Source organism: Culex quinquefasciatus, chromosome 1, assembly GCF_015732765.1.
Source record: "Culex quinquefasciatus strain JHB chromosome 1, VPISU_Cqui_1.0_pri_paternal, whole genome shotgun sequence".
NCBI lineage: Eukaryota > Metazoa > Arthropoda > Insecta > Diptera > Culicidae > Culex > Culex quinquefasciatus.
Window position 1 is genome coordinate 57,189,308 of NC_051861.1, and position 144,179 is coordinate 57,333,486.

A 144,179-nucleotide genomic window follows, 5' to 3' on the forward strand; every position below is an offset into this window, starting at 1 on the left:
GGTGGCAGCCTTAGGTTTAAGTGCAGAGGTAGCAGCAACCGTATGAGTATAAAACGGTTGCTTCACGTGCTCTTCTAGCATGTGATCGATCTTGGGATATTCCTTTGCGCCTCTTCCCAAAATACTTTCCTCGTGTCTTCGCATGTAAATAATGCCCAGCCGATCGGTATTGCACTGCAGTCCAGTCGTATTGACCAGATCAAAGCAAAGGGAACACCGCAAGAGTAGCACCGCAAAAGGACAATTGTCTTTACAAGACCCCGCGTGGCAAAATAATCGCTGCTGGGAAGAGCTTGAAAAATGACACGAAAAAATTGTCACCGCGGTTCTAGCGATACATAGCGCACAAGGCACAAGGAATGGAGTTTACAGCATCTGGATGAAACAGCACTTTTCCTCTCAATAGGAACTGTGTTATAGATCTGGAAATGCTTAACAACAGTAAAAATGGGTAACACGATACAATAGTCCTTGTAATCAGGATTCCGTGTCTTAATACTCAAACAGAAAAAAAAATCATAAACTGCTGCATACCGTCTTGGATAGCCCGGCAGCAACATCGGGAGCGTGTTTATTTGCTACAGGAGCAGACGAATCCACCAGTGTGAAGTACATCTCGGACATACTGCACGGGAATTCCAAAACGGTGGAAACATTTGCATTTGTCGACGAAGGTTCAAGCTGCACAATGATAGAGGACATCAGTGTCTTACGAACCTTCGTGGTGAACGGACACTAGAGCTGCGGTATTTTTTACTACCCAAGCTCAGAGTTATTTCAAACAAAATTCACAGTCTTTTTAAAGACTACCTGAGTTATTTTCCAAAATTCTAAACAGTCTTTTCAAGACTAACCCTACCTGAAATTTTGTTGTATTTTACAAACGAAGCCATCTTTTTAAGAGAACTTTGCTTGCAAAATGCGTCAAAACAAAGGTAAACGCAAATCTTCTGAAGATTTGGTCGTTACGTCGGTGAAGCGTTTGAACGCTAAACCGGCTAACGGAAACAGAAAAAGAAAACAGCCTCATCCGAGGTCTGATTCTGATTCTGAAAGAGAGGTCAATCCTCCAATTCCATTGGCAAACAGTTTCGGCGTTTTATCCGAAACTGTTGACAAAGATCCTTCTCCTCGTACTGAGCCTTCTGCCGTCGAGAAACGAGTAAAGGCTCCGCCAATTGTAGTGACTTCCGTCTCCGATTTGGCCAGCTTTCGAACGCAACTGAAGAATTGTAAGAAAACTTGCAATTTGAAGGTTTCGTTCCAGCTTGGTCGAAGAGGAGAATGTCGCTTGTTGAGGGAATCTTTACAAGATCACCAAACTTTTGTTGGTTATTTGAAAAACCACAAACACAATTTCTACACGTATGAGACCAAGAATGCTCGTCCATTCAAGGCGGTCCTGAAAGGTTTCTCCAACGACTTGTCGGTGGATGAGATCAAAAACGAACTTAAGGTGTTGCTTGGCTTTGCCCCATCCCAAGTAATACCAATGAAGAAAACATCAAACGGGAATATTTCTCGCTTTGGTTTGACTTCACAATCTTATCTGATTCATTTCAACAGAAATTAAATCAACAATATGAAACTTTTGGACAAAGTTCAGTTTTTGTTCCATGTACGGGTAAAGTGGGAGCATTTTAAGAAACATGGCGGTAATGGCCAGAATCTGACCCAGTGCCGGCGTTACCAGGCATTCGGTCACGGTACTGATCATTGCGCCATGGTTCCAAAATGCATGGTTTGCGGGGATTCTTCTCACGACAAGGACAATTGTCCCGTGAAAAAGTCACCCTAAATGTGCAAATTGTGGTGGAAATCACAAATCAAATTTCTGGGATTACCCCATCAGAAAAAGGTTTTGGATTCTCGTGCTAAGCATCAGCCGAAATCCAAACCGAAATTTTCTCAAAGTCAGGTTGTACCTGCATCTTTAAATCAAACGTTCGTGCTGTCTCACTCGAACAATGCTAGAAATACCCCTACCGTGGAAAAGTTAGGTAATAACAATGGTATTTCTTATGCCAACGTCGTTTCGGGTTCATCCACGAATTTTAAATCCTCTACCAATCTTCAAATTGGGCAGGTACCTCAAATTTCATTTGAAAATGTTTCTGCTGGCAACGCTTTGGGATCTTCTGATCTCGGCGATGTTACGTTTGAAAAAATGACTTTTTTGCAAAACTCACTGTTGGGTTTGATTCAAACAATGAGTAATGCTACATCCATGATGGAAGCTATCCAGATTGGATTAAAATTTGCGAATGATGTTGTTCTTACCCTGAAGTTTAATCATGGATCTAAGTAATTCCATCAATATTATGAATTTTAATGCTCGCTCTTTAAAAGCGAAAGAAAATGAATTTTTCAACTTTTACGAGTTCATAACGTGCATGTTGCTGTTATAACCGAAACATTTTTAAAAACTGGCACTTATTTGAAAAGTGATCCAGATTATAAAGTTATAACCAATAACAGAATGAATCGAAATGGCGGTGGAGTTGCAATAGTTATCCACCGTAGTATGACTTATAGCACGTTACGTGACTTTAAGTTAAAAGTTATTGAAAGTTTGGGCATTGAACTTGAAACTTCATTTGGGAAAATTATGATTGCAGCTGCATATTTGCCTTTCCAATGCACTGGGGAAAATAAAAATTATTTCAAAGGGGATTTGAATAAACTTACTCGGCATAGATCTCGATTTTTGATCATCGGTGATTTTAATGCCAAACACCAATCTTGGAATAATTCAAAAGTAAATTCCAATGGTAAAATTCTATTCAGAGATTGCACTTCTGGTCTTTATTCGGTTTTATATCCGAATGGGCCAACTTGCTTTTCTTCTGTTAGAAATCCATCAACAATTGATTTGGTTTTGACAAATCAAAGTCAGTATTGTGGTCCTTTAGTGACTCATGCTGATTTTGATTCTGATCACCTTCCAGTAACTTTTTCACTTTCTCATGAAGCAGTTACCAGACCCAATAGTTCTGTGTTTAATTACCACAAAGCTAATTGGGACAGGTATCAGCATCATATTGAGAATAATTTAAATCATGATTTTGTTTTAGAAACCAAAGCTGATATTGATTCAGCCTTGGAATCTTTAACTAATGCAATTTTGGATGCTAGGAATATTGCTATTCCTAAAGTTCAAGTCAAATTTGATTCTTCCATTATTGATGACGATCTTCAGCTTCTGATTCGTCTGAAAATGTTCGCCGAAGACAGTATCAACGTTCTCGTGATCCTGCACTGAAGCGAATTCAAAAGATTTGCAAAAGGTTATTGACCACAAATTCACTCTCCTGCGAAATGAAAAGTTCGCAAGAGATGTCGAACAAATTAAACCTTATTCCAAACCTTTTGGAAACTTTCAAAGGTTTATAAGAAACCTCAAAAACCAATCTCTTCTTTAAAAGGTGGTGATAATATTCTTTTAACTAATGGGGAGAATGAAAAAAATTAAAAAATATGAAAGCTCCTGGTGAGGTAGCATTTTTTACATTCTAATTAAAAAATTACTTGAAGCAACTTTAAGTAGCTTGGTCAAAATTTGCAACAAATGTTTTGATTTGGCATACTTTCCCAGTAGTTGAAAAATGCCAAAGTAGTTCCGATTTTGAAACCGGATAAAAATCCTGCTGATGCCTCAAGCTATCGGCCCATTAGTTTGCTTTCATCTATTAGTAAATTATTCGAAAGAATAATTCTTAATAGAATGATGACGCACATTAATGAAAATTCAATTTTCGCTGATGAGCAGTTTGGATTTCGCCTTGGGCATTCAACTACTCATCAGTTGTTGAGAGTTTCAAATTTGATTCGAAGCAACAAATCTGAGGGCTATTCTACTGGCGCTGCTCTTCTAGACATAGAAAAAGCATTTGACAGTGTTTGGCATAAAGGTTTGATTGCAAAATTGAAAAGGTTTAATTTTCCGATTTATATCGTGAAAATGATTCAAAATTATTTGACGGATCGTACTCTACAGGTTTGTTATCAGAACAGCAAATCTGATCAACTACCTGTACGTGCTGGCGTCCCTCAAGGAAGCATTTTGGGTCCAATTTTATACAATATTTTTACTTCTGACTTGCCTGATTTGCCCCCAGGATGTCAGAAATCACTTTTTGCTGATGAAGTATCTCCGCCAAAGGTAGAAGCCTTCGTGTCATCACAAGAAGATTACAAAAAAGCTTGGATATTTTCAATTCTTATTTGAAAGAATGGAAAATTACTCCAAATGCTGCAAAAACTCAACTTATTATTTTCCCTCACAAACCAAGGGCTGATTTTCTTAAACTAAAAAGTCAAACACGCAGAAAAATCTGATTGTGAACTTGGCAAAATGTTGGGTGCAGCTGCTAAACTCGATTGTCGTCTCAAAGCCGGCAAACATGTTTGCCAAATTCAACCTAACATGTTTGTGGTTTCAACAAACATGTTTGTCATTGCCACGGCCTGACATGTTTGTAAATACAATAAACATTTGGGATGATTTAACAAACGTGATTATTGATTCAAGGATCATTTCTGTGAAAATAAAAAAAACCGGGGTAGGCTTTTCTTCTTTTTCTTTGTTTTCTTTATATAAACAATAGCTTCTTTTGATTACATTTCAATAGCTTCTTTTGATTACATTTTCCACATTTTCAACTCATATAAATGCATCACAGGGAGTTCCGGTCACACTTATTTGACAGGCATTTTCGCTGGACACCAGATAGAAACATCAGCTGCTGGAGACATGGAGAAAGTTACCTTTTTTTTTTTTTTTCATAAAATTATTTTTATTAGGTCCTTTTCGGTACTGGGACCTGGTTAGGACCGAGTCGGCTTTTGTAATTACATTTGGCTTAATAATTACAGAGGATCTTGTGTGTAAATGTTAATGGGAGGGGAGCCGATTACCCGCGGCCTACTCGGGGTTAGTAGGGAAGGAATTGATGTTAAAGACAAGGCTTGGGAAGGGAAGGGGAATTGTGTAGGGGTCTTGGTTGGCTCTGCTGGCCTTTGCGTTTTGTCCTCAGCCGCAACTCGGTGTCCAGCTGCTGGGGCGTTCTTGCTTTGCTTCCGGTGCAAACCAGAAACGACGGCTTTGTGTGAAGGCGAGTTATACTAAATAGAGGAAAACTAACTGAAGAGAAACTAACTGGAAGAAAACTAAATAGATATTTTGGAATCTGAGAGGAACTGATAGATAGGATAGAGAACATCAAGGTCTAGCTGAGATAGCGCGTCTCGCATCGGGATTTCTGGTGGTCTTCCTCGGGCCCTGAGGGTATCTTTCAACTTAATTCTGTGAGCCTGGTGATCTGGACACGCCCATACGAGATGGTCGATGTCCTGATAACCCTGCCCACAGTCGCAAAGGTTCGTATCACTCATGTTGATACGGTACAGATGAGCCTTGGACGAGTAATGGTTCGACATAAGGCGGGACATCGTTCTGATGAATCCACGCGTCAAGTCCATTCCCTTGAACCAGGCTTTTCTTTGCACCTTAGGTCTTATGGAATACATCCAACGTCCTTTGGTGTCGTCGTCCCATTGATTTTGCCAATCCAGAAGCGCACGCTGCCTCGGAAAACCGTAGCATTCTTGTAGGCTAATTGGCCTTTCAAAAATGTCTCCACTCTCAGCACCCTTCTTGGCGAGCAAATCCGCTTTCTCATTACCCGGAATCGAGCAATGAGCGCGGACCCACACCACCGTGATGCTGAAGGACTGAGCCGCCAGGTTGTTTAAAGTCTTGCGTATTTCCGTGAGGAAAAACGCAGACTCCCTGGTCGGCTTCAGAGACCGGATAGCCTCAACAGAGCTAAAGCTATCGGTGAAGATGAAGTAGTGATCAGGTAGCATGGTCTCGATGATTCGCAGTGCGCAGTAAACCGCGGCTAACTCTGCGACGTAAACCGAACTCGGGTCCTTCAGCTTAAAGAACAGCTGATAAGATTCATGATAAACACCGAAGCCCGTACAGCCGTCGAGCTTGGAGCCATCGGTGAAGAATCTGTTGTTTGGAGAAACATGGTTGTACTTTGATGCGAAGATCGACGGTACAACTCCCCGCAGAAGATGGTTTGGGATACCGCGGATATCGGCTTTCATGGACGTGTCGAAGCCAATCAGGGTGCTGCTGGTTAACGGAGGCGTGCGCTGTACCGTTGTGCTCGGGCTCCATTCCCACGATGACATAAAGTCATAATATAGAAGCATGCGCCGAGACTCAACGTGAAGGTTCAACAACGTTTCAAAGTTGTCAATTACCAGTTTATTCCTGTAATCACACCGGATCAGGAACCGGTAAGACAGTTCGTAGTAACGAGTTCGCAGAGGCAACACTCCCGCCAAGACCTCGAGGGTCATGTTGTGAGTTGAGTGCATGCATCCCAAGACAATGCGAAGACTTCGGTACTGTATCCGCTGGAGAACCAACAAGCGTGATTTCGCAGCTGTTTGGAAGCAGAAACTGCCATATTCCAGCACCGAGAGTATCGTTGTCTTGAACAGTCGAAGCAGGTCAGAAGGATGAGCACCCCACCGGTTGCCAGAGACGCTGCGCAGAAAATTAGTTCTTTGCAGGCACTTTTGCTTCAGGTAGTTGATGTGCTTCCCCATGTTCCCTTTGATCGAAGATGGTACCCATGTACATGAAGTGGTCCGACTGCTCGATAGTCTTTCCTGAGAGAGAAAGATTGAGCTGTGGCGGTTCATGCTTCCCCGTAAAAACGACCAGTTCCGTCTTCTCCGGAGAGAATTCAATACCCTTTCCAACTGCCCAATGGGCCAAGTTGTTCAGGGTATCTTGCAAGGGTTCTAGCAGATCGACTTCCTTCTTGGCAGCGATTGAAACCACTGCGTCATCTGCGTACTGTATAAGGGTGCAGTCTCCGGTCAAGCAATCGTCGATGTCGCTGACGTAAAAGTTATACATAGCTGGACTAAGGCGTGAGCCTTGTGCCAAACCCATGTAACTTATCCGGGTGATTGCCAGATCACCTTGCACAAAGTGCATGTGTTTTTCTGACAACAGGTTGATGAGGAAGTTGCACATCGTCGGATTGAGACCGCTCCGCCGCAGCTTTACTCCCAACACATCGATGGAGACTGAATCGAATGCACCCTTGATGTCTAGAAAGACAGAAGCCATTTGCTGTTTCTTACCACGGGCTATGTCGATCCCTGTGGCCAGCAAGGCTAGACAGTCTCTTGTTCCCTTGCCTCTCCGGAAGCCATACTGCGTGTCTGACAGCAAGTGCTCTCGTTCCATCCATGGTTCGAGGCGGTCGAGGATCATCTTCTCCAGCAACTTGCGTAGACACGACAGCAAGCTGATTGGACGATACGAGTTGTGGTCGGACGCCGGCTTACCGGGCTTTTGAATGGCAACCACCCGGACCTGTCGCCATTCGTGTGGAATTACGTTTTGCTCCACGAACGTGTTGAACAGATTCAACAGACGCTGCTTGGCGACGTGGGTGGGTCTCGTGGCGCAGGGGTAGCGGCTTCGGCTGCCGATCCCGATGATGCTATGAGACGCGGGTTCGATTCCCGCCTTATCCACTGAGCTTCTATCGGATGGTGAAGTAAAACGTCGGTCCCGGTTTCTCCTGTCTCGTCAGAGGCGCTGGAGCAGAAATCCCACGTTAGAGGAAGGCCATGCCCCGGGGGGCGTAGTGCCAATAGTTTCGTTTTTTTTTGCTTGGCGACGTCCGGAAGATTTTTCAGCAAGCTGAACTTGATCTTGTCCGGACCAGGAGCAGTGTTGTTGCCCGTCAATAGTGCTATGGAGAGCTCTACCATCGAGAAGGGAGGATTAGAATCGCTCCCATCAACAACGTCGAATGATGGTTGTGTCGGCACCGAGTCCGGGCACACCTTCTTGGCGAAATCCAATATCCACTTGTCCGATTTTTCCACACTCTCGTTCGGAACGGAACCTCTACGCATGGCCCTCGCAACGCGCCACAGAGTGCTGATGGACGTATCTGCTGGTAGTCCTTCAACGAACTCCCGCCAGTACATTCGCTTCTTCCGCTTCAGAGTATTACTGTACCTGCGATCAAGAGCTCTGTACTTTTGGAAGTTCGCTCGGATTCCACACTTGCAGAAGTCCACATAAGCTACAGACCTGGCCGCCGAGAGATCCGTACACTCCTTGTCCCACCAGGGGAGTGGAGGGCGCGTTCGGATGTATGGTCCCGGGACGGGTTTCGTTTGAGCTTGTAACGCACTGTCATAGATCAAATTAGCCAGAAAAGCATATTCTTCAAGCGGTGCCAACCCATCTCGCAACTCAACTCCAATGGAGACTGCCTCCGCGTACTGTTTCCAGTCGATATTTCGCGTCAGATCGTAAGGCATCTCCACCGTTGTCGATTGCTGTGGGCCATGGCTAACCAGAATAGCGATCGGCAAATGATCACTGCCACGAGGATCTTGGAGCACGTTCCAGTCACAAAGAACTGCCAGACTGTTGGAACAGAGCGACAAGTCGATGGCACTCGCCTTCGTACCAGACGTGGTTGGCGTTGGTGGTGTTGCAATGCGCGTAACTTGCTTGTCCCTGTTTAGTAGGGTCATCTGGAAGTCGTCGCACAGTTCATGAATCAGATATGCTTGAGGGTCTGTCTTGTGACTTCCCCACTCGGTGCTGTGAAGATTAAAGTCACCCAGAACCAGTCGCGGTGCCTGCAACAGCTCAAGCATACCCCACAACTTTTGTCGAGTTAACGACACCTGTGGGGGAACGTAGACGGACACAATGCAAATGTCCAGTCCTCGAGAAAGTTACCTTAAACTGAAACTTCTGAAAAATCAAACTCCTCAACAAGCTTCCCATGCGCCAGTGCCAACGCACACCGCGGGTTTGATTTTCTAGCTTCGGTACGTGCCTGAACCCATTTGTGTATTGGTATCTTGGTACCGCGCACCACGACACTCTCGGCTCGCCCCATCGGTTTTGTGTCTGGCACTCACCCATGGCATGAACCCAGCGTGCCGTGGTACGTGTCGTGGTATTGAACCCGTTTTGTACCGCCAGCGCGTACCACGGCACGTACCTCGGCTCGTAACGAGTGAAGCACCTTGGCTCATATACTGGGTTCATGCCATGGGTGAGTGCCAGACACAAAACCGACGCGGCGAACCGAGAGTGTCGTGGTGCGCTGGTACGATGAACCAAAATACCCTCGGTTCGTGTGAGTCGGGTACGGGTGTAAACCGAACAAAGCAGGCGCAAAGCAAACCCGAGGTACAAGCGAACCGCGTGTACCGCACGGTGCAGGGAAGCTTGCTCCTCAAGAAAATAAAACGACTTAGCTTTTACCTGAATATACCTGGAAAAAAATCCACCAGCCTATTTATATGGAACGAACAATTACTGGAAAAGGAAAATATTAGGTTTGATTCTAAATCGAATAACTAATTAACTAGATACTTACCTATTCTGTAAAAATCCTTAGAATTCCACCTTTTTCACTTCGGCCATCTTGATGTTGAGGTTGGAGTAAAAACATACACTGTTAATTTTCCTTACACGTTTAAACGTTTAGTTTCAAACAACAAACTTGTTTGTCAAACCGACAAAATGTTAGTAGAACCGAGAAACGGTGATTATTAAAATATTAAAATGTGTTTGTGGTGCTTATAAACCGTGATAGTTGTTTGTAATAAACTGTTTTGTTAATTCAAACTGACACAATTTTTGTGCGTGATCACATTATAAAGATGAATGAGGTAAATTTAAAGTGGGAGGATCAAGTGAAATATCTTGGACTTGCTTTTGACAAAAACCTTACTTACAAGGATCACATTGAAAGTATCCAGGTTAAATGTAACAATTATATTAAATGTTTGTATCCACTTATAAACAGGAATTCTCGACATTGTCTCAAGAATAAACTGTTAATTTATAAACAAATTTTCAGACCTGCCATGCTTTATGCTGTGCCGATCTGGACAAGCTGTTGCTTAACCAGGAAGAAAAAACTTCAGAGGATTCAGAACAAAATTCTGAAAATGATTTTGAAACTTCCTCCATGGTTCAGCACCAGTGAACTTCATCAATTAGCCGAAGTTGACACTTTGGATGTTATGTCCAATAAGATAACACTACTCGACAAAACAAAACTTGTGTCAAGGGATTAACGATATCTCATCCGTTCCTGAGAGAAAAGACATCCCCGAATCCGATGCAATTGACAGAATTTGATTTTATGTCCACGCGGACTGACGAGAAGTTGGTACATTTTTTAACATAAAAAATCGAACTATTTAAAAAAAAAACCATGCGTCTCCTCCCAATTATTTGAGCCATCTACAAGAATATGGAAGCGCCTGGTGCATAGCCATTTCCTTTAAGCACAACGGAAACAACCAATACAAATGTATAAAAAAGTTGTCAAGTTCTCGAGGGGTCCACAGCTAGCATTTTTTGTACGATTATAAAAAATAAATATTAAAAGTTTAAAATTAATTTATTTAAAAAACATATTTTTTGATTTATTTGTTTACTAAAATTTTATGTATCTCAAAGGTCTAAGGGTACTTCGGGATGTCCATGGCCATCCAAGGACTGCCTGGAGTTAAGATCTACGAGTCTACCGCCGTAGCAAGCAAGAGGTCGTCGGATTTTGACCCCGGATCATGTGCGTATTGCATCAGTGCATATGGTAGACTACTATATGAATGTGTTGGGATGTTCATGGTCATCCAAGGACTCCCTGGAGTTAAGATCTACGAGTCTACCGCCGTAACAAGCAAGAGGTCGTCGGATTTTGACCCCGGATCATGTGCGTATAGCATCAGTGGATATGGTAGACTACTGTATGAATGTGTTGGGATGTCCATGGTCATCCGAGGACTCCCTGGAGTTAAGATCTATGAGTCTACCGCCGTAACAAGCAAGAAGTCGTCGGATTTTGACCCCGGATCATGTGCGTATAGCATCAGTGGATATGGTAGACTACTGCATGAATGTGTTGGGATGTTCATGGTCATCCGAGGACTCCCTGGTGTTAAGATTCACGAGTCTACCGCCGTAACAAGCAAGAGGTCGTCGGATTTTGACCCCGGATCATGTGCGTATAGCATCAGTGGATATGGTAGACTACTATATAATTGTGTTGGGATGTTCATGGTCATCCAAGGACTCCCTGGAGTTAAGATCTACGAGTCTACCGCCGTAACAAGCAAGAAGTCGTCGGATTTTGACCCCGGATCATGTGCGTATAGCATCAGTGGATATGGTAGACTACTGCATGAATGTGTTGGGATGTTCATGGTCATCCGAGGACTCCCTGGTGTTAAGATCTACGAGCCTACCGCCGTAACAAGCAAGAGGTCGTCGGATTTTGACCCCGGATCATGTGCGTATAGCATCAGTGGATATATTAGACTACTGTATGAATGTGTTGGGGTGTCCATGGTCATCGGAGGACTCCCTGGTTTTAAGATCTACGAGTCTACCGCCGTAACAAGCAAGAGGTCGTCGGATTTTGACCCCGGATCATGTGCGTATAGCATCAGTGCATATGTTAGACTACTATATGAATGTGTTGGGATGTTCATGGTCATCCGAGGACTCTCTGGAGTTAAGATCTACAAGTCTACCGCCGTAGCAAGCAAGAGGTCGTCGGATTTTGACCCCGGATCATGTGCGTATAGCATCAGTGCATATGGTAGACTATGAATGTGTTGGGATGTTCATGGTCATCCAAGGACTCCTTGGAGTTAAGATCTACGAGTCTACCGCCGTAACAAGCAAGAGGTCGTCGGATTTTGACCCCGAATCTTGTGTGTTTAGCATCAGTGGATATGGTAGACTACTATATGAATGTGTTGGGATATTCATGGTCATCCAAGGACTCCCTGGAGTTAAGATCTACGAGTCTACCACCGTAACAAGCAAGAGGTCGTCGGATTTTGACCCCGGATCATGTGCGTATAGCATCAGTGCATATGGTAGACTACTATATGAATGTGTTGGGATGTCCATGGTCATCCAAGGACTCCCTGGTGTTAAGATCTACGAGCCTACCGCCGTAACAAGCAAGAGGTCGTCGGATTTTGACCCCGGATCATGTGCGTATAGCATCAGTGGATATATTAGACTACTGTATGAATGTGTTGGGGTGTCCATGGTCATCGGAGGACTCCTGGTTTTAAGATCTACGAGTCTACCGCCGTAACAAGCAAGAGGTCGTCGGATTTTGACCCCGGATCATGTGCGTATAGCATCAGTGCATATGTTAGACTACTATATGAATGTGTTGGGATGTTCATGGTCATCCGAGGACTCTCTGGAGTTAAGATCTACAAGTCTACCGCCGTAGCAAGCAAGAGGTCGTCGGATTTTGACCCCGGATCATGTGCGTATAGCATCAGTGCATATGGTAGACTATGAATGTGTTGGGATGTTCATGGTCATCCAGGACTCCTTGGAGTTAAGATCTACGAGTCTACCGCCGTAACAAGCAAGAGGTCGTCGGATTTTGACCCCGAATCTTGTGTGTTTAGCATCAGTGGATATGGTAGACTACTATATGAATGTGTTGGGATATTCATGGTCATCCAAGGACTCCCTGGAGTTAAGATCTACGAGTCTACCGCCGTAGCAAGCAAGAGGTCGTCGGATTTTGACCCCGGATCATGTTTGTATAGCATTAGTGCATATGGTAGACTACTATATGAATGTGAATGAATGAAGCACATGATCCAGGGTCAAAATCCGACGACCTCTTGCTTGTTACGGCGGTAGTCTCGTAGATCTTAACTCCAGGAGTCCTTAGGTGACCATGAACATCACAACACAATTATATAGTAGTCTACCATATCCACTGATGCTATACGCACATGATCCGGGGTCAAAATCCGACGACCTCTTGCTTGTTACGGCGGTAGTCTCGTAGATCTTAACTCCAGGGAGTCCTTGGGTGACCATGAACATCACAACACATTCATACAGTAGTCTACCATATGCACTGATGCTATACACACAAGATTCGGGGTCAAAATCCGACGACCTCTTGTTTGTTACGGCGGTAGACTCATAGATCTTAACTCCAGGAGTCCTCGGATGACCATTAAGATCTACGAGTCTACCGCCGTAGCAAGCAAGAGGTCGTCGGATTTTGACCCCGGATCATGTGCGTATAGCATTAGTGCATATGGTAGACTACTATATGAATGTGAATGAATGAAGCACATGATCCAGGGTCAAAATCCGACGACCTCTTGCTTGTTACGGCGGTAGACTCGTAGATCTTAACTCCAGGGAGTCCTTGGGTGACCATGAACATCACAACACATTCATACAGTAGTCTACCATATGCACTGATGCTATACACACAAGATTCGAGGTCAAAATCCGACGACCGATCTTAATGGTCATCCGAGGACTCCCTGGTTTTAAGATCTATGAGTCTACCGCCGTAGCAAGCAAGATGTCGTCGGATTTTGACCCCGGATCATGTGCGTATAGCATTAGTGCATATGGTAGACTACTATATGAATGTGAATGAATGAAGCACATGATCCAGGGTCAAAATCCGACGACCTCTTGCTTTTTACGGCGGTAGTCTCGTAGATCTTAACTCCAGGGAGTCCTTGGGTGACCATGAACATCACAACACATTCATACAGTAGTCTACCATATGCACTGATGCTATACACACAAGATTCCGGGTCAAAATCCGACGACCTCTTGCTTGTTACGGCGGTAGACTCATAGATCTTAAAACCAGGGAGTCCTCGGATGACCATGGACGTCCCAAAACATTCATACAGTAGTCTACCATATCCACTGATGCTATACGCACATGATCCGGGGTCAAAATTCGACGACCTCTTGCTTGTTACGGTGGTAGACTCGTAGATCTTAACTCCAGGGAGTCCTCGGATGACCATGAACATCCCAACACAATTATATAGTAGTCTACCATATCCACTGATGCTATACGCACATGATCCGGGGTCAAAATCCGACGACCTTTTGCTTGTTACGGCGGTAGACTCGTAAATCTTAACACCAGGGAGTCCTCGGATGACCATGAACATCCCAACACATTCATACAGTAGTCTACCATATCCACTGATGCTATACGCACATGATCCGGGGTTAACATCCGACGACCTCTTGCTTGTTACGGCGGTAGACTCGTAGATCTTAACTCCAGGGAGTCCTTGGATGACCATGGACATCCCGAAGTACTCATAGACCTTTGAGATACATAAAATTTTAGTAAACAAATAAATCAAAAAATATTTTTTTTAAATAAATTAATTTTAAACTTTTAATATTTATTTTTTATAATCGTACAAAAAATGCTAGCTGTGGACCCCTCGAGAACTTGACAACTTTTTTATACATTTGTATTGGTTGTTTCCGTTGTGCTTAAAGGAAATGGCTTTGCACCAGGCGCTTCCATATTTTTGTAGATGGCTCATATAATTGGGAGGAGACGCATGGTTTTTTTAAATAGTTCGATTTTTTATGTTAAAAAATGTACCAACTTCTCGTCAGTCCGCGTGGACATAAAATCAAATTCTGTCAATTGCATCGGATTCGGGGATGCCTTTTCTCTCAGGAACGGATGAGATATCGTTAATCCCTTGACACAAGTTTTGTTTTGTCGAGTAGTGTAATTGATGCATTTCGACCATTTTTCAGTTCTTTTTGGGGTCCTAAACAACTCCCCAAAGTTTGGGAACGATTGGTTTAGTCCTCACTTTGCGCAAAGCGATTCAATTTTCCATATAAATTTGTATGGGAAAAACCATTTTTTTGGATTTTGATATTTATAAAATCCACATTTCACGCTGTACTAAAACCGGATTCATATTCGGATGCTCTGGAATATGCTCTACAACTTTCCCGAAGAGAGTATGGTGCTAACTTGCTCCTATAAAAAGATGCAGCGTGTTCAAAACTCGTATGAAACGTGTTTTTTGCTCGAAAATCACGTTTTAGACGAGTTTTGAGGACGCTGTATCTTCTTTCAGGGACAAGCTAGCACCATACTCTCTTCGGAAAAGTTGTAGAGCACATTCCAGAGCATCCGAATATGAATCCGGTTTTAGTACAGCAAAAACGTGGATTTTATAAATATCAAAACTCAAAAAACTGGTTTTTCCCAAACAAATTTATATGGAAAATTGAATCGCTTTGCGCAAAGTGAGGACTAAACCAATCGTTCCCAAACTTTGAGGAGTTGTTTTAGACCCCAAAAGGAACTGAAAAATTGCTGTGCTGGAAAATCGATTTTGATATTGCACCCTATTGCCCCACCCTGTGCACGCTAGTGATCAAAGTTACCCCGGTTTTTATAATTGCTATTTTCAATGAAACTTTTTATTAAAGAACCATTGAAAACAATTTTTTGAAGAGAATGGACATTGTGTGGCCTACACCAGTACATGTTTTAAACATATAAATCTTGAGACAAGTCTATCAATGTCATCCTGGTTTACGGCCTATGATGTTGACATGAACTGATATGCTCGGAAAAGGGAAATTTTCTCACATAAAATCGTTTGGAAAATGTTCTTGTCTTTGGATGCTCGAGTTTTCTTTCAATCGAGCTCATATTCTGCATGGACATCGAAAATTAAAATTTCAACCACAACCATGTTTCAGTCACGTTTTTTTGGCTTTGTGAGGAATTTGTGTGGTTTGGAAAAAAAGTTTAATTAGGAACTGTTAAAACATTGCAATCACCAATTAGGCCATTTGTTCTTTCCGTACAACACTGCTCCAGAAACAATCGGCTTCGGGTATTTTTTTAGCTCCATTCTCGGCGCATGCTCACAAATAGAACCTGTGAGATTGTTCTGGCTCGGAATCTTCCGAAGCATCACGACTAAAGTAGGTTCATTAGTCGCTCTTTCGACGTTACAGCAGCAGTCGGTGGAGATGTTACTCCAGATTCAAGTACGTTCCAAGTGGATGCGGTGCGCTGTGTGATTTTGTACTTTTTCACTTGAACCGTTTTCAAACGGTTTCAACGGTTTGAAGTGTGTAAATGTACACATTAGCTATCATCAAGTGCGGACAGATCGCGATATAGATTGCGCCAGTACCCTTATTGTAAAAATTGCATTTCATCCAATCGCTTCAAATGGTATTCGATGATAATACGTCAGTGTATTTTTTCCGTTCGTTTTTTCGTATCGTATTTCGTTTTTTTGTCTATAAATGAAACACTGAAGAAAATTGTGAGGTCTGTATACCCAAAACTGTAAAATGCAGCTGCATTCTGGCATGTATTTTGTACAGCATTGAAATTGGGCTATTTTGGTGGAACGGTATCGTTAAAATTCCAAGTGCAGTGGGGTCAGTGTAAGTGAGAGCTTGTAAAGTAATTGAAATAATTTCATGAAAGTGATACAGTTATAGGAAATACACAGTGAAAAATGTTTTCATGCATAAATGTGTCAAATTAATTTGCATAGTTCCAACTTTAGATTGGTGTAAATCTTGTCCATTGTTGTTAGCCCCGCCTGCTTAAACGCGTTCCTCGAGAGTGCGGAGGTGCAATTCCAGCAGTTTGTTTGTTTTGAGTAGCATATAGATTGATTTTCATTTATTTGACCATTACAACGGTATTGTTCTGCAACATCTCAGAATAGATTGATATTCATCATAAGGCGAGAAAAATGATAATGTCTGAGGATAGGTTTTACAATGGACAAAATGAGACAACAGGATTCTTATATACGAAGTGAGTATATTTTTCCTCACCATAGGCGGTAATAGCTTTGTTTATACCAAGAAAGTTTACAATTCGTCTGTTACTACACTGTAGATTTGCATAAATCTCTTTCGACTGTTTTCAACATGGTTTCAAGCAAAATAAATAATGAATGAGTTAATGCTTGACGGTGCAGTCTGGCTCTTACAACTTGGGTTGAAAAGAAAAAAAAATCCGTGTCGTTTAAAGAGATTTTGTCTGTAGAAATTTGTTTGTTTCGAAGTTGTAAAATAAATAATAATGTATAAAAAGCTAATTAAAGTTCCCAGAGAGCAACAAAAAAATGATTAAATTGGTTACGTTGTCAACAGACTGAATGCGGGTGAATTTCTTTAACACCTAATTCCCAAGCTCGAGAAAAAGGGGGAATTTATATGGAAATTCCCCCTTTTTTCGAGCTTGGGAGTTTAGGTGTTAAGACACCATATGCTTTTTAGATCACAAAAATGTCACATATTTGTTTCCGTGTTGGAAGTTAATGGTACAAGACATGCATTGGCACTGCGTGCGGCTAGCACGCGTGCTATTTTAGCGAATAGCCCTGCGCTTTCAATCATAGCACTCGCCCTTGCACTCTAACGAAACTGGTAAGGTATTTGTCCCTATTTTGGGCCTACTAAGCAGATCGCACTTTTCATTTGATGTATTCTTAAAGGATGCTATAGCTAGTTTATTATACATGAATAACATGGTTTTTTAATGCTTAAACTAGTACATTATCAACATTTTGATAAAAATACCTTATATCGCTGTAAAAGCACGAAAAACTAAAACACTCTTTGCCCCTATTTCGGGTCTATTGCTCCTAGCATCCGTCCTTCAATGTACCTATTTTCGACCCGAAATTCCGAAGCACGTGGCGATTTTTTTTTGACGTACGGCTTAGCCCCTCGTACAGGTCACCAAACAGGCTAAATCGTTGTGCTGTTACAAGCCATAAAACAACATTAGAATGATTGATTTATCCAGTAACAGTAAAATTACGTGCATAAATTGCATGAGCATAATTCATTTCATTAATTTATGAGCTTTAAACATAATTAAATATTAATTGCACAGCAAATTAATTAACCCGTACTACGCGAGTAAGGACAGTTTAGTGATTGTTTTTTTGAAACGGGATAATGCTAACCGCCAATAAAAACCTTTTGCTGGTGGTTTGAGATTTGGGGGAAAGCTCTCATTCGTTTGCCGAGTGATGAAAGCCGTGACGCTGAGTGTCAACAGGCGGTGAGCAAAGGTGGTGGAAATTTTTGACCTAATGGGCAACTAGTAATTTTCCACGAAAAATTTGAAGAGTGATATGCAGCAGTTCCATATGAAAGTTAAAGAAAAAAATAAAAGTGCTTCGATTTGGCTCAAAATTTTTCTGGGGGTTCCTTGGCCAAAATAATTAGACCCGTATTTTTTTGTTTGGCCATTAGGGTGGCCTACGCCGTGTTAGGGTGGTCCGAAAAATGACCATTTTCGTCGATTTTCACAAAAACCACTTTTTTCAAAAAATCATAACTTCGCTCCATTTCAACCGATTTTAGCAGTCTAGGGCGCAAATGAAAGATGATAAGTTGGACTTCCAAGAAAAAATAATGTAGAGTTTCAAAAATCTAGCCTAACATTTGAAAAAGTCTTATGAAAACATCAAATGCCGTTTTGACCGTGTCTGGACCAAAGAGCCTATATCTGAAAATATTTTTAACGGATTCCTCGGACAATTTTACATAACATATCAAAAATTGGGCGAGGTTCATTAACAGAATTCAGAGATATGATTTTTTGAAAATAAAATCCGCGTTTTTCGACGCGCCGCGCGCGAAAGCGAAAAATGGACGAAATCGGCAAAAAATCAACTTTTTTCACTAAAACTGCGATAACTCGAAAATTTCAGCGATAACCTATAGATGTTAGGGTACACAAATTTTCGTACCGTAAAACGGGGTGACTTTGATAGGTTTGCGATTTTTCCGCAAAATGAAGAGTACATTTAAAATACGTAAGGAATGGTTCAGAAACATACTGACCGTGGTAGAGAAGTGTTCAAAATACCTCAAGAAGAACTTTTCATAAATTTTTGAAAGGTTTATAAAGTTAGTTAACTATACTTAAGAAAATGTTGATGGAAGTCATTATTTTAAACTTCTCAAAGTGTCATGATTTTCTCAATGAACATGATTTTTAATCGGAAAACGAAATGCATTTTCGGATTCTTTGGACAATTTTCCACTAGGAGAAGGTTAAATAAGTTTGTAAATAATAAATAATATGTGTTTTGAAACACAGTTAAAAAAAACTCAAAATTTATAGGCATTTTCAGTTGAACAAATTTCATGTTAAATGTGAAAACTTGTGATTCGTGCTTCGAATTCAGTATAAAATTCAATATAAATCGATAATTTTATAAACAAAACTAGTTTTAACAAATTTCAGGCAAAATTCCGACTTTTAAGCAATTTTACCTAAAATTTATATGTATTTTGTTAAAAAGCTTATAAACTTAGTTAACTTAACATAAACATTGATTTTTTCTTACAAACTATATCAGCTACTTTAGTGATGGTACATTTAACGTACAAATAAAGTTTGAACATCTTAAATATGATTTTAACAAGAAAAACTATGACTATCAAAGTCACCCCGGAATTAAAACTAAGAATTTTTAACGTAACTATTTTTCTAAACACTATTGAAAAAACTTTTTTTTCCAAAATAGTGCATGGACTTTGTGTGGCCTACCCCAGTACATGTTTTAAAAATAATAATCTTGAGAAAAACCTTACCTGTTGGAAAATATTCTAAAAACAAATTGAAATCCTATCAAAGTCACCCCCGTTTACGGTAATTGAAATACGCAACTAGAGGAATACTGGAATCGAACTCATGACAGGTAAGGTGCAGACACCATTTTAGCTACACGTTTACCAAATGAGCTATCAACGCTTGTTGAAAACGAGCTGCTGCTGCATCAACATGTTTTAGCTGCAGGCAAAAATATGAGGAAATTCAAAGAAAGAGAAACAAACTAAACCAGAACGAGAAAGGCTATAGCCCAGGCAGCATGGCATTTTTCGTGGGATTTTCGAGGATGCATGATTCCATCTGAATAGGATTCAACACAAATCTAATAAAAAAAAAATTTAGAACGAAGCTCGAATACCACATGCATACCAACATTTTGGTATGGAAAGAGTTATTTTATCAAATTAACAAAGATTGACATTATTTTTTGAGTTTATCGATTATGACGAAAAAGGCACACAATGTCTTCTTCTTTTCTTCTTCTTCCCTCTCTCCCATATGTCTTCCAAAAATTTCGTGGGGGGGGGGGGCTTCAGCCCGAAGCCTACCCTCCTGGTTACGGGCCAGTGCTTTTTTCATTTGTTTACCTGGAATTGAGTGACGTTGACCACTGGAAAGCCATGCAAACAATTTCATCATTTTTTTTTATCTGAAAGTTTAGTGTAGTGCTAACGTTCAAGACCCGAGCAGACGGAAATAACTTGGGAATAACATTTTCTGATATTTGAAAATACTAGGCCAATAACATTTTATGTTATTTATAACAAGATTTGATATTCGTCGTTCTGATTTTTGTTGTTATTGGATTGTTATTGTAATAACATAATAATAACATTTTTAGTTATTCTTCGAACAAATCATTGATATTATTTTTTTGTTATTTTAACAACTAATCCGATCATCCCAATAACTTTGGTGGTATTCTTCCATAACAAAAAATGTTATTCCTAAGCTTTAAACCATTACACAGCGTAACAAAAAAATTTTTAGTATTAGCAGGACGATTCAAAAACTCCCCGAGGGATCGGCTTCCTGAACACAATGCAACCTGGCCCATGTCTTAATTGTTACCCTAGCTCGAGATATTCAATGCAGAAGTTTTGCTTATGAATCACCCCCGTCGAAAAAATATTTTTATTTTGTTTTCACTGTAACTTAAGTTCTATTAGGTCTTTTAGATGCTTCTGGTGTCATTAGACGGTAAATTGTTAGAAAAACCCAAAATATGGTCCCATTGGTCGGTTCCCGTAACCGGTTCCGGTGGAAATCCGGATTATTGGCCAAAATTGTGCGAAATCTTCAAAATTTTGAAATTTGTTGCTCTTTATGCGAAAAAACATACTTTTGCTTCAAACAATCAATACAAACTCAAAAAATGGTTTGTCCAAGCATATCCGAAGGTGTTTCTTTTCGAAAATGTGGCCATTGAGAACCGGTTCTGGCCAATTCGGATCCGGAAACTAGAAAACATTTAAGCAGTTTTTTTTTTTCAAAATTCCTATGTGTCAGACAATTTAGAAAAACAAATGTGGTGTTGAAGCATTTTTTGCTACTCTATATTTTCAGAATCCCAAAATATGGCCAAGGGGCCAATGGGAACCTGTTCTGACTGTCCCGGATCCGGGAAACAGTGGTCACATGACATTTTTATTTAATTTATTAAAAAGTTGTTTTAGTTACCAGAATTTCTAAATTCCTTGAAAAAAATCTGAAATTATTTATAGCCAGAATCAGAAATGTCATGGATCATGGAACCAGTGGACACTTGACAATTTTGTTTAAAATTAAAAAAAAAGTTTAATTTTTTTAAATTAATCTAAATTTCATCAAAATTAGATTCAGACATGTAGCCAAATGGCCAACCGGACCCTGTTTATATATTCCGGATCAGGGAACCAGTGGACAAAATTCAAGATTCCTGGAAAACAAATCAGATCAGAAATTTGGCCGAGTGGCCTACCGGAACCTGTTTTAAATGTTGTTAAAATATTGTCAAATAGTTTTATTATGAAATTTTCAGGATTCCTTAAAATGAATCTGAATTTATTTAAAATCAGATTTATAAATGTGGCAAATGGGAACCTGTTCTAAATTATCCGGATAAGGAAACCAGTGGACACTTGACATTTTAATTAATTTAATTTAAAAAAAAAGAGATATCGAATTTAAAAGATTCCTGTTTAAAAAATTAGAATTTATTTAAATTTATTTTTACATTTTCAATTAATGTATTTTAAAAACATAGTTACTGGATCCTGTTAAAATCTAAATTTATTTGAAATCATTTTGAAATTTTAATTAAATTTATTTTAAAAATAATTACACGACTTATAAAAATTCTGCAGAAAATCTGGATTTATTTAAAATAAGAATCAGAAAGTATCTGATTTTAAATAAACTCAGATTCATTTTAGTGAGTTTTGAAAATATCCTAACTAATATATTCGACAACATTTTAACAACATTTAAAACAGGTTCCGGTTGGCCGCTTGGCCATGTTTCTGATTCTGATTTAAAGTAAATTCTGATTTTTTGCAGAAATTTATTAAGTCAAATATTTTTTTTTGAATAAATTTAATTATAATGTCAAAATAATTTTAAATAAATTCTGATTTTTTAACAGGAATCTCATAAATCCAGTATTTTTTTAAAATAAATTTAATTAAAATATCAAGTGTCAACAAATTTCCTGATCCGGATTATTTAAAACTAGTTCCCATTGGCCATTTGGCCACACTTAAGATTCTGATTTTAAATAAATTCTGATTTTTTCAGGAATCTGTTCAGTCCAGTAACTATTTTTCAAATTAAATTTAATTAAAATTTCAAAATGATTTTAAATAAATTCAGATTTTTAGAAGAATCTTATAAATCCGGGCCGGGTCCGGTGACGCAGTGGTTAGCGTAGTTGCCTCTCACCACAGTATGGCCTGGGTTCAATCCCAGACGGACCCGGTGGCACGCCTTCTATCGGATGGGGAAGTAAAACGTCGGTCCATTTGCGTAAAAGAGTTTTTGAGTGACTCACCACACATAACCTTCGGACGCCTAGAAATGAGCTTTGCTTTTTTTATAAATCCAGTAACTATGTTTTTTACATAAATTTAATTAAATGAGCAATTCTCTACGAAATCGGTCTTTTTTCTTCAATTTTAATTTTTGTATTTTTTAATCCGGCTGAAACTTTTTTGGTGCCTTCGGTATGCCCAAAGAAGCCATTTTGCATCATTAGTTTGTCCATATAATTTTCCATACAAATTCGGCAGCTGTCCATACAGAAATGATGTATGAAAATTCAAAAATCTGTATCTTTTGAAGGAATTTTTTGATCGATTTGGTGTCTTCGGCAAAGTTGTAGGTATGGATACGGACTACACTGGAAAAATAATACACGGTAAAAAAATTTGGTGATTTTTATTTAACTTTTATCACTAAAACTTGATTTACAAAAAAACACTATTTTTAATTTTTTATTTTTGATATGTTTTAGAAGACATAAAATGCCAACTTTTCAGAAATTTCAGGTTGTGCAAAAATCACTGACCGAGTTATGAATTTTTAATCAATACTGATTTTTCAAAAATCGAAATTTTGGTCGTAAAATTTTTCAACTTCATTTTTCGATGTAAAATCAAATTTGCAATCAAAAGTACTTTACTAAAATTTTGATAAAGTGCACCGTTTTCAAGTTATAGCCATATTTAAGTGACTTTTGAAAATAGTCGCAGTTTTCATTTTTAAATTAGTGCACATGTTTGCCCAGTTTTGAAAAAATATTTTTGAAAAGCTGAGAAAATTCTCTATATTTTGCTTATTCGGACTATGTTGATACGACCTTTAGTTGCTGAGATATTGCAATGCAAAGGTTTAAAAACAGGAAAATTGATGTTTTCTAAGTTTCACCCAAACAACCCACCATTTTCTATCGTCAATATCTCAGCAACTAATGGTCCGATTTTCAATGTTAATATATGAAACAATTGTGAAATTTTCCGATCTTTTCGAAAAAAATATTTTTGGAATTTTCAAATCAAGACAAACATTTTTAAAGGGCGTAATATTGAATGTTTGGCCTTTGTGAAATGTTAGTCTTGATTTCAAAATTCCAAAAATATTTTTTTCGAAGAGATCGGAAAATTTCACAAATGTTTCATATATTAACATTGAAAATCGGACCATTAGTTGCTGAGATATTGACGATAGAAAATGGTGGGTTGTTTGGGTGAAACTTAGAAAACATCAATTTTCCTGTTTTTAAACCTTTGCATTGCAATATCTCAGCAACTAAAGGTCGTATCAACAAAGTCCAAATAAGCAAAATATAGAGAATTTTCTCAGCTTTTCAAAAATATTTTTTCAAAACTGGGCAAACATGTGCACTAATTTAAAAATTGCGACTATTTTCAAAAATCACTATAACTTGAAAACGGTGCACTTTATCAAAATTTCAGTAAAGTACTTTTGATTGCAAATTTGATTTTACATCGAAAAATGAAAAAATTTTACGACCAAAATTTCGATTTTTGAAAAATCAGTATTGATTAAAAAATTCATAACTCGGTCAGTGATTTTTGCACAACCTGAAATTTCTGAAAAGTTGGCATTTTATGCCTTCTAAAACATATCAAAAATAAAAAAATTAAAAATAGTGTTTTTGTAAATCAAGTTTTAGTGATAAAGTTAAATAAAAAATCACCAAATTTTTTTACCGTGTATTATTTTTTTCCAGTGTAGTCCGTATCCATACCTACAACTTTGCCGAAGATACCAAATCGATCAAAAAATTCCTTCAAAAGATACAGATTTTTGAATTTTCATACATCATTTTTGTATGGACAGCTGCCGAATTTGTATGGAAAATTATATGGACAAACTAATGATGCAAAATGGCTTCTTTGGGCATACCGAAGGCACCAAAAAAGTTTCAGTCGGATTAAAAAATACAAAAAAAATCGAATGACCGAAATCCTAGAGAACTGCTCAAATGCCAAAATAATTTTCAATAAATTCTGATTTTTTAACAGGAATCTTATAAATCCAGTATTTTTTTTAATAAAATTAATTAAAGTGTCAAGTGTCAACTGGTTTCATGATCCGGATTATTTAGATTAGGTTCCAATTGGCCATTTGGCAATATTTCTTATACTGATTTTAAATAAATTCAGATTTTTTTTCCAGGAATCTGTTAAGTCCAGCTACTATTTTTTTTAATAAATTTTATTAAAATTTCAAAATAATTTTGAATAAAATCTGTTTTTCTAACAGGAATCTTATTATTCTTATTCCAGTAACTTTTTGAAATAAATTTAATTAAAATGTCAAGTGTCCAGTGGTTTCCTGATCCGGATTATTTAGAACAGGTTCCAATTAGCCATCTGGCCACACATCAGATTCTGATTTTAAATAAATTCTGATTTTTCCAGGAATCTGTTAAGTCCAGTAACTATTTTTAGAAATAAATTTCATTAAAATTTCAAAATAATTTTAAATAAATTCAGATTTTTCGAAGAATCTTATAAATCCAGTAACTATGTTTTTTTTTTTAAATAAATTTGATTAATTTGTCAAAATAATGTAAAGCAAAGTCAGAATTTTCAGGGACTCTTATAAATCAAGTAACTATGTTTAAAAATAAATTTAACTCAAATGTCAAAATAATTTTAAATAAAATCTGTTTTATATTAACAGGAATCTTATAAATCCAGTATTATTTTAAAATAAATTCAATTAAAATGTCAAGTGTCAACTGGTTTAATGATCCGGATTTTTTAGAACAGGTTCCAATTGCCCATTTGGTCACATTTCTTATTCTGATTTTAAATAAATTCAGTTACTATTTATTTAAATAAATTCAATTGAAATATCAAAAATAATTTTAAATAAAATCTGTTTTATTTTAACAAGAATCTTATTATTCCAGTAACTTTTTTAAATAAATTTATTTAAAATGTCAAATAAATTTGATTAATTTGTCAAAATAATGTTAAGTAAAGTAAGATTTTTTCAGGGACTCTTATAAATCAAGTAACTATATTTTTTAAATAAATTTAACTAAGGCCGATGCAAATATTTAAAAAAGTTTTTGTCCCTCGGCCCTGGCCGAGGTCAAGGGGGGGGCAAAAAAATAAAAAAATATAAAAATTTAAATAACAAGCCATAGTCTTCACATTTAAATGAAAAAAGTGTTTTAAAATGCATTTTACACTAGTTCAGTTGTTTTGCAATCATTAGTTTTCAAAAAATCTAAGATCTGACAAAAACAAAAATTGTATCGAAAAAAAAAATTTGCATCGAAAATTTTCAAAAAACCTTAAGATTTTTTAATAAACCCAAACATCCTAAAAATGATTTTATACGCAGGAGAGTGTATTTTAATTTGATTTCAGCTGGTTGCACTTGAATTTTCATTGAAATTTTGAAGTTTATTGTAAAAATATTTTTTTTGCCCCCTGATTTTTAGGGCCAATTTTGAAGGGGGGGGGGGGGGGTGACAAAAACTTTTAAAAATATTTGTACCAGCCTAAAATGTAAAAAAAAATTAAGTAAATTTTGTTTTTTAACAGGAATTTTATAAATCCAGTATTTTTTTTTAAATAAATTCAATTAAAATGTCAAGTGTCAACTGGTATGTTCCAGATTATTTAGAACAGGTTCCAATTGGCCATTTGGCCACACATCAGATTCTGATTTTAAATAAATTCTGATTTTTTCCAAGAATCTGTTAAGTCCAGTAACTATTTTTAGAAATATATTTAATTAAAATTTCAAAATGATTTTAAATAAATTCAGATTTTTTGAAGAATCTTATAAATTCAGAAACCATGTTTTTTTTTAAAATAAATTGGATTAATTTGTCAAAATAATATAAAGTGAAGTCAGAATTTTTCAGGGTCTCTTATAAATCAAGCAACTATGTTTTTAAATAAATTTAAGTGAAATGTCAAAATTATTTTAAATAAATTCTGTTATTTTAACAGGAATCTTAAAAATCCAGTATTTTTTTAAATAAATTTAATTAAAATGTCAAGTTTCAACTGGTTTCCTGATCCGGATTATTTAAAACAGGTTCCAATTGGCCATTTGGCCACACGTCAGATTCTGATTTTAAATAAATTCTGATTTTTTCCAGGAATCTATAAAGTCCAGTAACTATTTTTAGAAATAAATTTAATTAAAATTTCAAAATGATTTTAAATAAATTTAGATTTATTTAGAAGAATCTGATAAATCCAGTTTCTATGTTTTTAAAATAAATGAAATTCAATTGTCAAAATAATTTTTAATTGATTTAGAATGTTTTTTTTTAATATAAATTTAATTAAAATGTCAAGTGTCCACTGGTTTACTGATCCGGATAATTTAGAACAGGTTCTCATTAGCCATTTGGCAACATTTCGGAATCTGATATTAAATAAATTCATATTTTTTACAGGAATGTTATAAATCCAGTAGCTATGTGTTAAACAAATTTAATTATAATATCAAAGAAATTTTAAATAAATTCTGATTTTAGACCAGAAATCTTATAAATCCAGTAATTTTTTTAAATAAATTTAATTAAAATGTCAAGTGTCAACTGGTTTCATGATCCGGATTATTTAGAACAGGTTCCAATTGGCCATTTGGCAACATTTCTGATTCTGATTTTAAATAAATTCAGATTTTTTCCAGGAATCTGTAAAGTCCAGTAACTATTTTTAGAAATAAATTTAATTAAAATTTCTAAATGATTTTAAATAAATTCAGATTTTTCGAAGAATCTTATAAATCCAGTAACCATGTTTTTTGAATAAATTTGATTAATTTGTCCAAATAATTTTAAGTAAAGTCAGAATTTTTCAGGGACTCTTATAAATCCAGTTACTATGTTTTTAAATAAATTCAGATTTTTCGAAGAATCTTATAAATCCAGTAACCATGTTTTTTAAATAAATTTGATTAATTTGTCAAAATAATTTTATGTAAAGTCAGAATTTTTCAGGGACTCTTATAAATCAAGCTACTATGTTTTTATATAAATTTAACTAAAATGTCAAAATAATTTTAAATAAATTCTGTTTTTTTAACAGGAATCTTATAAATCCAGTATTTTTTTTTATTTTAATAAAAATGTCAAGTGTCAACTGGTTTCAGGATCCGGATTATTTAGAACAGGTTCCAATTGGCCATTTGGCCACATTTCTGATTCTGTTTTTAAATAAATTCTGATTTTTTTCCAGGAATCTGTTAAGTCCAGCTACTATCTTTTTAAATAAATTTTATTAAAATTTCAAAATAATTTTAAATAAAATCTGTTTTTTTAACAGGAATCTTATTATTCCAGTAACTTTTTTAAATAAATTTAATTAAAATGTCAAGTGTCCAGTGGTTTCCTGATCCGGATTATTTAGAACAGGTTCCAATTGGCCATTTGGCCACACGTCAGATTCTGATTTTAAATAAATTCTGATTTTTTCCAGGAATCTGTTAAGTCCAGTAACTATTTTTAGAAATAAATTTAATTAAAATTTCTAAATGATTTTAAATAAATTCAGATTTTTCGAAGAATCTTATAAATCCAGTAACCATGTTTTTTTTTTTAAATAAATTTGATTTATTTGTCCAAATAATTTTAAGTAAAGTCAGAATTTTTCAGGGACTCTTATAAATCAAGTAACTATATTTTTAAATAAATTTAATTGAAATGTCAAAATAATTTTAAATAAATTCTGTTATTTTAACAGGAATCTTAAAAATCCAGTATTTTTTTTAAATAAATTTAATAAAAATGTCAAGTGTCAACTGGTTTCATGATCCGGATTATTTAGAACAGGTTCCAATTGGCCATTTGGCCACATTTCTGATTCTGATTTTAAATAAATTCAGATTTTTTTCCAGGAATCTGTTAAGTCCAGCTACTTTTTTTTTAATAAATTTTATTAAAATTTCAAAATAATTTTGAATAAAATCTGTTTTTCTAACAGGAATCTTATTATTCCAGTAACTTTTTGAAATAAATTTAATTAAAATGTCAAGTGTCCAGTGGTTTCCTGATCCGGATTATTTAGAACAGGTTCCAATTAGCCATTTGGCCACACATCAGATTCTGATTTTAAATAAATTCTGATTTTTTAAAGGAATCTGTTAAGTCCAGTAACTATTTTTAGAAATAAAGGAGAATGGGCAAATTTGTATGGGAGCTGGTCCAAGGATGTACACGAACGGGACCAACTTTTTTCGAAAGATCTCGCCGAGACATGAAAAAAAGTCTTCTGGACCAACTCTCTAAACCCCGGGGTTCAAAAGTTACAAGTTGTTGAAGTTTGAGCATTTTGGGTTAAAATGTACAAAAATCGTATTTTTGCTATTTCTAAAATCATTTATAAAATCTCTGTTTCATTATGGATTTTAATTTTCTTGACTTCATTCGACGCGTATCAGCAAAAACTATGAGTTCTGATATGTCTTAGCATGATTGAAACATGATTTCTCTTGTTTTTATCCGTTTGAACCGTTTGTGCAAGAGGCATCCCATTGAAACAAGTCAAAATTTCAAGGTTTTGAAACCGGATCCGACCCAGACTGCTTCAGTGAGTATGGAAGGCTTCAGTGCAATGTTGTAACAACTTATTGGGATGGTCTGAGTCATCCGAGAACTCCTTGGAGTTGAGACCGGTGAGTCTACCGCCGTAACAAGCAAGATGTCGGAGGTTTTTGACAACGGATCATACCCGCATGGCTTTAGTGAGTATGGTAGACTACTATGCTGATGTGTTGGAGTGTCCTGGGTTCTCCTAGGACTCCCTGAAGTTAAGATCTGTGGGTCTACTACCGTAACAATCCAAATGTCGACCGGTTTTGACAACGGAACATACCCGCATAGCTTCAGTGAGTGTGGTAGACTACTTTGCTTATCTGTTAGGATGTCTTGGGTCATCAAGGACTCCCTGGAGTTATGATCTGTGGAGCTACAGCCGTAACAAGCAAGAGGTCGACGATTTTTGACCCCGGAATATACACGCATAGCTTCAGACAGTATGGTAGACTGCTTTTTTGATGTGTTGGGATGTCTTTGGTCATCCTAGGACTCCCTGGAGTTTAGATATTTGGGTCACTGTAACAAGAAAAAGGTCGATGATTTTTAACCGCGCATCATAACCGCAAAGATTCAGTGAGTATGGCAGACTGTATTGCTGTTAGGTTGGGGTGTTCTGGACCATTCCAGGGAGTCCTTTAACAGCCGTAGACCTACAGATCATAACTCCAGGAAGTCCTTGGATGACCCAAGACATCCTAACAGATAAGCAAAGTAGTCTACCACACTCACTGAAGCTATGCGGGTATGTTCCGTTGTCAAAACCGGTCGACATTTGGATTATTACGGTAGTAGACCCACAGATCTTAACTTCAGGGAGTCATAGGAGAACCCAGGACACTCCAACACATCAGCATAGTAGTCTACCATACTCACTGAAGCCATGCGGGTATGATCCATTGTCAAAAACCGCCGACATCTTGCTTGTTACGGCGGTAGACTCACCGGTCTCAACTCCAAGGAGTTCTCGGATGACTCAGACCATCCCAATAAGTTGTTACAACATTGCACTGAAGCCTTCCATACTCACTGAAGCAGTCTGGGTCGGATCCGGTTTCAAAACCTTGAAGTTTCGACTTGTTTCAATGGGATGCCTCTTGCACAAACGGTTCGAACGGATAAAAAAAAGAGAAATCATGTTTCAATCATGCTAAGAAATATCAGAACTCATAGTTTTTACTGATACGCGTCGAATGAAGTCAAGAAAATCAAAATCCATAATGAAACAGAGATTTTATAAATGATTTTAGAAATAGCAAAAATACGATTTTTTGTACATTTTAACCCAAAATTCTCAAACTTCAACAACTTGTAACTTTTGAACCCCGGGGTTTAGAGAGTTGGTCCAAAAGACTTTTTTTCATGTCTCGGTGAGATCTTTCGAAAAAAGTTGGTCCCGTTCGTGTACATCCTTGGACCAAATTTGCCCATTCTCCTTTAATTAAAATTTCAAAATGATTTTAAATAAATTTAGATTTATTTAGAAGAATCTGATAAATCCAGTAAAGTGTCAAAATAATTTTTAATTCATTCAGAATTTTGCCAGGAAATTTATAAATCCGGTGACTATGTTTTTTTTAAATAAATTTAATTAAAATGTCAAGTGTCCACTGGTTTCCTTATCCGGATAATTTTGAACAGGTTCCCATTTGCCACATTTATAAACGAAGTTGACTTTATAGCTGTCGGCCACCATTGCTAGTACCAACCTCTAGTGTCTTCCTTTTTATCTACAAGGACTTCGCCGCCCTGGGCTCCTAAGTGTATGAAAGTATGGCACGGAGCGACGTCGCCGAATACCCATATTTACACAAAGAATTTTAGAGCGCCCGCCGCGGGATTCGAACCGGCGATCTCTGGATTGTGAGTCCAGTGCGCGGTCCGATTGATCCACACGGGCGGGACAATTTATAAATCTAATTTTAAATAAATTCAGATTCATTTTAAGGAATCCTGAAAATTTCTTAATAAAAATATTTGACAATATTTTAACAACATTTAAAACAGGTTCCGGTAGGCCACTCGGCCAAATTTCTGATCTGATTTGTTTTCCAGGAATCTTGAATTTTGTCCACTGGTTCCCTGATCCGTAATATATAAACAGGGTCCGGTTGGCCATTTGGCTACATGTCTGAATCTAATTTTGATGAAATTTAGATTAATTTAAAAAAATTAAACTTTTTTTTAATTTTGAACAAAATTGTCAAGTGTCCACTGGTTCCATGATCCATGACATTTCTGATTCTGGCTATAAATAATTTTAGATTTTTTTCAAGGAATTTAGAAATTCTGGTAACTAAAACAACTTTTTAATAAATTAAATAAAAATGTCATGTGACCACTGTTTCCCGGATCCGGGACAGTCAGAACAGGTTCCCATTGGCCCCTTGGCCATATTTTGGGATTCTGAAAATATAGAGTAGCAAAAAATGCTTCAACACCACATTTGTTTTTCTAAATTGTCTGACACATAGGAAGTTTGAAAAAAACTGCTTAAATGTTTTCTAGTTTCCGGATCCGAATTGGCCAGAACCGGTTCTCAATGGCCACATTTTCGAAAAAAACACCTTCGGATATGCTTGGACAAACCATTTTTTTGAGTTTGTATTGATTGCACTAGCGTGCCCAGGTCCTCAAGGAAGGTGGGGCAAAAATATTAGAGTTTTGAAAATTTCGTCGTTTATGGACACCCCCTGCCCAATTTTAGAACAAATTTCCGAGGATGGTGGGGCAACTGCCCCATGTTGCCCCACCCTGGGCACGCTAGTGATTGATTGTTTGAAGCAAAAGTATGTTTTTTTCGCATAAAATTTCAAAATTTTGAAGATTTCTCACAATTTTGGCCAATAATCCGGGTTTCCACCGGAACCGGTTACTGGAACCGACCAATGGGACCATATTTTGGGTTTTTCTAACAATTTACCGTCTAATGACACCAGAAGCATCTAAAAAGACCTAATAGAACTTAAGTTACAGTGAAAACAAAATAAAAATATTTTTCGACGGGGGTGATTCATAAGCAAAACTTCTGCATTGAATATCTCGAGCTAGGGTAACAATTAAGACATGGGCCAGGTTGCATTGTGTTCAGGAAGCCGATCCCTCGGGAAGTTTTTTGAATCGTCCTGCTAATAATAAAAAAAATTTTTGTTACGCTGTGTAATCATTTGAAAACAGCTGATCGTAAGCGAGATTTTTTTCATTCTTTTTTCGCTTCGTGTTCACTTTGGATTCAATGGAATTTCACTTGGATTCGCCCCATACGACTTTTCCCTTGATTTCATAATGAAAATCACGTGAAATTGAAATGTATTGGTTATTGAAGGTGTTTGATGAAAAATTATTTATTCGTAAGATGGCGACGGACGAAGACGGTCTTATTTGCGTATTTTCTGTCGAATTTATTCTTTTTCATAGAATTGATATTTTTGTGTGTAAATCTCAATCGTAGTAGAACTTGTTGGTAAGTATTTTATAGAAAAACAGTGAAAGTTGACAAATGTAAATAATGACTAATATGGCAATGAAATTTCAGGAAATAAAACTCCGGCAAAAAGTTGGCTCCTGAGTTTGTTTTCTCTCAGCACCGACACTGTATTGGCCAATTGATCCGACAACGACGAAATCTGGCTGCGGTACGATTCGGCAATTTCGTAACGTGGTGTTGGGCGACATGGCTTCTCGTCACGCAAGGTCACTCGATCCAGATCATCAAGGTCGAGTTTATGGAGGCCTCCAAGAACCGCCGTCAACAGTTTCACGGCCTCAAGTAACTGTTCCTGCTGGTGCAGCGATACCACCACAAGCGTTACCGGAATCTGCTGCCAGTAAACTGTGCCGTTGTGTACTGTTAATTCCACTTTTTTTTAAGGAAAATAATAAGTGAAGTGCAAAAAAAATTGGTTCCAATAAATTGTAATTATTATTTATTTCATGTATCAATAATAACGTGTTAAATAAAACATATAATCGTAGTAAAAAATATTTTAAATTAAATTGAAATATATACAATATTCAGCTCACATAAAAATCACTGGAAAACCATTGCATTAGTACTACAAAATCATTTGAAATTCATGTGCACACTAGGTGTAATATCAAAATCGATTTTCCAGCACAGCAATTTTTCAGGTCCTTTTGGGGTCCTTAACAACTCTCCAAAGTTTGGGAACGATTGGTTTAGTCCTCACTTTGCGCAAAGCGATTCAATTTTCCATATAAATTTGTATGGGAAAAAACATTTTTTTGAGTTTTGATATTTATAAAATCCACGTTTCACGCTGTACTAAAACCGATGCTCTGAAATGTGCTCTACAACTTTCCTGAAGAGAGTATGGTGCTAGCTTGTCCCTGAAAGAAGATACAGCGTCCTCAAAACTCGTCTGAAACGTGATTTTCGAGCAAAAAACACGTTTTAGACGAGTTTTGAACACGCTGTATCTTTTTATAGGAGCAAGTTAGCACCATACTCTCTTCGGGAAAGTTGTAGAGCACCTTCCAGAGCATCCAAATTTGAGTCCGGTTTTAGTACAGCGTGAAACGTGGATTTTATAAATATCAAAATCCAAAAAAATGGTTTTTCCCATACAAATTTATATGGAAAATTGAATCGCTTTGCGCAAAGTGAGGACTAAACCAATCGTTCCCAAACTTTGGGGAGTTGTTTAGGACCCCAAAAAGAACTAAAAAATGGTTGTGCTCGCTAAATTTGGACAACTTTATTTTTTTCCATACAACCATATTACACCCTAGTGCACACCCATTCCAAATTCATGAGAAAATTCACGTCAAATTCACGTGTTTTGCATTTAGATTTGCCGGTTCACGCGTTGGATTTGTTTCAAGTGATTTACACATGACATTCACATGCCAAGTCGTATGGGGTAGATTCATGTGCAAAACATGTGATATTGCTATGTGCCTTTCTTTCAGTGTGGTACAAATTTAACCCTCTACTGCCCAAATTTTTTTTCGAAAATTTTTATTTTTCCCGTTTTCAGGAGGTCATTTTGAGCAACTTTTCGTCTATGAAAAACTTCACATTTCTTGTTTTATGTTTTTCTTGTTTTATTTTTAGTTTTTAAATTTTCATTTATCTTGTTTAGTTTATGTATGTTTTTGGTAGTATTTGGCTTATTATACGGAAACGGAATCGACGTAACACCTTATAATGTGGCCCTCTTAAACCTTGCGGTTTCGTCAACGGATCCACAGGCGTGTATCGTTCTTTTTGCGACAAGACTCCGCCTCCCGGGTCTCCTAAGTGTGAAGGTATGGGCACGGGGAGAGGGCACCGTATACACTTAGAATTTTTTGCGTCCGCCCCGGGATTCGAACCGGCGACCTCTGGATTGTGAGTCCAGTGCGCGGTCCGATTGATCCACACAGGCAGACATTGGCTTATTATAACACCTTCTATCATTACATTTCGCCTATCTAATTTTTTCATGTTTTTACAGTCACTTTTTCAATTTTTTACTTGTTTTTCACATTTTCTGCTATAGAATGACACCACTTTCATTTAAATTGTTAAAAAATGCGTAGAGGCATAGTCTGGGACACTACAAAAATTACTGCACACTTATTTTTACTTAAAATATAGGAAATGTTAGTTAAAAACACAGCCAAAGTTGACCCCTAAAAAAATGACATTTTCAAAAACATTGGCAGAGTCACATAAAACAAGTAAAACTTCCAACCCTAAAATTTACTAAAATTTTAAGAGTTCTTCTTTCCAATGCATTTTAGAGATCAAAAATTGGTTGAAAAATTGATTTTTGGCGATTTTTCCGATCGAAGCCCGTCTAAAGGCGGGGTTAGGTTGTAGAGGGTTAATTTGAAGTTTTTAGATGAATTTTTAAAGAATTTCAAATATAAATAACGTAGCTTATTTTTTAAGTGATATATTTTAATTTTATACATTTGGCCCGCAAGCTCATTTGAGCTTCAAAATTGGCCCGGTATCCAAAAACTTCGAGCACCCCTGGTTTAACTTTTCCGATACGACGCTGTGTGATGAAAAGATGAACCAAGAATGGCAGACTTCGTTTGCTGTTTTCCAATGTTCTGTCTGCTGTTGTGCTTGGTAAATGTAAAATAAACACTTATCATTCACAGTAGCTTCGAGGGAGCTTACACAGAATACGATACGCTTTTATAAAAACAAACATACTGATGCTACAGGAACGTTTGTACAGTAGCACAAAAAGTATGAAAAGGTACAACTTTTTTGGAAAACTCTCCGTTAAGGATTTGATGAATGCTCTATAAGCGCGTGGTCAAATATTTAGTTTACAAAACTAAGTACCTGCTAGTTGAAAAATAGGCAATAATTCATGTAGTTTGAGATTGTTCATGTATTACCTAATCGTGACAATAAGTCTCAGGGATACACTTTCAAATCGCCAAGTCATTAATTTTAGTTTCCACAGCATTTTGAAACTTTTTTAGTTCAAGTTATTTAAATATGTACACTAGAGGATGCAGGTAGGTTTCTTCACAATTAATTATTCCCCTATTTGGTTTGAGAGGTTGTAAATCAGCCAAAATTAATAAAGTTTCATGATAAATCAAAAAGAATTGATCAAAAGGGCAATTGTGACAAGTAATTAATGTTTCGATGATTTGAAATTATAAAAATACGCATATCGATGCCTCTGTGCTCTGATGTACTAACTGACTTTTGGGCCAAAATGAGTTAATGATGACATCTTTTAGCTAATTAAATTCCCTGCAAAACGCTTCTAAGAGATCTGAAAAATTCGTTTCCTACGCGGAGATATCGCCCTGCAACCATTTGTACTAACTGACATTTTCGAACGCATCATGGATGTGCTCTTTTATTTTTCATCATGGCTTGACCTTTTGAAAACACGCAAATCCATAAAAATACGATTATACTATAATATTATGGTAAATTGCCAGGTGTCCTTACTAGTTTGAGCAATATTATGGAGCACTATTTTGGAAGGCAATTAGCACAAGTGTGCACATTAGGATACGTGAAGAAGTTGTAAGTTAGACGAAGTGTGTCAAATAATTATTTAGTGGCAGAGTTTTATTTTAATTGGATGACCCCTGAGTTAAGTTAAGTGTGACATTGGTAGGTGAATGTTAATGTTACGTAGTTTTTTTGGATTGGATGACCCCTGCAATTGTGCTAAGTGTGCACAACGACTTAAAAATGTTTTAAATTGGGTATTTGGGTTAGGATAAGTGTGAGATTAAGTGGTTGTTATTGTTACGTAGTTTTTTTTTTTATGGACGACCCCTGAAGTAGTGCTAAGTGGGTTAGGCTGAGTGTGAGACTGGTTAGTGGATGATGTTGTTACGTAGTTTTTTAGATTGGACGACCTCTGCAGTTGTGCTAACTGTGCACAACGACTTAAAACATGTTTTAATTGCGATGTTTTACGGTGTAACGAATGTCACGGTGTCAAGAATGCTACAATGCAACGAATGTTGCGGTATAACAATGTTACGGTGTAACCATACTACGGTGTAACTATACTGCGGTGTATCGAATGTTACGGTGTATCGAATGTTATGGTGTAACGAATGTTACGGTGTAACGAATGTTACGGTGTAACGAATTTTACAATGTAACGAAAGATGCGGTGTAACGAATGTTACGGCGTAACGAATGTTACGGTGTAACGATTGTTACGGTGTAACGATTGTTACGGTGTAACGAATGTTACGGTGTAACGATTGTTACGGTGTAACGAATGTTACGGTGTAACGAATGTTATGGTGTAACAAATGTTACGGTGTAACGAATGTTACGGTGTAACGAATGATGCGGTGTAACGAATGTTACGGTGTAACGAATGTTACGGTAAAATGAATGTTACGGTTATAATGAATGTTACGGTGAAATGAATGTTACGGTGTAACGAATGTTACGGTGTAACGAAAGTTACGGTGTAACGAATGTTACGGTGTAACGAATGTTACGGTGTAACGAAAGTTACGGTGTAACGAATGTTCAAAGACTAAGTATTGATTTTTTTTGAAGCACTTTTGTTCTATTCGATACAAACTAAGAATTCATTGCAAGAGACACACTTGTTCTTACTGCAATCTACCATAACAGTTCTATGGTTTGTGTCCTGGATATCTTGCATTTCTGAAAAGGTCGTATGACATGATGGAAATAAAATAAACTGGCTCAAAGTTTTTACAAAATCATTTTCTTCTGTTTGTAAGCGTAGAACTATTCGGTTTTCGTCATAGTTGGTCTTATTGAAGCTATTTCATGGATTATCATATTTATATTCATGAAACCTCACACTTCACTGAGTTTTTCTTCATAAAATTCAAGTTTTAACGGTAGTTGCTCTCAAAAACTACAATTTTCACAATAAATTCAATGATAAACAAGTCTATTAAAAAAGTATTTTTGAGAAAAATGTTCCTTAACTAACAACAATTCAAAGTTAATACGCAAAAACATTGAAACAACAAATAACTACTATTTTTACAATAAAATGACTCTGCGCACTTTTGTACCAAGTGCCACGTTGGAAGTATACACGACTCTGCCATCGAAGAAGCATTTTAGCTCAACTGCAAAATTCGCCCTGTGCACGTTTGTGCTAACTCATACAAATCACTGTTCAAGACACACTTGTGCTAATTGCAAGCATGATTTTTTTTCGTAATTTCTTTGCCAAATTTTTTTTTGCATTTTAAAAGTTTTCATATTTTACCATATCTTTAAGTTATGTCAGGAGCATACTTTAAAATTATTAGGACAATTGTTTGTCGAATAGTTTCCCAGAAACAGTTATTCAAAGTTAAAAAATCGATTTTCTCGTAACCACCAAAATGTCAGTTAGTATAAGAGAGCACACAAGCATCGATAATATGTTGAAATATTTGCACAAAAATCCTTTTTTTTTGAAAGGATGTTATTTTTGTCGCTGTATTAACAAGTCTATTTCATATAAACTTGTTTAGAAAATTTTAATGCACGGTCTTGCCCCCCAACCATTTTGCTTTCCTCACTGATTGATCCACACAGGCAGATGACTGGCACTGGCTGAACCAAGTTTGAATAAAATTTTGTAATTCGATTCGGGTTGGAGTCCCACATACCTTTTAATTTTTATGAAATTTCGATTAGACCGTTGCAAATATTTTCCAACAACACCGATGTACACAGAGAAAAAAAATCATGGTAATATTACATCTGGGAAGGGGTACATTTTTTAAGTCAGAAAAAATGTGTAATTTAACCTCCGAAAATGTGTAATTTTACCACTTTTCTGGTGTAATATCTCTCTTTCAATCTAAACTGAGGTAAAATTACATCATAAAAGAGGTAATATTCATCCTTCAAAAATTACACCTTCCAAATTTACATTATTTTTCACTGTGATAGCTGTATGTTTCCCATACAACGTAAAAACGCTGCGATAGCCGAGATGATAGGGCCGTAAACTTGATAATCTGGAGATGACACTCACCGGATTGATGTTATTTGTGGGGTGTGCAAAATTTATATTTTTTCTTCCGTACATGCTTTTTGTTTTCTCATACAATAATACATGCTTTTGCTCACAAAGATGATGTGCCAGCTTTTGCATGCAATTTTACCCTAGGATATTTTGCTGTGCACATATCTGCCCATAATTGAAAAAAAAAAAAAACGACTTTTATCAACTTTTGGCAAAATCGAGATTTTTGCTCCGGTTGGTAGTGGATTTTTCAATGCATCTTCCAAACCTTGTACTTCACAAAAAGGTGGGTCTACGACGTTTTTATGCAAAGTTCATTTTTATAGCAGGATTATAGTGCCGCTCTAATCGAGTCCGTCCCATATGTAAAAACAGCAACACAGAAAAAAAAATGATGGTAATATTCATCAGGAAATGGTGACAGATTTTGTGGCAAAATAAATGATAAATTTTACCCCAGAAAATGATGAATTTTCATCAGTTTTTGATGAATATTCATCAGGTTCACATTTTTACACATTTTTTATATAATATTACACAAATAAAGAGGTAATATTCAACCTACCAAATTTTCAACATTCCAAAATTCAACTTATTTTTTCTGTGAAGCCGAGAAAAACGCGTGTCAAAGTTGTCCCGCCCATAAGGCTACGTGTTAGAATTGCACGAAAAGTGGATTCCTCCAGTTTTCTAGAACAAAGTACTAAATTTTATTGGTTTTTCTGATAGTTTACATGATTTTGAAACGAACTGCATCATTATCTCAAAATTGTCCAAATTACCTATAGGTTCTGTTTAATGGTTTTTTGAATAATAATATTAAGATTGAATCGTCGGTGTGGCAAGGGTGCCCACTTAGCATGATTTTGTTTGTATTGTACATCGAGCCACTTTTGAGAAAAATTAGTGACGGCATCGCAGGTGTACTTATTTATGATAAGTTCATAAAAACCATTGCTTACGCTGACGACATAAATATTTTTATAAGGAATGATGAGGAATTTGATTTGTTAATCCAAATTCTTAATTCCTTCGAATCATTTGGAAAAATTAAGATGAATTTTAATAAGTCAGTTTACTTGAGAATAAACCGTGCAAACTTTGGTCCACAAATGATCAGGGAAGTAAATAGTTTTAAAATTTTAGGAATTAATTTTTCCAATAGTATATCTGAATCAATTAATTTAAATTATGATAAAGTGATTTTAAATGTTAAGCATACGCTCCATCTCCGTGGTGTTAGAAAATTAAATTTAGTGGAATGAGGGTGGTTATTAAATGCTTTTATCTTATCAAAGTTTTGGTATCTTGCGCAGATATTCCCACCGTACAAAAAACATATTGATACTATAAATTCACTAGTAGAGCAGTTTTTGTGGAATGGGTTTATTTTTAAAACAGCTCGCGATCAACTTTATTTAGATTATGATGCAGGAGGTATAAGGTTGGTTAATGCGGAGTTTAAAATGAAAGCTTTGTTCATAAGAAACATTCTTTACCCTGGAGGAAATGTTTCTGAAAATTTCATTTTAGTATATTCAAAACAACACCAACTGCCCTTGTGTTTTAGGCAGTGGATCGAAGTTGCTAGACTTTGCAAAAACGATTCTTTATTGGACAGTTCGAAGGCTTTTTATAAACATTTTTGAATCAGGAAAACTTCATTCCAAAAGTTAAAGTTGATTTTCCACAATTTCAATGGACAACAATTTGGAAAAATTAAATTTTAATTTCATTGGATCTGATGAAAAGCCAATGCTTTTGCTTTTTAAATAATTTAATACCAAACAAGGAAAAACTAATGGCCTACAACATCGGAAGATTGTCTAATAATTTATGTGATATTTGTAATGGAATTGATAATAACGGACACAGAATAATGGAATGCCCTCAATCCAGGATTATTTCAAATTGGACAAAGAATAAAGTAGAAAAGATAAGTGGGATAAAATTAATGAATCTAGAAGATATTCTGTCATTTGAGATCGATGAGAACAAAAATCAGAAATAGCCGCTTTGTGGTTATGTATTCTAGCGATTTCTTTCAATTTGAAGTGCTACCCTGGACCTAGCTTGTTTGTTTTCAAAAGGAAATACGTGAAATGAGATGGAATAATAGATTAATTTTAAATAAAGTTTTTGGAACACATTTGCTAAGGTTAGGGATGTAGGACAAGAGAGTTAGGAAAGTAAAATATTGTAAACTGTAAACTGTATTTACTGTGTTTGACCAAAATGACCGTAATAAAAACGTTTTTTAAACCCCAAAAAAAAAAATAACAATTATATTTTCTGACAAAATAAAGCTAAGCCTTGGATTGACAAAAAAAAGTTACTTTTGTCATTACAGTAATATGGTAGAGGACCCAGAAATCGCCCACTTTATAGTGGCAATCTAGGAAATTTGATGACAATTTATGGTTTTTGGTTCTATTTGTTGTAGAACGTTGATAAACTATTTGATTTTAAGTTTCCACAAGGTTATTATCATTTACATGTTCATTTTTGATAAAATTTTGCGTTTTAATAAAGTGCTCTGAAGAGCCTATTTTCGCCCCCCTAAATCCAATTTTCGCCCACCCTTGGAACCAGTGGAACTCACTCACTCACGTGTCCCTTTCACCCAAGATAAGAGCACACAGTTACAATTAGCTCCATGTTGTTGTTGATTTTGTTAGGGGAGCTTTAACCCTATGGGTCATTTGCTCCCGAATTTACTCGATATAAAACATCGAGTACCTCTTAATAAAAATATTAAAGCACATGTGTAACTACTTTTCCATCCTCTGCTTAATTTGTTCTCCTATGTACCAGTAAACTTTTACAACATTTGAACCAAAACCCCTTATGAATGAAAGTAATTAAAATGATTATTAAACCTTTAAAAATAATCTAGAATGTTCCAAATATATTTTCAAGCACATTTCGCTGCGATTAAATAAGTTTCTATGGTAAACGAAAACTGGTTCTAGATAAAAACTAAAAACACAATACTAGATTTCGCCCTGGTCGAAAATTGGATCGCATGTTTTTTCATGACCCCAGAAATCGCCCACTTTATTATATTGAAATAACCTTTGGTAAACGTTTAAAACAGGTAAATCACTAGATTTTCATGAAATTCAGACATATGGTGAACCAATGAATTATTCATTTACATTATTTTTGGACAAAATTAGTTGTTTTCCCTCATTAACATTATTACCCGCTGTAGTCTAAATTGACAAAAATATGGCGTCTGCAGTAAGGCTTTTTTTGAAAAGCTTATAAAAACTAAATAAACAATAGAAATTCATTAGGAAAGCTTAAATTAGTACTAAAAATGAATGAAAATGTAAACCTGCATAATAAATTCAACAAAAAAACGGTATGAGTTTGCTAAATACAGATTAAATCCAGTAGGTGGGCGAAAACTGGAGCAGGGCGAAAACTGGGTCCTCTACCCTATTTTTTTGTGTGTATGGGACCCCCTAGTAGAGTCGAAACACATTTTTTTACAAATTTTTAATATTTTAAGCACTTTTTCATAACCCTCTGTACAATACAATGAAATCTGAAGTCTTTTGAACAATTTTGACTATTTGTTTAATCAGTTATTCGTTTTTGAGCAGAAAAAAAGCCATTTGAAAAAAAAGTTTGTTTTGCCTGTTATGGACCCCCTTTTCCTATAGTGGACCCGGGTCCATAATCCGATTGTGGACCCGGGTCCACTATAGGCAAACTGTTATTTTTATACCAAATTTAAACGATTTTGGATGTTTTGATGCATGGTGTAGGTCTAATGATAGATATAACGAATAAAAGATGGATTTTGCTCACTTTTCATCATAAGAAAATATGTTTTGTTAACAAATTTGGCTTTAAACAACGGAAAAATCTAACAGACATTTAAACACATTTATTTCCAAAAGATCAGAAAACTTTTCAAAAACTACTGTAAAAATAAAAATAAATTTAAAAATGTTTTTATGATTCAAATTTTTCCATATTTATTACATAAATGGTGGACCGAAACTAAACAATACAGTTGCTTTACAGTTGCTGATAAAACCACGCACATTTTTAAAAAAAAATGTTTTGTTATTGATTTATTATTATAAAATATCATTTCAAACTACAATTATGATGCTTAAGTACAATTAACTATAGTTTCGATAAATTTTAAATTCTTACGGCTTCAGAATTGTTGGTACTTTTAACATGAAAACAGCTATATTTATACTCATAATTGAAAAAATATGCGTTTAGGTTGATTACAACAAGCATTTATTGTATGTTTAAGACAAACTTTTGCTTAAATACAACGTTTTTTTCATTTTTGAAGGTTAAATATACAGGGGTCCACTTTTGGAAAAGTTTGGATTTTCGTTGTCCTATATTGGACCCCCCTAATTTTTGCTCGAAAATGAGCAGTTCTTCGCTTTATTTTAGTAAAGTCCCTTAAACTTACATTATTTCGACTTGCTGAAGTTAAATGATCAGTCAAAAATGATTGGATAGTTAATTCAATAATAAAATATAAATGCTGTTTTGTTGTGAAAATGCTAGTGGCATGGCTGATTTCAGATGTCGAACTTAAAACACTTATTTTGGTGAAAAGGACGATTCAATGTCAGTCAACATTGTTTAAATGATGCTGAACATGTCAAATAAAAGATTTGTAGACAACAACACGCTTGAAATTGTGATTTTATTGAATTTTTAATCAAAAACGCTTCAGAGGGTCCACTATAGGAAAGGGGTCCACTAATGGTTAACGTACCCTACACTGGAAAAAAATGATACACGGTAAAACAAATTTTGGTGATTTTTTATTTAACTTTATTTTTTTTTATTTTTCAATATGTTTTAGAGGACATAAAATGCCAACTCTTCAGAAATTTCCAGGTTGTGCAAAAAATCTTTGAGCGAGTTATGATTTTTTGAATCAATACCGATCAAAATAGTCGCAGTTATTCATTTTTTAAAATTAGTACACATGTTTACCCACTTTTGAAAAAAATATTTTTGAAAAGCTGACAAAATTCTCTATATTTTGCCTTTTTGAACTTTGTTGATACAACCCTTAGTTGCTGAGATATTGCAATGCAATATAAATTTGCCGAATAAACATGCTATTTCATCAAGTCTCTGAAAAGTTACAACAATTTTATTGTAGAAAAAGCTGCAAATTTTCAAATTCTGTGATAACGTCATGATTCGAATTCCCGGACGCTTCGAAACCCGGACACCTCATCTTGTTTTATCAATTATTTGGATACAAGTTCCCATTATGAATGTCAAAACTGTGTTATTTCATAAATACTAACACCAACTTTCATTTAAAGTTTGTTTGAACGCTGTAATCAATGTTAAAGCAACGATAGTAAGTAATATGACAACTGTGTTGACCAATAGACAACACATTTGTCAACGGTTGCAGTAGCATAATTGGTAACGCGGATCAGTACCGTTGATCAGTTGTGGGTTCAAATCCCACCTGCACCCTGTGAATTTTTTTCGCCTATTCTGAAGTACTATTATCAGTTGTCATATTACTTACTATCGTTGCTTTAACACAAATAAATTCGTGACGTATAAGTCAAAAACGGTAAAGCTGTAATTAATGTTAAAACAATTAAATAAAATAAAATTATAAGATTACCAAAAATGCGAAATATTTCACGCGAAACATTTCATTGGTGTCCGAAGCACTGGAAGGCAAAGCAAAAATTTATGGTTTTGATTTCCTTAAATTCTAGCAAATATTCATATAAAATCGATTGTTTTTATGTAACAACATATTTGAGACATAAAGAGTCATTTTATTTTTCAAATTCTGATGATAAATTGTTAGAAAAGACATATTTTGCATGCATTCTCTTAAAACTGATTGTTAATAGTACATCCTGATGATATTTCTTCATTTCCAACTTATTACCCTCCAAAGGTTTCCACGTGTTTTATGGATGGTTCAAAAACAATCACAGTACATACAAAATAAAATGTAAATCTCAATGTTATAATTACAATCATTATGCTTGTCAAATATTTTTGATAATGGACCACACTAAAGTTTTGAAGTGCATTTACCAAGTATACCGACAAACTTCAAACATGCAAGTGTAAATACACTCCCTCTATAGAAGGATTATAACCATTCCCCCAGTAAACGGAGCAAATCCTATCGTTGAAATGTTCTCGTAACAGTGACGCTGATGTGAACTCGATTTCCCCGTTGGTTGCGTAAATACTACATTTTTGTGACTTTGCTATTCTCGATTACATGCTGTTATTGACAGCTTTTCTCATTTCTACTGGATTGTGAAGGTTTTGCTTGAGGTTTTGGCAGCATAGTCGTCCTACGTAGCTTTTTGCTTGTGCGAATATTATAATTAATTTTGATTGTTAAATTATCGAGATTCAATTATCGAGATTAAATTATCGAGATCGAGACTTTAGTTTTGATGGCTCTTATTTTCAATAATTGAAACATTAATTACAAAGTATTAAACTTGCATTTGAAATGATGCAGTTTACGTCAAGTTTTGGATTATCAATCGAGGTATCATTCTCCCAATTCTCGGAACAGATGGTTTCTAGGTGTTGTTATATGTAGCTTACGAGATGCTCCCCCAAAGACTAGCGTTCGTTCGAATAGAACAGGGTGAATGAATTGTATCATCAGAGAGCGGTACGTTTTCCATGAACCAAATGTTATCAATTACACTCCTGTAGGCTTCGAATGATTACGAGTTTAATCCTTCCGATCAGGATGATATTTTAGGTTACTGCACACAGTAAAAATAATGTAAATTTAGAAGTTGTGATTTTGGAAGGTTGAATATTACCTCTTTTATGATGTAATTTTACCTCAATTTAGACTGAAAAGTGACGTTACACCAGAAAAGTGGTAAAATTACACATTTTCAGAGGTAAAATTACACCTTTTTCTGACATAAAAGATGTACCCTTCCCAGATGTAATATTACCATGATTTTTTTCTGTGCAGGAAACATGGGTTTCTTTCATAATTAGTTGAGTTTCTCTATAATTAATTGTTAAAACAAAGTGCTGATTGGTGCGCTGGAAGTGGGGACGCGAAGTCGTGATTATGCAGGTTAATTTTTTGTGTGTGCTTTTGTGTCGCTATTCATATGGGGTGAGTGATTGTGGTAATCGAATTTCAGCATCATTGGTGCGCTGGAAGTGGGGACGCGAAGTCGTGATTATGCAGGTTATTTTTTTTGTGTGCTTTTGTGTCGCTATTCGTATGGGGTGAGTGATTGTGGTAATCGAATTTCAGCATCATTGGTGCGCTGGAAGTGGGGACGCGAAGTCGTGATTATGCAGGTTAATTTTATTGTGTGCTTTTGTGTCGCTATTCGTATGGGGTGAGTGATTGTGGTAATCGAATTTCAGCATCATTGGTGCGCTGGAAGTGGGGACGCGAAGTCGTGATTATGCAGGTTAATTTTTTGTGTGCTTTTGTGTCGCTATTCGTATGGGGTGAGTGATTGTGGTAATCGAATTTCAGCATCATTGGTGCGCTGGAAGTGGGGACGCGAAGTCGTGATTATGCAGGTTAATTTTTTTGTGTGCTTTTGTGTCGCTATTCGTATGGGGTGAGTGATTGTGGTAATCGAATAATAGCATCATTGGTGCGCTGGAAGTGGGGACGCGAAGTCGTGATTATGCAGGTTAATTTTTTTGTGTGCTTTTGTGTCGCTATTCGTATGGGGTGAGTGATTGTGGTAATCGAATTTCAGCATCATTGGTGCGCTGGAAGTGGGGACGCGAAGTCGTGATTATGCAGGTTAATTTTATTGTGTGCTTTTGTGTCGCTATTCGTATGGGGTGAGTGATTGTGGTAATCGAATAATAGCATCATTGGTGCGCTGGAAGTGGGGACGCGAAGTCGTGATTATGCAGGTTAATTTTTGTGTGCTTTTGTGTCGCTATTCGTATGGGGTGAGTGATTGTGGTAATCGAATTTCAGCATCATTGGTGCGCTGGAAGTGGGGACGCGAAGTCGTGATTATGCAGGTTAATTTTTTTGTGTGCTTTTGTGTCGCTATTCGTATGGGGTGAGTGATTGTGGTAATCGAATAATAGCATCATTGGTGCGCTGGAAGTGGGGACGCGAAGTCGTGATTATGCAGGTTAATTTTTTTATGTGCTTTTGTGTCGCTGTTCGTATGGGGTGAGTGATTGTGGTAATCGAATTTCAGCATCATTGGTGCGCTGGAAGTGGGGACGCGAAGTCGTGATTATGCAGGTTAATTTTATTGTGTGCTTTTGTGTCGCTATTCGTATGGGGTGAGTGATTGTGGTAATCGAATTTCAGCATCATTGGTGCGCTGGAAGTGGGGACGCGAAGTCGTGATTATGCAGGTTAATTTTTTTGTGTGATTTTGTGTCGCTATTCGTATGGGGTGAGTGATTGTGGTAATCGAATTTCAGCATCATTGGTGCGCTGGAAGTGGGGACGCGAAGTCGTGATTATGCAGGTTAATTTTTTTGTGTGCTTTTGTGTCGCTATTCGTATGGGGTGAGTGATTGTGGTAATCGAATAATAGCATCATTGGTGCGCTGGAAGTGGGGACGCGAAGTCGTGATTATTCAGGTTAATTTTTTGTGTGCTTTTGTGTCGCTATTCGTTTGGGGTGAGTGATTGTGGTAATCGAATAATAGCATCATTGGTATGCTGGAAGTAGAGACGCGAAGTCGTGATTATTCAGGTTATTTTTTTGTGTGCTTTTGTGTCGCTATTCGTATGGGGTGAGTGATTGTGGTAATCGAATAATAGGATGCCTTACTGAATTATTTGTGTCTTGAGCGTGATTTTTCGTTGAGTAATTGGTGTTTTTTGTGATCTTAATTAATTGTTTTGTGATTTTTAAAGCCCTTCCTATATCATCGTTGATCGGAAGGCACGGCGTCGAGTAAATTGTGTGTAATTTTTTCGAATAAGGTTTTATTTTTATGGTGAAAAAGCCATTTCTATAGAAAGATCGAAAGACGCACTGACATTTTGGATTAATTAATAGTGGAGTGAAATAATTGTGAGTGAGTGATTTTGTGTGTTAACCAGAAAGACCTTCCCATAGCATCGTTGCTCGGAAGGCTCGCCGACGGGTCTGTTATGAAAGTCCTCCCCATAGCATCGTAGCTCGGAAGGCATCGAAACTACACATAGTTTTTTACACTTACTTAGGGAAAACCACCATCTAACTATTACAAACCAGACACCCTACCGTTGGAGAGTAACGAACAGTACGATAGCGACTAGACAAAAGTGAGTCCCATATGATGTTTCGTTGTGTTCCCCTTGCCAATTTTGTGAATAAATTTACAGTTTCCCCTGAAGAAGACCGACAAAACCGGTCGAAACGTCGGGCAGTTTTAAAATAAACATCGCTTGATTATTTTTAACCGACTGAGAAAGCCGACCAATCAGAACAGAACATTCCAGTCAAAAAGCATCCATTACAAAGTGCATATTTTTTTCTTGTTAATCTTCCACGCATAACACACCGAGGAACTTGTGTTTTTCAACATTGCAGTGTCATCCATTCATCAGTTATGGAAAAATTCTTAGTGGGTATGATATTTGGCCATCAACACGGCTAGAAATCTTGTAAGCAAATCCGGTAACTCTGTGTAGTTTGACAACATTGATTTTTTTTCCAATATCGTCAATATTTTTTCGATTTCGTTGCAAATGTTTTCAAAATCGACAACATTGTCGTTCAAAATCGAAAAAAATGTTGACGATTTTGAAAACATTTCAATATTGTCAAATTCGACGACACAGAGTTACCGGATTTGCTTGCAGGATTTCTATCCGTGAATGATCTCAATTCCACTGGAGATTTTTTGTTATGTTTTTCGTTTCATAAATATGATTTGTTGTACATGTTATCTTGAGAGAAAATTATAGCTTGCAAGAGGTGCTAAAAGATATCCAACAAATGTACCAGATTTTTAAACCAGTTTACGCTAAATTATATTTTTTTCCTTAGGGGCTCAAATTTGCAAATTAAAAATTTAATCCAAATAATTTGAATAGCGGAAAATGCACTAAATGGCTTGCCATTCCTTTTCATAAAAGACCCTCCCTAGGATAAAGCAGAGAAGGCACGCTTTACCTCTCAACAGTTCCATGCATCATTAAACAAAGTAGTTAGTTCATCGTCATTTCCATATTATTGTTGTTGCTGTTGAATTGAGATGCGGCACAACTGGAACGCGGAACGGATAGAATAAAAAATTCTTATTGGCTTGAATATCTTAAATGATGCAATGATGAAACGATTGCACTAGCATGTACAGGATGTTGGTTTGAATGTTTCTTGTACAAGTTTGTTTGGATTTTTCCATGGGGATTTTAATTAAACTTCTCAAACTCGTGATCCCTGGAATGAGAATCCAATCCCGCAGTACTTTGTGTCACGTTCTGTGAATTTACAATGACAGGCGGAAAAATCAGCCTCATTTCACACGCAAAAGCTATCAAGTTTTTAAGAGCGAGTCCACGAACAGGGCATACCCCTTTGTATGGGACGTCGTTTGGACCTCACCAATTTGCCTGAATTTTTCAGGAAGTGTTTTTACATAAAAAACTAGCATCTGGCCCAAATATGAGCACTCTAGGTTAAAAGGAAGTGGGACAAATCGGGATACAATGTTTGAAGGGTTAAAAACGCAAAAAATCTTAAAAAGGCTATAACTTAAGCAAAATTTAATTTATTTCAAAATTCAAAATGCATCTGAAAGTGCTCAAAAATTGCAAATGCAAGGAGAAGCATCCCAATTGGTTAGATCTAAAGGGAGTTATTGGCATTTTAGTGAAACACTAGCATAGTTTTCAAACTCAAATAAAAAAAAGTGTTCCATCCAGATATCAACTCGGTTCGACCTGCAGCTTGTAGGAGACATCTGAGACTACCATCTGAAACTAAGAACGCTTTGGGTAAGCCAGTTTAACATATTAAATAGACACTTTCACTTTTAGTGAATTTTTTGGATCACATTTTCTGGTAATAATTTTATCATATTCGTGTTCCTGAGACAATTTCACAATAGAAACATTCGCATTCGCTTGGAGATGGTGATCTTAGCGGGTTGCAGACTGGATTTCGTCATGTATATGTGATGATTGTCTTGCCCAGGTTGCTTAGAAATTGATTTAAGGGGTTACATACATGTAGAAAATCACAAAATTTCATATTACAGAAAATTCATTAAATTCTTCAAAAGATGATTTTCAATCACTCCTGAAAGTTTCATGAAGATATTTCGCAACTGAACTGAGTTAGAGACGATTTAGGTTTACAATTTAGCCATGCGCAAAGCGAACTGTCAAACTTTGTGAACGTTTTTCTCTAATCACCGAGTTGATTTACGGCTGCCACGATATCTCGAGATGGGATGGACCAAATTGGCTGAAATTTTGAGTGAAGACTCTCAAGACATATTCTGTATGCATGACGAATTGCGATTTTGAAATGTTGCTTTTTAAAAAAATACAAAAATCAAAAACTGTCGATATTTTATATGAAAAACATAAAAATATTTTTATCTTTTTTTTTAAATTAAGTTTTTGAAAACCAGCCTTCATCATGCACACAGAATCGGTTTAACGAGTCTTCACCAAAATTTTGAGCCGATTTGGTCAAATCAGTGTTGAGATATCGTGGCACCCGTTTTTTGAAACTGCTAACTTAAAATGGCTATATCTTGGCAATGGTACATCCAAATTTCTTCTTATTTATATTGTTAATAAATGAAAATGTATATTTTAAAGCCCTGCAAAAAGATTTGAAAAATAGTTTAACTGTGTGCTCATACCAACCTCTGACATTTTTGACGGTTTATATGTATGTAACCCCTTAAAGGAATTAAAACCAATTCTACCAGAACAGGACAGGCAGCACCATGAAAGCCATCCATTGCCGGCCGCTCCCATCTCCACCATTCACCGGGGCAGGAATAAGGATTCGGAGCACGGGAAGTGTTGATGCTAAGCTTACTTAGAAAAAGGTAGCGAAACCGCAGGCTCTTTTTCCCAACCCTATTGTGGAACTTGAACAAACTGACCGTTTGACCAAATTTGATCGAATTTAAACAACAAGGTTGCGTAAGTGTCGCGGGGGAGTTGGTAGTTGTGATGGGTAGAGGTCTGGGAGTCGCCCTAAGCAAGCGATGCGACCATTGGCATAAATGAAGTTTACTGTTAGGTTATTATTCTCAAGGCAAGCAATCGGATGCTGCTGTTGAGACAATTCCCGTTTAATCAAATTGGTGAAATTAGTATTTTTATCAGATAGAATTTTATTCTCAAGGCAAGCAATAAGATGTTGCTGTTGAGACCGTTGTCATTTAGTTGGTGAATGTTTAACACTTTATCCCGACGCGAATATCTGTTTAAGATCCAATATTAGACAGCCGGCTGTGGAAATAAGGGATCCTTTGAATAAATTCAAATGTTGACGAAGACATACATACTATGGCTAAACCGTGGACGAAATGGCAACAAACAGACCGAAAACACATCGCAATCGAACTAACTTCGCGGAATCAATCACGGGAAAAGTGGATACAAATGTTAACAATACCTTCATTTGTTGTGCACGCGACGCGAAACAAAAGGAGAAGAACAAAAAAAAACACAAACGAGAGGCGTAGATTAACAAAGTAACCATAAATGAAAAATAGCAGCTCCTCTAATAGGCCCCCAAAACCAAAGCTAAAAACTCTATTCGCCACCTACATTCGAGTAGGAGAACTTTGGTGCAAGGTTACGTTTACGTTTTTGCGCGATAAGTGCAAAGGGGAGTGAAAACTATTCTAAGGTTTTTTAAAAGAAAATTGATCTTTTGGAATAAAATAAAGTTAACAGCAGGTAAGAAATAAAAAGTTCTATCGACTGACTTTTTGATTTTTTTTGCTAAGTTGCCTGTTTCATTGAAAATTCTGAGATCCGGATTGAAAACGCGAGAATGAGGTTAGATTACTAATTTTGAAAATCAATCCAATTGGGTGCTAAAGCCCTATGTAAATTTTTATGTACATCGGTAAAAAACACGATTAAAAACCATTTCTGATCACTTTTTTCATTTTAATGCAAAATTTTTTTTTGACAGGACAACATTTTTTCTATGGATCAACTATGGTTCCCTTGGAACGAGCTGTCAAGTAGGAGCTTTTCTGTCAAGACGGACCGCGAGGTTAATTTTTCAAAATTGATTTAAAAATCCATTTTAAACTCTTTGTGGTCGTACAAAGGGTCATTGTACTCAGAAAAATAAGCTTTATCGCTGTACCCGAGCAGGGGTAAATAACACGGGAATACCAAATTTTGGTATTACTTGGGCAAATAACAGCGACCAAAATGTGCCCTTGGTTGCCCAGTAATAGATGGTAAAATACCATTAAATCATACCAAAGTCTTGTATGTAGAAGGGCACAACAATACCAAACCATGTTATTCCAAGGGTAAAATAATATCTCAAAATAAAACCATTTCAATACCAAGTTGAGGTCTTCTGGATTTTTGAACATTGCTTGTATACCAAAACTTGGTATTGCCATGGTTTTAATTTTAGGTGTTCCCGCGCCCTTGGAAAATCAGATTTTGGTATTCCTGTGGTCTTCCACATACATGATTTTGGTATGATTTCATGGTATTTTACCATCTATTACTGGGCAACCAAGGGCACATTTTGGTCGCTGGTATTTGCACAAGTAATACCAAAATTTGGTATTTTCATACCATTTTTAGTGCAACAGTTGCAGTTAGTGAAAAAACGGAAATGATCCATATGCAACAGCCAAATCTACTCACCTGATGATTCCATGTTGTTCTTAGTGATATGCTTCACCACACCGAATGCATTTGTCATTGATGAACGGCCTGTGCTTGAAGTTCTTGAAGCTTCTGAAAAATAACAAGATTGAAAAATAAGTGTTATTAAAATGAAACTGGATTGAAATTCACCAAAATTCAATAATCTTTCGATTGACTCGTTTTTCAAAGTATTTGGTTAGAAATTTCAACAATTTAAAAAAATCGTAATGGGTATATCAAAAAATGTTATAACCAGCTTTAACATTTAAAAAAAAAATATTATCTTGTCAAAATTGGTAAAAAATTCCCATAGTTTCAGAGAAAATTGATGAAACCTTTCAATACCAAAATAATACCAAAACATGCCATCCTGACTTGAAATTTTCCACAATTTCAAGTCATTTCTGTAGGGGGTATATCAAAAATGTTTGAAATCAAGTTTGAAATTTCTGGTTTTCAATGAAAGCATTCGCTTTGAGACATCATTTTAGCGCATAATTAATTATTTTGTCAAAATTGGTCAAAATTTTCCCATAGTTTCAGAGGAATTTGATAAAACACTTTAATACCAAAATAATACCAAAATGTGCCATCCTGACTAAGAAAATTTTCCACAATTTCAAGTCATTTCTGTAGGGGGTATATCAAAAATGTTTAAAATCAAGTTTGAAATTTCCGGTTTTAAATTAAAGCATTCGCTTTGAGACATCATTTTAGCGCAAAACTAATTATTTTGTCAATATTGGACAAAATTTTCCCATAGTTTCAGAGGAATTTGATAAAACACTTTAATACCAAAAAAATACCAAAACATGCCATCCTGACTTAGAAAATTTTCCACAATTTCAAGTCATTTCTGTAGCAAGTATATCAAAAATGTTTAAAATCATGTTTGAAATTTCCGGTTTTAAATTAAAGCATTCGCTTTGAGACATCATTTTAGCGCAAAACTAATTATTTTGTCAAAATTGGACAAAATTTTCCCATAGTTTCAGAGGAATTTGATAAAATACAGTAATACCAAAAGAATACCAAAATGTGGTGTTCGACCATTGACAAATTCTGCAATTTTGCAATATCAAAACAATACCTTAAATTGGTATGATACCACATTTTGCTCTTGCATAATCCTCAAGACAAATTTTAAAGGGTCCAGGAATACCAAAATTTGGTATTGATACCAGAGAAAGGTATTATTGCGCATTTCCCTTGTTATTTATCCATGCTCGGGTAAACAATAATATCAGCAATCTAAGCTTCATTTTAGGACCCAATTATCATTTTTCAAGCAGATCTTTGCTATTATGGTAGAAGTGACTTTAAAAAATATTTGTCCACTTGAATAATCTACATTCTCAATTGATTAGTTAGGTTTTGGTTGATTAAAACATTCCCTTATCTTGAATCAGATAATGAACAGGTTAAATCGGCCATCACAAAAATATTTTCGTTTATATAAATTAAGCTATTTATTTCTTACCTGAAAATGGTATAATTTGCTATTAATGTCGATTTTATGATGAAGTAAAACAATTTCAAATTTCAAACCAATTTACTCGCTGTAGGTTATAATGGAAACATCACCCCAAGTTTGAGCACCCTCTAGTGGGGGGTAGTTTTGACGTTTGATTGCCTATAACGTATTGTCCGTTTCTCTCGAAGGTACACGCCTCGCGGCATTTCATAATATGCCGCAGACACTGTTGCCAGCGATTTTCTGCACTTTTAGTCAAGGGTCCTGATTTTCGGTTCAATGAACAGAAACCACTCGCCTATCCAGTCGTCGCCTATTCTAACCCGCTAGCATTCATGAGCGAATGATACTCGCAAGCAGCCAGCGAGTATCCCGAACTGTTCACTCAGCGAACAAAAAAAAGCAAAGTAATCCACTTTAACGACCCCCGGGTCTTTTGTGGTCTCTGTTGCAAGTTTCTGCTCATTTCTAGGCGTCCGAAGGTTATGTGTGGTGAGGCACCCAAAACCTCTTTTACGCAAATGGACCGACGTTTTATTTCCCCATCCGATAGAAGGCGTGGTCAGGCAAATCTCGTCTCGAAAAATGCCACCGGGTCCGTCTGGGATTGAACCCAGGCCATACTGGGGTTTAGAGACTACCACGCTAACCACTAAACCACCGGACCCGGCTCAGCGAACAAATACATCGTGAAAATTATTGCCTACTCCGTCGCTCGACGACACTCACACACTACCATGCTCAGCGAAGAGCCATTCTCACTGTTGGAACCGGTTTTGGTTGAGGGTACCTGGTTGGTTGGGATGTGGGATGCTCCGGGCTCCGGGCTTTCCGCGCGGCCACTCCTGTGGCAGGCGGTCCTTGGGGTTAATGGCCGGATCCGGGATGGGATGGAGTACTCCGGCGATCGTTCCTGGCACGACTTCAGGCTCTTGTCGGATGGGTTTGGAATCCGACTTCGGGATGGTCACGGGTTTCGCGGTTTATGGCCTATAGGCCGAAATGACACACACGCGCGTTATGTTGAAACCACTTTTATTTAAAGCAAAACTATTTATTAAAAACCAGACTAATTGGACTTAAATTTATTTTAATTCTTAAGTAAAACACAACTTGTTAAATGGTGACGATGAAGGTTTTGCGTGCGGGTCTTCGCGGAGTGAAGCGCTGAAGCGTACTCTGCTGCTGTCGCGGAGACACGTACGGCGAACACCTTCATCGTCACCATTTAACAAGTTGTGTTTTACTTAAGAATTAAAATAAATTTAAGTCCAATTAGTCTGGTTTTTAATAAATAGTTTTGCTTTAAATAAAAGTGGTTTCAACATAACGCGCGTGTCATTTCGGCCTATAGGCCATAAACCGCGAAACCCGTGACCATCCCGAAGTCGGATTCCAAACCCATCCGACAAGACCTGAAGTCGTGCCAGGCCGGAGTACTCCATCCCATCCGGATCCGGCCATTAACCGGACCGCCTGCCACAGAGTGGTGCGCGCCCGGGCATCCCAACCAACCAGGTACCCTCAACAAAACCGGTTCCAACATTTGGTCCTTCGAACCGGATCGGTTGAAGGTACCCGCCTGGAGTCGGTTTCCCGCGTCCGGAACACGCCGGACCAAGCCGATCGGACCGCCATTGTCGCGAGGACGCACAATAGGCCACCGCGGACAATTGGATATTGTCGGAGGAGCCCTACAAATCCCGAGTTCTTTGTCGAGGAGGTACAAAGGACGTTCCGCCATCGAGGTTCCCTGAGGTTGGCGCCATTTCCCGAGCGTCATCTCACCCGATCCCGGCCAAGGATTGGCCTGATTCCAACGGTTTGGCACTCATCCCACGGACTGTGCCACTAATTGACGGCGATTACCACGATCGCCACTTGTACGAGGTTTCCGAGTTTGATGCCATTTCCCGAGCGTCGTTCCGACCGCGCCGGCCAGTGTACGAGAGTTCCTGATTTTAACTTTACAAGGCCCGTTTAAATCGGGAGCAGGTTAGTACCGCCCCAATACCCTAAAATCGGTTTAGTCGGTGTTACGCTTTGGCACTTTTCCCTCCCGCGAGTCAAATCGCATCCAGGTGTGCCAGCCTCCAGACGCTGCAACGTTCCCGAACGGTCATCGGAACTGACCGTATCCGTGCTTGAACTGTCCCGGTCCACCCCAGCGAACCGATTCGCACATCGGTACCCCGTTGCACGCGCCCGACAACCGATCGTTCGAGCCGATTTGGATTCGGCACTGGATTCGAACGAGACCACGCCCAGCGAAGCTCGAAAGGACTCGAGCTACCCGTCGACCGGAAGTCGGCATTGGTCTACCACACCCTGTGTGGTCCCGCCCATCGAGAGAGAGAGAGAGTGATCGTCGCCTGGAATCGATCACTACGTCGTGCTGCCGACTCGGCGTCAACCACCCACAATCCCACCCACCGAAGTCGACAGCGGACTGTCGGCGAGAGCAGCGATCGTTCGTGAACCGTCCCATCCCACAAAGCCCTGAGGTTCGTGCACAAGGAGGTCGCTCCATTTCCCACCTTGAGGTGAAGGCCCGTACCAGGAAAACGGTGCATAATTAATTCAAGGCACGAATTAATTGGCAATCGGTTAGTACCATTCCAATATTTCCCCGCGCATCCCAAGGGTGCTCCTTTCGTGCTTGTTTATTCTAGCTGCCCATTTGTACACCTGCCACGATGTCTCGTCGCTCAACCGTGACCCGCCTGCGCAACCTGATGACGTCGTTCAACGGGATCTACGCTTTCATGGAGAGCTACGACGCAAGCAAGCAGGCCGGCGAGCTGGTTATGCGGCTGGAGAAGCTCGAGCCGCTGTGGGACAAAATCGACGATGCCATCACGGAGGCGGAGCTAGCGGACAGTGAGGAGGGGACCGGCGAGGAGGAGAGAGGTGAGGATAAGGGTGAGGAAAAAGTGAGAGTGGTGAGAAAAGGGGTCCAAACCGGAGAGGTACGCCAACATTCGGAGTGCCTTCCAAAATAAATATTTTACGGTCAAAGCATTCCTGCAGTCTAAAATTCGGGAGCTTCCCGATCAAGCCCAAGCCCTGCCCATGGTTTCGCAGTCCGCCCACACCACCCCTTCTACCCAACACGTTAAATTGCCTACTATCAGTCTGCCAAGGTTCTCTGGGAACTATGAGGATTGGTTGCCTTTTCGAGATCTCTTCGTGTCGCTGATTCACTCGTCGGAATTGCCAAATATTGAAAAGTTTCACTATTTGCGGAATCAACTTGACGGTCCTGCCAAAACGGAGATCGCGAACGTGAAATTTACTGCAGACCACTACACTGTGGCGTGGGAGTTACTGGAAAAGCGGTTCGGCAACACCAAGCACATGAAGAAGCTGGAAATCAAGAGTTTGTTTGACCTACCAACTTTGCGGAAGGAGTCGGTTGCTGAGCTACGCGAACTGGTGGAAGGATTCGACAAAACCGTTCGAGTTCTGGATCAAGTTGTGAAGTACGCCAAGTACAGGGATCTTCTTCTTGTTCATCTGCTGTGCTCTCGTTTGGACGACAAAACGCTGCGCAGCTGGGAGGAGCACGTGTCCACGAAGACGGAAGAGACTTTCCAGGATCTGATCGACTTCCTGCGTCGGCACATCTGTGTTCTGGAATCTCTGCCTACCAAACACCAAGAGTCCCACCAGTCCAAACCCCGTAAAGCTTTCGCCACCAAGGTCTCCAACCAAAACACGGTCCATTCCAATCCCAACTTCGGCTGTTTGGCATGTTCTGACTCACACCCCTCTTCAAATGCCCATCGTTTGCGAGGATGTCAGTCAGCGAGAGGGAGAAGATCGTCAATCAGAACGCGCTGTGCAGAAACTGTTTCCGGAAGGGCCACATCGCTAGGAATTGTACTTCCAGGTTTTCGTGTCAGCGATGTAAGGAACGCCACCATACGCTGGTCTGCTACAAACCGGAAGGAAAACCCAACCTATGTCCAGCCATCCCAGCAAGGCCAACCAAGGAGGAGGCAGGAACGGCGGCGACCGCTGAGTCGTCCTCTGCTGCTGTCGCGGAGACACGTACGGCGAACACCAGTTCTGCAGCTACGGTCGGAAAGGTGCTTTTAGCAACCGCAGTACTTTTGCTCGTCGACGATGCTGGACAGGAGTTTCCAGCAAGGGCACTTTTGGACTCTGGGTCAGAGTGCAATATCGTCTCCACCAAACTCGCTCAACGGATGCACGTGTCCCGGAACAAGGCAAACGTGCAGATTTCCGGTGTTGGTCAAGTACCTACAAAAACTTCGCAGAAGGTTCGAGCCACGGTCAAGTCCAGATTGTCGAAGTACTGCGAGGTCATGGAGTTTTACGTTTTGGCCAAGGTGACTGAAGATCTACCAACCTCCCCGGTGGAACCAACTAGCTGGACTGTCCCCGAAGGTGTCCAACTGGCGGACCCTGAATTCTTCAGAACCAACCCTATCGATGTTTTGCTCGGCGGAGAGTTCTTCTTTAACTTCTTCCCATCCAAACAGAGGATCTCGCTTGGAGCAGGACTACCATCCCTGGTCGAATCGGTGTTCGGCTGGATCGTGACTGGCAGGTGCGGCTGGAACCGTGGAGAAGCACCGATCGTATGCCAGCATTCAACCGTAACGGAAACCTTGGAGGAAATTATGACCAAATTCTGGGAATGCGAGGACGGAGGATTTACTTCCGATTATTCCGTGGAGGAGAGCACGTGCGAGGACCACTACGTGCGCACCGTCAAGCGAGGTGGAGACGGTCGGTACACCGTTGGAATGCCAAAGTCGGCTGATTTGCACATCAAGCTAGGAGAATCGAAAAGCGCTGCTGATCGTCGTCTTCTTTTCCTTGAGAGAAGGTTGGCTCGCGACGATGACCTGAAGAAGGAGTACCATGCGTTCATGAAGGATTACTTGGACAGGAACCACATGTGCAAGATCATCGAAGACCCGACAAGCACCGCGACCACCTACTACCTCCCACACCACCCCGTCATCCGAAGTTCCAGCACAACAACGCGCGTCCGTGTCGTATTTGATGCGTCAAGCAAAACCTCCACTGGGACATCCCTAAACGACGTTCTGCTGAACGGCCCAGTCATCCAGGACGACCTGCGCACCATCATCTCCCGAAGCCGCCTTTTTCCCATCCTTCTCGTCGCAGACGTGGAGAAAATGTTTCGGCAGATTCGGATGGACGCCGAGGACCTACCGCTGCAGAGAATTCGCTGGCGCTTCTCGGAGGACGATCCCATCGACACGTACGAGCTGCTAACCGTGACGTACGGCACCAAACCGGCGCCGTTCCTGGCCACCCGAACCCTGAAGCAGCTGTCCGTCGATGATGCAACCAAGTACCCACTGGCCGCCGTGAGGATCGCGCGAGATGTTTACATGGACGATGTAATCACTGGTGCATACCACCCTGCCGAAGCGAAACAAATTCGTGAACAACTGGACACGATGACGCTGGGAGCAGGTTTTCCGCTTCGCAAGTGGGTCTCCAACTGTGAGGAAGCGCTCGAGGGTGTGAGTGAGGACAACTTGGCGCTACCGAGAGAGACGGGGATCGATTTCGACGAAGAGAGGACCGTGAAGACTCTTGGGTTGGTCTGGGAGCCGAAAACTGACACGTTCCGCTTCAAGATTGAGTCGACGCTGATCCCACCGAACGAGCTGACCAAGGCCAAAATACTCTCTATCATTGCCAAAATTTTCGATCCTTTGGGGCTTGTTGGACCGGTGGTGGCTAAGGCAAAGATCTTTATGCAGGGAATCTGGGAGCTGAAGAACGCGAAGGGCAAACCCTGGGACTGGAACGATCCTCTGCCGAAGTCGATGCTGGACGAGTGGATGCAGTTCTACGAGCAGCTGCACTACCTGAACAACCTGCGGATTCCAAGATTCGCTATGATTCCCAATCAATCCACATTCAACTCCACTTTTGTAGCGATGCTTCCGAGAAGGCACTGGGGGCGAATCTGTACATCCGTTCTGAGGACAAGAGGGAGAGTCAAGGTGTCATTCTTCACGTCCAAATCCCGGGTCGCTCCTCTCAAGCGACAACCCATTCCCGGCTCGAGCTGAACGGATTTTGGCTAGCCGCAGACATGTACCGGAAGTTCAAGGAGCGCACAACTTTCCGTTTCGAAACCTTCTTCTGGACGGATTCCAGAACGGTCCTGCAGTGGCTTGCGAAACCCCCAAGAACGTGGAATGCCTACGTGGCAAACCGTGTCTCCTTTATCCAGCATATTACCCAAGGTTGCCACTTGTTCCATGTACCCGGAGTCATGAACCCAGCTGACCAGCTGTCCAGAGGACTGGACCCCAAGGAGTTCATTGACGGAGATTGGGACCCGTTGTGGATGTACGAGACGAGTTCCTGGCCTGCCCAAGCAACACCCGAAGAGGAGACCGAAGATTGCGCCAAGGAGAGGAGAAAACACGTCGAGTCAGCTGCTGCAGTTTCTGCCAAGTCATTCAACGAATCGTATTTTGCGAAGTTCAACGAATACTGGAAGCTGATCCGCACGACCGCCTACTGGAGACGGTACCTGCGCAATCGTCGTTTACCGGAAGCCGAGCGTACCCTGTCAGTCCCGCTAACCACCAAGGAACTACAAGAAGCGGAATGGTGTCTCGCACGGCTGGTCCAGCAAGAAGCTTTCAGCAGGGAACTCCAGGACCTGTCCAAAGGCAAACCTGTCCACAACACCTCGAAGCTACGGTGGTTCAACCCGCAACTCTCCAAGGAAGGTGTCATCCGCGTGGGAGGACGGTTGGGCAACTCCGACCGAAACGAGAACTTCAAGCACCCGATTATCATCCCAGGAAACCACCACTTCTCCAAACTTCTGGCCGACTGCCTGCATCTACGACTGTTTCACGCCGGAACTCAGCTGATGCTAGCGACGATGCGACAGAAGTTTTGGCCGCTGAGAGGACGAGACCTGTGTCGGCAGACCACACACCAGTGCAAGGACTGTTTTAAGGCGAAACCTCAACTTTTACAGCAATTTATGGGACAACTACCAACTCCAAGAACGATCGCCGCTCGACCATTCACCAATACAGGCGTAGACTACTTTGGGCCAGTCTACATTAGGCAAGGGTATAGAAGGGGGCCGGTTAAGGCTTACGTAGCTGTGTTTGTTTGCTTTGGAACTAAAGCGGTCCACTTGGAACTGGTTTCGGACCTGTCCACCGCCAAGTTCCTCCAAGCACTGCGTCGGTTCGTGGCTCGCCGGGGAAAGCCAGCCGACATGTATTCCGACAATGGCACAAACTTTGTCGGCGCGAAAAATGACCTCAAAGAGCTTCTGCACAACCTCAGGCACGAGAAACACCACGAACACATCCAGCACGAATGCTCACAGGAGGGTATAAATTGGCACTTTATCCCTCCTGGCGCTCCCCACTTTGGTGGGCTCTGGGAAGCCGCTGTTAAGTCCGCCAAGAAACACCTTCTCCGCGTTGTTGGTCAATCCTCCATCTCACACGAGGACTACATAACCCTCCTCGCCCAGGTAGAGGCTTGCCTCAACTCAAGACCCCTCACGCCCCTCACTGAAGATCCCTCCGACCTCGAACCGCTAACCCCCGCTCACTTCCTGATCGGGACATCCCTAGAAGCTGTGCCGGACAAGAACTATTCCGAGATCCCGAACAACCGCCTCACACACTGGCAGAGCATCCAACAGCAGCTTCAACATTTCTGGCGTCGGTGGCATACGGAGTACCTGCAACAACTACAAGCTCGTGTTAAGAACTGGCAGCCTGCGATAGAAATTCGCCCTGGACGTCTTGTCATCGTGGTCGACGAGAACCAACCGTCGATGAAGTGGAAGATGGCACGAATACACGAGATTCATCCCGGCGCTGATGGTGTGGTCCGCGTAGTTACGCTTCGGACTGCTACTGGATACCTGAAGAGACCAGTTACGAAGATTTGCCTGTTACCAATACCAGCAGAATCGATCGAGGAAGAAAAGGCAGAGACTGCTGAAATCGGGCAATTTCAGGGGGGGTCGGAATGTTCGGATTCTGTAAACCCCTCGGACCGTGTGGACCGAGAGTTCTAAACCGCGAACGGCAGATCCCTCTGATCGCCATTTCGCCGCGAAGGCCGCGAGAGAAGAGGTGAGAGAGAAACTGGACCGCGATCTCCGCTGGTGAGCCTTCGAGGATTCTGCGATCCAGCTTGCGCAACAGTACGCTTCAGCGCTTCACTCCGCGAAGACCCGCACGCAAAACCTTCATCGTCACCATTTAACAAGTTGTGTTTTACTTAAGAATTAAAATAAATTTAAGTCCAATTAGTCTGGTTTTTAATAAATAGTTTTGCTTTAAATAAAAGTGGTTTCAACATAACGCGCGTGTGTGTCATTTCGGCCTATAGGCCATAAACCGCGAAACCCGTGACCATCCCGAAGTCGGATTCCAAACCCATCCGACAAGAGCCTGAAGTCGTGCCAGGAACGATCGCCGGAGTACTCCATCCCATCCCGGATCCGGCCATTAACCCCAAGGACCGCCTGCCACAGGAGTGGCCGCGCGGAAAGCCCGGAGCCCGGAGCATCCCACATCCCAACCAACCAGGTACCCTCAACCAAAACCGGTTCCAACACTCACAAAATGCCAGCGTGGCAGTCTTTTTGTCTTCACGCCCTCAGTTTGCCATCAATTTGATTTTTTCTTGGTGGAAGTTTCTTTGAATGGTGTCTTTAATGTTATGAAATCAAAATAAATGCACAATTTAATTGATAACATTGATTTTAGGCAACCCAAATGAATGAGTATAACGCAGCGCATCAGAGAAAAAATGTTTTCAGTTCAGAGTGATCGGTAACGTTCGGCCTGCCTGAGCCGTTCGGAGACTGAGCCGATCAGAGAGAGAAGGCGAGTAGAAGCAAGAGTGTTCGGGAGCGAATGGTGAGAAAGTGACAAACAGTAGGAATTCATCAGGGCAGTATCGCGTCGCCTGCTATTTGTGATCGCGAATGGAGTGGTTGATTTTGAACAATCAGAACCCTTGCTTTTAGTGCAATAAAAAACATACCCGGCAACAATGCCATGCAATTCGAAGAAGAAGATCAACAAAAACAAAACGCACAGTTTGGGATTTGACAGCGCGCATTTGCCGAAAGTGCGGCGCGTCGTTTCGAGGCTGGTATGCCGCGTGTCTTTTTCGGGAATACGCGCAATAATAAAATTACGCTCCCTCATAAGACAATGTTAGTTCCTGTAAAGAAATCTGTAAGGACAAAACTGGAATCAGCTACAAAAATAAGAAAAAGTCTGTACTACTCTCAATTCTATTAATCTGCGTCCACTGTTATTTCTAACAGCTTGGACGTGAGAGTTGACACGCTCATCTCGCTCTCTCAAACTTCAGAGGAAAAACGATTTAAAGAAAAGAAGAGGGGATAAAGATAGAACATTTTGGAAAGATCTCAACCAAAACTCGTCGATCTCGTTGCCGTCGCGAAACTGTGGCCCACTTCAATGATCTACCTGCCAGCCCGTCTCGCTCTCTCCCAATGCGCCTCCAAACCACCACCCTCCACGCTGCCCGCGCTTAATTTACAAAACTTCTTATATTTTTAATTGTTTTTATAGTCGCATGCGCAGCGTTGCCATTTTTCATCATCATAACTCGAAAAGTTTAAAAAAATATTGGTTCTGTAGTCAGAAATACTTATTTGGTTTTTGACAGGTTCCTTTGGCCTAAAATTATTAATTAAAATTTGACCAAATTTAATCCAGTTCTTTCTGAAAAAAGTACACATACGGTCATCTTTTACACCGACAGCGAATGTCTAGGAGGTTTTAAGTGAATAAATTTTCATGAAAAAAGTTATGATAGGATTTTAATTATATTTCGAATTTGATTCAAAATAATCAAAATATTATTCAACCTGTAAAAATTTTCTCAAACTGTTTGACCCACGCCAATATGACGGAAGGTGATTATCATTGCAACTAAATGTACCTAAACAATTTCTTCTTGGAAATGTAGCTTAAGGATCCTATTGATTTTTTTTTAAATTAAATATGTCTTTATTGAACTTTCTTATAATAATTACATTTCATTTACATTCTAAGTGGTATGGCTACATGCTCTTCATCTTTGTTATATTTTTCGTTTTCTTATTAACTGTTCACATTCATTTATTTACTTAAAATTGTTTTACATTTTTGCATTGAATCGAATACATTTGGGTAAAAAAGAAAAAAATATCACTTAGTTGTTGAATCCAAACTTAAAAACTAAAAAAGTAAATTCATTGAAATATTCAAAATCATTAGAACGAGTAAACTACGAACTGTATTTTAAGATAAATCCTCCAAGCGTTCTTACTTGTTCCGCACGAGTTTTGCAACCACGCAGTGTTGTTGTCATCTCGATGAAAATGTTCAGAAGTTCATGTGGTGAAAACAGGTCACTGCTGCCTTCATCCGTAGATGCTGGTTGGTTTTCCCTCGGTTGCTGACTGAAACCAGGAGGTGTTGTATTCTCTGCAACTTTTGCCGCTGATTCAACGGCAATGGCTGCAGATTTGGAACCACTCGAACAGATCCCGCTCCTGGTGACGCCAAAGCAGGAAAATCCACGTCCGTGAAAGTTGGTGGTGTTTTGCGACGATTTGGTTGGTGCCTCGTCGTCGCTTGCTGCCGAATTTTCACAAACTCAGCTCGTTTTGGGCAGCTTCGATTCTTGGTCGAATGGTCGCCGCCGCAATTGAAGCATTTGGCTTCAATGTTCTCGTTGATTGTTTCGCAAGCTTGAGTTTTGTGCTCACCTCCGCAGGTTGCACAACGACTCTTGATGAAACAGTTCCTTCCACCATGTCCAAACTGCAAACAGTTCGAACACTGCGTCACGTCACGGTGCACTGGACGATAACGTTCCCATGTCACGATGATGTTGAAAATTGACCGAACTGCTTTCAGCTCAGACGGCGTTGTCGATCCTCTCTCGAGATGAATCAGGTACAGTTGATCACGATACTTGATGTCCTTGTTGTGTCTCGTCATCTTGAAGACTTCGATCACGTTCAACTTAAGAGTTTTGAGCTCTTCTTTCAGCACACTGACATCCATGTCGTACAGGCCTCGGAGGACCTGTTTCATGGGTCGTTTACCTGGATCGTCATGGCTGTAGTATTCAATCTTGGTGTTGTTCAGGAAATCCCGAACGTAGTTGTAATCCTTTCTGGTAGGTAGCAGAATTTTGAGTCCATCAGCACACAAGCGAATGGAAGCTCGTAAAGCACCAGATTTGATAAACCCGGTCAGCCACTTTCGCACCGAATCCGATGACGATGTTTTCACAAAAATGGGTGGCAACTTTTCCCGTCGTTCAAATTCTTCCTTCTCGCTCACGTCCACAGGGAGGGTAGCGAACTGGTTTCCAGACAATTTTTGAGCGTCCTTGCTCAAACTGCCTGGTTTTGCAGGTAGCGCTTCGGCATTCTTTAGCTTCTTCAAATCTGCCGATCCTGCTGGTGAGGACCGCCTCTTGTTCTTGCCGTGAGGCATTTTTGCACTTTTTAAGCACTTTTTTGGTTTGTGAGGGACGCACGTCTGACTCGCTTCTCTGCTGATCGCAGACTTAAGGATCCTATTGAAATATCCGTGATCTGTGTATTTTTGTTTTTTATCCAATTCTATGTTTTTTCATATATTTTGATGCAGGCGCGACCATAAATTAAGCTTCGTTTAAGGTGAAGATGCAAGATGAATTACGCGCCTCCTTTTAAATATTTAGAAAATTTTAAAATAAAAATACCAAATATAAATGACTTGTAATAAAATCTTCTTCAGGCATGGCGTGATGTCCATGTACGTCTTAAAAAATCAATGGAGCTTTAAAAAATAGTTGCGTTTAAAATTGTTATTGAAAAAAAACAAGGTAACTATCAAGTCACTTTGCTTCTTATAAATGCCACCCAAATTGAGCAAATTGAATTTAAACGTTAAATCAATTCAGCTTCCCTTTGATGTTCATTAAAAAATAACAATTTAATATTTTAGCTTTTAATAAATTTAATAAAAATTTGAGGTTAAGATAATAAATTTAAATTTATTTACTAAACTGTTCTTCTGAAAATGCCTTCAAAACTGGAGGTATTTTTTGATTTCTGTTTCAATAACGTATAAAACTTGTAAAACTAGAAACTTTTTTTCCGTTTCTTTTCCACTTTTAAATAATCCTATTTATCAATGTTTTCGAAATAATAGTAAACTAACTTTTGAAACATTTAAAAATATGTGGAGTCGGAGTTGGAGTCGGAGCCAACCATTTTTTGAAAGCTGGAGTCGGAGTCGGAGTCGGCTAGAATTGGTAGGCTGGAGTTGGAGTCGGAGTCGGAGTCGATCGGAGCTCAAAGCCGGAGCCGGAGTCGGAGTCGGAGTCGGCCAATCGCATAAGGCCGGAGTCGGAGTCGGAGTCGGAGTCGCTTGAAATATGACCCGACTCCGCAGCCCTGGAAACATGCATAAAAATGTTTATTTTCATCCATTTTAACCCTTTAAAAATGAAAGTTAAAAAAATAAGAAGCTGCTTTTTTTCTGGTATCATCTACTAACCTTGGAATCGAACTTGTTTTTCAATAATTACAAATTTACAACCAAAAAATTCACTAAAAGTAAAAATTTCTATTTAATATGTTAAACTGCCTTACCCAAAGCGTTCTCAGTTTCAGATGGTAGTCCCAGATGTCCCCTACAAGCTGCAGGTCGAACCGAGTTGTATCTGGATGGAACTCTTTTTTATTTGAGTTTGTAAATTATGCTATTTTATTACTAAAATGCTAATAACTCCATTTAGATGTAACCAATTCGGATGCTTCTCCTGCATTTTGTTGCATTTTTTTGAATTTTGAAATTAAATTGAATTTTGCCTAAGTTATACACCCAAAGTTAAAGAACGAGGGGATAGTCCTCCCGAAAAGAAACGTGAGGAAAGTCCTATTTTGCGAGAGTATATCCTCTCGCGTGTTCATTTGTTCATGAAACAGTTCATCCTATTGAGTGGCTTATATGGACAAATGACCGTCACATAGTCACCGAACCATGGTGGCCCATACGGCAAAGGCACGGTTTAATATGCCGAAGGTCTTGGGTTCGAATCTCGGTACCGGTACTTTTTTTTATAGATGAGTTTTTTTGGAAAATGAACCCATGAGTAAAGTACTCTCGGTAATTTCGGGATTTATCCTCTCCGTCCGCACACAGTACCATTTTACTACCGAATCGTGATCTTTATCCTCTCGTATGCCCAGTTCTGGGTAAAGCCTTTCTAAGATTTTTGACAATTTTGAACCTTCAAATTTTATGTCCCGATTTGCCCCACTACTCGTTGACCTATAGTGCTCATATTTTGGCCAGATGCTAGTTTTATATGTACAAACAACCCCTGAAAATTTCAGGCAGATTGCTGAGGTGGGTATGCTTTGCTTGTGGACTCGCTCTTAAATATTCACTGCAATTTTTCTTTTTTTTTGCAAGATCTTATTTCAATACGAAATGCAAAATTCTAACACATGCGAGAAAACACGTTAAAAGTTTTCAGCAACAAAAACGTTCAATGAAAAATTATAAAACTAAAAATGTTACTTAATCCATCAACCTAAACCCAAGCAGACGGAAATAACTTGGGAATTCAACCAATATCAGACCAATAACAAATTTTGTTATGATAAAATAAACTGTTATTAAACCCTTATGCAAAAATAGATTTTTAAACAAGATTCCACAACGCTTTTAGGTACCGTAAAACGGGGTGACTTCGATAGCCGGGGTGACTTTGATAGGTTTGCGATTTTTCCGCAAAATGAAGAGTACAATTAAAATACGTAAGGAATGGTTTAGAATCATATTGACCGTTAGGGTGGTCCAAATCCGGACTTTTTTGGGGCTACCCCCTGAAATCAAAGATTGACCCATCACTAGGCTAAATTCCAAATTTGAGCTCCATCTGACCACGGGAACCCCTCCCTCCAATCGCTTAAAGTTTGTATGGGAAAATCGTCAAAATGTATGGAGAAAAGCAACTGTTTTACTTTTTGACCTGTGGAAAGCGCCATAATTATCCGATTCTAACCATTTCTCAAATGAAGAACCTTCATTAAATTTAGAACAAGTGTTTTTAGGATTTTTCCCGCGAAGTTATTGGCGCCCAAAACTGGTCATTTTTGCGCGGCCAGCTGTAAGGGGCTACCTAACAACGATGTTTATTTCCAATTCATACACGCACGTGCTCTCTCTCAGGTTCAAACTCTCTCACGAGTTTGCTTGCCTTCCTGCCTGCTTACCAACAAGCGCGCGCTCTTTCTCTGCTTGAACTTTTGTCGTCGTCGTCGTTTTCGTTCGCTATCCGCTGCGCTGCGTTCTTGGCATGTTTATTATCATTTTCAACTAAAATAGCAGGTTTGTTTTGAGATGTATTTAGCATATAAATTCTTAGATTATGTCAAAATTAAAAAAAAGTGCACTGAAAAAAAATTAAAAGAAAAGACAGCTTAGGCTCATTTAAAAAATTACAGCAAATGTCAGGTGAATAGGGTTTATTTTTTTTTCCAAGCATTACAAGCAGTTGTTATGCTAAAGAAACATGATAATGGTTCAATTATTAAAAAAAGTTTTTTTACAAAAATATACTTTATTAACCATCAATACAAATCAAGGCATACATTTATTGCTGCAAATTTTCATTCATACTCTCTAAAATTATTTTTTTTGTACTTTCTGGAAATTTCTTTATGTGTTCCTCGACCACCTGCAACAAATATTGTAACTGTTCTTATTTTTTTGTCAGTTTACCTGTAAATTTTTCGATTAAGGAAACACCTCTTTCTGCACAATCGTTAACGACCTTCAGATCTTCCAGTTGCTGCCTTCCTTTAAGGGACCATCCATAAACCACGTGGACACTTTTTTGGGAATCTGTTACCCCCCACCCTTCGTGGACAATTGTCCATACAAAAAAATCTTTTTTGTATGGATCGTGGACAATCGCCAAACCAAAGTCTAGTATGTGGAAGGGCACAACAATACCAAACCATGTTATTCCAAGGGTAAAATAATACCTTAAAGTAAAACCATTTCAATACCAAGTTGAGGTCTTCTGGATTTTTTAACAATGCTTGAATTCCAAAACTTGGTATTGCCATGGTTTAATTTTTAGGTATTCCATTGGAAAATCAGATTTTGGAATTCCTGTGGTCTTCCAAATACATGATTTTCGTATGATTTCATGGTATTTTACCATCTATTACTGGGCAACCAAGAGGACATTTTGGTCGCTGGTATTTTGCACAAGAAATACCTAAATTTGGTATTTTCATACCATTTTTAGTGCAACAGTTGCAGTTAGTGAAAAAACGGAAATGATCCATATGCAACAGCCAAATCTACTCACCTGATGATTCCATGTTATTCTTAGTGATATTCTTCACCACACCGAATGCATTTGTCATTGATGAACGGCCTGTGCTTGAAGTTCTTGAAGCTTCTGAAAATAAAAAGATTGAAAAATAAGTGTTATTAAAATGAAACTGGATTGAAATTCGCCAAAATTCTATAATCTGTCGATTAACTCGTTTTTCAAAGTATTTGGTTATCCCAACTTAGAGAAATTTCAACGTTTAAAAAAAAATCTTAGTGGGTATATAAAAAAATTGAAAATCAGCTTTAACATTTTTGGGTTTCAAGTCATTTTAGCGCAAAATTAATTATCTCATCAAAATTTATAAAAAAAATTCCCATAGTTTCAGAGGAATTTGATAAAACCTTTCAATACCAAAATAATACCAAAATGTGGCATCCTGACTTAGAAATTTTTCCACAATGTCAAGTCATTTCTTTAGGGGGTGTATCAAAAATGTTTGAAATCAAGTTTGAAATTTCCGGTTTTCAATGAAAGCATTCGCTTTGAGACATCATTTAGCATAGCATAGCATAGCATAGGTGCCCACCCGCAGTTGCTACTCCGTTATTGACCAGGACCTCCAGAAGTTACATCCACGAGCCGTGGAAGATAAGTGGGTGCTATCTTTCCTCGCTTCGCAACTTCTCAAAGGCCCCTATCATGCTGATCAATACCGGCGCCGGCCACGACCAGTGGTAGAGTCACGGGGAAGTGGATGGGAATGTTAGTCCGATACTTGAGTGATAGAGAACGCCCAATCGACTGCTTCTCCGACAAAGTATCACATGAGTTTTGAGGGGGTTAGTAGATGGGTATGAGGTCAGGATTCACGAGTGGCAGTGATGTGACCATGAGCATTATGTTTATCGGTTGAAAATTTTAAATCTTAGGCAGCCGGCTGCGGAAAGATAAATAATTGATTATTTAAAAATGTTTTAAAAATAAAAGACCTTTACTCTTAATAAAATCGATAGTTTAATGAGTTAATACTAAAACTGTCAGCTGGAATAAATTATTACGATCGACGAATATAAACGAAAAGAAAACAGGCCATCACGTAACCGATTGTAATGAAATTAAAACAATAACTTAAACGAACTAAACCAGCGGCATGCCTTCCAATCAACGATGATAAAAGAAGGACTTATGAAAAATAAAATATCAAATAAAAGGCTCCGACAAACACGTTGCAGAGTAACCACGAGGTCCCACTGCTCACAATCGAATCAAAAAATATTCAAAATAATTAAATAATTAATTATTTAATGATGACCCTATAACGATTATTTTCAATGAGATATGATTTGAATTTATCGACCGATTTTGGAGATTTTACGCGGTTTTGAATATTTATTGGGCTGAAAAAAGAACAAAAAAGAACTCATTCACACTCTCATACACACATAAACTAATTTACATTTTTAGACTTCAACATTATAGTGAGAAAGATTTTTAAATTAGACTTAAAATTATTTTTGAAAGGCATCAATATAATGGAAACAGCGTGTACTGCAAAAATAAGAAATAACAAAGTACCCTAGATTGAGTAGAATTTCGTGCCAAGAAGAAAAATAACTCGCGAAAAAAAAAATCTCACTCGCAAATAGTTTTTACTCTCACACTCATGATTCATTCTTCAACACACACACACACACACACACACACACACACACACACACACACACACACACACACACACACACACACACACACACACACACACACACACACACACACACACACACACACACACACACACACACACACACACACACACACACACACACACACACACACACACACACACACACACACACACACACACACACACACACACACAGATGCTGGATAGTCTGACCGATGAACTGATCGGACGAAGCCCGATCGTTATCGGAGGTGACTTCAACGCGTGGGCGGTCGAGTGGGGTAGCAGATGCACCAATGCTAGGGGCATAGCCTAATGGAAGCTCTGGCAAAGCTAGACGTTAGGCTGGCGAATCGCGGAACCAGCAGTACCTTCCGCAAAGACGGTCGTGAGTCCATTATCGACGTTACGTTCTGTAGCCCGCGACTGGCGGCCGACATGAACTGGAGGGTGAGTGAGGACTATACCCATAGCGATCACCAAGCGATCCGGTACAGCATCGGGAGACGAGCCCCTGTACCAGATAGGAGCAGCCGGTCCTACGGAAGGAAATGGAAGCTGCAGTACTTCGACGAGGGTCTCTTCGTGGAAGCGCTCCATTGGTGTGATGGTCCCCAAGACTTGAGTGCCGACGTGCTAACAGCACAACTGGTGACAGCATGCGACACAACCATGCCGCGGAGACTGGAGCCAAGGAACTGTCGTCGTCCAGCCTACTGGTGGAATGAAGAACTCGGTACCCTTCGGGCAAGTTGCCTCAGCGCCAGAAGACGAGTCCAGAGAGCAAGATCCGAAGCAACTAGAGAGGAGTGCAGAGAGGAGTACCGGTCTGCAAAGGCCGCGCTCAAGAAAGCGATCAAATGCAGCAAGACAAACTGCTTCAAGGAGTTATGCCAAGACGCTGATGCAAACCCTTGGGGAGCGCATATCGTGTAGCGATGGCGAAGATCAGAGGCCCATCGATGGTGGCTGAAACGTGTCCCGACAAGCTGAAGGTCATTGTGGAAGGGCTCTTCCCAAGACATGACCCAACGACATGGCCTCCTACACCGTACAACGACGAAGGGGTAGCAACGCCGAAGGTCATCTGATCACCAACGAGGAACTTGTGGCAGTAGCGAAGAGATTGAAGGTGAAGAAAGCTCCCGGTCCGGATGGAATCCCGAATTTCGCCCTGAAATCGGCGGTTCTAGCATTCCCGGACAGGTTTCGAACAGTCCTGCAGAATGCCTGGACGAAGGACACTTCCCCGACCCGTGGAAGATTCAAAAGCTCGTGTTGCTGCCGAAGCCAGGCAAACCACCGGGGACCCATCATCGTATAGGCCTATATGTTTGCTGGACACCCTCGGAAAGCTTCTGGAACGGATCATCCTTAACCGGCTGACCAAGTACACGGAGAGCGAGCATGGCTTAGCAGCGAGGCAGTTCGGCTTCCGTAAAGGGAGATCCACGGTGGACGCCATCCGGAAAGTGGTCGAGAAAGCCGACGAAGCGCGGAGGAAAAACGCAGGGGGAACCGTTGCTGCGCAATAGTCACGATTGACGTCAAGAACGCGTTCAACAGTGCGAGCTGGGCGGCCATAGCAGCAGCGCTGCACAAAATGAAGGTGCCTGACTATTTGTGCATGATCTTGAAGAGCTACTTCGAGAACCGCGTGCTGGTCTACGACACTGCCGATGGACAAAAACCGTTGTTGTTACCGCGGGAGTTCCACAGGGATCCATTCTGGGTTCAGCACTGTGGAATGGAATGTATGACGGAGTGTTGACACTGGGACTACCCAACGGCGTAGAGATTGTGGGCTTTGCAGACGACATAGTGCTGACGGTAACCGGCGAAAATGTCGAGGAGGTCGAAGTGCTGGCTATGGAGGCAATCGCAATGATCGAGAACTGGATGCTCGAGGTGAAGCTGCGGATCGCTCACCACAAGACGGAGATGGTGCTGGTTAGTAACCACAAGAAGGTGCAGCAGGCCCAAATTCACGTTGGAGAACACGTCGTGCACTCGAAGAGAGCGCTCAAGTACCTCGGGGTGATGGTGGATGACCGGCTGAACTTCAACAGCCACGTCGATTACGCCTGCGAGAAGGCGGCTAAGGCGATCATGGCACTGTCGAGGATGATGCCGAACAACGCTGGACCCAGGAGCAGTAGGCGCCGCCTCTTGGCAAGTGTCGCGACGTCCATACTTAGGTACGGCGGACCGGTATGGTGGACGGCGCTGGGGACGAAGCGAAATCGAGCGCTGCTCGACAGAACGCAGAGACTGATGGCCATGCGGGTTGCAAGCGCGTACAGGACCATTTCGTCGGAAGCAGTTGGCGTCATAGCCGGAATGATCCCCATCGGCATCACACTGGAGGAGGACACCGTGCGCTACACCCGGAGAGGCACGAGAGGTATCCGGGAAGCTGCGAGAGCCGAATCGCTGGCAAGGTGGCAACGTGAGTGGGACACCACGGAGAAAGGCAGATGGACGCATCGGCTTATCCCGTCCGTATCCACGTGGGTGAGCAGAAGGCATGGAGAGGTCACCTTCCACCTCACACAGTTCCTGTCGGGCCATGGCTGCTTCAGGAAGTACCTGCACAGGTTTGGACATGCAGAGTCTCCTCTCTGTCCGGACTGCGTCGATTGCGAGGAAACACCGGAGCACGTGGTGTTCGCCTGCCCTCGCTTCGAGGCAGCGCGAAGCGAAATGCTGGCCATTATCGGAGCGGACACCAGCCCGGATAATGTGGTGCGAAGAATGTGCAGCGACATCGCCAAGTGGAATGCGGTCGTCGGAGCGGTGACGCAGATCACTTCGGCTCTCCAGCGGAAATGGAGAGACGATCAGAGGAGGAACGACTAGGAGCCTAGTCGAAAACCCACGAGTGTGGCTGTGAAGGAGAGCACGTTATGATGGTCGGCTCTACCAAATCGGTACACGTCTCGATGGTCACAGGAGTCGAGAACCCACGAGTGTGGCTGTGAAGGAGAGCACGTTATGACGGTTGGCTCTACCAAATCGGTACACGTCTCGATGGTCCAAGGAGAGGGCTGCATATGACTAGCCGATCAAAAGCAACGCGATTCTTGGGCGCGGTTAAACCCTCGCATGGACTCATATGTATGTAGGACAGGAAATGGTTCTAGCACCCGGCATGGATCCTGTAAGTAGACTAGTGCAGAAAATGCAACGCCTCCCCCCGAAGTTATACCGAAAGGTGGTCCCGGGGGGACAAGGGCACGGCGTTCAAGGACTGGTTTAGTGGGTCAGGAAAACTCTTTTTGTTTTCCCAACCCCACACTACCTGAGGAATGAATTCTCAGGTGTCTGGTAGCAGATTCCGACCTTGTAAAAAAAAAAAAAAAAAAACACACACACACACACACACACACACACACACACACACACACACACACACACACACACACACACACACACACACACACACACACACACACACACACACACACACACACACACACACACACACACACACACACACACACACACACACACACACACACACACACACACACACACACACACACACACACACACACACACACACACACACACACACACACCCGTGAACCGTGGGGACAGGTGAGGGTCCCTGCGGAGCTTAGCTGCCAGCTACCGGGCGGGTTGCAGTAGGCGGATAGCTGTCGGCGATTGCATACATTCATTGCATCGCCCCGGACCAGCAGCGGGAGGATGTCTAGGACGTGGCGGAATTGAACAAGGGCACTGTTTAATTTCTTCGAAAAACCACATGGGTCCGTAAACACCTCTGTCAAGCGATCGAACGCCGCTATAAGTGTTTTAGCCCAAAACCTCACCAAACCCCGAATCCAAGATGTGATGCGACCCGTGTCGAGGATGCATGGCTGGGGGTTCAACAAATTCCCAGTCGATAACGGAGCCTGTGGGGCACAGGGGCGAACCCCACACGTAATTTGCCCTTACTGCGTCACGGCAGGGCACTGGCGCAGCGGACCGTATTTCCCTAGCGACTCGTGGGATTCAAAATGAAGACAAGTGAAACAAACCAACAAAGGGTCCCGATGCGCCCCAAGCATCGGAAAACACGGAGGTAGAAGAGGACGCAAACGTCGAAATGGCAGGAGGCGAGTCAAACGGCGGCGACACAGCAGGCGGAGTGGCGAGCGCGTTCCGTGGAAGCGGGAAGGTGTTGAGATCCCCAGTGTTGAACCAGGCGGCTGCTTCGAGTCAGCAGATAGGAGTAATTGGAGAGGAGACTCCCAAGTCATCCTTGTTGAACTTCGCCGGCAGTACCCCTCAGGACGGAGTCCTGCTTGGAAGGACCGCGTTACAGGAGGTCAGGAGGAGGGTCAACGAACTCTTTGATTTCATCAAGGACAAAAACAACGTCCACACCAGAATCAAGCAGATGGTGAATGGAGTCAAGGCAGCCATGAATGCCGCAGAGCGCGAAAACAACTCGCTGGTGGTGACGCGGAATTCACTGAAGCTCAGAGCTGAAAGAGCCGAAGAAACGCTGAATGCAAAACTGGAGGAGGAAGCGCTACGGGAGAAAGAACCGAAAACGCCGCCCGGCCCAAGCTCTAAAAGGGACAGGGAAACGCCTGGAGAGGAGGAGGACGCAAAGAAGCAGAAGCAGGGGAATGGAGACAGTCCGGACCCGGCGAAGGAACCAGAACCAACCCAGGGAAGGAGAAGGAATGGGAGAAGGTCAAGAAGAAGAAGCGGAAGAAAAAGGAAGCAGAACGAGGACACCCAAAACCCAAGTTTCGCAGGGAGCGTAACAAAGGCGAGGCTTTGGTGGTCGAGGTGAAGGAAGGTGTTTCGTACGCAGACCTCCTCCGGAAAGTACGAACCGATCCGGAACTCAAGGAGCTTGGCGAGAACGTGGTTAAAACCAGGCGCACCCAAACCGGAGCGATGCTTTTGAGCTGAAGAAGGATCCCGCGGTCAAGAGCTCAGCTTTTAAGTCCCTCGTCGAGAAAGCCGTAGGCTACGAGTCGAAGGTAAGAGCGCTATCACCGGAGACAACGATCGAGTGCAGGAACCTGGACGAGATCACGACGGAGGAAGAGCTAGAAGATGCGCTGATCGTTCTTCTGGATGACCGTACGACACCGATGGCAATCCGGTTGAGGAAAGCCTACGGCGGCACGCAAATTGCGTCGATCCGACTATCGACGCCTTCGGCGTCTAAGCTGCTGGAAACCGGCAAGGTCAAAGTAGGGTGGTCGGTGTGCCCACTGAGGCCTGTTCCTCGAGTGACCCAGCAGATGACGAGGTGTTTCCGCTGTATGGGCTTCGGCCACCAGGCGAGAAATTGCGACGGTCCCGATCGAACCAACAGTTGCAGAAGGTGTGGTAGAGAAGGCCACATGGCAAGAGACTGCAAAAATCAGCCGAAGTGCGTGCTCTGTAAAGAAGGCGACGGCAATAGCCATGCGACGGGTGGCTTTAATTGCCCGGTGTACAAGAAGCTGGCCTCGGGCAAAAAGTAATGGAGGTGTCCCAGGTGAACCTCAATCACTGCGACACTGCACAGCAACTGCTGTGGCAGTCGACCGCGGAGACGGGGTGTGACGTGGCAATTATTGCAGAACCGTACCGAGTTCCACACGACAACGGAAACTGGGCCGCGGATACAGCAAGAATGGCGGCGATACACGTGATGGGGCGGTACCCCATACAGGAAGTGGTCTCGAGGGCGTTTGAAGGATTCGTGATCGCCAAAGTAAACGGAACCTTCTTCTGTAGCTGCTATGCTCCCCAAGATGGACCTTGGAGCAGTTTCAGCAGATGCTGGATAGTCTGACCGATGAACTGATCGGACGAAGCCCGATCGTTATCGGAGGTGACTTCAACGCGTGGGCGGTCGAGTGGGGTAGCAGATGCACCAATGCTAGGGGCATAGCCTAATGGAAGCTCTGGCAAAGCTAGACGTTAGGCTGGCGAATCGCGGAACCAGCAGTACCTTCCGCAAAGACGGTCGTGAGTCCATTATCGACGTTACGTTCTGTAGCCCGCGACTGGCGGCCGACATGAACTGGAGGGTGAGTGAGGACTATACCCATAGCGATCACCAAGCGATCCGGTACAGCATCGGGAGACGAGCCCCTGTACCAGATAGGAGCAGCCGGTCCTACGGAAGGAAATGGAAGCTGCAGTACTTCGACGAGGGTCTCTTCGTGGAAGCGCTCCATTGGTGTGATGGTCCCCAAGACTTGAGTGCCGACGTGCTAACAGCACAACTGGTGACAGCATGCGACACAACCATGCCGCGGAGACTGGAGCCAAGGAACTGTCGTCGTCCAGCCTACTGGTGGAATGAAGAACTCGGTACCCTTCGGGCAAGTTGCCTCAGCGCCAGAAGACGAGTCCAGAGAGCAAGATCCGAAGCAACTAGAGAGGAGTGCAGAGAGGAGTACCGGTCTGCAAAGGCCGCGCTCAAGAAAGCGATCAAATGCAGCAAGACAAACTGCTTCAAGGAGTTATGCCAAGACGCTGATGCAAACCCTTGGGGAGCGCATATCGTGTAGCGATGGCGAAGATCAGAGGCCCATCGATGGTGGCTGAAACGTGTCCCGACAAGCTGAAGGTCATTGTGGAAGGGCTCTTCCCAAGACATGACCCAACGACATGGCCTCCTACACCGTACAACGACGAAGGGGTAGCAACGCCGAAGGTCATCTGATCACCAACGAGGAACTTGTGGCAGTAGCGAAGAGATTGAAGGTGAAGAAAGCTCCCGGTCCGGATGGAATCCCGAATTTCGCCCTGAAATCGGCGGTTCTAGCATTCCCGGACAGGTTTCGAACAGTCCTGCAGAAATGCCTGGACGAAGGACACTTCCCCGACCCGTGGAAGGTTCAAAAGCTCGTGTTGCTGCCGAAGCCAGGCAAACCACCGGGGACCCATCATCGTATAGGCCTATATGTTTGCTGGACACCCTCGGAAAGCTTCTGGAACGGATCATCCTTAACCGGCTGACCAAGTACACGGAGAGCGAGCATGGCTTAGCAGCGAGGCAGTTCGGCTTCCGTAAAGGGAGATCCACGGTGGACGCCATCCGGAAAGTGGTCGAGAAAGCCGACGAAGCGCGGAGGAAAAACGCAGGGGAACCGTTGCTGCGCAATAGTCACGATTGACGTCAAGAACGCGTTCAACAGTGCGAGCTGGGCGGCCATAGCAGCAGCGCTGCACAAAATGAAGGTGCCTGACTATTTGTGCATGATCTTGAAGAGCTACTTCGAGAACCGCGTGCTGGTCTACGACACTGCCGATGGACAAAAAACCGTTGTTGTTACCGCGGGAGTTCCACAGGGATCCATTCTGGGTTCAGCACTGTGGAATGGAATGTATGACGGAGTGTTGACACTGGGACTACCCAACGGCGTAGAGATTGTGGGCTTTGCAGACGACATAGTGCTGACGGTAACCGGCGAAAATGTCGAGGAGGTCGAAGTGCTGGCTATGGAGGCAATCGCAATGATCGAGAACTGGATGCTCGAGGTGAAGCTGCGGATCGCTCACCACAAGACGGAGATGGTGCTGGTTAGTAACCACAAGAAGGTGCAGCAGGCCCAGATTCACGTTGGAGAACACGTCGTGCACTCGAAGAGAGCGCTCAAGTACCTCGGGGTGATGGTGGATGACCGGCTGAACTTCAACAGCCACGTCGATTACGCCTGCGAGAAGGCGGCTAAGGCGATCATGGCACTGTCGAGGATGATGCCGAACAACGCTGGACCCAGGAGCAGTAGGCGCCGCCTCTTGGCAAGTGTCGCGACGTCCATACTTAGGTACGGCGGACCGGTATGGTGGACGGCGCTGGGGACGAAGCGAAATCGAGCGCTGCTCGACAGAACGCAGAGACTGATGGCCATGCGGGTTGCAAGCGCGTACAGGACCATTTCGTCGGAAGCAGTTGGCGTCATAGCCGGAATGATCCCCATCGGCATCACACTGGAGGAGGACACCGTGCGCTACACCCGGAGAGGCACGAGAGGTATCCGGGAAGCTGCGAGAGCCGAATCGCTGGCAAGGTGGCAACGTGAGTGGGACACCACGGAGAAAGGCAGATGGACGCATCGGCTTATCCCGTCCGTATCCACGTGGGTGAGCAGAAGGCATGGAGAGGTCACCTTCCACCTCACACAGTTCCTGTCGGGCCATGGCTGCTTCAGGAAGTACCTGCACAGGTTTGGACATGCAGAGTCTCCTCTCTGTCCGGACTGCGTCGATTGCGAGGAAACACCGGAGCACGTGGTGTTCGCCTGCCCTCGCTTCGAGGCAGCGCGAAGCGAAATGCTGGCCATTATCGGAGCGGACACCAGCCCGGATAATGTGGTGCGAAGAATGTGCAGCGACATCGCCAAGTGGAATGCGGTCGTCGGAGCGGTGACGCAGATCACTTCGGCTCTCCAGCGGAAATGGAGAGACGATCAGAGGAGGAACGACTAGGAGCCTAGTCGAAAACCCACGAGTGTGGCTGTGAAGGAGAGCACGTTATGATGGTCGGCTCTACCAAATCGGTACACGTCTCGATGGTCACAGGAGTCGAGAACCCACGAGTGTGGCTGTGAAGGAGAGCACGTTATGACGGTTGGCTCTACCAAATCGGTACACGTCTCGATGGTCCAAGGAGAGGGCTGCATATGACTAGCCGATCAAAAGCAACGCGATTCTTGGGCGCGGTTAAACCCTCGCATGGACTCATATGTATGTAGGACAGGAAATGGTTCTAGCACCCGGCATGGATCCTGTAAGTAGACTAGTGCAGAAAATGCAACGCCTCCCCCCGAAGTTATACCGAAAGGTGGTCCCGGGGGACAAGGGCACGGCGTTCAAGGACTGGTTTAGTGGGTCGGAAAACTCTTTTTGTTTTCCCAACCCCACACTACCTGAGGAATGAATTCTCAGGTGTCTGGTAGCAGATTCCGACCTTGTAAAAAAAAAAAAAAAACACACACACACACACACACACACACACACACACACACACACACACACACACACACACACACACACACACACACACACACACACACACACACACACACACACACCCGTGAACCGTGGGGACAGGTGAGGGTCCCTGCGGAGCTTAGCTGCCAGCTACCGGGCGGGTTGCAGTAGGCGGATAGCTGTCGGCGATTGCATACATTCATTGCATCGCCCCGGACCAGCAGCGGGAGGATGTCTAGGACGTGGCGGAATTGAACAAGGGCTCTGTTTAATTTCTTCGAAAAAACCACATGGGTCCGTAAACACCTCTGTCAAGCGATCGAACGCCGCTATAAGTGTTTTAGCCCAAAACCTCACCAAACCCCGAATCCAAGATGTGACGCGACCCGTGTCGAGGGATGCATGGCTGGGGGTTCAACAAATTCCCAGTCGATAACGGAGCCTGTGGGGCACAGGGCGAACCCACACGTAATTTGCCCTTACTGCGTCACGGCAGGGCACTGGCGCAGCGGACCGTATTTCCCTAGCGACTCGTGGGATTCAAAATGAAGACAAGTGAAACAAACCAACAAAGGGTCCCGATGCGCCCCAAGCATCGGAAAACACGGAGGTAGAAGAGGACGCAAACGTCGAAATGGCAGGAGGCGAGTCAAACGGCGGCGACACAGCAGGCGGAGTGGCGAGCGCGTTCCGTGGAAGCGGGAAGGTGTTGAGATCCCCAGTGTCGAACCAGGCGGCTGCTTCGAGTCAGCAGATAGGAGTAATTGGAGAGGAGACTCCCAAGTCATCCTTGTTGAACTTCGCCGGCAGTACCCTCAGGACGGAGTCCTGCTCGGAAGGACCGCGTTGCAGGAGGTCAGAAGGAGGGTTAACGAACTCTTTGATTTCATCAAGGACAAAAACAACGTCCACACCAGAATCAAGCAGATGGTGAATGGAGTCAAGGCAGCCATGAATGCCGCAGAGTGCGAAAACAGCTCGCTGGTGGTGACGCGGAATTCACTGAAGCTCAGAGCTGAAAGAGCCGAAGAAACGCTGAACGCAAAACTGGAGGAGGAAGCGCTACGGGAGAAAGAACCGAAAACGCCGCCCGGCCCAAGCTCTAAAAGGGACAGGGAAACGCCTGGAGAGGAGGAGGACGCAAAGAAGCAGAAGCAGGGGAATGGAGACAGTCCGGACCCAGCGAAGGAGCCAGAACCAGACCCAGGGAAGGAGGAATGGGAGAAGGTCAAGAAAAAGAAGCGGAAGAAAAAGGGAAGCAGAACGAGGACACCCAAAACCCAAGTTTCGCAGGGAGCGTAACAAAGGCGAGGCTTTGGTGGTCGAGGTGAAGGAAGGTGTTTCGTACGCAGACCTCCTCCGGAAAGTACGAACCGATCCGGAACTCAAGGAGCTTGGCGAGAGCGTGGTTAAAACCAGGCGCACACAGACCGGAGCGATGCTTTTTGAGCTGAAGAATGATCCCGCGGTCAAGAGTTCAGCTTTTAAGTCCCTCGTCGAGAAAGCCGTAGGCTACGAGTCGAAGGTAAGGGCGCTATCGCCGGAGACAACGATTGAGTGCAGGAACCTGGACGAGATCACGACGGAGGAAGAGCTAGAAGATGCGCTGATCGTTCTTCTGGATGACCGTACGACACCGATGGCAATCCGGTTGAGGAAAGCCTACGGCGGCACGCAAATTGCGTCGATCCGACTATCGACGCCTTCGGCGTCTAAGCTGCTGGAAGCCGGAAAGGTCAAAGTAGGGTGGTCGGTGTGCCCACTGAGGCCTGTTCCTCGAGTGACCCAGCAGATGACGAGGTGTTTCCGCTGTATGGGTTTCGGCCACCAGGCGAGAAATTGCGACGGTCCCGATCGAACCCACAGTTGCAGAAGATGTGGTAGAGAAGGCCACATGGCAAGAGACTGCAAAAATAAGCCGAAGTGCGTGCTCTGTAAAGAAGGCGATGGCAATAGCCATGCGACGCCCGAGCAGGGGTAAATAACACGAGAATACCAAATTTTGGTATTACTTGGGCAAATAACAGCGACCAAAATGTGCCCTTGGTTGCCCAGTAATAGATGGTAAAATACCATGAAATCGAGAAGCACTGGCAACTCGGAGCCAGCAAGTTCACTTTCTTCTGTGCTCCGCAAATTTTTCTATTTTTTTTCCAACGCGAGTGACAAAACTATCCGCGAATGGCTCCCCCGGGGGGACATAAGCCCGTTCCGGAGCGCCGCAATCCGTTTATTCGGCCGAATTCAGCTCGTGGTGCTTCACCAGGCCGAGTTGCGAAAAACTCGGACGCCACCAAACGGACTTGGTCACCGTCCGTCTTCCTGAACATGCCGAAGGATATCCCTGACCCTTCGAAACTCCATCCTGGGTACAGCCCAAGAAGCCCTATACAAACCCGTCAAAAAACGGCCATGGACCAGCAATCTGTAGGAACGTCCGGGGTTTCATCCTCCGGAGGCAAAACGTTGCCAACAAGCTCAAACGCTATTAAAACATCCAACACATATGATGTGCTGAACGAAGACAATGGTGATGACGACGACGACAAACAGAATCCAGCCGACGGTATGGGAACTGAGGATGAAGCAAAGATCAAAAACAAGAGGCAAGTGCCTATTGTAATACCAGACTATCCCGGCGCGGCGATAGACAATTTGCTGTCTCGAGCTGGTTGCCAGTACGAGATTTTAATCTTGAAAAGCAGCGTGCGCATCAGCACACTTAACCGTCCTATGTTTGAAAAGGTGCAAACTGTGCTGAAAGAAGGCAACATACCGTATTTCACATACGCATCGCGGGACAAGCTTCCGGTTAAAATTGTCTTAACCGGATATGTCCCAGTAACCGCAACGCAGCTGGCTGAAGTCCTTGACGCGTACGACGTGCATCCCCAGGAAATTCGTGTTCTGTCCAGTACCGAGACGGTGACTGGCGAACACGTACTTTACCTGTTAGTGTTCGACCGGGGGTCAGTGAAGCTTCAGGACCTTCGCCGTATCAAAACACTTGACGGTTTCGTTGTGAGCTGGAGGTACTTTGCCAAGAGACCTACGGACGCAGCGCAATGTCACCGATGTCAACGCTTCGGACACGGCTCTCGCAATTGCACGCTTCCTCCCAAGTGTGTAAAATGCGGGGAGGCCCATCTCACAGACCAGTGCTCGCTACCTCGGAGGATGAACCTTGGGGACCATGACAACGCTGAGCGAAATAAAGCTTTGGTCAAGTGTGTCAACTGCCAAGGGAACCACACAGCAAATTTTCGCGGGTGTCCCGCTCGGAAGAGTTACCTCGAGGTGCTGGAGAAGCAGCGGAAGAAACCAGCCAACAAACAACCTGCTAAATCATCGTTTTCGACGGTCCCACGTTTGACGCATCCACCTGGTTGGGGGCGTACCTACGCTAGCGTGACTGCCGCGGCTAGTGATGAAACGCCTACTACTGCTGCTGCTGCTGCTGCTGCTGCTGGAGGGGCTGATCTATTCACCCTAACTGAGTTCCTTTCTCTGGCTCGGGAAATGTTTACCCGTTTCCGTGCTTGCCAGAATAAGGAACAGCAATTCATGGCCCTCGGCGAGCTGATGATAAAGTACGTGGGAGCAGGGTAGAGTGCTACGCGTGCTGAAGATCTACGACGCCGGAAGTGCTCTGGCTTGCTTTGCATTTTAGAATTAAGTTTTCCTTTCCCTGTCCCCTTCCTTAAGTAATTTTGTGTAGGTTTTTTGATAGTTTTTTTCCTGCTCCTGTCACACCCTTTTCAAAGTTCAAAACATCGAAAGATTATTGTGTACTTAGTAATAGTTGAAAGGAACCCCAAATCTCTATTTAATGTATTTTAAATACCACAACTTGTACACCGATAAGTACCACTAATAAAACAAAATTGAAATTGAAATTGAAAATACCATGAAATCATACCAAAATCTTGTATGTGTAAGGGCCCAACAATACCAAACCATGTTATTCCAAGGGTATAATAATACCTCAAAATAAAACCATTTCAATACCAAGTTGAGGTCTTCTGGATTTTTGAACATTGCTTGAATACCAAAACTTGGTATTGCCATGGTTTTATTTTTAGGTATTCCCGCGCCCTTGGAAAATCAGATTTTGGTATTTCTGTGGTCTTTCACATACATGATTTTGGTATGATTTCATGGTATTTTACCATCTATTACTGGGCAACCAAGAGCACATTATGGTCGCTGGTATTTGAACAAGTAATACCAAAATTTGGTATTTTCATACCATTTTTAGTGCAGCAGTTGCAGTTAGTGAAAAAACGGAAATTATTCATATGCAACAGCCAAATCTACTCACCTGATGATTCCATGTTGTTATTAGTGATATTCTTCACCACACCGAATGCATTTGTCATTGATGAACGGCCTCTGCTTGAAGTTCTTGAAGCTTCTGAAAAATAACAAGATTGAAAAATAAGTATTATTAAAATGAAACTGAATTGAAATTCACCAAAATTCATTAATCTGTCGATTGACTCGTTTTTCAAAGTATTTGGTTATCCCGATTTAGAGATATTTCAACGTTTTGAAAAAATATTAGTGGGTATATCACACTAATTTTTAAAATCATCTTTAACATTTTTGGGTTTCAAGTCATTTTAGCGCAAAATTAATTAACTCGTAAATTTTTTTTAACAAATATCCCATAGTTTCAGAGAAAATTGATGAAACCTTTCAATATTCAAATAATACCAAAATGTGCCATCCTGACTTAGAAAATTTTCCACAATTTCAAGTCATTTCTGTAGGGGGTATATCAAAAATGTTTAAAATAAAGTTTGAAATTTCCGGTTTTGAATGAAAGCATTCGCATTGAGACATCATATTTGCGCAAAATTAATTATTTTGTCAAAATTGGTCAAAATTTTCCCATAGTTTCAGAGGAATTTGATAAAACACTTTAATACCAAAATAATACCAAAATGTGCCATCCTGACTTAGAAAATTTTCCACAATTTCAAGTCATTTCTGTAGGGGGTATATCAAAAATGTTTAAAATCAAGTTTGAAATTTCCGGTTTTGAATGAAAGCATTCGCTTTGAGCCATCATTTTAGCGCAAAATTAATTATTTTGTCAAAATTGGTCAAAATTTTCCCATAGTTTCAGAGGAATTTGATAAAACACTTTAATACCAAAATAATACCAAAATGTGCCATCCTGACTTAGAAAATTTTCCACAATTTCAAGTCATTTCTGTAGGGGGTATATCAAAAATGTTTCAAATAAAGTTTGAAATTTCCGGTTTTGAATGAAAGCATTCGCATTGAGACATCATTTTTGCGCATAATTAATTATTTTGTCAAAATTGGTCAAAATGTTCCCATAGTTTCAGAGGAATTTGATAAAACACTTAAATACCAAAATAATATCAAAATGTGCCATCCTGACTTAGAAAATTTTCCACAATTTCAAGTCATTTCTATAGGGGGTATATCAAAAATGTTTAAAATCAAGTTTGAAATTTCCGGTTTTCAATTAAAGCATTTGCTTTGAGACATAATTTTAGCGCAAAATTAATTATTTTGTCAAAATTGGTCAAAATTTTCCCATAGTTTCAGAGGAATTTGATAAAACACTGTAATACCAAAATAATACCAAAATGTGTTATCCTGACTTAGAATATTTTCCACAATTTCAAGTCATTTCTATAGGGGGTATATCAAAAATGTTTAAAATCAAGTTTGAAATTTCCGGTTTTCAATTAAAGCATTTGCTTTGAGACATAATTTTAGCGCAAAATTAATTATTTTGTCAAAATTGGTCAAAATTTTCCCATAGTTTCAGAGGAATTTGATAAAAAACTGTAATACCAAAAGAATACCAAAATGTGGTGTTCGATCATTGACAAATTCTGCAATTTTGCAATATCAAAACAATACCTTAAATTGGTATGATACCACATTTTGCTCTTGCATAATCCTTAAGACAAATTTTAAAGGGTCCAGGAACACCAAAATTTGGTATTGATACCAGAGAAAGGTATTATTACGCATTTCCCTTGTTATTTACCCATGCTCGGGCGGGTGGCTTTAATTGCCCGGTGTACAAGAAGCTGGACTCGGGCAAAAAGTAATGGAGGTGTCCCAGGTGAACCTCAATCACTGCGACACTGCACAGCAACTGCTGTGGCAGTCGACCGCGGAGACGGGGTGTGACGTTGCAGAACCGTACCGAGTTCCACACGACAACGGAAACTGGGCCGCGGATACAGCAAGAATGGCGGCGATACACGTTATGGGGCGGTACCCCATACAGGAAGTGGTCTCGAGGGCGTTTGAAGGATTCGTGATCGCCAAAGTAAACGGAACCTTCTTCTGTAGCTGCTATGCTCCCCCAAGATGGACCTTGGAGCAGTTTCAGCAGATGCTGGACAGTCTGACCGATGAACTGATCGGACGAAGCCCGATCGTTATCGGAGGTGACTTCAACGCGTGGGCGGTCGAGTGGGGTAGCAGATGCACCAATGCTAGGGGGCATAGCCTAATGGAAGCTCTGGCAAAACTGGACGTTAGGCTGGCGAATCGCGGAACCAGCAGTACCTTCCGCAAAGACGGTCGTGAGTCCATTATCGACGTTACGTTCTGTAGCCCGCGACTGGCGGCCGACATGAACTGGAGGGTGAGTGAGGACTATACCCATAGCGATCACCGAGCGATCCGGTACAGCATCGGGAGACGAGCCCCTGTACCAGATAGGAGCAGCCGGTCCTACGGAAGGAAATGGAAGCTGCAGTACTTCGACGAGGGTCTCTTCGTGGAAGCGCTCCATTGGTGTGATGGTCCCCAAGACTTGAGTGCCGACGTGCTAACAGCACAACTGGTGACAGCATGCGACACAACCATGCCGCGGAGACTGGAGCCAAGGAACTGTCGTCGTCCAGCCTACTGGTGGAACGAAGAACTCGGTACCCTTCGGGCAAGTTGCCTCAGCGCCAGAAGACGAGTCCAGAGAGCAAGATCCGAAGCAACTAGAGAGGAGTGCAGAGAGGAGTACCGGTCTGCAAAGGCCGCGCTCAAGAAAGCGATCAAATGCAGGACAAACTGCTTCAAGGAGATATGCCAAGACGCTGATGCAAACCCTTGGGGGAGCGCATATCGTGTCGCGATGGCGAAGATCAGAGGCCCATCGATGGTGGCTGAAACGTGTCCCGACAAGCTGAAGGTCATTGTGGAAGGGCTCTTCCCAAGACATGACCCAACGACATGGCCTCCTACACCGTACAACGACGAAGGGGGTAGCAACGCCGAAGGTCATCTGATCACCAACGAAGAACTTGTGGCAGTAGCGAAGAGATTGAAGGTGAAGAAAGCTCCCGGCCCGGATGGAATCCCGAATTTCGCCCTGAAATCGGCGGTTTTAGCATTCCCGGACAGGTTTCGAACAGTCCTGCAGAAATGCCTGGACGATGGACACTTCCCCGACCCGTGGAAGGTTCAAAAACTCGTGTTGCTGCCGAAGCCAGGCAAACCACCGGGGGACCCATCATCGTATAGGCCTATATGTTTGCTGGACACCCTCGGAAAGCTTCTGGAACGGATCATCCTTAACCGGCTGACCAAGTACACGGAGAGCGAGCATGGCTTAGCAGCGAGGCAGTTCGGCTTCCGTAAAGGGAGATCCACGGTGGACGCCATCCGGAAAGTGGTCGAGAAAGCCGACGAAGCGTGGAGGAAAAAACGCAGGGGGAACCGTTGCTGCGCAATAGTCACGATTGACGTCAAGAACGCGTTCAACAGTGCGAGCTGGGCGGCCATAGCAGCAGCGCTGCACAAAATGAAGGTGCTTGACTATTTGTGCATGATCTTGAAGAGTTACTTTGAGAACCGCGTGCTGATCTACGACACAAAACATATCCGGTGTGCTCTTTTGAGCTAAGCTTGCTGGGATTCCCATCTAGATAGAACAAGATAGCACACGGTCATCGAATTATATTTTTTAAAATTTTTTTCGTTGTAATTATCGAAATGAAATCCAAAGCCAAGTCAGCTAATTATTTTTCTAATCCTGGAAAGTTCTTTGCTTTTACAATCAAATTAAGACTAGATCAGATCAAATTATGCAGGCTTAAAAATATAAAATTTGCTAACAAGTTATAGCAAAATGTATTATGATTGAGCATTTAATTCCGTGCATTTATCTGAGAAATAAATTAAAAAAAAACTGCTGTCATTATCGATTTTATGAAATTTGAGAAAATATTCAGCCAAATTAACTCCTGTAATAAATTTTCAAATCAACCTATCTCATATTATATGAACAATAAAACATACAATAACAGTGTTTCTGAATTTTATCATATTTAGGTCTCCAATTGCAATTATAAAATCAAAACTCATATTGAAGCAATAATTAAAAATCAATATCAATTTATCAAAATGCTTGTTAATTTGGGAGGGGCGCCAAATTGATGCTTCGCCAAGGGCGCCGTAGACCCAAGGTACGGCTCTGGGCAAGAAGAACAATCGCTCGTACGCCCGTATTATTTACAATTTTGATTATTTCCAGTATGAGGAATTGTTGCTAGCAATGCAATTAGCTGATTCTACTACCACATAACCGCCAAAATGACGTAAACGCCAAGGGGCATAACCCAAGTAGCACATTTGTTCGCCAAGAGGTTTCCGAACTGGTTGTTGAACTCATTTACTATGTTTTCCGAACGTCCCCGAGAACTCTTGAACGCTGGAAAAAGCGCACGTTTTTCTGTTGTTGAACATCTCCTCATCTGTTAGAAAAGTGCGTGTTTTTCGAATTAATTTTGCAAGTGCAAGTCATACTTGCATAGAGAACGTTTGTTGAACATGTCATAAGAACTCATGACCATAAGATTCTGAACCGGGTTAGGTAAACGTTGTTAGAACCGTTTAACAACATCCTGCCCATGAGATTAAGAAGTGAGTTAGGCAAACGTTTTGAGAACCGTTTAAGAACATATCGTGGCAGGCAAGAATGTGAAAGAGGTTTTTCATAAAAATACGTCCCAGGTGTTCGCTTAAGAGATTTTTTTCTTCATTTAATACTTTATTTGTGAGTAAAATGTCACTTTCCGAAACTTCAAATAGTAGTTGAATAATAAAAATATCAACCATAAAAAATCATTCAATTTCATAATTATGGTTTTGAGATCATTTTTTTTTCAATCATGTTTGAGTGCTAATTAACATCGCTTGCTAATACTCTGCTGCTGCTGCTGGTTCCCGTTGCTGCATTTTCAGTTTTCCTTTTTGATGAAGAATCTTCAGGGCAAGTATCGAACCCAAGATCACTCCAAATGTCAAGTCCGGGCGCGCGTCTGCATCTTTCCACGAGGGTTATGTTGGATGAGCAGGCTTAAACGTCAATAAGAAGTCTGCGGTCATCTAGGTTTTACCAAGTTCACTAACAGTTTGTCAAAACTTCCTTTGAACATTAGCTGTTTCTATTTTTAGAAATATATGCGCTTATTTTGGCAACATGTTCTTGCTCGGTTTTAAAACACGAACGCGAACTACACATAAACAACTTGCTTACGAGAAATCCCAGCTGAAACCAAAGGTTAAATCTATTATGTTATCATGTTTAGCAAACTGAAATGAAACATCATGTCTGCAAATGTCATTTTGCTTTTCGAGTTTCTACAAGCATGTTTCATTTAAGTCAGAATAAACTTCAAAATGAACTACTCGTAATCCGTTGCTAGATTTGGCATTTGTGTTACATAACCATGTTGAATAATGGTTTTTTGATCAAAATGTAAACAATTGACCAAATTGCATGACACTTGTTGAATAATTAACGTATAAAAACGCTAGTGAAGCAATTGATCAACAAAAACAATAAAAAGCGATGTTTTACTTGCTACTTGGGAAGATTTAATGAAGTTTTTTTTTCAAAACCTTTGTTTTCTTATAATATTTGGAAAATACAAAACAAGGCTTAGGGCTCGTTTTAAGGCTCATTTTATCAAATTGTGATTTTTCCTAGATCAGTAGTTTCCCTACCAATAGGGGGTGGGGGTTGAATCCGGACCGCAAATCTCCTTGCCATACACGATCCTCTTTTTCGGAAGGCAGCCTTATCGAGGCCGCGCTACCTAGTCTCGGGGTGGGGAACCACCTACGAGCTACCGAGACCTAGCCCCGGTTTTCTCTCGCTACCATAACGGGGGCCATTTTCCCGAGGCCTAACGGTCTTCATATCCGGAAGAGGACGTCCGTTACTGTGTGTGTAAGCGCAATTCACTACATAGCACATTAATTAAAATTAAAACAATTTTTGCAAAAAAAAAATTAACAACTTAACAACTTTTAGCTAGTTTTCCTTTTTCCAAAAAAACAACACTCTCGACACACTGCGCACGGTTTCGTTTAGTGTGTGTACACCATATTATTTTTTTAAGTCACCTGTTTTTAAACGATTCTCGATATACACAACTTTTTTAAGACATGACTTAAAATGAGAATGAACATGACTTAAATTGAGAATCTGACTAAAATCAAGAATCTTTGGGATTTCAAAATTTGTCGGAGTATTTTCGAAATGTATCAATTTTATTTTGTTTAGTTATGTTATTAAAACGTTTTGGCATGGTTTTGGAACACCTGGGATGTTCTAGTCCATCCGAAACTTCCGGAAATTTTGTGCAATTTTGTGCTTACCAAAAAAACTAGTCGAAACTTCAAAACGAATCAACGTTGTCAACGAATCCTACCCAGACTGCTTCAGTGAGTGCGGTAGGCTACAGTACATTGTTGTAACAACTTATTGGGATGATCTGGGTTATCCAAGGACTCCCTGGAGTTATGATCTGTGGGTCTACCGCCGACGGTTTCTGACCCTGGAACATACCCGCATAGCTTCAGTGAGTACACCCAAAGTTAAAGAACGAGGGGATAGTCCTCACGAAAAGAAACGTGAGGAAAGTGCTATTTCACGAGAGTACAGTCCTCTCGCGTGTTCATTCGTTCATTGGAACAGTTCATCCTATTGAGTGGCTTATATGGGCAAATGACCGCCACTTAGTCTTCGAACCATGGTGGCCCATACGGCAAAGGCACGGTTCAATATGCCGAAGGTCTTGGGTTCGAGTCTCGGTACCGGTACTTATTTTTTTTGATAGATGAACTTTTTTTGAAGATGAACCCATGAGTAAAGTACTCTCGGTAATTTCGGGATTTATCCTCTCCGTCCGCACACAGTACCATTTTATTACTGAATCGTGCTCTTTATCCTCTCGTATGCCGATGCCCAGTTCTGGGTGTAAGGTAGACTACTTTGCAAATGTGTTGAGATGCCCTGGGTCATCCAAGGACTCACTGGAGTTAAGATCTGCAGGTCTACCACCGTAACAAGCAATATTCAATTGATACATTTTGAAAATTCTCCGACAAATTACGAAATCCCAAAGATTCTTGATTTAAGTCAGCTTCTCAATTTAAGTGATGGACATTCTTTTTTAAACGATTCTCGATTTAAACACCCCATTTCGTTGTGTAAATCACGAATATGGTGTATTCGATTCGCAACCGACACAACAGCACCACCACAGGTCTTGTTGCCATACACCACACTTCTTGCTTTGTTCTGCTGGCTGGCCACCGTTTGCGGGTCAATTTTTCCACACGATGCCGGTCCGCGACGCATTTCGGAGTTAATAAGTAACACTTTCGGCCAAGGCGGAACGGTAATTCGGCGGTTCTAAAGGGCACTTTCATGGAGCTGTACCGAGGTGCAATATCAACGCGTGACGAACACACATTCTTTGGAAGTAGTTGAACGGAGCCTAATATTGCTGCGGTCCTGGACACGGTAATTAGCGTGTAAAAACTTGGATCGAATTTTTTTTTAAATTTATATTTATTCAGATTTTCTCTTCCATGTACATTCATTCAGTTGAAATATTATTGAGTGTCCAATCACAATCGATGACTTTTCACCTCAATTTTAAATACTAGCAACTTTCATTTATTCATGAAATATTGTAGCTTTCGCTATTCAGCAGCCTGATGGCAAGATTGTCAAATTGTATGTATGGGCCGCGATACTCACATTTGTTGGACCGTGGACCCCGCTATTTGGTCGCTTTACCCCTCTGACGCTAAATATAGGGTAAAAGAGCCAGCAAATGTGCAATTGAAAAAAAGTTTTTTTTTGTGAAAAATTATTTTAAATTTTGTTTTTGATGAATAGTTTTGAATATTTTTTGTCAAAAAATAAATAACTAGAAAAAATAAAATATTATCCAGCCTTTTGAGGACGAAGTTAATCGTTCACATTTTTTAATGTTAGCTTATACACATATTTTAGTGTTAAATGTCAATATTCCAAGAAGATAATGTCCAGGCTGTGACGATAAACTACTTTTCCTTTACTTAGAAATCGAATCCAGAAGGGAAACGATAACCTGCTATGTTGGTCCGCACCGGGTTCTGAACTCCCATTTACGAGTCGGAAGCGTTGCCGCATGGCTCGGTCTTAATAAAAAAAATAACTAGACAATAAATAACAATTTCAAATTACAAAAAATCTAAATATTAAATAAACTTATTTTCGAATTTACTCATAAATGGCCTGTATACCCTATTTTGTGCAATCAGTTTATGGAGCGTTCACCTTATATGGACTGTCAAAAGCGAGGTTCACTTTTTGACAAGCTTGCCACCAGTTTGCTATTCAGTGATTTCAAATGTCGTCAGCTGTGTGCTATCTTGTGACATAGACCATTTAGTACTATTAGAGAAAATCGTCTATGTCACAATATAGCACACAGCTGACGATGTAGGAGGTCCTACATGTACAAAAAGGGATACCTTAAAACTAACTTATAAACTAAATAAAGAGCGGATCTATGCAGCTTAAGACTGCAATGATTTTTGTCGAAATGCATCAATTATCTTATTGGACATAACATCCAACGTGTCAACTCCGGCAGGCAGTGCGTGGCCGAATGGTTACGCTGTCCGCTTTGTAAGCGGATGATCCTAGGTTCGATTCCCATCTGCTGCAACCTTCCATCGGATGAGGAAGTAAAATGTCGGTCCCGGCCTTGGTTGTTGTTAGGCCGTTAAGTCATTCCAGGTGTAGGAGTCGTCTCCATGCCATAAGTACAAACAACACACCAAACCAAGCCTACTCCGGTGGAATCGCTGGCGGCGGTTGGACTCGCAATCCAAAGGTCGTCAGTTCAAACACTGGAGTGGAAGGTTCCTTGGAGTAGAAAGAGGTTTGGGTGCTCTCCCCATTCAAGCCTTCGGACTCCTAGGTTTGAGCAGAATCTTGCAATAGAGACCACAAAAGACCCGGGGGTCGTTAATGTGGATGGTTTGATTTTTTTTTTTTGATTTTTGCAAGTTGAATGCCCAAGGCGAAATACAAACTGCTCATCAGCGAAAATTGAATTTTCATTAATGTGCGGCATCATTCTATTAAGAATTATTCTGTCAAATAATTTACTAATAGATGTAAGCAAACTAATGGGCCAATAGCTTGAGGCTTCAGCAGGATTTTTATCCGGTTTCAAAATCGGAACTACTTTGGCATTTTTCCAACTACTGGGAATATATGCCAAATCAAAACATTTGTTGCAATTTTTTACCAAGCTACTTAAAGTTGCTTCTGGTAATCTTTTAATTAAAATGTAAAAAATGCCATCCTCACCAGGGGCTTTCATATTTTTAAATTTTTTGATAATAGAAATTATTTCATTCAGATCCGTATTAAAAACTTCATCTGATAAAAATTCTTGTTCAGCAATATTCTGAAATTCTATTGAAATTTGATCTTCAATAGGACTCAAAACATTCAAGTTGAAATTATGAGCACTCTCAAACTGCTGAGCAAGTTTTTGAGCTTTTTCCCCATTAGTTAATAGAATATTGTCACCATCTTTTAAAGAAGGGATTGGTTTTTGAGGTTTCTTAAGAACCTTTGAAAGTTTCCAAAAAGGTTTGGAATAAGGTTTAATTTGTTCGACATCTCTTGCGAACTTTTCATTTCGCAGAAGAGTGAATCTGTGGTCAATAATCTTTTTCAAATCTTTTTGAAGTCGCTTCACCCGAGCATGGGTAAATAACAAAGGAAATGCGTAATAATACCTTTCTCTGGTATCAATGCCAAATTTTGGTATTTCTGGACCCTTTAAAATTTGTCTTAAGGATTATGCAAGAGCAAAATGTGATATCTTACCAATTTAAGGTATTGTTTTGATATTGCAAAATTGCAGAATTTGTCAATGGTCGAACACCACATTTTGGTATTCTTTTGGTATTACAGTATTTTATCAAATTCCCCTGAAACAATTTTGCGCTAAAATGATGTCTTGAAATTGTGGAAAATTGTCTAAGTCAGGATGCCACATTTTGATATTATTTTGGTATTTAAGTGTTTTATCAAATTCCTCTGAAACTATGGAAAATGTTTGACCAATTTTGACAAAATAATCAATTTTGCGCTAAAATGATGTCTCAAAGCGAATGCTTTCATTGAAAACGGGAAATTTCAAACTTGGTTTTAAACATTTTTGATATACCCCCTAAAGAAATAACTTGAAATTGTGGAAAATTTTCTAAGTCAGGATGCCACATTTTGGTATTGAAGTGTTTCATCAAATACCTCTGAAACTATGGCAATTTTTTTATAAACTTTGACGAGATAATAAATTTTACGCATAAAATTATTTGAAACTCAAAAATGTTAAAGCTGATTTTAATTTTTTTTGATTTACCCACAAAGTTTTTTTTTTTAAATCGTTGAAATTTCTCTAAGTCGGGATAACCAAATACTTTGAAAAACGAGTCAATCGACAGATTATTAAATTTTGGTGAATTTCAATCCAGTTTCATTTTAATAACACTTATTTTTCAATCTTGTTATTTTTCAGAAGCTTCAAGAACTTCAAGCACAGGCCTTTCATCAATAACAAATGCATTCGATGTGGTGAAGAATATCACTAAGAACAACAAGGAATCAGCAGTTGAGTAGATTTGGCTCTTGCATAAGGATCTTTTCCGTTTTTTCACTAACTGCAACTGCTGCACTAAAAAATGGTATGAAAATACCAAATTTTGGTATTTCTTGTGCAAATACCAGCGACCAAAATGTGCTCTTGGTTGCCCAATAATAGATGTTAAATACCATGAAAACATACCAAAATCATATATGTGGAAAACCACAGGAATACCAAAACATGATTTTCCAAGGGCGCGGGAATACCTTAAATTAATACCAAGGCAATACCAAGTTTTGGTATTCAAGCAATGTTCAAAAATCCAGAAGACCTTAACTTGGTGTTGAAATGGTTTTATTTTGAGGTATTATTATACCCTTGGAATAACATGGTTTGGTATTGTTGTGCCCTTCCACATACAAGACTTTGGTATGATTTTATGGTATTTTACCATCTATTACTGGGCAATAGCCTGTCCCATTTTGAGGTCATGTCGAGGAATTTCAGGTGCTCACTTCTTAAATGATAGATTATGATGTTAGGAACAATGTTTTCTTAGACAAGAAAAAATAATAAAATACTTTCTCGCACCCCCTAATCAATTTACTGAAAAAAGTCACTTTTTTAACAAATTTTCTAAAATCGCTTGGAATCATGAGCATGAGCATGAGCATGAGAGATCACCCATGGTTGCCCCTCCGTTGCTGAACAGAACCGTAATATCCTTTCAGCACTACTGATTATAGGCTTCGACGATCTAGTGGTGTTTCCCTTATCAACAGCATGTATGAATGCGCTGAAAAGATAAAGCATCATGATTGTTAAAGCTAAATCAGTTGCGAATAGGTAACAGTCATTGGCCACCATCGGCACCTGCCATGTCAGTTTGTAGACCTCGTATTTGGTCAGGATTCATCATAGAAGATGATGATGCGACCCAAAATCATAGTGTTTGTTGAAAGGTATTATATATTATTCTCAAGGCAAGCAATCGGATGCTGCGGATGAGAAATTTCCCGTTTATCGGTTGTTAAATTTTTAATGAAATGGTTTAATCTTAGACAGCCGGCTGTGGAAAGATAGAACCAAAATCATTTGTAATTAAAGAATGAAGGATTAAACAATGTAACTTTTAACTTAAGATGATTTTACGAGTTTTAAATGATTGATGTTTAGTGAGGTACTGATTAACGGTGCGAACGACGAGTTTCGATGTGTATCGAGCTGAAATGGTATGATAAGGTTTTGATAGGGTCAAATCGAACTGGCTAGCTGTCATCGGGACAGCCAAAGCCAGCCGCACCTTCACACGCACACACGCACGTGAAAAAAACGAAAAACACACCGACGGCGGACGCGAAAATTCTTACGACCCTACGGAAAGGAATCGCAAATCTGACTGGCTCAACTGTCATCGGGACAGCCAAAGCCAGTCGCACCTTCACACGCACACACGCACGCGAAAAAAACGAAAAACACACCGACGGCGGACGCGAAAACTCTTACGACCCTACGGAAAGGAATCTCAAATCTGACTGACTCAACTGTCATCGGAACAGCCTGAGCCAGCCGCACCTTCACACGCACACACGAACGCGAAAAAAACGAAAAACACACCGACGGCGGACGCGAAAACTCTTACGACCCTACGGAAAGGAATCTCAAATCTGACTGACTCAACTGTCATCGGAACAGCCTGAGCCAGCCGCACCTTCACACGCACACACGAACGCGAAAAAAACGAAAAACACACCGACGGCGGACGCGAAAATTCTTACGACCCTACGGAAAGGAATCGCAAATCTGACTGGCTCAACTGTCATCGGGACAGCCAAAGCCAGTCGCACCTTCACACGCACACACGAACGCGAAAAAAACGAAAAACGAAACTTTTTTCAGAAATGTTCATTTGATTTAGGGTAGCCTATTTTTCCCAGTAAAACCAATACATGCAGCTTATAGGAAATTTCATGGCGAACATTTTTCCCTCTGAGAAAATCCAATTTCGACACTCCAGAGCCGAGATATTTGAGTTTTAGTGAGGAAAAAGTGCCAATTTTCAAAATTTCTCAGAATTCAGAGGCAAGGCCTACTAATTACACGATGTAGCAAGCATATGTCTCAATGGTCAGGGTATGCTTTTTATAGTAGTTTTGGCCGCTGAATCCGAATCTCACATCAAATTTCGTGTAATTAGTGATGTTTTGGAGCTACACCCTTTTGGAATGTTATTTGCGTGTTTAAGAGGCAGTTTTTGTGAATTTTGCTCGGTTTGTTCTAGAGGTCGTATCGAGGTGCTCCGATTTGGATGAAACTTTCAGCGTTTGTTTGTCTATACATGAGATGAACTCATGCCAAATATGAGCCCTCTACGACAAAGGGAAGTGGGGTATCATAATCAATCATTTAAGAAGTGCGCACCTGAAATTCCTCGACATGACCTCAAAATGGGACAGGCTACTGGGCAACCAAGGGCACATTTTGGTCCCTGTTATTTGTCCAAGTAATACCAAAATTTGTTATTCCCGTGTTATTTATCCCTGCTCGGGCAGTGCAGGATCACGAGAACGTTGATACTGTCTTCGGCGAACATTTTTCAGACGAATCAGAAGCTGAAGATCGTCATCAATAATGGGAGAATCAAATTTGACTTGGACTTTAGGAATAGCAATATTCCTAGCATCCAAAATCGCATTAGTCAAAGTTTCCAAGGCTGAATCAATATCAGCTTTGGTTTCTAAAACAAAATCATGATTTAAATTATTCTCAATATGATGCTGATACCTGTCCCAATTAGCTTTGTGGTAATTAAACACAGAACTATTGGGTCTAGTAACTGCTTCATGAGAAAGTGAAAAAGTTACTGGAAGGTGATCAGAATCAAAATCAGCATGAGTTACTAAAGGACCACAATACTGACTTTGATTTGTCAAAACCAGATCAATTGTTGATGGATTTCTAACAGAAGAAAATCAAGTTGGCCCATTCGGGTATAAAACCGAATAAAGACCAGAAGCGCAATCTCTGAACAGAATTTTACCATTGGAATTTACTTTTGAATTATTCCAAGATTGGTGTTTGGCATTAAAATCACCGATGATCAACAATCGAGATCTATGCCGAGTACGTTTATGCAAATCCCCTTTGAAATAATTTTTATTTTCCCCAGTGCATTGGAAAAGCAAATATGCAGCTGCAATCATAATTTTCCCAAATGAAGTTTCAAGTTCAACGCCCAAACTTTCAATAACTTTTAACTTAAAGTCACGTAACGTGCTATAAGTTATACTACGGTGGATAACTATTGCAACTCCACCGCCATTTCGATTCATTTGGTTATTAGTTATAACTTTATAATCTGGATCACTTTTCAAATAAGTGCCAGTTTTTAAAAATGTTTCGGTTATAACAGCAACATGCACGTTATGAACTCGTAAAAAGTTGAAAAATTCATTTTCTTTCGCTTTTAAAGAGCGAGCATTAAAATTCATAATATTGATGGAATTACTTAGATCCATGATTAAACTTCAGGGTAAGAACAATATCATTCGCAAATTTTAATCCAATCTGGATTGCTTCCATCATGGATGTAGCATTACTCATTGTTTGAATCAAACCAAACAGTGAGTTTTGCAAAAAAGTCAGTTTTTCAAACGTAACATCGCCGAGATCAGAGGATCCCAAAGCGTTGCCAGCAGAAACATTTTCAAATGAGATTTGAGGTACCTGATAATTGGTAGAGGATTTAAAATTCGTGGATGAACCCGAACCCGAAACGACGTTGGCATAAGAAATACCATTGTTGTTACCTAACTTTTCCACGGTAGGGGTATTTCTAGCATTGTTCAAGTGAGACTGCACGCACGTTTGATTTAAAGATGCAGGTACTGATGCTTAGCGCGAGAATCCAAAACCTTTTTTCTGATGGGGCAATCCCAGAAATTTGATTTGTGATTTCCACCACAATTTGCACATTTAAATTGGGTGACTTCTTTCACGGGACAATTGTCCTTGTCGTGAGAAGAATCCCCGCAAACCATGCATTTTGGAACCATGGCGCAATGATCAGTACCGTGACCGAATGCCTGGCAACGCCGGCACTAGGTCAGATTCTGGTCATTGCCGCCATGTTTCTTAAAATGCTCCCACTTTACCCGTACATGGAACAAAAACTGAACTTTGTCCAAAAGTTTCAAATTGTTGATTTCATTTCTGTTGAAATGAATCAGATAAAATTGTGAAGTCCAACCAAAGCGAGAAAAATTCCCATTTGATGTTTTCTTCATTGGTATTACTTGGGATGGGGCAAAGCCAAGCAACACCTTAAGTTCGTTTTTGACCTAATCCACCGACAAGTCGTTTCAGGACCGCCTTGAATGGACGCTAAAATTAGCTTGAGGGAAAGTTTTTTTTCTTGTTTAAAATATGAAAACTTTTACTGGTAAAGTTTTTGAAAATCTCCTTACTAACTGATTTAAAAGTCTTAGCTTTTAATATGACTGTAGAATTTCTTTCATTTTGACGTTCTCGTGTAACCGTGTACGACTAAGTTCCAAATTTAAACAAACACTCTGGTGGGTCCGGTGGTGCTGGTGATTCTAGGACGCAAAGCAAAGCCGACGGTGGCAGCAGCCAGGAATCGGACGCGGAAACCTTCGTGAGCCAAACAGCAGCAGCGGAACGCATTCGAAGGAGGGAGGTGCGGGTGCGGGACGAGGTGAAGTGCTCAAAACGGACAAGGCGAGCTTCCTGCAGGAACTGCAGCTGTTCCACGACCGGAATGGGAAAGAAGAAAGCTTGGGTGTTTTGTGGGGCTTGTGATTGATTTTGTTTGTATCTTTAGGATGGGAGGTAGGAATGTGGACTCGCACCGGTTGTATTCGGTGGTGGTGGCCCGGGATTGGTGATTGAAGGTCAATTCCCGCGAGGACTGTAGGGTAATTCTCTACCAACTCACACGAAATCGGGAAAAGTTGCCCCGACCCCTCTTCGATTTGCGTGAAACTTTGTCCTAAGGGGTAACTTTTGTCCCTGATCACGAATCCGAGGTCCGTTTTTTGATATCTCGTGACGGAGGGGCGGTACGACCCCTTCCATTTTTGAACATGCGAAAAAAGAGGTGTTTTTCAACAATTTGCAGCCTGAAACGGTGATGAGATAGAAATTTGGTGTCAAAGGGACTTTTATGTAAAATTAGACGCCCGATTTGATGGCGTACTCAGAATTCCGAAAAACGTATTTTCATCGAAAAAACACTAAAAAGTTTTAAAAATTCTCCCATTTTCCGTTACTCGACTGTAAAATTTTGGAACATGTCATTTTATGGGAAATTTAATGTACTTTTCGAATCTACATTGTCCCAGAAGGGTCATTTTTCATTTAGAACAAAATTTTCATTTTAAAATTTCGTGTTTTTCTAACTTTGCAGGGTTATTTTTAGAGTGTAACAATGTTCTACAAAGTTGTAGAGCAGACAATTACAAAATTTTGATGTATAGACATAAGGGTTTGCTTATAAACATCACGAGTTATCGCGATTTTACGAAAAAAGTTTTGAAAAAGTTACTTTTTGCGTTTCTCTTTGTTTCGTCGTCCGTGTCTGTCGCGGGTGACCATGAATGGCCATGATCGATGACGACCAACTTTTTCAAAACTTTTTTTCGTAAAATCGCGATAACTCGTGATGGTTATAAGCAAACCCCTTATGTCTATATATCAAAATTTTTGCAATTGTCTGCTCTACAACTTTGTGGAACATTGTTACACTCTAAAAAATAACCCTGCAAAGTTAGAAAAAACACGAAATTTTAAAATGAAAAATTTTGTTCTAAATGAAAAAATGACCCTTCTGGGACAATGTAGATTCGAAAAGTACATTAAATTTCCCATAAAATGACATGTTCCAAAATTTTTTACAGTCGAGTAACGGAAAATGGGAGAATTTTTAAAACTTTTTTAGTGTTTTTTTCGATAAAAATACGTTTATTCGGAATTCTGAGTACGCCATCAAATCGGGCGTCTAATTTTACACAAAAGTCCCTTTGACACCAAATTTCTATCTCATCACCGTTTCAGGCTGCAAATTATTGAAAAACACCTCTTTTTTCACATGTTCAAAAATGGAAGGGGTCGTACCGCCCCTCCGTCACGAGATATCAAAAAACGGACCTCGGATTCGTGATCAGGGACAAAAGTTACCCCTTAGGACAAAGTTTCACGCAAATCGAAGAGGGGTCGGGGCAACTGCTGTGTGAGTTGGCGGAGAATTACCCTGTAACGAGATCATCGAGGAGATGACGCTGCCGAAGAGTTGCGTGAACAACGAGATTGCGTTGAAGAAGATCCGATTTTTGGACAAGTACGAGACAGGTGATTTTCACGGTGAGGTGAAGGAGCCGACGAAGAGGAGGACGACGTGAAGCGGGATAATCGGAGGTAGCCAGAGCGGATGTTGCGCTCGGTGCCGGCGGTTTACAACACCTGTGAGTAATGAGAATGTGTACAGTGGCTTGCCAACTTCACTTACTTCCATCTCTTTTAACAAATAACCGCCCACAAATGCTCATCTCGCGACGGCGCAGCTTCAGCCGAATGAACCCTGGACAGCGTACCGAAAAAATCTGTGTCATTCTCGAAGGAGGATGAAGTGCTCGAAATTGAATTCCGTTCCGAGGGCATAATCAAACCCAATCTTCCGGATGCGCTTCCAGAATCGGGAACTCCCCGTTCAGGCACTTCATTTTCCAGCCAGGAAACGTTGATCACCCTTGCCGAATCTACAGCCAACTTCTCCAAACCTGTCCGGATGAAGGCCGGCAACGTGACCATCCTGTTCTCTACTTTGCTGTCGCGCGTCGAAACGTCCATCTGGAACCGTCCAGCTTGGGGTCTTCGGAAGTGACCGGTGGCGTACCCTAAGAATCGGTACAGCTTGGACTCAGATGTTGGCCAGAAGCGTTAAATACATGTTAAATATGTTGTTTATTCTTGCTATAAAAGGTTTCTTTTCTAATTAAAAGTGAAACACTTTTACCGATACAACGATTTTGTTTCATAAATGCATGGTAGTATCAAAAACTTTCCAAATTTTAAATTGAAAAGTTTGAACTTTCTACGAATATTCACCAACGCGAACTTTTAATCCAACGAACGATCTTTTTAAATTCAGAGTATTTGTTCTTTGTGTGTTTGTTTTGACGCATTTTTCAAGCAAAGTTCTCTTGAAAAGATGGCTTTGTTCTAGGGGTCGGACAGAGTCGATGGTTTTATTATTCGTTAATCTATTGACGGCGGTTTTGATATTTTTATCAATAGATCAACGAATAGTTGAGCTAGCGTTCCCACCGTGTATTATCAATCTCGGTTAAATTTGACATCTTATAAACATCATCACAACATCATTTTCAAAAAAGTTTGCGCAAAACGGAGTTTAACACGGTTCATATCCAGAATCGACTATTCCTTCGTATGACCCTTCTGCCTGAGCCGCCCGACTAGGAAAAACGGGGACGGGGACTTGGTCAAACCATCCGGAACGGTGTGGTGCCCGAGGACGTTCACGGCAATGTCCACGAAAGCCAAAACCCACTTTCTTGCTAGCTAGCTTTCAAATGATTTGTGTCCGTTTGCTCCTCTGAAGGAGGCCATCATTTGCCTTTGGAGCACAAGGTGTTTTTTCAGCATCTCAGGACTTTTGCTGTGGCTTCTGCGGAACCGTCTACAGCATGCCGGTTGCACAGAACAACACATAAAAAAGGCTCACAATCTGTAGAAGGCCCTCCTAAGTCAACAATCGAGAAGAATACCATCAAGAAGATCGTTGGAGAAAACAAAAACCCGGGGAGTTCATCCGTCACGACTTCCTGCGTGACTACGGCGGACGAGTTGAGGCCCATCATCGTGAGCGTTCTTGATAGGGTGTCCAGGGCCTGCTATAGGACGAAACGAAACCCTCCTCTCCCTTTTTCGGTGGTTTATCAATAAAAAGCGGAGACACAACTATATTTATAACAAAAAAACAGCAAATTAAAGAATTATACAAAAAATTTAAAACAATGAGTTTGAATTCTTCGTTGCCATGTATCCCGCGAACCGTTTATAGGTTTGGTTGAAAAAGTGCAGCAACTGGGACGAAATGGATTTAGCACCTCCGCGTTCCGCTTAAAACTTCCGCACAAGTGCCGAAACAATGTAAATCGTGTTGTTGGTTCCCGGAATCTTCCGACCGCCGCCGCCCGTGGCTGCGTTGGGATTGAATCTGGTACTGGCGATCGTACCGGATGCGCTTGAATGAGCAAAGCTAGCCGAGGTTGTTTAGAACCGGAAAAGAGTCTGAGGGAGGAAGTCGATTGAATTTTTTGATGTTAAACCATCCAGCTTAATAACCTCCTCAATTGCTCCAGTTCAACCCTTCCTCGCTCCTGTCCCGCTTCTTCAACAGCATTCGATCGGACCGGACCGAAATCTGCACGTCCAACTTCCACTGGCCTCCGCTCACTCGAACCCGCTCAAACACGTCCATCAGCTCGACTCCGCATCCGCATCCGGCAGTTGGTTGATCTGGTTCACCGTAACGAGACTATGTCCTATGATTTGGAACCGATTTGGGGGTGAAAGCAGGTCGTCACTTTCCATGTAGAACAGCGCCGAAACGGCGCCCAGGCCACTTTTTCATGGGTTCCGTTTGGTTTTCTGGAACGACGTCGTGACTGTAACCGAAACCGGTGAAATTTGTTTTGTTTTGATTTGAATATGACATTTCAACTCACCAAGGTTCCTATAGGCATGGTGGGATTTCGTTAATATATTGACGAAATGTCGATATACTGACCAATTATTTTGATGCGTTGATAATGTATTGACCGATCTGTCCGACCCCTAGGCTTTGTTAGTAAAATACAACAAAATTTCAGGTAGGGTTAGTCTTGAAAAGACTGTTTAGAATTTTGGAAAATAACTCAGGTAGTTTTTAAAAAGACTGTGAATTTTGTTTGTTATTTTTTTTTTTTTTGAGCTTAGGTAGTAAAAACAATACCGCAGTCCGTTCACCTCGAAGGTTCGCAAGACACTGGGTCGAATCCTTCGGCGCACACGGCGTTGTTTTGTTTACCATTTTGCACACGGCCGGTAGACGAACTTCGCGGGTTTTTCGAGGCCGCACTCGAACTGCCACGGTCACGGCCGAATGCTGGAGGAACAAACTTGCGACTAATCTTGACTACTGCTTGTACTCGAGCGTGTACGGAGCTCGAACTATCAAAAGTATCAACCATGCAAAATTAATCTTTTTTTCAGTGTAGCCTACAATTTTCGGTAACGCTTCCGCCTCGTAAGCGGTAGATCGGGGTTCAAATCCCAGCTCGGACCAACACAACTGGGTGATCTTTTCCCTTCTGGATTCGATTGCTTAGTAAATGGAAGGTAGTGTATCGTCACAAACTGGACCTTATCACGACACCTTAGGAAGGCGACCTATGGAATGTTAACATTAACCTTAACATGTTAACATTAAGTTGAGAATGAAATTGCCACTGGATCCGCTTTGTAAATGCCGGTCCCGATACTCTTCAAGGGTGTTCCCTTGGGAAAGATTTACTTTTTTACTACAATTTTCGGATGCTCTCAAACAAATCACATTAATACCACAGAGTAATCCAGAGGGAGTAGTCCGAACTAAAGTCATCAAATTTTGTGGCAGCGTTACAGTTGTTGTTGTTGGACTTCGTAACGGTAGCAGGCGTTTTGATTTTCGATGCAGGCGTTACGAAAAATCCAAACGATCTAGTAGGGGACCATCCACAAACCACGTGGACACTTTTTGGGAATCTCAACCCCCTTCGTGGACAACTGTCCATACAAAAATATCTTTTGTATGGATCGTGGACAATCGCTTACCCCTTAAAGTGTCCACGTGGTTTATGGATGGTCCCTAGCAACTAGAGATCCTAAATAGGAGACTGGTCGAAGTGAATTTAACGTACCCAAACAGACACGAGTATGACGTATCCAAACGAGCATTTGCCTTTACGTTCAGCAAAACTTATCAGTGTTGCCAAGCTCAAAACATACGTTGCCAGATCGATTTAGCAAGCTTAGACCAGTCTCCTATTTAGGGTCTCTAGTAGCAACATGTTGGTTTCCGTTGTCAAGACAAACAAAATCAATTTTCATTTTGAAACCAGCACTGATGGTGAGTTGCTTTGCAGTAAATATTCATCATTCTAGAAAACATTGCATGCATTTTAAAACCAAGATCCTGGTGGTGGCAATGCCAAATAGACGATCGACGTTTCAGTCTGAACTTCAGGAAAAGTTCCGCTAGAAAAATCTATTAAGGGGTTACATACATGTAGAAAATCACAAAATTTCATATCACAGAAAATTTATTAAATCCACTTAAAAAGTTGATTTTCAATCACTCCTGAAAGTTTCATGAAGGTAATTCATGATTTAACTGAGTTAGAGACGATTAGATTAGACTGAGCTTAGTTTTGCCTTGCGCAAAGCAAACTGTCTAACTTTCTGAGCGTTTTTCTCTGAACACCAAGTTGATTTACGGGTGCCACGATATCTTGAGATGGGACGGACCAAATTGGCTGAAATTTTGAGTGAAGACTCCCAAGACATATTCCGTGTGCATGACGATGCCCGATTTTGAAATTTTGAATTTTCAAAAAATACGAAAATCAAAAACTGGCGATTTTTTATATGAAAAACAGAAAAATATTTTTTAATCTTTATTAAAATAAACTTTTTGAAAATCGGCCTTCTTCACCAAAATTTTGAGCCGATTTGGTCGAAGTAATGTTGAGATATCAAGGCACCCGTTTTTTGAAACTGCTAACTTCAAATAGCTATATCTCGGCAATGCTACAACCAAATGTCTTCAAATTTGTTTTGTTAATAGATGAATAATAATATTTTAATGCCCTGAAAACAGATTTTGAAAGAAGTTTAAGTGTGTGCTCAAACCAACCTCTGGCATTTTTGCCGATTTACATGTATGTAACCCCTTAATTTGTTTGTAAAGAGTGTGAGATGCTGAAAAGTAAAGGGGCCAAGAAAATTTAAATTTGCAGCAGTGGTAGCGAAAGCGAGCCAGAGAGGAACGCAAAAAAAGCCCAAAAAATGGTTCCCTTTCTTTTGTTCTGTTGTTCGAAAAGCAATTTCCTGACCCCTTCTCTTGGGAGGTGGCACTTTGTGGAAACATAATATGAATGTGACTTTCATGGCTGCAAGTCCACGTGCTAAAAATCGTTGAGTTTCAAAGATGTAAATTGAAAGAATGTGTTGATATCATCAGCCCCGACTCCAGGGGAAGGAAGGCACGGGACCTTTTGCCCCCCCCCCCCTTCTCCTAAATTTAGACCCTTTCCCTAAGCGAGATACACTGCCCCCCATGTGCCCTCATAAATGCCTCCTCTTACCTAGAGAGCCTAGAGCTTATTAAGCTCCAGGCTCTCTACTCTTACCCAGTCAAAAGTTGGCACCGCTGGTTAAAATTCGAAACGGATAACCGGATAATGCAATCTTGTTGACGCCCATTTTTTAATAAAAATATTGATTCTTTTCACTGGGAAATAAATACAATTTTGTTGCTCCACATGAAGAAGCCAGAGTCAAAGTTGAAAAAACCAGCACAAACATACCTTTGCAAATTCTATGCGAGCTGTTATACTTTCATAAAAGAAACCCGAGCAGACGGAAATAACTTGAGAATCAAATTTTTTGATATTTGAAAATACTAGGCCAATAACATTTTATGTTATTTATAACAGGATTTGTTATTCGTTGTTATGATTTTTTTGTTATTGGATTGTTATTGTAATAACAGACTAATAACATTTTTAGTTATTCTTCGAACAAATATTTGTTATTATTTTTTGTTATTTTAACAACTAATCCGATCATCCTAATAACAGTTGGAGTTATTCAGGTGGGAAAAGTTATCCTATAGATGGTTATCCCGGGAATAATTTATAGCGCTATGGCGGCCATCTTTATGGCATGCGGGATAACTTGTCATGGTTATCCCAGGAGCAATTTTTAAGAGATACATGTCCAGGAAATGACTCAGAGTCCCATCCTAGAAGGATTTTTAAATTTATTAAATATTTGTATTAAAATATCTGATGTTTAAATATTTCTGGAATTTTTTTCATCCACATGGCCTTATGCCAAGTTGTATTTTTATGCTCCAGGAATGTAGGGCAACAAGTTTTGTCAAGATACATGTCCAGGAAATGACTCAGAGTCCCATCCTAGAAGGATTTTTAAATTTATCAAATATTTGAATTAAAATAACTGATGTTTAAATATTTCTGGAATTTTTTTCATCCACATGGCCTTATGCCAAGTTGTATTTTTATGCTCCAGGAATGTAGGGCAACATGTTTTGCCCTGGAACATGTTCAGGAGATGACCCAGAGTCCCATCCCAGAAGGATTTTTAAATTTATTAAATATTTGAATTAAAATATTTGTTGTTACAATATTCCTGGAATTTTTTCATTCACATCCAAATTTTCATACTCCAGGAATGTAGGGCAATAAATTTTGCCAAGGAATATGTCCAGGTAATGTTAATTGTTCGTTTTTTAAGTTTTGGAATCTCTCTTAAAAATTGTTCCTGGGATAACCATGACAAGTTATCCCGCATGCCATAAAGATGGCCGCCATAGCGCTATAAATTATTCCCGGGATAACCATCTATAGGATAACTTTTCCCACCTGAGTTATTCTTCCAAAACAAAAAATGTTATTCCCAAGGTGTTTTGGCTTTCAACCAATATCAGACCAATAACATTTTTTTATGATAACATAAACTGTTATTAAATATTTATGCAAAAATTGATTTTCCAAGAAGATTCCATAACACTAGGGCGTCCAATTTTCCCGGGTTTTGAATTTCCCGGGAAACGGGAAAAATATTTTGGAATCCAGGAATTCAGGATCCCGGGAAATTTTTAAATCAGTAATAAAATCTATGTTTCATTATATTTGTTATGTTTTCAAGCTTAAAATCATTGAATTAGCTTAATAATATCAAATGGTTATAATCCTCACTTCAATCTAAACAAAGACGACAGTTTTAAAATAGCCTAAAAGATTGTTTTTGTCTTTGTGGTGTTTAGGACTTTATATCAACTACTATTTTTAATTCCAGTATGATTAATCATTTTTTTATTTGAGAATCAAATTACATAATTCTTTTTTTTTGAAAAGGTCCAATCCCGAGCAGACGGAAATAACTTGGGAAGGTCAGTTATTGATATTGTGAGAAGATCGAAATATGTTATTGGGATGATCGGATTAGTTGTTAAAATAACAAAAATCAATAACAAAGATTTGTTCGAAGAATAACTTAAACTGTTATTATGTTGTTATTGCAATAACAAACCAATAACACAGAAGGAATCATGAAGGAATAACAAGATTTGTTATTTTGTGCGGAGAGGTGGAGCAGCATAATAACAAAAATGTTATTGAACTGGTATGTCTCCATAACAAAAAAGTTATTGTTTTGGTTTATTTGTAATTTGCAAATAAACCTGCAGTTGCCATAACTCCTCTGTACTAGTCAGGGCTGCAGAGTCGGGTACCTCCAAGCGATTTTGAATCCATACTTTGAAGACAACTCCGACTCTGGATGCAGGATATGACGTCAACGACGACTTTAGCTCTCCAAAAATACCCGACTTCACAGATTCCGACTCCAAGTAAAAGTTGCTGAAAATTAGATGAATCCGATGCAGTCTCCGAGGTCACACTCCAGCTCGAACTTCAACGTCAGCTCCGACTTCCTGGCTCTGTGAAAATAATAACAGTTTTTGTTATTCACACTTCAAAAATTCCCAATAAATAAATCAATTCCGTTAGGGAATATAACAAAATAAAAAAAGAACTCTCAAAAGTTAATTTATCGGATTAATTTTAGCTTGAAACCCCATTTCATGACCAAAATAATGATCCCGACGAAATTGGTAAAAATTATCCCATAGTTCTAGCCAATTTTAGCAAAGTCCCTTAGGGGGTATATCAAATAATTAAAAAAATCAACTTTCAAAATTTCAACTTTTTAGAATAATTTTAGCTTAAGGACCCCATTTCATGACCAAAATAATGACCCTGACGAAATTGGTCAAAATTATCCCATAGTTCTAGCCAATTTTAACAAAGTCCCTTAGGGGTATATCAAATAATTAAAAATCTACTTTCAAAATTTCAACTTTTTAGAATAATTTTAGCTTAAGGACCCCATTTCATGACCAAAATAATGACCCTGACGAAATTGGTCAAAATTATCCCATAGTTCTAGCCAATTTTAACAAAGTCCCTTAGGGGGTATATCAAATAATTAAAAAAATCATCTTTCAAAATTTCAACTTTTTAGAATAATTTTAGCTTAAGGACCCCATTTCATGGCCAAAATAATGACCCCGACGAAATTGGTCAAAATTATCCCATAGTTCTAACCATTTTAAACAAAGTCCTTTAGGGGGTATATCAAATAATTAAAAAAATCAACTTTCAAAATTTCAACTTTTTAGAATAATTTTAGCTTAAGGACCCCATTTCATGACCAAAATAATGATCCCGACGAAATTGGTAAAAATTATCCCATAGTTCTAGCCAATTTTAGCAAAGTCCCTTAGGGGGTATATCAAATAATTAAAAAAATCAACTTTCAAAATTTCAACTTTTTAGAATAATTTTAGCTTAAGGACCCCATTTCATGGCCAAAATAATGACCCTGACGAAATTGGTCAAAATTATCCCATAGTTCTAGCCAATTTTAACAAAGTCCCTTAGGGGGTATATCAAATAATAAAAAAATCAACTTTCAAAATTTCAACTTTTTAGAATAATTTTAGCTTAAGGACCCCATTTCATGGCCAAAATAATGACCCCGACGAAATTGGTAAAAATTATCCCATAGTTCTAGCCAATTTTAGCAATGTCCCTTAGGGGGTATATCAAATAATTTAAAAATCAACTTCCAAAATTTCAACTTTTAGAATAATTTTAGCTTAAGGACCCCATTTCAAAAGCTTGACCCCATCGGGGTCAAAATATTGACCCCGACGAAATTAGACAAAATTATCCCAAAGATCTAAACATATTTAACAAAAGAAAAATAATAACAGATTGTGTTATGGACACTTAGAAACTTTTCCATTTGTGCGATTTGTGGTAATTTTATTTCTAAGTCAGTATACCGAACGAATAACAAATTTTGTTATTAGGAGAGTTTTGAAATGTATAACATTTCCTCTTATTGGCGTGTTATTAAACATTTTCAATATAATATCACTTCAATACCAAATTTTGTTATTTTATCAGAAACTGTTATTATTTTTTCTTCTTGAAGTTGAACTTCAGGTTAAAATAATAACACTTTTTGTTATTTTAACAGGATTTGTTATTGAAATATTATCAATTTTGTTATTACCGTCTGCCCGGGATAAGCTTTTGTTTTCCATATGTTTATAGGACCTATTCAAAAAAACTTTGGAATTCTTTCATATTTTTTTTCTTTTATATATATTTTATATGACATGACTAAAACAGCTAGAAAACAAACAACGACAATAAATAAAATGATACCAGTCAATGTAAAATTTTAGATAAGTTTTGAATTCATTGTTTTATATAAAACATATTTTACAAATTATCTTCAAGTTACTACCGCCAACCGAGGGAAAATCAGAACTACAGTCTAAATAGGTACAGGAGATTTTAGAGCAATACATTTGGAAGTATAAATTGTTTTGTTCTGTTACTGTTTCAACCGAAGTAATCCAAAACGTCATGCAAATATTTTTTGCTTTAATAGCTGTATTTATTCGTTACATTTGTACGTATTTGCCCTGGATGCCGGTGTTTGATTATAAATAATTTGATATGAGATTGTTTTTTTTTTTAATTTAAAATCGAAAATATACGTAAATATATCCAGTTTTTCAAAAAAAATAAAATATTAGAGAAAAAAATGTAAAGCACTAGGCATTTTGCGGACCTGGTAATTCAAATTATAATATTTTTTCCTTAAATGCCAATTTAATGCTGAGATTTGCTGAATACAAATTTTAATTCATTTTATTGTTCTACTATTTTCACAACCAAATCTGAATTTCCAGACCAAAATATGATTTTTTTTTTCAATTTCGGGAATTCCCGGGACAAATTATAGAAAATCCCGGGATTCGGGAATTCCCGGTTTAGGAAAAATCCCGGGATTTTCGTCCCGGGAATTCCCGCGATGGACGCACTACATAACACTTTCTGTTATTTTAACAGTATTTGTTATTGAAATGGCATGAATTTTGTTATTACCGTCTGCCCGGGTTGATACGGCAACAACTGCCAAAAAGCTTGGAAACGTAACGCCTCGAATCCAGTGAACTGAGATTCAATGGTGTCCTGCAGACAGCATAAGTTTTCCTGAAGGGGGAATGTACCACGATGTACCGCGTAACGCAACCATAAATTAAATGCCAGTGCTCCCTCTGGATTACTCTGTGTTAATACCTTTAAGTATATTTTTTTAATTCAGGAGTTCAGAGCGGATTCGTTAATTTGAATTTCGGTACTTCGAAGGTCCACTAATTCGAATGCTCGCTAATTCAAACATATTCGAATTAAAAAGCACTCAACCGTCAAAACCAGTTGTCAAAATGATGTTGAAGTGTCAACCCCATTGTTTGTCAATTTCCGCTGTCAGCCGTTCCAATTGGCGAATTCGGATTCGCTCATTCGAATGTAGTTTCATTCGAATTAGCGAATCCGCTTTGTATTAGATTCGAGTGACTGAAATAACAGAAAATAAGATAAGAAAAAGACAAAATTCTTGGATGCCGGTGTTACATTCCTAAGGCTTTTTTTATATAAATTATTTATATTTCAGATAGAAACGAGGTTTGGCATCTCGAACAACTATGGGCAGGCTGCATTATGAGCTAACACAAATCGTTTTGAAAGTCGACAACTTGAATAATGTTAAACGACAACATGAGCGATGGATTTTCAACGACACTTGCCTTTGACTTCAACAACACATTGTTACATGATGGTTACGGTTATTCTAATTTTTCAAATTGGTTCAATATTGACCAGAAATCTGAATTTTCGACACTTATCAGCGACGTTGACAATATAACAGAGTAAGTTTCCAGCAAGTATTTAGCTGTTTAGCGCTGTTTATCCCTAAGGGAATTTTATGGGCTGTCATGTACTGCCCATGTTTGCATAAATGTCCCATATGCAAAAACAGCAAGCTGAGAAAAACGCATTTGAAGTTTGTCCCATACATAAGGCTACGTGTTAAGTTTTCGCGAAAAAACTGTATTTCCTCCTGATTTCTAGAACAAAGTACTGGATGTTATAGGCTCTTTCGAAAGAGCACACCATTTTGAACAAAACTGCATCAATAACTCGAAATCGATGAAAATGCATATGGGACATTTATGCGATTAGGGGCAGTGTAGGCCTACATGGCAAAAGTTTACGGTATAAAAGTTTGTTTTAGAAAAATCGTAAAATTATGTGTAAAACTGCGATTGGCCAAAAAGTTTATACCGTAGCCTTTTAGCCCACAAAATTCCTCAACTTTTGACCTCAGGAAGTATGAATTCAAGAGATATTGGGATTTTAAATATATCAATTTTTAACAGTAATTTGCAAAGGCTATCAGAAAAAGTGGCAGTGCGTGGCCGAATGGTTACGCTGTCCGCTTTGTAAGCGGATGATTCTGGGTTCGATTCCCATCGGCTGCAACCTTCCATCGGATGAGGAAGTAAAATGTCGGTCCCGGGATTGGTTGTTAGGCCGTTAAGTCATTTCAGGTGTAGGAGTCGTCTCCATGCCATAAGTACAAACAACACACCAAACTAAGCCCACTCCGGTGGAATCGCTGGCGGCGTTTGGACTCGCAATCCGAAGGTCGTCAGTTCAAACACGGGGGTAGAAGGTTCCTTGGAGTAGAAAGAGATTTGGGTGCTCTCCCCATTCAAGCCTTCGGACTCCTAGGTTCGAGCAGAAACTTGCAATAGAGACCACAAAAGACCCGGGGGTCGTTCATGTGGATGGTTTGATTTTTTTTACCAGAAAAAGTCAAACCAATCCCGAATCTTTATAGCATATTTTGAAGAGCTTCAAAAGACCCTCTGGGCCATTATAGTCAAGGGGCATGATTTGATCGTAGTGCATTTGTTAAAAAATGGGTATACATCTATATATATAAAAATTTCGATGGTGTCTGCGTTGGGTTCGTATAAGCCCAAGGAAGGTTTTTACGCTAATAAGTTGACACTTTGGCCACTCTGGAACCGATTCCGGAGTATCGGCAAATTGTATGGAAAAAGTTACGTTAAAACAAATTTTGATCAAAGGAGGCTGAAGAAGCAAAAAAGCTAAAAACGTCAACAAACGAAAAAAGGCAGAACGAAGTCTGTCGGGTAAGGCTTGTTCTTTTATAAGCACTATGGACACCACTTCATGCTACAAGAACTCGCTTTGTCGTAGCCCAGGGCTTAAGCGTCGACATTTTAGCTGTCTTCGAAAACTAGGAAATTTTGTGATGTCTTTCCCTATCATAATGTGGGTTTTGGGTTAGGATAGTCCAATTATTTACCTTCCCGGACAGACGGTAATAACAAAATTCATGCCATTTCAATAACAAATAGTGTTAAAATAACAGAAAGTGTTATGGAATCTTCTTGAAAAATCAATTTTTGCATAAGAGTTAAATAACAGTTTATGTTATCATAACAAAATTTGTTATTGGTCTGATATTGGTTGAAAGCCAAAACAACTTTGGAATAACATTTTTTGTTATGGAAGAATAACTCCAACTGTTATTGGGATGATCGGATTAGTAGGGACCTATATAGGGAAATGAAATGTTCTGGAAGAAATTTCAAACACCCAAAGTCATGCAAATTTAAGGTTGAAAAACTTGTGGTTTTTCTTTGATGCTGGCGCGTTTCTTGCACCGAACAAGTACAAACATTACAAAAAACTACCAGATTATTATAAACAACAGTTTTACAATGTTTGTGATTGTTATAAATCTCGTTTATTGCCCAAAATTATTTTAAATTGATTCCAACCTTGTTCTTGCATAGTCTTGTTGCTCGATTGGAACCCCGATTTGACAGTTCGATTGGAACCCTGAGAGTGACATTTCGCCTCTCCATATAGGCTCTCTACGGATTAGTTGTTAAAATAACAAAAAATAATAACAAAGATTTGTTCGATGAATAACTAAAAATGTTATTAGTCTGTTATTATAATAACAATCGAATAACAAAAAAATCATAACAACAAATAACAAATCCTGTTATAAATAACATAAAATGTTATTGGCCTAGTATTTTCAAATATCAAAAAAATGTTATTCCAATGTTATTTCCGTCTGCTCGGGTTTTCCAAATCTATTCGAAGTTAATGTTAGTTGCAATTTATAAGCTATATTTTCGGGAGCGAATGACCCATAGGGTTAAAGTTCCCCCTAATAAAATCAACCACAACAACAACACAACAAGCTATATTTTAGTAAAACTATCAGTAAACAATCATTTGTGTAGGATACTACGCATTCTTTTATGACAAAATTTCCATAGAGTTTCGATCAATCAATAATGTAATGATATCGGTCAAAACTCGTTGATTTGTTGAACTAACGGTTCTTGGATTATGTTTGTATCGACCACTGTTGCGAATTATCGCCTCGTAAGCGGTAGATCGGGGTTCAAATCCCGACTCGGACCAACACAACTGGTGATCTTTTCCCTTCTGGAATTGATTGCTTAGTAAAGGGAAGGTAGTGTATCGTCACAAACTGGACCTTATCACGTCACCCCAGGAGGCGACCTATGGAATGTTAACATTAACCTTAACATGTTAACATTAAGTTGAGAATGAAACTGCCACTGAATCCGCTTTGTAAATGCCAGCCCCGATACTCTTCAAGGGTGTTCCTCTCAGGAACTGGGATAGATTTACTACTTTTTTACTGTTGCGAATCAAGGTACTACAGATTTTTTGACGTAAATTGTCATTTCTTTTTCAATGCGACCTCTTTCCAACTTGTAATTCAGGTACTGTTTATATTTTTTATTGTTTTTGAAAGAAGTAGTACTACAACAGTTAAAGGAATGTTTAGCTTTGAACATTAAATTTAGAGGATTCGTTGATCTGTTGAACTAACGGTTCTTGGATTATGTGTGTATCGACCATTGTTGAGAATCGAGGAACTGCAGTTTTTTACGTAAATTGTCATTTCTTTTTCAAAGCGACGTCTTTCCAACTTGTAATTCAGGTACTGTTTATTTTTTTTAATTGTTTTTGATAGAAGTAGTACTTAAACAGTTAAAGGAATGTTTAGCTTTGAACATTAAATTTAGAGGATTCGTTGATCTGTTGAACTAACGGTTCTTGGATTTTGTTTGTATCGACCATTGTTGGGAATCGAGGAACTAAAGGTCGTATCAACAAAGTCCAAAGAAGCAAAATATAGAGAATTTTCTCAGCTTTTCAAAAATATATTTTTCAAAATTGAGAAAACATGTGCACTAATTTAAAAAAATTAAAAAATACGACTATTTTGAAAAAAGTTACATAAAAATGGCTATAACTTGAAAACGGTGCTTTTTATCAAAATTTCACCAAAGTACTTTTTGATTGCCAATTCAATTTTACATCGTAAAATGAAGTTGAAAAATTTTTGCGACCAAAATTTCGATTTTTTTAAAAAATCAGTGTTGATTAAAAAAATCATAACTCGGTCAATGATTTTTTGCACAACCTGGAAATTTCTGATAAGTTGGCTTTTTATGTCCTCTAAAACATATCAAAAAATAAAAAAAAAATAGTGTTTTTTAGTAAATCAAGTTTTAGTGACAAAAAGCTAAATTAAAAAATCACCAATTTTTTTACCGTGTATTATTTTTTTCCAGTGTAGTCCGTATCCATACCTACAACTTTGCCGAAGACACCAAATCGATCAAAAAATTCCTTTAAAAGATACAGATTTTTGAATTTTGATACATCACTTTTGTATGGACAGCTGCCAAATTTGTATGGAAAATTATATGGACAAACCAATGATGCAAAATGGCTTCTTTGGGCATACCGAAGGCACCAAAAAAGTTTTAGTCGGATAAAAAAATACAAAAATTAAAATTTAAGAAAAAAGACCGATTTCGTAAAGAATTGCTCTATTGTTAATCACATGTTACATTTAATTTTATATCTTAAAACAAACCTACTATTTTAGTTGAAAATTATAATAAACATGTCAGGAACGCAGCGCAGCGGATAGCAAACGAAAACGACGACGACGACAAAAGTCCAAGCAGAGAAACAGCGCGCGTGCTTGTAGGTAAACAGGCAGGCAGGTAGCCAGGCAGGCGAGCAAGCTCGTGAGAGAGTTTTTTTTTTAATACCGAATTTCGCACTTCACAGCATTGCTTGCCGGAAACATTCACCTACCCTTATAAAGGGTTAGGCTCGGTCGTGGGATTTACTGTGGGTGCAATTCTAATAGGCAGATCCCAGTGAGCTAAGCTTTTTTAACACTGGAACGCCCAACGCATGTCCAACTTACACGGACGCCCAAGCCTCCCAAAAAAGTTGGAACGGTAACTTCAACACGCCCGTTCTCGGGCATAACTCAACCAATCGGGACGATTCTTTTTCCCAGTGATTTGTAAGAATGTCTAGATGATCCTAAAATTTTGCAGAAGTTGATTTGAACAAATCTGTAATTTCTGCGACCGAAAACATCGTTCCAATTTTTTTTAAAACAACTGCCTCCGCGGAATTTTCGGCGAATTTTTTTTTACACGCGAAAAAAAAAGTTGGAACGATGTTTTTGATCGCAAAAATTACAGATTTGATCAAATTAGGTTCTGCAAAGGTCTAGAATCATCTCGACATCCTAACAAATCACTGGAAAGAAGAATCATCTTGATTGGTTGAGTTATGCCCGAGAACCATTGAGTTGAAGTTACCGTTCCAACTTTTTTGGAGCCTTGGGCGTTGGAATGTTAAGGGATAGTTTGCCTTTAAGACTACACTTAAACTATTAAACATATAACTTGTGTGATGGCGGATTTGTTGTGATGTTGGGTAGCGGTCGGTGATCGATCGCTGGCGGTGGGCGATGGGCGGGTGGCAGTGGGCGATGGGCGGGTGGCGGTGGGCGATGGGCGGCTTGCGGTGGGTGGCGGCGGGCGGGCGGTGGCGGAAACGAGAAAGCATATATTTATTTTAGTGTGAGCTTCTTGGAAGGTAGTGTAACACTTTTGATTTGAAGAGCGCGCGTAAGGATTTTTTAAATTGGATCAGCGTGGGTGAAGCTTTACAGGGTGGTGGGAGGTCGTTGTACAGCTTACTTCCGATATGTGCAATCTTCTTTCGGCCAAATTCTGTTCGAGCTCTGACCAGGTAGAAGTGTCCAGCTTGTCTACTGGAACGGCCTGTGTGCATCCTTTGCAATACCAGACTGATGTCAGGAGAGTTAATGTTTTTCCGAATGTGCATTAGCATTTGGAACTCGTGCATTGCTCGAACGGGGAGTATGGAATCGTTTGGGTCGTTGTACAACAGACGGGTGGGATAGAGGAAAGGTTTGCGGAGCACAATTTTGAGACATCTGTTTTGGATAACTTGCAATTTTTGAAGACACGACTCTTGGGCATGTCCCCAGTTGGCGATGAGGTATTGCAATAATATTGGATCATTGCAAAGTACAGCTTTTTCAGTGCAGACGTCGGCAGGAACGATGAGGTTTTCCGAAGTATTCCGCAAAATGAAGACAGCTTCCGCTTCAGTAGATCCACATGTGCTGACCAGCTCATCGTGCTGTCCAGCGTTAGACCGAGGAATTCGAAGCTAAATACTTCCTCGACTACTCGGTTGCAGACTACAACAGGATCATGCACAGGGATGGGAATCCAGGGCGAGTGGATCAGCATAAACTTGGTTTTTGTTAGGTTCATTGACAGAAGGTTGGTGCAGAAGTAGTCATTCAGTAGCTCAAGGTCCACTTTAATCCTGTGCTGCAACGACTCGACTACTGCAGCATACTTTCCACCAACACCGTTGTAGAAGATCGATGTGTCGTCGGCGAACAAGCGTACCTCACCGGTAAGGCCCAGTGACGGGAGGTCGTTTATGAAGAGCAGAAACAAGATTGGTCCTAGGTTGCTTCCTTGGGGCACTCCGGTTGTCACAGGACCATACTGACTCCGAGACTCACCAATAGTCACAAATTGGGATCTGTTGTCCAGGTAGCTTTGTATTAGGGATAAGGCAATTCCTCGTATGCCGTACATCTCTAGCTTCTTCAGCAGCAGGTTGTGGTCGATCGTGTCGAATGCTTTTTTAAATCAATGAAAAGAGCGCCAACTACATTCCGGCTGTCCAAGGCATCGTAGATACTTTCCACTAGGTCACACGATGCTGTGAGGGTGCTCATTCCTTGCCTAAATCCGTACTGGTGCTTGTAGATCAGTCCGTGCTTGTTAGCAAAACCAACAAGTCTGCAAACTATCAGTTTCTCGATAATTTTGTCAAGAACTGACAAACATGAGATGGGTCGATAGTTACTAGGGTTCTTTAAATCGTCAGATTTGTGGATTGGCGTGACTCTGGCAACCTTCAAGCAATCTGGGTATGCTCCTGTATCAACGATTTCATTGAAGATATCGGACAGCAGGGCCGCAAACACATTAAAGTGTGGCTTGACAAAAGTAACAGGAATGTTGTCGTACCCAGCGGATTTTTTGGAGTCTAGACCGTTAATCAAAATTGTCGTTTCAGCAACAGTTGCAGGATGTAGAAAGATGGAGAATCGGTGTCTACGTAGGGTTCCAAATCTGTAGATGTCGCGGTCACTATTCAGGGTAGCGGCCAGTTCTGGTCCAATGTTGCAGAAGAATTTGTTGAAAGATTGACATATTTCAGTCAAATCTGAAACCACCTTTCCATCAACAAGTAGCTCTTTCGGTTGAGATCGGCTGCGCTGCTTACCTAGTACATCGTTGATTACCCTCCAAGCAGATTTTTGGTCACATCCAGAGAGGAGACGTTCATAGTAGTTCCGCTTAGCAGCTTCCTTCTCTTTTTGTAGCTTTTTGGACACGTGGGCCAACAGGTCTACTAGCCGTGGGTCGTCGCTGTTTCGTCGCTGCTTTTTCAGTGTTTTATCCTTGATTTGGATCAGCTTCCAGACATTGAAAGTCATCCATGGACAGTTACCTTTCACCTTCGCCTTTATCGTTACTGTTTTCGTGCATTGCTCTTTGATCAAGTTATAACTGTTCATCACGAACAGAAGTTTCTCGTTTGCAGTCAGGTGTGGAGACAGCCCTGCCAGGGACTCAGTGAACTGTTGGTTTAGCCGTGCGTGGTCGACGATGTCCTTGTGGAAGGTCTGCTTCACCAGCTCGCAGGAATACTTGAATGAGGTTGCGATCCAGTTGTGATCACTCAGATCATTGCAGATGGTTTCATTGAAGACACCGTCTGCAAGATGTTCGCTGCATACCACGTGGTCAAGCACGTTGCCGCTGGCTGGCCTGGTTACCGATGTATTGGTTACTACCATGTTGAGAGATGATAGCAAGCGGAAATATTCACAGACCACGTTGTTTGTGACGATGTTTATAGGGATGTTCATGTCACCAAGCACGATGCATTCCTGGTTGTTGGGATTGGCTGAAAGCATTTGCTCAAGTTCAGAAAGGAAACGAGCTGCTTCAAACGCTGGTGGTCTATAGATCGCGTGAATGTTCAAGTGTTTACGCCGAGAATAGAGTTGAAGATGAATGTGATGAAGACCAGCCAGGACTCGGTTCTCCCGGACTTCTACATTCAGATCTGCTAAGCAAAAGACAGCCAATCCTCCACCAGTTTCTTTTCTACACGAGAAGAAGCTTCTGTACCCAGACAAGTTGTACAAACTTGTACGATCATCCTTCAGCATGGTTTCGCCTAGTACAATAATGTCGATGCGTTTCCCGAGGCGTTGAAGCAGTTCACCCACACAGTCAAACTTTGATAGTTGATTGATGCCTCGAATGTTTAGTTGAATGATGTTTAAGGAAGAGACAGGAGAGATATTTTTATTTTTAATCCAATCTTCGATACAAGCAAAACTAGAGTTACAATTTGTAAACATTTTATAAAACAAAATAATAGAACAAAATGCTCTGCAGTTGATCTGCCGTCCAAACTGCGTATTACAGCTGCTTCTGCTGCTTCGGAGCCGGTGCGCCGTTTAACGACAGCATGGTGGAGTTCAACAGCGATCCATCGAGAAGGCGTTTGGGGTGCTGGTGCTGGAGTTTCTGAAGGTCCTTGGCGTTTCGAATTTTTTCTACCTTCGAGTTGTCGGTGGCCCTCACGAGGATAACCCCATCGCGACCAGGCCAGACGAACTTCAAATCAGCTGCTTCCTGGACCACCCTCGCCTGCTTCAGCAACGTCATTCCAAACGACGTCAATTCGTCGCGAAGGATGATTCTGCTGCCTCCTGTGCCAGTGTTGTTGGAGCCGATTGTTGATGAGAGGAGTAGACCGTGGCATTTCTTCTTGGCGAAGAGTTCTTCTTGTAGCTTGTGTCGGAAAAGATCACCTTTATCGGGACCGGTTTGCCAGTATGCTCCCCGTCCTTCGATACCAGCCGCTTCGTTTCGACGATAGCATCTTCGGGCAGCGTACATTTCACCGCCAGGGTAATATCAGTGATCACCTTCTTTAAATCCTCATCTTTGGAAGATGGAACTCCTAGGATGACGGCGTGTGTGGCGAGGGCAGCACGATTGAGTTGATCAAGCTGCTTTTCCAAGTCAGTGATTGTTTCATTAACTGCGAACTGTTCCTCTTGCAAAACTGCGACATCGTTCTTCAGCAGCTGTTGATCCTCTTTGATGGCCTGCATCTCGTTCAGCAGTGTGTCGACCTTTTCAGCGAACGAGTTGTGCGTGCGTTGAAGCTCCCCAATGGTGTCCTGTACCTTTCACAGCTCAGCGGAGGTGCCACGAACCTCGGCGAGCACCTTCCCGATTTCCTCCATAATTTGGTTCTCCATCCCAGAACTCGTGTGCGACGAAAGCTTAGCACAATCCAGCGAGCAAAAATACTTTTTTGCGCGCAGTTTTTCGGCAGCTACTCCGTACACCTTTTTACAGCTCAGATGCTCACACTTCATACAGTAGTGACACAGGACAATTTTGTTTTGGTCGTTCTCTTCTGTGTTACATGTAGCACACAGGAATGCACTATTCTTAACGCTTATCAACGCGGCCTACAAAATCCTCTCTCAGATCCTCTACCGTCAGCTGTCACCCCATGCAAGGAGGTTCGTGGGGCCCTACCAAGCGGGCTTCACTGGCGCGCGCGCCACCACGGACCAAATATTTTGTCTCCGACAGATCCTCGAGAAATGTCGTGAGTACAACGTGCCCACACATCACATCTTTATCGACTTCAAGGCAGCTTATGATACAGTCGACCGCGAGCAGCTATGGCAGATTATGCACGAGAACGGATTCCCGGATAAACTGACTCGGCTGATCAAGGCTACCTTGGATGGTGTGATGTGTCACGTGCGTGTTTCGGGGGATTTAGCGGAACCCTTTGGATCACGCCGAGGGCTGCGGCAAGGTGATGGCTTATCCTGTGCGCTTTTTAACATCGTTCTTGAGGGCATTATTCAAAGGGCGGGCATCGAAACGAGTGGCACGATCATGAACAAGTCCTACCAGCTGCTTGCTTTTGCCGATGACATCGACATTGTAGCAAGAAACCTGGAGACGGTGAAAGATGTCTACACCCGACTGAAGGTACAAGCAAGGCGTGTAGGACTTGGCATGAATACGACGAAAACAAAGTACATGAGAGGAAGGGGCTCGAGGGACGTCGGCCCCCAAGTCTCACCCCTCTAGCTGTGGATGATGATGAGTTGGAGGAGGTGAGCGAGTTCTTGGGATCGCAGGTAACCGCCGACAACGACACCAGCAAAGAGATCCGGACTCGTAAGACCCTCACTTCGGATCGGGTGCAACGCCGCACGAAGCTGACGATGTAAAACACTGATTAGACCGGTAGTCCTCAATGGCCACGAGACCTGGACGATGCGGCAGGAGGACTAACGAGCCCTGAGTTTTCGAACGGAAGGTGTTACGAACGATCTACGGTGGAGTGCAGGTGTCTGAGGGAGTGTGGCGACGACGCATGAACCACGAACTGCACGCGCTTCTTGAAGAACCGACCATCGCCACCCAGGCGAAGATCGGGAGGCTCAGGTGGCCCGGCCATGTCGCCCGAATGGACGAGAGCCAGCCTGTCAGACTGCTTTTTAACCGCGCTGAACCAGCTGGCGGTACAGGCAGAAGAGCAGGGAAACCGCGTGCACGTTGGGGAGATCAAGTGCCATTCATCCGGAAGATCTGTAACCTGGGAAATTGGAGAGTAGCAGCACAAGACTGAGAAAGATGGAAGCGTCTTCTTGCTACAGCACGCGTACCTGGTGCGCTATGCTGTGTTGTGTGTGTGTGTGTGTGTGTGTGTGTGTGTGTGTGTGTGTGTGTGTGTGTGTGTGTGTGTGTGTGTGTGTGTGTGTGTGTGTGTGTGTGTGTGTGTGTGTGTGTGTGTGTGTGTGTGTGTGTGTGTGTGTGTGTGTGTGTGTGTGTGTGTGTGTGTGTGTGTGTGTGTGTGTGTGTGTGTGTGTGTGTGTGTGTGGTGTGTGTGTGTGTGTGACAGTCGCCGCGTCCGGAAGTTTGTTTCGCAATTCGTGATAGATTCCGTCGTGTGCGTGTGTGTTGGTGTTACTTCAGGACGACTTGGAGGAAGTTGCCGTCCGGGAGTTTGTGCCGCTTTGGATTCGTGACAGATTACGTCGTGTGCGAGTGTGCGAATGTTGGTGCTTCTTTTGGTCCAGTTGGAGGAAGTTGCCGGTCGTCGCGTCCGGGAGTTTGGGACGCTCGGGCAAACAATAATCGTGGCAGATTCCGCGGCCGTCGTCGTGTGCGTGTGTTCGTGTGTTTTGGTGCTTCTTCTGATCCAGTTGGAGGAAGTTACCGATCGCCGCGCCCTGGAGTTCGGGCCGTCCGGGGCAACCGATAACTGTTGCAGATTTCGGTCCGATAATTCTCGCTTGCTTTTTTGATTGCATGAATTTTAGAATTTTAGAATTTTAAATTTTAGAATTTTAGAATTTTAAATTTTAAATTTTAGAATTTTAAATTTTAGAATTTTAGAATTTTAGAATTTTAGAATTTTAAATTTTAAATTTTAAATTTTAAATTTTAAATTTTAAATTTTAGAATTTTAAATTTTAAATTTTAGAATTTTAGAATTTTAGAATTTTAGAATTTTAGAATTTTAAATTTTAAATTTTAGAATTTTAAATTTTAAATTTTAGAATTTTAAATTTTAGAATTTTAAATTTTAAATTTTAAATTTTAAATTTTAAATTTTAAATTTTAAATTTTAAATTTTAAATTTTAAATTTTAAATTTTAAATTTTAGAATTTTAAATTTTAAATTTTAGAATTTTAAATTTTAAATTTTAGAATTTTAGAATTTTAAATTTTAGAATTTTAGAATTTTAGAATTTTAGAATTTTAAATTTTAAATTTTAAATTTTAGAATTTTAAATTTTAGAATTTTAAATTTTAGAATTTTAGAATTTTAAATTTTAGAATTTTAAATTTTAAATTTTAAATTTTAAATTTTAGAATTTTAAATTTTAGAATTTTAAATTTTAGAATTTTAGAATTTTAAATTTTAAATTTTAAATTTTAAATTTTAAATTTTAAAATTTTAAATTTTAAATTTTAGAATTTTAAATTTTAAATTTTAGAATTTTAAATTTTAAATTTTAGAATTTTAAATTTTAGAATTTTAAATTTTAAATTTTAAATTTTAAATTTTAAATTTTAAATTTTAAATTTTAAATTTTAAATTTTAGGGTTTAGAATTTTAGAATTTTAGAATTTTAAATTTTAAATTTTAAATTTTAAATTTTAAATTTTAAATTTTAAATTTTAGAATTTTAGAATTTTAAATTTTAAATTTTAAATTTTAAATTTTAAATTTTAGAATTTTAGAATTTTAAATTTTAAATTTTAGAATTTTAAATTTTAGAATTTTAAATTTTAAATTTTAAATTTTAAATTTTAAATTTTAAAATTTTAAATTTTAAATTTTAAATTTTAGAATTTTAAATTTTAAATTTTAGAATTTTAGAATTTTAAATTTTAAATTTTAAATTTTAAATTTTAGAATTTTAAATTTTAGAATTTTAAATTTTAGAATTTTAGAATTTTAGAATTTTAAATTTTAAATTTTAAATTTTAAATTTTAAATTTTAGAATTTTAGAATTTTAAATTTTAAATTTTAAATTTTAGAATTTTAAATTTTAAATTTTAAATTTTAGAATTTTAAATTTTAGAATTTTAAATTTTAAATTTTAGAATTTTAAATTTTAAATTTTAAATTTTAAATTTTAGAATTTTAAATTTTAAATTTTAAATTTTAAATTTTAAATTTTAAATTTTAAATTTTAGAATTTTAGAATTTTAAATTTTAGAATTTTAAATTTTAGAATTTTAGAATTTTAGAATTTTAAATTTTAAATTTTAGAATTTTAAATTTTTTAGAATTTTAAATTTTAGAATTTTAAATTTTAAATTTTAAATTTTAGAATTTTAAATTTTAAATTTTAAAATTTTAAATTTTAAATTTTAAATTTTAGAATTTTAAATTTTAAATTTTAGAATTTTAAATTTTAGAATTTTAGAATTTTAAATTTTAAATTTTAGAATTTTAAATTTTAAATTTTAAATTTTAGAATTTTAGAATTTTAAATTTTAGAATTTTAAATTTTAAATTTTAAATTTTAAATTTTAGAATTTTAAATTTTAAATTTTAAATTTTAAATTTTAAATTTTAAATTTTAAATTTTAAATTTTAAATTTTAAATTTTAAATTTTAAAATTTTAAATTTTAGAATTTTAAATTTTAAATTTTAAATTTTAAATTTTAAATTTTAAATTTTAAATTTTAAATTTTAGAATTTTAGAATTTTAGAATTTTAGAATTTTAAATTTTAAATTTTAGAATTTTAAATTTTAGAATTTTAAATTTTAAATTTTAGAATTTTAGAATTTTAGAATTTTAAATTTTAAATTTTAAATTTTAAATTTTAAATTTTAGAATTTTAGAATTTTAAATTTTAAATTTTAAATTTTAAATTTTAAATTTTAAATTTTAAATTTTAAATTTTAAATTTTAAATTTTAGAAATTTTAGAATTTTAAATTTTAAATTTTAAATTTTAAATTTTAAATTTTAAATTTTAGAATTTTAAATTTTAAATTTTAAATTTTAAATTTTAAATTTTAGAATTTTAAATTTTAAATTTTAGAATTTTAAATTTTAAATTTTAGAATTTTAAATTTTAGAATTTTAGAATTTTAGAATTTTAAATTTTAAATTTTAAATTTTAAATTTTAAATTTTAGAATTTTAAATTTTAGAATTTTAGAATTTTAGAATTTTAAATTTTAAATTTTAGAATTTTAAATTTTAGAATTTTAAATTTTAAATTTTAAATTTTAAATTTTAAATTTTAAATTTTAAATTTTAAATTTTAAATTTTAAATTTTAAATTTTAAATTTTAAATTTATTTTAAATTTTAGAATTTTAGAATTTTAAATTTTAAATTTTAAATTTTAGAATTTTTAAATTTTAAATTTTAAATTTTAGAATTTTAGAATTTTAGAATTTTAAATTTTAAATTTTAAATTTTAGAATTTTAAATTTTAGAATTTTAAATTTTAAATTTTAAATTTTAAATTTTAAATTTTAAATTTTAAATTTTAGAATTTTAAATTTTAAATTTTAAATTTTAAATTTTAAATTTTAAATTTTAAATTTTAGAATTTTAAATTTTAAATTTTAAATTTTAAATTTTAGAATTTTAGAATTTTAAATTTTAAATTTTAAATTTTAGATTTTAAATTTTAAATTTTAAATTTTAGAATTTTAGAATTTTAAATTTTAAATTTTAAATTTTAAATTTTAAATTTTAAATTTTAAATTTTAAATTTTAGAATTTTAAATTTTAAATTTTAGAATTTTAAATTTTAAATTTTAAATTTTAAATTTTAGAATTTTAAATTTTAAATTTTAAATTTTAGAATTTTAAATTTTAAATTTTAGAATTTTAAATTTTAAATTTTAAATTTTAAATTTTAAATTTTAGAATTTTAGAATTTTAAATTTTAAATTTTAAATTTTAAATTTTAAATTTTAGAATTTTAAATTTTAAATTTTAAATTTTAAATTTTAAATTTTAAATTTTAAATTTTAAATTTTAAATTTTAAATTTTAGAATTTTAAATTTTAAATTTTAAATTTTAAATTTTAAATTTTAGAATTTTAAATTTTAAATTTTAAATTTTAAATTTTAGAATTTTAAATTTTAGAATTTTAAATTTTAAATTTTAAATTTTAAATTTTAAATTTTAGAATTTTAAATTTTAAATTTTAGAATTTTAAATTTTAAATTTTAGAATTTTAAATTTTAAATTTTAGAATTTTAAATTTTAAATTTTAAATTTTAAATTTTAAATTTTAGAATTTTAAATTTTAAATTTTAAATTTTAAATTTTAAATTTTAAATTTTAAATTTTAAATTTTAAATTTTAAATTTTAAATTTTAAATTTTAAATTTTAAATTTTAAATTTTAGAATTTTAAATTTTAAATTTTAAATTTTAAATTTTAAATTTTAAATTTTAAATTTTAAATTTTAAATTTTAAATTTTAAATTTTAAATTTTAGAATTTTAAATTTTAAATTTTAAATTTTAGAATTTTAAATTTTAAATTTTAAATTTTAAATTTTAAATTTTAAATTTTAGAAATTTTAAATTTTAAATTTTAAATTTTAAATTTTAAATTTTAAATTTTAAATTTTAGAATTTTAAATTTTAAATTTTAGAATTTTAAATTTTAAATTTTAAATTTTAAATTTTAAATTTTAAATTTTAAATTTTAAATTTTAAATTTTAAATTTTAAATTTTAAATTTTAGAATTTTAAATTTTAGAATTTTAGAATTTTAAATTTTAAATTTTAAATTTTAAATTTTAAATTTTAGAATTTTAAATTTTAAATTTTAAATTTTAGAATTTTAAATTTTAGAATTTTAAATTTTAAATTTTAAATTTTAAATTTTAAATTTTAAATTTTAAATTTTAAATTTTAGAATTTTAAATTTTAAATTTTAAATTTTAAATTTTAAATTTTAGAATTTTAAATTTTAGAATTTTAAATTTTAAATTTTAAATTTTAAATTTTAAATTTTAAATTTTAAATTTTAGAATTTTAAATTTTAGAATTTTAAATTTTAAATTTTAAATTTTAAATTTTAAATTTTAGAATTTTAAATTTTAAATTTTAAATTTTAAATTTTAAATTTTAAATTTTAAATTTTAAATTTTAAATTTTAGAATTTTAGAATTTTAGAATTTTAAATTTTAGAATTTTAAATTTTAAATTTTAAATTTTAAATTTTAGAATTTTAGATTTAATTTTAAATTTTAAATTTTAGAATTTTAGAATTTTAAATTTTAAATTTTAAATTTTAGAATTTTAAATTTTAGAATTTTAAATTTTAAATTTTAAATTTTAAATTTTAAATTTTAAATTTTAAATTTTAAATTTTAAATTTTAAATTTTAAATTTTAAATTTTAAATTTTAAATTTTAGAATTTTAAATTTTAGAATTTTAAATTTTAAATTTTAGAATTTTAGAATTTTAAATTTTAAATTTTAGAATTTTAGAATTTTAAATTTTAAATTTTAAATTTTAGAATTTTAAATTTTAGAATTTTAGAATTTTAAATTTTAAATTTTAGAATTTTAGAATTTTAGAATTTTAAATTTTAAATTTTAAATTTTAAATTTTAAATTTTAAATTTTAAATTTTAAATTTTAAATTTTAAATTTTAAATTTTAGAATTTTAAATTTTAGAATTTTAAATTTTAAATTTTAGAATTTTAGAATTTTAAATTTTAAATTTTAAATTTTAAATTTTAGAATTTTAAATTTTAGAATTTTAAATTTTAAATTTTAGAATTTTAGAATTTTAAATTTTAAATTTTAAATTTTAAATTTTAAATTTTAAATTTTAAATTTTAAATTTTAAATTTTAAATTTTAAATTTTAAATTTTAAATTTTAAATTTTAAATTTTAGAATTTTAGAATTTTAGAATTTTAAATTTTAAATTTTAAATTTTAAATTTTAGAATTTTAAATTTTAAATTTTAAATTTTAAATTTTAAATTTTAAATTTTAAATTTTAGAATTTTAAATTTTAAATTTTAAATTTTAGAATTTTAGAATTTTAAATTTTAAATTTTAAATTTTAAATTTTATTTTAGAATTTTAAATTTTAAATTTTAAATTTTAAATTTTAAATTTTAAATTTTAAATTTTAAATTTTAAATTTTAGAATTTTAAATTTTAGAATTTTAAATTTTAGAATTTTAAATTTTAGAATTTTAAATTTTAAATTTTAAATTTTAAATTTTAGATTTTAAATTTTAGAATTTTAAATTTTAAATTTTAAATTTTAAATTTTAGAATTTTAAATTTTAGAATTTTAAATTTTAAATTTTAAATTTTAAATTTTAGAATTTTAAATTTTAAATTTTAAATTTTAAATTTTAAAATTTTAAATTTTAGAATTTTAAATTTTAAATTTTAAATTTTAAATTTTAGAATTTTAGAATTTTAAATTTTAGAATTTTAGAATTTTAAATTTTAAATTTTAGAATTTTAGAATTTTAAATTTTAGAATTTTAAATTTTAAATTTTAGATTTTAGAATTTTAAATTTTAGAATTTTAAATTTTAAATTTTAGAATTTTAAATTTTAAATTTTAAATTTTAAATTTTAAATTTTAAATTTTAAATTTTAAATTTTAAATTTTAAATTTTAGAATTTTAAATTTTAAATTTTAGAATTTTAAATTTTAAATTTTAAATTTTAGAATTTTAAATTTTAGAATTTTAGAATTTTAAATTTTAAATTTTAAATTTTAAATTTTAAATTTTAAATTTTAGAATTTTAAATTTTAAATTTTAAATTTTAGAATTTTAGAATTTTAAATTTTAGAATTTTAGAATTTTAAATTTTAGAATTTTAAATTTTAAATTTTAAATTTTAAATTTTAAATTTTAAATTTTAAATTTTAGAATTTTAGAATTTTAAATTTTAAATTTTAGAATTTTAGAATTTTAAATTTTAAATTTTAAATTTTAGAAATTTTAAATTTTAAATTTTAAATTTTAAATTTTAAATTTTAGAATTTTAAATTTTAAATTTTAAATTTTAAATTTTAAATTTTAAATTTTAGAATTTTAGAATTTTAAATTTTAAATTTTAGAATTTTAAATTTTAAATTTTAATTTTAGAATTTTAGAATTTTAAATTTTAAATTTTAAATTTTAAATTTTAAATTTTAGAATTTTAGAATTTTAAATTTTAGAATTTTAGAATTTTAGATTTTAAATTTTAAATTTTAAATTTTGAAATTTTAAATTTTAGAATTTTAAATTTTAGAATTTTAAATTTTAAATTTTAAATTAGAATTTTAAATTTTAAATTTTAAATTTTAAATTTTAAATTTTAGAATTTTAAATTTTAAATTTTAAATTTTAGAATTTTAGAATTTTAAATTTTAAATTTTAAATTTTAGAATTTTAAATTTTAATTTTAAATTTTAAATTTTAAATTTTAAATTTTAAATTTTAAATTTTAAATTTTAAATTTTAGAATTTTAGATTTTAAATTTTAGAATTTTAAATTTTAAATTTTAAATTTTAAATTTTAAATTTTAAATTTTAAATTTTAAAATTTTAGAATTTTAAATTTTAAATTTTAAATTTTAAATTTTAAATTTTAGAATTTTAGAATTTTAGAATTTTAAATTTTAGAATTTTAAATTTTAAATTTTAAATTTTAAATTTTAAATTTTAAATTTTAAATTTTAGAATTTTAAATTTTAAATTTTAAATTTTAGAATTTTAAATTTTAGAATTTTAGAATTTTAGAATTTTAAATTTTAAATTTTAGAATTTTAGAATTTTAAATTTTAAATTTTAAATTTTAAATTTTAAATTTTAGAATTTTAAATTTTAAATTTTAAATTTTAAATTTTAAATTTTAAATTTTAGAATTTTAAATTTTAAATTTTAGAATTTTAAATTTTAGAATTTTAAATTTTAAATTTTAGAATTTTAAATTTTAAATTTTAAATTTTAAATTTTAAATTTTAAATTTTAAATTTTAAATTTTAGAATTTTAGAATTTTAAATTTTAAATTTTAGAATTTTAAATTTTAGAATTTTAAATTTTAGAATTTTAGAATTTTAGAATTTTAAATTTTAAATTTTAAATTTTAAATTTTAGAATTTTAAATTTTAAATTTTAAATTTTAAATTTTAAATTTTAAATTTTAGAATTTTAAATTTTAGAATTTTAGAATTTTAGAATTTTAAATTTTAGAATTTTAAATTTTAAATTTTAGAATTTTAGAATTTTAAGATTTTTAATTTTTTAAATTTTAGAATTTTAGAATTTTAGAATTTTAAATTTTTAGATTTTTAATTTTTGAATTTTTGAATTTTAAGATTTTGAATTTTAGAATTTTGAGATTTTAGATTTTTTGAATTTTTAAATTTTAGAATTTTAGAATTTTAGAATTTTAAATTTTAGAATTTTAGAATTTTAAATTTTAAATTTTAAATTTTAAATTTTAGAATTTTAGAATTTTAAATTTTAGAATTTTAAATTTTAAATTTTAAATTTTAGAATTTTAAATTTTAAATTTTAAATTTTAGAATTTTAAATTTTAAATTTTAAATTTTAAATTTTAAATTTTAAATTTTAAATTTTAGAATTTTAAATTTTAAATTTTAAATTTTAAATTTTAAATTTTAGAAATTTTAAATTTTAGAATTTTAAATTTTAAATTTTAAATTTTAAATTTTAGATTTTTAAATTTTAGAATTTTAAATTTTAGAATTTTAAATTTTAGAATTTTAAATTTTAAATTTTAGAATTTTAAATTTTAAATTTTAAATTTTAAAATTTTAAATTTTAGAATTTTAAAATTTTAGAATTTTAAATTTTAGAATTTTAGAATTTTAAATTTTAGAATTTTAAATTTTAGAATTTTAGAATTTTAGAATTTTAGAATTTTAGAATTTTAAATTTTAAATTTTAAATTTTAAATTTTAGAATTTTAAATTTTAGAATTTTAAATTTTAGAATTTTAAATTTTAGAATTTTAGATTTTTAAATTTTAAATTTTAAATTTTAAATTTTAGAATTTTAGAATTTTAGAATTTTAGAATTTTAAATTTTAAATTTTAGAATTTTAAATTTTAAATTTTAAATTTTAGAATTTTAAAATTTTAAATTTTAAATTTTAGAATTTTAAATTTTAGAATTTTAGAATTTTAAATTTTAGAATTTTAAATTTTAGAATTTTAAATTTTAGAATTTTAAATTTTAAATTTTAGAATTTTAGAATTTTAGAATTTTAAATTTTAAATTTTAAATTTTAGAATTTTAAATTTTAGAATTTTAAATTTTAAATTTTAAATTTTAAATTTTAGAATTTTAAATTTTAAATTTTAGAATTTTAAATTTTAAATTTTAAATTTTAAATTTTAGAATTTTAAATTTTAGAATTTTAGAATTTTAAATTTTAATTTTAGAATTTTAAATTTTAAATTTTAGAATTTTAAATTTTAGAATTTTAAATTTTAGAATTTTAAATTTTAAATTTTAGAATTTTAAATTTTAAATTTTAAATTTTAGAATTTTAAATTTTAGAATTTTAAATTTTAGAATTTTAGAATTTTAAATTTTAGAATTTTAGAATTTTAAATTTTAGAATTTTAAATTTTAAATTTTAAATTTTAGAATTTTAGAATTTTAAATTTTAAATTTTAGAATTTTAAATTTTAAATTTTAAATTTTAAATTTTAGAATTTTAAATTTTAGAATTTTAGAATTTTAAATTTTAGAATTTTAAATTTTAGAATTTTAGAATTTTAAATTTTAAATTTTAAATTTTAGAATTTTAAATTTTAAATTTTAGAATTTTAGAATTTTAAATTTTAGAATTTTAAATTTTAAATTTTAAATTTTAAATTTTAGAATTTTAAATTTTAAATTTTAGAATTTTAGAAATTTTAAATTTTAGAATTTTAGAATTTTAGAATTTTAGAATTTTAGAATTTTAAATTTTAAATTTTAGAATTTTAAATTTTAAATTTTAAATTTTAAATTTTAAATTTTAAATTTTAGAATTTTAAATTTTAAATTTTAAATTTTAGAATTTTAAATTTTAAATTTTAAATTTTAGAATTTTAAATTTTAAATTTTAAATTTTAGAATTTTAGAATTTTAGAATTTTAAATTTTAGAATTTTAAATTTTAAATTTTAAATTTTAGAATTTTAGAATTTTAAATTTTAAATTTTAGAATTTTAGAATTTTAAATTTTAAATTTTAAATTTTAAATTTTAAATTTTAAATTTTAGAATTTTAGAATTTTAAATTTTAAATTTTAAATTTTAGAATTTTAGAATTTTAAATTTTAAATTTTAAATTTTAAATTTTAAATTTTAAATTTTAAATTTTAAATTTTAAATTTTAAATTTTAGAATTTTAGAATTTTAAATTTTAAATTTTAGAATTTTAAATTTTAAATTTTAAATTTTAAATTTTAAATTTTAAATTTTAAATTTTAAATTTTAGAATTTTAAATTTTAGAATTTTAAATTTTAAATTTTAAATTTTAAATTTTAAATTTTAAATTTTAAATTTTAAATTTTAAATTTTAGAATTTTAAATTTTAAATTTTAAATTTTAAATTTTAAATTTTAAATTTTAAAATTTTTAAATTTTAGAATTTTAAATTTTAAATTTTAAATTTTAGAATTTTAGAATTTTAGAATTTTAAATTTTAAATTTTAAATTTTAGAATTTTAGAATTTTAGAATTTTAAATTTTAAAATTTTAGAATTTTAGAATTTTAAATTTTAAATTTTAGATTTTTAGAATTTTAAATTTTAAATTTTAAATTTTAATTTTAGAATTTTAAATTTTAAATTTTAAATTTTAGAATTTTAAATTTTAATTTTTAGAATTTTATTTAGAATTTTTTTTAAATTTTAAATTTTAAATTTTAGATTTTAGTTTTTTTTAAATTTTAAAAAATTTTAAATTTTAAATTTTGAATTTTAAATTTTAAATTTTTTTTTAAATTTGAATTTTAATTTTAAATTTTAAATTTTGAATTTTTTTAATTTTTTAAGTTTTAAATTTTAAATTTTAAATTTTAAAATTTTAATTTTAAATTTTTAAATTTTAAATTTTATTTTAGAATTTTAGAATTTTAAATTTTAGAATTTTAAATTTTAATTTTTAAATTTTTTTATTTTTAAATTTTAATTTTAGAATTTAAATTTTAGAATTTTTAGAATTTTAGAATTTTAGATTTTAGATTTTAGAATTTTAAATTTTAAATTTTAAAGATTTTGAATTTTAAATTTAGAATTTTAGAATTTTTAATTTTGAATTTTTTAAGAAATTAGAATGAAGAATTTTTGAAATTTAGATTTTAAATTTTAAATTAAGTTTAGAATAAATTTTTTTTAAATTTTGAATTTTGAATTTTAAATTTTAAAAACAAATTTTAGTTTTTAAATTTTAAATTTTAAAAATTTGAAATTTTAAATTTTAAATTTTAGAATTTAAATTTTAAAATTTTGCGATTTTTAGATTTTAAATTTTAAATTTTAAATTTTGAATTTTAGATTTTAGAATTTTAAATTTTAAATTTTAAATTTATGAATTTTGAAATTTTTGAATTTTAGAATTTTAAATTTTAGATTTTAGGACGAATTTTAAATTTTAAATTTTAGAATTTTAGAATTTTAGAATTTTTAAATTTTAGAATTTTAAATTTTAGAATTTTAGAATTTTGAATTTTAATTTTGAATTTTAAATTTTAAATTTTAAATTTTAAATTTTAAATTTTAAATTTTAAATTTTAAATTTTAAATTTTAAATTTTAGAAATTTTAAATTTTAGATTTTAAATTTTAGAATTTTAAATTTTAAATTTTAAATTTTAAATTTTAGAATTTTAAATTTTAGAATTTTAAATTTTAAATTTTAAATTTTAAATTTTAGAATTTTAGAATTTTAAATTTTAAATTTTAAAATTTTAGAATTTTAAATTTTAGAATTTTAGAATTTTAGAATTTTAAATTTTAGAATTTTAGAATTTTAGAATTTTAGAATTTTAGAATTTTAGAATTTTAAATTTTAAATTTTAGAATTTTAAATTTTAGAATTTTAAATTTTAGAATTTTAGAATTTTAGAATTTTAAATTTTAAATTTTAAATTTTAAATTTTAGAATTTTAGAATTTTAAATTTTAGATTTTAAATTTTAAATTTTAAATTTTAAATTTTAAATTTTAAATTTTAAATTTTAAATTTTAGAATTTTAAATTTTAAATTTTAGAATTTTAAATTTTAGAATTTTAAATTTTAGAATTTTAGAATTTTAAATTTTAAATTTTAAATTTTAAATTTTAAATTTTAAATTTTAAATTTTAGAATTTTAAATTTTAAATTTTAAATTTTAAATTTTAAATTTTAGAATTTTAGAATTTTAAATTTTAAATTTTAAATTTTAAATTTTAAATTTTAAATTTTAAATTTTAGAATTTTAGAATTTTAAATTTTAGAATTTTAAATTTTAGAATTTTAAATTTTAAATTTTAGAATTTTAAATTTTAAATTTTAAATTTTAAATTTTAAATTTTAGAATTTTAGAATTTTAGAATTTTAAATTTTAGAATTTTAAATTTTAAATTTTAGAATTTTAGAATTTTAGAATTTTAAATTTTAAATTTTAAATTTTAGAATTTTAAATTTTAAATTTATTTTAAATTTTAGAATTTTAAATTTTAGAATTTTAAATTTTAAATTTTAAATTTTAGAATTTTAAATTTTAAATTTTAGAATTTTAGAATTTTAAATTTTAAAATTTTAAATTTTAGAATTTTAGAATTTTAAATTTTAAATTTTAGAATTTTAGAATTTTAAATTTTAAATTTTAGAATTTTAAATTTTAAATTTTAAATTTTAAATTTTAAATTTTAAATTTTAGAATTTTGAATTTTAGAATTTTAGAATTTTAAATTTTAAATTTTAAATTTTAAATTTTAAATTTTAAATTTTAAATTTTAAATTTTAAATTTTAAATTTTAGAATTTTAAATTTTAGAATTTTAGAATTTTAAATTTTAAATTTTAGAATTTTAAATTTTAAATTTTAAATTTTAAATTTTAGATTTTAGAATTTTAAATTTTAAATTTTAGAATTTTAAATTTTAAATTTTAGAATTTTAGAATTTTAAATTTTAAATTTTAAATTTTAAATTTTAGAATTTTAAATTTTAAATTTTAGAATTTTAGAATTTTAGAATTTTAAATTTTAAATTTTAAATTTTAAATTTTAGAATTTTAAATTTTAAATTTTAAATTTTAAATTTTAAATTTTAAATTTTAGAATTTTAAATTTTAAATTTTAAATTTTAAATTTTAAATTTTAAATTTTAAATTTTAGAATTTTAGAATTTTAGAATTTTAGAATTTTAGAATTTTAGAATTTTAGAATTTTAGAATTTTAAATTTTAAATTTTAGAATTTTAAATTTTAGAATTTTAAATTTTAAATTTTAAATTTTAAATTTTAGAATTTTAGAATTTTAAATTTTAGAATTTTAGAATTTTAGAATTTTAAATTTTAAATTTTAAATTTTAAATTTTAAATTTTAAATTTTAAATTTTAAATTTTAAATTTTAAATTTTAAATTTTAAATTTTAGAATTTTAGAATTTTAGAATTTTAGAATTTTAGAATTTTAGAATTTTAGAATTTTAAATTTTAGAATTTTAAATTTTAAATTTTAGAATTTTAAATTTTAAATTTTAAATTTTAAATTTTAAATTTTAGAATTTTAAATTTTAAATTTTAGAATTTTAGAATTTTAAATTTTAAATTTTAAATTTTAGAATTTTAGAATTTTAGAATTTTAAATTTTAAATTTTAAATTTTAAATTTTAAATTTTAAATTTTAGAATTTTAGAATTTTAAATTTTAGAATTTTAAATTTTAGATTTTAGAATTTTAGAATTTTAGAATTTTAGAATTTTAAATTTTAAATTTTAAATTTTAAATTTTAGAATTTTAGAATTTTAAATTTTAGAATTTTAAATTTTAGAATTTTAAATTTTAAATTTTAGAATTTTAGAATTTTAAATTTTAAATTTTAAATTTTAAATTTTAAATTTTAGAATTTTAGAATTTTAAATTTTAAATTTTAGAATTTTAGAATTTTAGAATTTTAGAATTTTAGAATTTTAGAATTTTAAATTTTAAATTTTAGAATTTTAAATTTTAAATTTTAAATTTTAGAATTTTAAATTTTAAATTTTAGAATTTTAGAATTTTAGAATTTTAAATTTTAGAATTTTAGAATTTTAAATTTTAAATTTTAAATTTTAAATTTTAAATTTTAGAATTTTAAATTTTAGAATTTTAGAATTTTAGAATTTTAAATTTTAGAATTTTAGAATTTTAAATTTTAGAATTTTAAATTTTAGAATTTTAAATTTTAGAATTTTAAATTTTAGAATTTTAAATTTTAGAATTTTAGAATTTTAAATTTTAAATTTTAAATTTTAAATTTTAAATTTTAGAATTTTAAATTTTAGAATTTTAGAATTTTAAATTTTAGAATTTTAAATTTTAAATTTTAGAATTTTAGAATTTTAGAATTTTAGAATTTTAGAATTTTAGAATTTTAGAATTTTAGAATTTGAGATTTTTTTAGCATTCTTAAATCAGGTACAATTTTCAAATAATAATATTCTCGGATTTCAAAACTAATTGCAATAGTTTTAAATTTAAATCTATCATCTATCTAGACATCTATTATTTATAATTCTTTTTTAAATGTTTAAATTTTGAAAGTTCATATATTTAGTTTTTCTTTCATAGTTCAAAAAAACTTATTTGAAATTTTATTGAATTGAAATTTTATAATTATTATTATTATTGAAATCTGAATTTAATTTATAAATTCTTGCCAATTGTTGATTGATGATATATTTTTTTCAGGCAACAAACATTATCCAATCTGATTCTGCCGGAAACCGGAATGCGTTCCCGTGTGGTCACTCGTGGCTTCCGTAGAATCCACGGAAGCAGCCCCGTTTTTTTCGTACTCGTACTCCACAAAACCCACGTTTCCTCGTACTCCGGTAAACATCAATCCGTCGGAGATCCAAGATCGTCGCCAAGGCGTCGCATCCGGGTTTTGATCAGCTCGTCGAGGAACAAAAGTCCAACACGACCAAGATGCTGCCACGGCCGCCTCAGAAGAACACCAACACCCAAGCCGGAAGCTGCGGTCAAGGCAAATCCAGAAGGAAGCCAAGTTGGGGAAGAATCGGCGATACGCAAGTGAAATTAAGTGTACAATAAATATTTTTGTGAAATTTTGACAGCTGGAATAAAAAAAATCAATAAAAACAAAACAACAGTTTTTTCAACTGCAACATAACCCAAAAATCCGAAATGACAGCACACGACAATAGCACGACATTCTAAATAACAAAACCGTGCGACGTCGGTCGAATGTCGTACGACAATGTCGTACAATTTCGATCATCGATCGCACGACAAATACGACATTTTGGTGCAAAAACGTATGACATTCGTGCGAAAGTCGCACGACATTGTCGAGCGACGTCGTACGATTGCACGGACGAGAATTTTAGAATTTTAGAATTTTAGAATTTTAGAATTTTAGAATTTTAGAATTTTAGAATTTGAGATTTTTTTAGCATTCTTAAATCAGGTACAATTTTCAAATAATAATATTCTCGGATTTCAAAACTAATTGCAATAGTTTTAAATTTAAATCTATCATCTATCTAGACATCTATTATTTATAATTCTTTTTAAATGTTTAAATTTTGAAAGTTCATATATTTAGTTTTTCTTTCATAGTTCAAAAAAACTTATTTGAAATTTTATTGAATTGAAATTTTATAATTATTATTATTATTGAAATCTGAATTTAATTTATAAATTCTTGCCAATTGTTGATTGATGATATATTTTTTTCAGGCAACAAACATTATCCAATCTGATTCTGCCGGAAACCGGAATGCGTTCCCGTGGCTTCCGTAGAATCCACGGAAGCAGCCCCGTTTTTTTCGTACTCGTACTCCACAAAACCCACGTTTCCTCGTACTCCGGTAAACATCAATCCGTCGGAGATCCAAGATCGTCGCCAAGGCGTCGCATCCGGGTTTTGATCAGCTCGTCGAGGAACAAAAGTCCAACACGACCAAGATGCAGCCACGGCCGCCTCAGAAGAACACCAACACCCAAGCCGGAAGCTGCGGTCAAGGCAAATCCAGAAGGAAGCCAAGTTGGGGAAGAATCGGCGATACGCAAGTGAAATTAAGTGTACAATAAATATTTTTGTGAAATTTTGACAGCTGGAATAAAAAAAAATCAATAAAAACAAAACAACAGTTTTTTCAACTGCAACATAACCCAAAAATCCGAAATGACAGCACACGACAATAGCACGACATTCTAAATAACAAAACCGTGCGACGTCGGTCGAATGTCGTACGACAATGTCGTACAATTTCGATCATCGATCGCACGACAAATACGACATTTTGGTGCAAAAACGTATGACATTCGTGCGAAAGTCGCACGACATTGTCGAGCGACGTCGTACGATTGCACGGACGACAAACGACGGACGTCCGACGGACTTTTCAGTCAGGGTATTCTCTACCTACAGGACGCAGCAGAAAAAGTTATTCCGTACTTCACAAAGCAAACCATTTAACCGGAAACAGAAGGTGTAGATTGTTGTTGGGTAGGATTCGCGTTGAAAACTTATTTATTATGTAAATGTAATACTACGATAAATGAAGAAAATTTAAAAAAATACCGTCGCTAACATTTCAAGAATTTCAAAAAATAGGTCCAGCCGGAAGTCGTGCATTACCTCGCAGAAGATTCATGACAGGTCGGCCAGTTCTGGATTTTAAAAATTGGGCAAACAAGAAGAGGAGCGAGATGTTTGTTACATCTGTCGAGTGGCGCCGGGTTCTTGGCGACATAGCCAAGCTGGTGGCCGAGCAGCTGAGGTGCGGCATATCCGGCGGTGACTTGGGCTGGTCCACCATGAACCGTTGCGCGATCCTCTGTAGGACCTTCTGGTTACAAAGCGTGTTTATTGTTCAGGGGCGGCTGGTTGAGCTGATTCTCGTGCTCGGAGCTGGTGCTGCTGTTATTTCCACCAGCCGTGGCCACCGTTACAGCTGCTCTAATCGGTACTCTCGGACTACTTCTGTTGTTGCTATTGGTCGTAGCCGTGGTGAGGAATCGACCGAGTTGAAGCACTTGCGGCAAGGCTTGCCATGCCAACGGGTCGTATACGTCCTGTACCGTCGACTGCTACGGGACTGCCAGCGTTGCCGCCGGGGAGATGTCGATGATGATGGTGGTGGTGATTACAGACTGGCCGATGAACGTGGATCGTGTGGACACTTTCGTCTTCCGCAACCGCAGGCAGCTCTACGGCCTACCACCTCGGTTACAGTTTCCTTCTGCTTCGGGGTGCACAGGACTTGGCTTCTCCTCAACTTTACAGATGACCGCTTCCGCTGAACTTCCTCAACTGGCGTTCTAGCTTCCACGGGCTTGACGACCGCTTTGACCACCACAATGTTGGATTTTTCCTGCTGCTCCTGTAAAATTATCGGCAGCGAAACCGGCTCTGGGATAAAATTGAGTTCTTTCAAGCTTTCCATCACCAGAGAGGTAGGAGGAATGGAGGCAGGGGATCTGATTGGATTTGGGCTCAACGGCTGCGGGTTCCACAGGATCTTCCGGCACAATATCGACTACAGTTAACAGGGACTTTGCTCTTCCTCGGCCTTCTCAACAGGGGCCACGAAAACAGGAACTGCCGAGTCGACAGCGGCGATTTCCTCGTTCTTCACCGGGGTCACCTTGCCCACAATGGTCGTCTTCAGCTCAGCGGCACTAGTCGTGGCGTATGCAGCTTCAGTTAGCTAGTTCTCTAGGAACCTTATCGTGGCATCCGGCGGGATCACTCGTACTCCAAGAGCCAGTTCACCCACGTGTTTTTTTTTTATTTGTTTTGATCTTACACTGCTCGAATCGTGCGTCAGCAAGAACTGTCATTTGGAAGCTATCAAACTCACTCGAGCAGTTGACAGCTCACATCACGCGATTTTTCCACATCGCGCTCACATCGCGATGAAATCGTGCCAAATCGTGGCAATCGAGGCAAATCGTGCTCATCGACAATCACCGAGGCTGAATCTTGAGCTCATCTCGGGAGTTACATCCCACTCGATTGAAATGCTGTCAAAGACAAACTTATGGGAAATTGGACGAACTTTCCGGTAAAAATATTTACGAGACTAAAAAACCAAGTCTGTCATATAGAAATTGCCAGAAACCACAAAAAAAACAGTTTTTTTATCATTTTTATTTTTTAAACCGCTGTATCTTTCCAAGGATTGGACTTAGGACAATGGTCAATATGGAGACTTTTATGTAAAATTGTCTGGGTAATCGATTCCCACTATCGAAAATTTCGACGTTTAGACCACTTCTCAAAAAAACAGTTTTCGTAAATGATTTTTGTGTTTTTTTAGGAGAAACATACCATCCTGCATTTTTTTTATTCTTTTTGTAACATTTTAGGCTATTTCCTCAAAAATTTTGAGCGAAAAAAATCGTGACATCACCTTGAAATTTAACTTTTAAATTTAAAAATCATAAAATCTCATAGAAGTGGCGTGTATTTTTGTTTCTGAAAGCCCGTTCAATTTCCTACAAGTTTGTCTTTGACCACTTTTTGACACGATGCAATGGCTTCGAGATACAGTAATTTTTGAATTGCAAATTACAAAAATATTTAAAAACCTTACGCCCTTCTCAAATGTTATTTTCGAGTACTGTCTACATGTCTACAAAGTTTCATTGTAATCGGAGAGAGTCGGGTACAAAAGTACTATAAAAAATCCTGATTTGAGCTGGAATTGCTCAAAAGTCTTTTATTGTTTTGAAAAATCTTGTTTGACGTTTAGCGTTGATTCACAAAAAATAAGATTTTCAAATCAACAAAACGGTTTTGTTGAGCTCATCTATTTTTATGCGTGCATGTTGCAGTCTTATGGAGCAGCTTGCAATCTTTCTTTATCGATAGATTTTTAAGCGAAAAATGTTGATATCATATTTGTTGTCTTATCGCACTTTGGTTTCTGATAAAAAGCTTATTCATTTAATCGATAACAAAACTGTTACTGCGTTCAATGGATACTGTAAATCCATTTCGAATTTAAAAGGCATTGAAATGGATGGGCTTTATGTTCAGTTTTTTGCTAGTTTAAGTGGTAAGAATCATATGCAATAAACAAAACTAGTTACATAACTATAAAAATCTTATTACAGGAATTTTAGTAGTATTTTGTGGAGGAATACACATCGGATGGAGCATTTTCCACTTAAATATAGAAGGAAACAAATGGGCATTAGGAATAACTATCGATGAACTACGGTTTGCGATTTTATCATTTTTTACTGGAGTTGGATTTATTTTAATATGTATATCATTTATGAAAGATTGGTTTGCTACGAAATACTGGATGGTAAGATTTGAAGCACTTATTATAGACATTCACAAACTTGAGGACATGTTTTCCAAATTGCGTTGAAATCGAGAACATCGCATGTTTTCAATTTCGTTTCCAATGTTTTCAAAAACGACAACATCACATTCGAAAACATTTTGTTTCCAAAACCAAAACCAAAACCGCAACCACCCGGACGAGTACGACGGTTTGTTTATGTTTAGTTTTTTTTTGTTTTGTGGCCAAAAAGGAGGTGCGCGCGTTTTAGAAGTGGAAGGATTTCTACGCCCCGGAATACCCAGAGCTGGAGCAGATTCCGAATCGGCACGTCATCGTCTTACTTACTTTTACTTTTACTGCTCGTACAACCTCCGGGTCATGAGCTGTCTCCAGATGCGCTGCCACTGGACTCGGTTTTGGGCTGCTACTCTCCAATTCCGCTGCGAAGCTCCCACACTTTCCAGATCTTCCTCCACTTGGTTTAACCACCGTGCACGTTGCGCCCCCCTCCGCCGCGTTCCAAACGGCTCCGAGTTGAACACCAACTTCACCGGATTGATAGTCTGGTTCGGCATTCTCGCGACGTGTCCGGCCCACCTGATTCGACCAGCCTTGGCGACTTTCCGAATGGTTGGCTTGCCGTAGAGTTGCGCCAGCTCGTGGTTCATTCTTCTCCGCCACACATTGTTCTCACGTACGCCGCCAAAGATCGTCCTAAGCACTCGCCGTTCGAAAACTTTAAGCGCTTGCAGGTCCTCCTCGAGCATCGTCCACGTCTCGTGCCCGTAGAGGACGGCGGATCTTGTCAGCGTTTCGTACATGGTGCACTTTGTACGCCGGGAGCGATGACCAGACCGTAGGGTCTTATGGAGTCCATAGTAGGCACGACTACCGGTGATGATGCGCCTCCGAATTTCTCTGCTGCAGTTGTTGTCCGACGTTACCAACGATCCGAGGTATACAAACTCCTCCACGACCTCGAACTCGTCGCCGTCGATCGTCACGCTCGGTCCTATGCGAGCCCTAAGGGACTCGGTTCCTCCTGCCAGCAGATACTTCGTCTTCGCCACATTCACCTTCAATCCAACCATATCCACGTCCTGCCGACAATGTCCATGTCGTCGGCATAGCAGATGAACTAGCTGGACCGGTTGATGATCGTGCCCCGCATGTTGAAGCCCGCCCGCCTCATAACACCTTCAAGCCCGATGTTGAAACAGAGGCCAGAGATACCGTCGCCTTGTCGCAGTCCTTTGCGCGATTCGATCGGGTCGGACATCGCTCCCGAAATCTTCACGCTGCACCGTGCCCCGTCCATCGTCGATTTCACCAGTCTGATCAGCTTCTCGGGAAAGCCGTTCTCGTACATGATCTTCCATAGCTCTTCGCGATCGACCGAGTCGTACGCGGCTTTGAAATCGATGAACAGGTGGTGCGTCGGGATCTGGTACTCGCGACACTTTTGGAGGATTTGGCGCAGCAAAAAGATTTGGTCCGTCGTCGATTTCCCTTCCACGAAACCGGCTTGGTACGTCCCAACGAAATCCTTTGCTCGCTCCGACAGAAGATGATCTGAGACAGCTCTTTGTAGACCGCGTTGAGAATAGTGATGGCTCGATAGTTCTCAGACGACTAGCAACTACATGTACTTCCAATATGCAGCCTTTGTCGAAATAACCTACATATGGAAATCGACATTAGAAAAATAATGCAGCATCATTTAGAAGGCAGTCATATGATCTTGACTCTCATCAAGACAAATGACAAGACAAATCAAGAAGCCCTTAATGAACTGCATAATAAAATCATAGGCCTGCAGGAAGAAATTAAGAAATCTGCAGAAATCGCAAGTCGAATACATGCAGCAGTATTAACACAGGCACCGGCAATGGACTTCCCCTTGAACGAAGTCAGGAAAGCATTTGAAGACACCACCTTGGACCAGAATCAAAAACTCGCTGAATCATTCTGCCGTATCCAGGAAATTAAGTCATCCCACCGGGATGACATAATTAAAACAATTGCCTCAGCAGAAAAATGCCCCTCGGACATAATTTTAGCAGTCCACGATGAAGTGAGGGCCCTCACTTCATCCATCAATAAACTGCAAGACAATGAAATTGAAGTCCGGCAAAAATCACTTGCAGAAGAATTAAACGAACAAACCGTACTGGAAATCGAATCTGGCTGGCGACTTATCGGCAGCAAAAAAATCTGGAAGCCAGACTGGACCGACTTCGACGCCAGACAGCGGACTCGCCGTCTTCAGGAAAAGGAAGCCGAAAAAGCACGTCGCCGCAACCGAAAACATCGTCAACAAATGCAGCACCAGCAACAACATCATCAGCAACGTCGGCAACAGCAACACCAGCAGCAACAACAATCACATCAACATCTTCGTTGGCAACAGCGTCAGACCAA

The 144,179-nt window shown here is 37.3% G+C and overlaps 1 protein-coding gene across 1 annotated transcript; it reads left to right on the forward strand.

Moving 5' to 3' along the window:
• The first annotated feature begins 56,589 nt into the window (after positions 1-56,589).
• Positions 56,590-99,706, forward strand: LOC119769731. Its single transcript, XM_038263207.1, has 6 exons — positions 56,590-56,803; positions 57,195-57,638; positions 57,698-59,783; positions 59,843-61,906; positions 62,328-62,493; positions 99,488-99,706. The coding sequence occupies exons 1-6, from the start codon at positions 56,590-56,592 to the stop codon at positions 99,704-99,706; spliced, it is 5,193 nt and encodes a 1,730-aa protein (XP_038119135.1).
• Positions 99,707-144,179: the final 44,473 nt, after the last annotated feature.

Coding starts and splice junctions, on each gene's coding strand:
- LOC119769731 (XM_038263207.1), top strand. CDS start 56,590: ATGTCTCGTCGCTCAACCGTGACCCGCCTGCGCAACCTGATGACGTCG. Junction 57,639..57,697: donor TTCCAATCCCAACTTCGGCT/GTTTGGCATGTT, acceptor CGAGGATGTCAG/TCAGCGAGAGGGAGAAGATC. Junction 59,784..59,842: donor CTGCACTACCTGAACAACCT/GCGGATTCCAAG, acceptor CCACTTTTGTAG/CGATGCTTCCGAGAAGGCAC.